Source organism: Penicillium coprophilum (assembly GCF_028826855.1).
Source record: "Penicillium coprophilum strain IBT 35676 chromosome Unknown utg000006l_segment0_segment0, whole genome shotgun sequence".
Taxonomy (NCBI): Eukaryota; Fungi; Ascomycota; class Eurotiomycetes; order Eurotiales; family Aspergillaceae; genus Penicillium; species Penicillium coprophilum.
In genome coordinates, this window is record NW_026622725.1 from 1,050,121 (window position 1) to 1,194,299 (window position 144,179).

The window sequence follows — 144,179 nt, forward strand, 5'->3', positions numbered from 1 at the left end:
GCAAGGCCGATCCAGATAATTTTTGGTGATGAAGATCAGCGCCTTTGCCGACCAGCCAATTAATCTTTTGCAGGAAGACGTCTAAGTCGCATGGTGGTGTTCTGGTCCAGACTTTTGTCAGACACGTCTGATTATCACGATCGATTTCATCCACGTCTCGGAAGCCAGCACTCCATAATCGCTCAGCCAGATCAAAATTAACACCAATGCAGTCAAAAACCGACCATCTATAGTGATCTTGAAGACCTTCTAGGCACACAGAAGTTGTTTGAATTAGTTTGTATGCTTCATAAGCATGGACATTGAGTAGGCTTGAGGATTCGATGTGTAATTCATCCTGGACACTTCTTGGTAAATGTTCCTCTGCAAGTGCCTGTAATTGCCTTCTGCGATGAATCAAACCTTGAACGATGATGTTGCAAATATTCTGATTAGGATGCAAACTGGCCATTTCAAGCACTTCATACCCAATGAAGCATTTGTAATCGTTCACCAATATCTTAACACTATCCTCGCAGTTCGCTTCACATGCCGCTTTGAGGGCGCCTTCTGGAGCTGCATGACCAGATTGAAGAATCATGGCTAGACCATCTCCCCACCGAGTGTAGGTATTGATCCATTGCTGGGAATGAATCGTCCTTTTCAGTTGTGCGGCCATGAGTTTCCTAGATTTGTAGATAAGAGGCTCTAGCTCCTCTGGGAGATAGATGTCTTTTTTTATAATTTAGCATCGCGGTTTCTGAGTTTTCCTCTGAGGTTAATCACCTTGGTGCCCTTTCTCATCGGCTATTCTCCAAATAAGGCGAAAGCTCAAGTCTTCGAAGAACTCATCATTCCTACGTCCATCTCCTCTGTGCATGTAGTAGCGCGGGTTGAAAATGTTTCCCCGATGCCTCCAATCAAGGGATTGTAGGGTCATACACCCTCCAGCTTGCAGTAAGTCTGAACAGATATCAATCGTTATTTGCTGCCTCTCCATATCGTTGCTTTCATGACCAAAATAATCAATCATGTTGTCTGCAGGGGTCTCCCCGTAGTAATTCACAAGGTCTGGGGAGAGGCCTGCTTGTAGGAGATTCTGGATAAACAAACGCCAGACAACCCGTGAACGCGAGTCCCAGTGAGAACTATAACGCTGCCACCTAGTGACTATCTGTTGTTGTGGTTAATGAAAGACATTCAAATAAATGTGGAACTTCCAACACAAGGATATCTCGAATATCTCTGCCCAAGATATGTATAGTTAACTGGCTTCGGAATACTCACATGCAAGATACTGTCTCCGCTTTGAAGAGTATCAGTCATTGATGCTTCACCAGCACAAAAAGCTTCTATAAGAGCCTTATGTGTATTTTGAATCACAGTTGAGACATCCCGCGATCTCAAACTCTCCTCAGCAGTATGAAGATTGATGAATATTTGGGATTCCTTTGGCACAATAGCGCGAAATTCAAGTTTAGGACTGATTGAGAAGCCTCCTGCTCCGAATGTGCTTGAGTAAGACATCTCAAGAGAGATGCTGAGAGCCCATCTGCAAAATATCCTGCGATAGAGTAGATCCACAACTTTTTTGCTTTCTGTATGAAGCGCACATCCGCTTGTAGAAGCTAGACCTGCGTTATGCTCTCCCCGGAAGTATGTCGTGCGACATGAGCATTTCTTTCGGCCCCAACTACGCTGGGATATGGGGGTGATTCCCTGGTTATGCGACTCTCTTTCCAGTATTTTTTGGTGCTCTAACGCTGATCGGAGTAAGCCTGGTGTGAGAACTGGCTGAGTTTTGTTGCAGCTATTTTCTATTCGCTAAGTTTAACAAGATTATAAGTATCAGAGTTGCATTTGTGTGGAATTTGGATAAGAGGACAGACATACCATCTGTTTCAGATGATCTTCAAGTATTTCCAGTCTATTCTCAATACTCATGCCGCGCTGATCAGACTTTTCAGCATTGAGTAGCATCCGACTAGTATTGAGGGCATTTGATGTTGAAAACGCAATGGCAATGTCTGTTTTCTCCTGAGATACCACCAACATAGCGCTTCGATTTTTTGGATTAGCGATAAAATACATTACCTCTTCTAGTTTTGACTCACATATTCAAGGTTTGTAGTGTGGTATTGAGATGCGCTTGTAGCCAGCTCACAGTTTCCAAGAGTGTCATCAGTGTATCACGTTTGAAAGGATACGTTATCCTATTGAGCTGAATTTTGCGCCCTAAAGGGCCCGTACTTGTGCTATTGCAATTATCTAGCATCTTGCGTAATCTGTCTAGTCCTTCTTGGCAATCAAAGACAGAGTCAAGTGCCACGTTTGCTGATTGGCTCGTCAACGGAGAGGAGAAAACTTGGGTGTTGTTTACAACATTCTTTAACACCTTCAACGTGCTGTCGAAATTCGCTATACGGTTTGCGACGTCTTGAATTTGCTCATCATACGCTTTAAATGGCCCATAGTAGGCCAGGAGGCCCTGACAGACTGTGAGACCGAGGGAGATAACGCCTACCGCGCTCCCAGCCACTGAAAATGGATCGGCCATATGAGGGAACGCTTGATGGTTTCGAGAATCTTTTATCGGAGAGATGAAGGTCAAAGATTTGGAGGTCACTAGGGGGTACTTGTTGGTATTTATGGAGTAAAGGTAGGCGGCTCCGACTAGAAGTCTTACCGCTTGTAGACAGCCACATTTCAATTCAGCCCAAGCTGTCAGTGCTATGATCGCGTGGTGCGAGTTCTAACACAGCCCCCCCCTAAAGCTGCGCCTTATCCTTCTTTCACCGCCTAGCAGATGCGAATATCAAATCTGGGGGTCGATATATTCCAGATTCATATCGACAAAGGTCATCGAGGTTTCCCTAAGTGAGCCAGTAAATGCATTGGGCTGCCCTACTTGTCCCTGGCCAAAAGAGGGTCATCGCGGCAATATCAGCGGCGAAAGGGCGACTTGGGCTTAAATTTAGCGCCCTGATAGATGTAACGACGTCATCCCACAGCAGCTCCAGGCTTCGGGGATTTTCTGCGAGCCAAGGGCACTTATGAATGTGAGGTAATGAAACTAGAATGCGTCGATGGTCCAAGTCGCAGTGGGTGCCGCGCTAGCCCATGAAATGTAGCCGATGTCACAGCAAAGACACCGTCAACTTGCGACGAACCCAATCATCTTTCACGCTTATGACTTTTCCCCAAATTCAAGCACATACATCTGACCAATGTGGAGAATAGACTTCCGGTCCGCTCAGCCGTACTCAAGCCGAACATCGAATGCTAATGGTTGCCAATCATTCCGTCTACGCTGACGGGTAAACAGCCGATCGCCGCTTGTTAGTCGCGCGACAAAACATCTTTTCTCATTTGTTACATGCATTATATATAGTCTTTGGCCCCTCAAACAAAGGAATCGTGTGGCACCAGAGGGGAGAAAGGTTGAATAGAAGGCTTAGCCGAGGGGCCCACGTCACCCGCCCTTGAACCTCACGCACTCAGGTGAAGGGCTGAAGTGAAGTGGTAGGGCGGCAAGGACCATTCGTACCCATGGAAAAAAAAGCGAGTGAAAAAAAAACATACAACAGTGAGGATTCGCTGGTGGTCACCCACCCAACTACTAACTCACCGGCGTGTGGCTTAAGTACGGCTGAGCGGACGGGAAGCCCTGTTTTCCACACCCTATGGTCGTATGTGCTGGATATACCATTGAAATGGTATATAGAGTCATTTTAAATTTGTGGATGTGATGCATAAAGGGCGCCGTCTTTCGCTCACCGGCCCTTATCACTTTCAACACCACTTTTATAGTACGCTGAACCATTAGCGTAAAAGGTTTTCACCAAAGTTCTCATATTTGATAGTTTGGATGGCGTATATTCTCCCATCGTAATACTCACCCGTGGGCAGCACAAGCCGAGAGCGAGCCTCCGTCTTGGCAGCATTTAGGAGGGCTTACCCGAGCTGCCCATTGGCGAATTGGGTGGTAAACGGTGTCATAGCCCCGCAACATGTCCAGGCCGAGACCGAACCTCCGTCTTGGACACCCGCATTCTTCATGAAACTACCGGTACTAGGCATAGCTAACAGTATACAATGCCTCAATATTTGTGGAAAATTCGGATATGCGGCAACAAGGCCAGGAGGTATATAAGGTCATGTCCGCAACTATCGCAATATTCTTGCGAGCATACCTACTTCTAAAGCCTATACTCTACTCCGTACAAAGATCGTCATCTTCGCCATGTTGATCCTTATCGCTGGTATTACTGGTAATCTGGGCAAGCATCTCGCCCGGGTTGCTCTTGAAAAGGGCCACCAGGTTCGAGGCTTGGGCCGATCCCCAGACAAGCTAGATACCAAGACAAAGGACCAACTTGAAAGCTTTGTCGTCTCTTCTTCCTACTATGATATTCCTGCGCTGGATCGTGCGATGATAGGCGCGGACGCCGTCATTTGCGCATACTCGGGTCGACCGGAGCTAGCACTCGACGGCAATCTTCTTCTCCTACGAGCTGCTGAGCGCGCTGGTATCAAAGTAGGTTGCTTCCTGACGTACCGCTCCTATTTACTGACATTGTCAGATTTACCTAGCGTCAAGCTGGAATGTGGACTGGCGACATGTGAAATTTGGAGATCACGAGAGTTTCAACCCGTTCCTTTCCTTCCGCCAGCAGGTTGCGATCACATCCTCGGTGAAGCCAATTTGGATTTTCACTGGTGTTCTAGCTGAAGTTTTTTTCTCCGTTCCTGGACATGGTGATCTCTCGCCCAAAAACCATGGTATCTGGGACCCTGCCGCGAAGACAATTGATCTTTGGGGAAAACGCCGGGAAAAGTTCGATTGGACGACTGAAGCAAATGCAGCAGAGTTTAGCATTGCTATCATTGAGTCCCCGGAAGCATCTCAAGGTGGATTCTATTCGGTCCGGTCAGGCTGTCATAGCCTTCGGGAAATCAAGGCCGTATATGAACGAATCCGAGAATCAGAGGTCAAGGTGATTGAAAAGGGCTCTGTGGAGGACCTTGAGAAGACTGCCTTGCAAGCCCGTGCTCGGGGTTCCCTTCTGGCTTTCTGGGAGTATATCGGCTATTTCTATCAGCTGGTTACCATTAACGGCTCGGCTGTTCTACGTAACCTGGACAATGACCGCTTTCCGGATGTGAAGCCTACGAGCCTTGAAGAATTTCTACGTCAGACACCTGAAGTTTGAACGCTAGAATTCCGAGGACGATACATTGTTGGTACGGGCGCCTGGAGGTTCAAGTCATGGCTCAAGATAGTCAACTAGTATTAATGACTCCCTAGATTTCAGAGCTTGTCTCTTCCAATCAGCAAGTCTCTTCCCCACTCTCTGTGACCCTTCGTCTACCGTACTGGTTATGAATCTCAAGATTAGAGCAGCTTCAGTAGAATATCTCGATATTGTCAGAGTGTATCCACATGTCGTTATAGATAATTTTCAACTCCGCCCCCAACCTCAAAGCCTGCTCTCGTCGGCGAGTCCACAATTTTATTTTACTGGGTAACGTTTCCCCTCGGCTTAAGACTAGGATAATAAAAAAGCAGTAGCACATTGACTAACGAGTAGCTGCTTGCATATGGCCTATACTTAGATCCTTAGTGAACATAATCATAACAGACATCCCCTGGAGTCCGGTCAAGAATGCCCCGTGCCAATTTTGGAAAAGGCACAAAGCGCGAGCCTATTTAATTCCGCAATGAAACCAACAGGAGTCCCCGCAGAATTATTGTTTGGCGGTTGAACCTTCAGGCGGGCTCTTCTTAAGCATAGAGAAACCTCACTCAGCAATTCTAAATCTTTGGCTCTTTGGGGGGTGTTCGGGTTTTGCAGCAGATTGCAAAAGACTGACAATAGAGCGGACAAGGGGTAGAAAAGGAGGAACCCGCAATGATAGTCAGCTAGGAATAAAATCACGTCATTATGGAGAGCGACATACCAGATGTAATCTTCCGAAAGAGCATGTTTAACGCCACGTAAAAATAGAAGTAAAGAACGACTAGCTTCAACGGACAGTTGTTGACTAGAATAGACGACATTCCTTGTCCCTCCAAAATCTCCATTCCCCGCTTTGCACCGATGGCTGGCTTGATGAATCGCAGCTACACAATGGTAATATTGTACCCTTAACATGATCGACCGGGTGTCAATCACAGGCTCCGACTGAGTGTCATTAGAAAAGTGAGCCAACATCCTGTCTGATGCCAAAAGGCAACCCTTCCACTTCTCTAAATCTTCGTCTAGTTCACGGATGGTCCTCAAAAGCTCAGCGTCCGATTTTCGGAGCGCCTTTACCGAAAAGAGTGAGCGGTATATTCTCGATGTGATTATGCTCACGTTCAGATCAGTAGGAAACAACAAAGGTCTAGCCTCTGGCCCGGCGGACGGCTGGGGTGGTATCTGGTCTATCAATGAGTTTGAATACCCCATGGGAAGGGTAAGATCACAGTCATCGTCACTGAGAGATGGAGGGCGGCCTGTTCGTAGGAATAGCTCTTTATCGAGGACGTAACAGATCCAGAACAGATTCCGGAGGTGATAACGTGCTCGAGAAGACAGATTTGATAGAGTCGGTGATGGTGATATAAGATCAGTGTCCTCATAGCAAAGGTTACCACCCAGCATAAATATCAAGCGTGTAGCATTGCCGATGAGGATATCTACTGATCGAGAATCTCCAGAGAGGGTATGATAGAGCGCCTAACGATCCCACCAGTCAGCGTTTTCTTGTAGGAATTGCACGGTGTTTGCGTGTTTGAGTATCATATTGCTGAGGAGCAGAACGCACCAGCATGAGCAAGCTCTGCAAGCCATCCAAAGTCGGTGGCTCCCGCAGAATCCCTGGAAGCAGCCTATGTGCCTCTGCCGCATATCTCTCGCCATCAACAGGAATTCGCGATGTAACTCCCATTTCAATTATAGAGCAAAATGCAAGGAAAGCAAAAATACTAGCTTTGCTCGCATTTCTGCTGGTAAAACCATCTGACAGTCGTGACTGTAATGGATGATACACATTGCTAATCGTTTTCGACTGCAAAGTTATATCGATAAAAGGGAATACAAGACACACTGGGGAGGTGAAGAAGATTTTCATACAATCCTGTGTGATGGTAAGATCTGGTAGCTCGAGTGGATGTCGCGCCGATGGGTCAGGCCACGAACTTCTTTCGTTTTGCCATGGAGGGATAGAATCATGTGGTTGGTTGACGAAGAGCTTCTCTCCAGTACGGGCCTGCACCCATTCCTGACCTCTGATGGAAAAAAATGGTATCCCGTTGTATGAAGTGATAAGTTCAAGCCCATGTGTTGGAAACGGTATCACGTATTCGTGGTGTAGTGCAGCTCCTTCACAAATGAAAATGAAGTCATTAGTGGAAAAAAGAAGAAAAGAAAATTTCCAGTGTATAAAATGTTCACAAACCATTGTCTATAGCAAGACTGAGAACATATTCTTCAATTCGATCGATACGCTGCGTGATACTAGGCACCACTAGTTGCCTAGAACGAGCCAAGTTGTTAGTGATTACTCTACCTAGTACAGCAATGCTTCAATTTTTAACTGACTTTTTCACCAGATGACCATTTCGAGACCTATGTGGACGACGGGAAAATGTACAAGCGACATTGTAATGGGCGCACCAGCTACAACGCGGTCTTAAAGTGTTGCATTTGATCTAGCTCCAATTTTCATATCAGCCTCGGCACTGGTGGAAAAGGGTAGCGGGCAGTTACCTTTCTCTTATAGCAGGAATCACATGCCCACGACTTCATTTCTTTTCATATGATTATTAGAGGCCAGAGTTAATATAGGAACAGAAAATACTCAGGCAACCAGGCATTACGCGTAGTTGAATTCTTTCACTTTGCATCATTGCCACCTTCGAAAATTGTCCTGATTAGTCATGTGGCTACGCCAAGCCACTAACCAAAATGGGATGATGCACTCACAGCGTTCCGCAAAGCCCATCAATAGGGGCCCAAGGCCCAACCAGCAGTGGTCTATGGGCTATCATCGGCCCCCATCGATCGCCCATCATAACGGGGCCACATCCAAGGAGTTTTGGCGCTTATGAACCGTTGACTAGTAATCGCTGTAGTCCAGCCTTCTACAGATTCTATATATTAATGACTGATCGATTAAAATAAGAAGATGTTACTACAATACAAGGGCTAGTTATAGGGCTTAGACATAGGGTAATGAAGTTTTTCAAAATGTTTCCTTGCATTGTTTAGTGCTAAGTATTGGGCTCCGTGGGTAGCGTTATGGGCTTTGCGGATGTCTAGATAGTAATTGGGTGGGTGGTCACCAGAGAATGTGTATGTTTCATTTTCGTTTATATTGTGTGGAGACATTGCTAGGAAGATTTTGTCGGATATGCAAAAAGATGCAGAGCTTGGAATAAGGTAGTCACCTCGAGGGTGATGAAACTCATCTCCACAGCGGGAGCGGAGCGGCTCACCTGTCAGGAGAACTGAGAACGCCATGAAGCAAAATATGCAGCACATATCACACCTACCTATTGCTAGCCACGATGTGGTATATTCCTCTCCATTAGTGTACATCAATGAAGACTCCTTAGAAAGCGGGTCCGGTTATATCAGAATTCTCGTTGGGTCCTAGGGAGACATATGAAAACCAATAGAAACCAACAAGAGATTTGAGACCAAAACAATATGCCTGTGAGAAAGAACTTGGGTCCAGGACGGAAGGGTACGTCAGTGCTTTGGAGGCGTGTAGGATATGCTGATTTATACCAGTGGTGTTTAGGCCATTCAGGTATATGTTAGATGGGCCGAAGAGCAGGGCGGCACGGGCAGTTGCCTTTAGAACGAAGAGGATAATTTACGGCAGGTTTTAACCGCCATCGCGCCAACCCATAGAAACTGTTGACCGCCCATTGCACCGCCTTACTCTCACCCCTGTATAATCACCCCTGGGACCCGGAAGCTGTACAGCTACCGGGCTTAGAACCTCATTTTAGGGGGAAATATTGATATCTAAAGCCCAAAGGAGCACCACTGCTCACACCGCTCTGTCTAAGGTAAATTAATTTAATACGTAGTTAGTCTAAGAAATAAACTAATGGAGTATATAGACCGGCATATCGGAGATTAATTTAATCCGGCTATTCAGTAATTTTAGATTAGTAATCTTTAGCCCATATAAATTACTAGGAAAGTGGATACTATAATACAGAGATGGTAACACCATTGATTAGACCTATACATTTCACAATACCACTTAAAATTAACAGAAATATATAGGATGACTTCTAATTCTTTAATCTTGATAAAATATGATTATCCGCCGTACCGTATAGTATCATGCAGGCCTAGAATTGACGTAATTCAAGTATTTATGTAGGTATAGGGCCGTATATCTACGGGATTATAGATTTGTTACATATGTTCTGCCAGGCAAAAACCCGGTTGGCGCGATGGCGGTTAAAATCTGCCGTAATAATTTCATCAAAATAACAAAAACATACAACAGCATGTGTATGACCGTGGTCACCTAGCGCCCACGGTTCGGGCGTGGGCGGCTCGCCGCTCTATTCAGGGCACTCAGGGCAGATATTCACCCACCTGAATATTCCTCACCCGAATATTCAGCCCGTACAGCAAAAGGTACATTTCTCATCATGACCAAAAAAAGGCTACAAGTACCCTTCCTTTCCCCGTCTATTTTCATCTCTCCAGCTTCGCTTTGCCACTCCAACCCCGCTTAGTCACGAGCAAGATGCGTACTAAGCATGACCCAACGTTAAAATATATGGCCAATGTGGTGGATTTCGGGGAGTATAGCAACAATGAAATCCAGCGGGCAGTGCTGCCACGAATAGAATCTGGTTATAGTGACACGTTACTTATTTTCGACGAGTATATTCCAATTGTGGGAGCAGAGAAGTAGTCGCTAAACCGTGCCTCTATTACTAGTTTTGTCACATTATATCCGTAGGCCGTTATTCCGCTAGATATTAGGACTTGTAGGGCTTTCCTCGAGTGGGTTTTAAGAGGAATAAACAGTCGGATCGAGGAACGGCCTATAGTCGAGACAATTCAAGGGTTTTTTAGGAAATTTGCGACTGGTATAAAGAGAAAACGAAATTTTGAATTTCCACTACCTATAAGGACTACTATTAATAAGGTTTGTACTAGTTTCCTTTTGACTAAGTCAGGGCTAATATCAGATAGTATATCGTGGGAGAATTAAGGATCAAGATTCCTCTCTTAACTAAGTAAATAAACAAAGATAGCGGTATATCCCTAAATGATTTGACTATCTTAATAACTTAATTATGGTGCCGAGATCACTATAAGTATCGTGGGAACCCTATAGATCGGGCTAGAGTCTAGCTAAGTGCCGCGATACTCCTATATTACTTTACCTCTGCGTGTATAGGGGAGGTTTATAAATTAACCGCTCGGAGACATAGAGCCCGGGAGATCGGGGAGGAGAGCGAGGATACTGAGTTAGAAGCCTATGTGATGGCTGCCTATTATAAGGTATATTTAAATAAGAAAAAGGAACTAATACTTAAAGCTAACTATATCAGTATTTTAAACTCACTATCGAGATTGTGGATGGTATAATAATACTTATACTTACCTACGAGCGCGAATTTGTTAAAGGGTATTAGCGAAAGACAAAATAGGAGATTCCTAAGCACGTATTCTACGAAGTTTACGCCGAGGATATACCTATATTTCTTAACTTTTTAATATTCTTTTTACCAATGGCCGCCGTAGATATAGCTTTTAGAGATTACGGTTCAGTAAGCGAGATCCTAGATACTATCGATACGTATAAGAAAGTCGGTCATTTAGAGGATAAGATCCTTAAGGTAATTCATGTCCGGGAAGAGATGAGAAATATGCCGGTTTTCCGCCAATATCTTGAGCACAATATAGACAATTTCAAAGGAAATGCCAGGGGAGCGGATTTATTTAGTAAGGCTTTGGTCAATCTAGGCCATAGAAGTGGCTATACGCTAAATATTACTATTTAGGCGTGTCGAAGATAGGCTTTATAGCAAGCAGGTATAGGTCTATTTTAAGTATAGGCTCGCCGGCTAGCTGATAATGAATTAGATAAGATATATTCCGAGTCTATAAGAATAAAGTTTGCTAGGCAAACGAATCGGGATATATACAGAAAGTCATACGCGTATCCTCTTAGTGAGGTTAATAGACTAGTAAACTACCTCGGAATTGCCATCCGATAAGAGTATATCTAGAATCGCCGAGGAATAGGTCTTTACCGCAATTCCTCTTTATTCTAACTCCTTCCTACAAAAACCGAGTATAAATTTCTTGCCCGCGAAGATATTTATGCTCTTGACCAAACCATGGCAAAATTGAGTTTGTTGCTCTTAGATACCACGCCGGAGGAAAAACACGAAATCTAACTAAAGCAAAAGCGGATCTATAATAAGAAAAAGAGTCTTTATAATAAAGAGCTCCGAAAGGTCTAGGCTCTCTTAGGGAGGTAATATAGAAGTATTTACACTAAAACTATATTCTATTATAGGAGAAAGGTAATACCCCACAGAGACTTCTTGGCTAGTATATTATATTATAAGCTTAGTCTCCGGAGCTTAGATAGGAGAAGAACTCTATAGGTATTAGAGTCTCTCTATAGTGAGACTAATACGATTTTATACCGCGATAGCCTTAGCCCTATAGGCTAGGCCTATCTCTATAGAAGGTCTATTGAAGAGTATATCTTCTAGCGATAGGGAGATATAGATTTCCTATTACTAACTTAAACAAGATTCAAAGATCACCGAAAATAGTTATATCTCTACTGTTACTACTTAAGGCATTACAAAGCCACCCACAGATTTACTTAAATCTACTTTGAATGTGACCTATGGTTTACTAATAAATCGGAATAGGAGAGCTATTACCAGGAATATCTTGATAATCTAAGCGATTTACTCCGTTATGATCCTATAAACTTTCGGAACGCACCTATAAAGCTAGGGCTATATCTGTTTTGCCTAGGTACGAAGAGAGAGAAACTATCAAAGAGAATATTTTAATTTATCCTCTCACCACCAAAATAGCACTCCCATATTAAGGATCATTTGAAGAGACTTAAACTTGATTTCAATTATAAATATCTAGCCTACTCTATAAGCTTTAGAAGCCTAGAGGAGCTTACTTATCATCTCGTTAACACGTATTACTAGCGCCCTAGGCGGAAATCCCCGAAGAAACGAAAGTGGGTAGATATTAAATTCTAAGGTATATAGATTGGGCTAGTTATTATTTGGACCAACCCTAGGTTTTGAATACACATATATAAAAATAAGACTTAGTTAAAAGGATCTTCTATATTTCTCACATCGAATCATACGAACACCTAGTAGCACCACAGTTCAACTATATTTCCTACAACCGAGTTAAATTTCTAACACAGTATAGTGGTAAAATCTATTAAGCCCCAAAATCTCTATCTTTCAGCTAACTTCTCTTACTCAAAAGAAGACTTAACAGTAGAGTCGATAGGAGCTAAAAGTTTATAGGCAGACTTCCCGTTTTTTTTTTTCTTTTTTCTACCACCCTTCGTTAGGCTAGGAGATTTCAACAGTCCCGGTTCTATAGGATACTCCAAAAAATATTCATCGTTAATAGCTTACTCTAATAGGTCCAGGGTTAATGATCTAGACTATCCTTCGGCTGATTTAGTCAATCATATTAGCCAAGCTACAAGAGCTAGAAGATCTTATAGCCCGATTACTTAATAAACTAGCCTACAATATAATTTCTCGAATCTATAGACTTAGTTAGTATAATATTAATTTAGGCTAACTTCTCTTATCTAGGCCTCTAATTCTAACAAAACGCTTATAAGTATCCAAACCTTTCTCGAGGATCTATCACTTCTTATTCAATTATTCTCGTCGACTTTAGCTTTCCTTAGATTTACCTGCGATTTATCTAATCAAATTTTTAGGCATCTCGAAGGCGGTTATTAGTATAAAAAGTGTAGTAATTTCACCTAGAAGCTTTACTTCAATTACCTTAGTGGTAATATTATCAATAAAACGCTTAAGTGTAACCTAGTATTGATATTATAAATATTAACAAGAAAACTAGAGAATTAGCGGTAGATATTAAGTACCTTATAGTACGTAAGCATAGAGTCAAGTACTTCCTTAGATACAAAACGTGTTATGTCCGGTATGGTAGTCTAGATAAGAGAGTTAAGAAGCCCTTAAAGATCGATAGTATGTAAATTAGACTTAAAGGTTGAAAGATTATTAACACAAAAGTGTGATTATAGAGCTTTATGGATAACTTCTTTTTAGCGATCGGCCCGAGTTTTTTGGAGCGTTTCAGTGAAGTAGTAGTTATAGGTAATAGGTATAAGGAGCTCTTTGCTTTCCTTCTCCAATATATATCGTAACTTTTCTAGAGCCGGCAAAATTATATTGTTAAATAAGGCTTTTGAGGTAACCTTATCTGCTATATAGAAAACTGTATATTAAAGAAATTCTCTTGTAGATATCTACGCGGTAGTAATAATAGATAGCGATCTTGTGGAGTCCGAAAATTACTATCGACTTAGTACTACTTTTTCCGGGGTGAAAGTTATAAATAATGTCCGCTATTGGTAAGCTAACTATCGATCTAGTGATTTAGAGTTTATAGAAGGTTATACTTTAGGCTTAAAGGTTTGATAAGCGGGGTTTTCGGTGGAAGTAATTTAATTCTCGGCCAAACTCTTATTAAAACGATGATATCACCTCTAACGGGACCTATAAAACTTCTTGTACTTTTAGATATCCTAAAGTACAATATCCCTACTAGGTTAGGGGTGTCTGTATAAGTAACTAATCATATAATAGTAATACTAGCCTCCGTGTGGCCGAGAAAAATAGCCCTTATACGTATACAAGAATATTATAACCCCGTAGTTTGCACTATATAAATTTAGAATCACTAACGTGCCTCACGCTAGGGGTACCAGTATGGTCGGACTATTATATGGCCGGTTCGAGGATAACGAACTATCTTTGGCCTATCGCAAGGCTTTTTGCCTTCTATTACCGACCGCCGCCTGGTAGACTTAAAGCGTCGGAGGTGATAGCATAGATCTCTAGAGTATTAGGAGGCTAGGGGGATATTTTGCTTCGGTGAACAGGGATAGGTGGAAACTGTTGGTTGCTGATACCGTATATCTTTGATTTCTAGTTATTGGCGCGAGTTATTCTTTTCCCAACTTATAGGGCTTCCAAGAAACAAACGTAGTTCTTTTTCACCGCCTATTAATTAAATTATATACTGCCCCTATTATTATTATATATTACAGGAAAACCTCTAGAACTAGCTAAAAGAATATATATCGGACTAATGCCCCTCTGACGCTCGAAACCATAATATTATATATAATATACAATAAGGATAGGACATATTACAAGTTAGTATTCTAGGAAGCCTAGTATGATTAATACCGCGGCGGGTGTAAGGAGTGATTGAGGAAGATAGACAGGATATATAGTATAAGGTCTTACAATTCAATACAGCGATAAATAACAAATTACCGGCAGAATAATAGTGGAGAACTATATTTGTTTCTTAGAAGCCCTATATCTATAAGCCAATTAGCGTGGTCTATAGGTATTCCAAATTTCGCGGCCTTCGCTTATAGGCCAATCACGGCAAGTTCGCGATCGACGGTCTAACTACCCACCAGGGTTAAAACCCAAGAGCCATCCTTATCCTAGTCCGGACTATAAGGTCTTGCTTACAGCTTCCTTATTCCTATAGGCGGTACTGGACATAGCGCGAGGTCTCGTATATACGTAGCTTTTAGGGTATAGTAACTCTCCCTTTCGGTTTTGGAGACCCACCCTTGTCCCGATATCTAGAAGAAAGTTTGGTTTAGGCCTAGCTAACGAGTGATACGTTTGTGATAGGGCGATATTAGCTCGTGGCGCAACCTTTGCGATAATCTAGGATAAATATAGAAGACTTAAATAGGAAATTTGTCGGGCTAATTAGCGCTATCATATACTAGACTCTAATCACGCCCTAGATAAGTTCTATAGAGATCTATTACTAACTCTAACTCGATTCCCGATCATTAAATATAGTCACTTGTTTCGGCTCTATATAGTGAGAATATCTTCTAGTATATTCTAGATTTATCTCGATCTCCTATTGGCCTACTAATATACTCTATACCTTACCACTAGAAATATTGTCCATGATTTTGGAATACGTTTGTACCTATATAGCTTGACTTTATGACACTAGGCTAACTTACTTAGTGCTACCGAAAGGAAGATCTAAAAAACCTTTGCTTAGTCTTAAAAGCCTTACACTCGGCGACTATACCACGACTTTACCGATCAATCATTCTTCTTTCGAGAAACGAGGATAATCTAAGTGACTTGAACGTTGGACCTCTTTTGGAGCGGGGTTCTCGATATCTTAAATTTATAAGGGAGATTATTCTGGTCGCGGAGTTTTGTTAATTGCTTCGCTATCGCTGTTATAATTATAACTCTGATGACTCTAATGACTCTAATGACTCCGATGATTCTGATAATAGCTCCGATATCGAATATAACTCCCCTAGCGACAAAAATTACTTAGAATATCGAGACTCCCCTTAAAGGCTTACTATTAGTAAAGATATAAACAGAAGTACACTTTATAATAAGGACTAGGAGAATCAGCTAGGCGACAAATCTCATCTAAGAGAGCGGCCCAACGATCGCTCTAATGTCTCTTTAGTCGATTATCCTTATATTAACTCTCCTAAGGGACTCTCGGATGGCCTTATATGGTAGGAATAGCCGCTATATAAGTGGTTTATACAGATTTTGGAGTTAAGAATCTAGTAACTTCTGGATTTAATTCTAGAAGGTAGGTTAGAAAGGTTTAGGTACGAGTTCCTTAATTATAACTAAGCTCATATAATCCTAATACGAAGCAATAGCTAGAATCTCGGTACCTATATTCCTAGAGCCGTAATCGAATACCTTAGCACAAAATAGCCATAAATCGCTTATCTAGAGGTCATCACTAACATAACTTATCTAGGCCTAGATCATTTAAATATATACAATTTATATAGACTTAAGAGACTTCGGCGCCTTCGCTTGGTTATATCTACCTTTTTTTAGGACCCGGAATACTCCCTTAGAGAATTATTCCAAAATAATGCTTCGGTATTAGAGGAAATTAAGATTAACGAAGTTAGCCATAGAGGACTACGAAGCAGAGTTCTGGGACAAAACAAACTGCTTTATCAAATACTAGCGCTTCCTCTAGGGAAAATATAACAATTATTTCCGTCACTAAAGAATTTAACTTTAAGCGCGGTTTCCTTAGAAAATAGCTATGATATCATACTATCTATTTTCTCTTTGAATTACCTATATTCGCTAGCTTTAAGAAACTGTGAAGAATTAGCTGGCTTACTCAAAGCGCTCGGATCAGATAACGTGTTACTACACTCAATAAGACTCAAGTCCTTTGAATATCTTGATAATAGTATATCGGTAGAGCCCAGGGGCATAGAATCTATTGCAAACTTTCTTATATCTTTCGAAGGGCTCTAGGATTTATTCCTATTATTCCTTAGCGTCTTTGAAAATAGTCTCCTAAGTTCAATATCTAATCACAAATCTTCGTTAAGACAGCTTCTGTGTTATACCCTATAGATAACCCCTCGGCGAAATCTAACCCAGCAACCATTAAGGTTCTAATCCCCCTTGTTTACCTAACTCTTAAGAGAAACACCGAATCTTATTTGTTTAGGGCTTTACTATTCTCTAGAAGACCTAGTAAGCATAGATTACTTATTTTGGTAAAAAGAACTTTCTACTAACATAAATAAGCGCGCTCTTCTTTCTCTTCCAAGAATCTACCCCCACCTCCGACTACTATATATTAGAGCCTTTAGGTAGCTAGTATTTAAAGGGTATCATAAAGGATTAGATAATCAATCGGAGTCTAAATTCTCTACTATACTTCCGGAGATATATAAACTTACGAGTTAGGCTTTTAGGCCAGAGAGGTTACCAAATCTATAAGTTCTTACTTATAGAGACTTTTCTTATCGAGGGCGTAGGCCATATCTTATGCTCTATAGATTTAAATCACTAGATAACGTGGATATACAAAAATCGGCTACTAGGCTATCTGACCTAGTATACAGAGAGGTCACAAAGGAAGATATCTCGGAACAAGAGATTTTGTACACAAATACTCATTTCTTAGAAGCCTACCCTAAGGATACTTTGTTATATAAATAGAATCGCCCGTTCTGATTAAAAATTCCATATTCTGGTTCCTCAATTTCACCAGGAGAAACTAGTTAGAAGTATCTATCGCTCCCTAGCAGTTCTTCATAATAACTAGCGTCGATACAGTAGACTATTCATAATAACCTACGTATTTCGTTCATGTCCTAGATTATTACTTACTTATTCCTAGAAGATTTTGATCCCATGATATTAGACAAATAGGATGTTTACAATTCGAATTTTCCTTAATTCATTATTAGTTAGCGTGGCTATAGGCGAATATATATAGTGAGGTACAGAGGATTGATTACCATTTAGTATAGAAAGTCCCTATCTATTAGCGCTAAAATTAATTCTACTTCAGTTTATATAGAAGGCAATATCAGTATAGAGCTTTATAGGCTCATAGCCACTAAAATAACAGGCTTAGTGAACATTATCGATCTTCAATTCCCATCCACCAGGATTAAAGGAGTTCAATCTTTAACTCCTAGGAAGTTTTACTCCACGAAGAATAGCGGTCTAGTGCAGGAAAGTATAGATTCTCCACCGAACCACAAGGGGACAGGAGACCCGCATACAGAGTATAGTAGCCGACTATAATCATCCCACCAACAACCAGTACCCGGCTTCTATCTCGCAACGTGCCATAAGTCTCTATATTTCAGTATCCCGAGTGTCCCTTATTACCTAGAGAAGAGAGAAATACCCTTGATATATTATATAAAATATAATATAGAGGTTATCACTTCTATAGCTTTCACTTTACCCGGTATAGTTCCTCTTATTTAGTATTAACTAGTGTAATAAGGAATCAAAATACTTACTACGCATTTGACTTTACCTCTTATTCTATTTCTATTGTGTTATATAGGCATTAAGATTATAAGGTTACAAGTAGCAGATATATACAGATTAAGAATACACACTCCTACCCCTCTCTAAATCCACTTTCTAGGGCAGTAAACCTAGGCTCCCTTATATGAAAAGTTGAGTATAAAGCTAAACTACGAGTGCTAAATCGACCCATATACCACAGAGCATACAGCCTTAAGCGTTCCCCTTTTCACTAGGTAGGGCTTTACCTCGATCACGTGATATTCGAAATATCATAGCCAATCATTTTACCATATTTCCCTACCTATAGGTCTAGTCAACGTACGTATCGAATATCCTATCCTAGGAGATAAACACCCCGATATAGTTAGCAACGCTAGATTAACGTACTACCATTCTAATATAATATATATCAATGCCTATCTAAAATACAAAACACAGCCCGATTACCATCTATGTAAGTACTTGGTTTTTTTCTAGGCTATATTCTTTTTTTTTTTTTAAGGATCCATAGGTTATTTATGGGAATCCTAGCTCAAGCGTAATTTCAAGACTGCTCTACCAAAACCCAATAGCTCTTCGAAAAAGGTGCGTCTTTGCCAGCACAGTCGACCCTACCGATAACAGCTCCTAGCAGACGTATTGATAAAAGAGAAGATAATGATATTCTCTATCTAAAAGCAAGACTAAGAGAGAGAAGAAGAAGAGAAAGTAAGTATAAATAGGATACTAAGATCCTATTTATACTACCAAACATAATGGTATATCAAATATATTTGATCTATATACCTAGATACCTATGGTATCCGACACGTATTTTCATTTACCATTAAAAGTTTATATACCTATTTGAGTATAGTATCTATGTACCTATGGCTATCTATACGCTATCGACAAAGTCCCCATTCTCTATCTTCCATCAGCGTTTTAACCGTAGGGCGAGCCCTGTGAGCAAGGACATCATATAGACCAGCTTTTGTCCTCTAAGAGTGGGCCTAGGCCTAACATACTCGCCTTAACTCCGTGGCTGAAAATAGCGACATAGAACAACAAGCTTCTAGTTAGGGATTATACCAATCTACTAATCGTCTCTATTTTTGAGGCCCCGTTCTTAGGACTACCCCACACTTGACCAGCCTACTTGTCTAATTGACCTATAACACTATATTAACTATAGGCACTATTTTGAGAGAACCGTATATCTATACCTACCTATATCCGGTGTAACGCTATAGCCTAGCCATATACCATCAGCCGAGTTATCTTTCATAGTGATATCGGCATTGTGGGTTCTCCCGTATATAAAGGGCCTCCCTAGCCGGTGTTATACTATGATTTTCTCTTCCTTTCTTATCCCGCCAAGTCATATTAGTGTTTCTTCCCCTGCGGGCACGATAGTAGGCTATTCTAACACGATTATTATCCCTAATAACAAGGGATCACCAAGCCTTAAGTCAACTACCTCGCGTCCTCGAAGGTACCCTCGGCGTGACTATAGATACTAAGAGTTTAAGAGTATACTTATTAAAGCAATCGATAATATACCTATTATACCTCTATCACGTAAGCGCAAAAGAACTGAAACAGAGCCGTCAATTCTAGTACCAGCCCCTTATAAGACTCTCCTTTTCCCTTACTAATAATAGACCAGGACAATGTTTTCAAGAACGTCCGAAATATAGTTGACCATAAAATCCAACTATTACGAAACAAAACCCGAGCGCTATAGGAGGAACTTTGTCAAGAGAGAGAGGAGCGCCAAAAAGCGGAGGAGGAAGTTCGCCGGGGGAGGGAGGTACACCAAAAGATAGAAGAGCAACTCTCCCTAGAAAAGGACTAGCTTGTTTTAGAATACAAGATCTACTATATACAGCCGGATCTCTAGATAACTCTTTTATATAGGCACTTATTTTATAACTTATATATAGGGCATCTTGATATATCGAAAGCGTGTCCTATCTATAGAACACCTATCATAGGATATATAGGATACCGCCAATTTTCAGGGTAAACCATATATATTATATTATAGGCCTAATTCAAAAACGCAAGATTTAATAATAAAGCTTCTCCTAATCAACTAGTTAGCTCGGTTTTGAGTCTATAGAATATTGGAAAAGGTGGACAGAGTATAGTCTTGTCTAGAAAGGTATCCATTAGTAGGGAGGGTATAATTATCCTTATACCTTATCGGGGCTTTCGGGTTATTACTCCAACCCATTAAAATCTCTATATAGGTAACCGTATCTAGGCACCATCGATCTTCTAGAACACCGAAAGGTTTAATAAAGAATAAAGTCAAAGAAGTGATATCGAGATTGCTATATACTTATTTATAGTCGGTAGCGAAATTAGCTTCCGCTCCTATATTATCTCCCTCAAAAATCTAGATTGTTTCCTAATTCAGGGCATCAAATCAACAGTGAAGTAATGCCTAGAACTCAGCTTACACAATTATATTAACCTTTCTATTACTATAGAGAAGGGCGATCACGAGACAGAGATTAAAGGTGTTTCTACACAATACCGGCCATATATACGCACCTATCGTGGGATAGAGGCTAACAGGTAATTATTTTGTGAGCGTAGCGGAAGAACTAAGCTTAGGACGGCCTAATTCTAGATTCTATTACCTATAGTGAAACCGAATAGTATATAGCCAGTATTGTCCGGGTCCCAATTTCTAAGTCGTTTGAACAGAGATACTAGGCGTAATAGTGGTGTTTCCTAACAATCTAAAACGAACTATATATACAGGACTTATATTCCCGAAAGAGCTTCGTTAATAAAGTAGGTGACGAATAATCGTGTTAAAAAGCTAGGCAAAGTATAAGCTAAATTATGGTGTATGTAGAAAGTAAATATATCGTATTATTTATCTTTCTAGTAGTATTACTTCTTCTTTCCTCGTTAGAAGACCCTCCTAATATCTATATATATAAGTAATAGTTTTGAACATTATAGAGCGCCGTTTATATACGATAGTGGGCTTATATCACACGTTCCATAAGCCACACGTTCCTTAGTATAAGGGGTCATTTAGCCTATATTCCTCCATTATAAATCCAGCAACAATTCTATAACCTCCTACTAGAAATACTTAGCATATTCTATCATATTACTTAAGTTAGTATAAGTCTGGCCATAAATAAGCAGCTTACGTTAACTTAAGAAATAAGATACACCTACCAAAGAATAGGTGATTATATATACTAGGAATGTGACAAAGATAGCCTATTGGTTAACGAGGATATTAGATTAAGTGTTTTATAATATAGTGGTGTATAGGTATAGTATATTAATAGGTCGCCCGAATGATTACTATTGTATAAGGATATTGGCCACGTAAGGGGTTTCTGAGTGATAGGGGGTTATCGTTGATATAAAGGTCCTTTGGATTATAAATATATAGGGTTAGTGCCATATAATAGAGTATCTACTTGTTCGTTCTAATTTATCTCCAATATAACTTTTATAAACTTCACAATAGATACACTTAAGGGCTTATATACTCAAGAGTAGCTAGACCTTCTAGATTCCATCGATACGCTCCGATCACAAGGCATCAGCCATTACGTCTCGCTCCCGCAAATAATTGTATGCGGAGACTAATCTTCCGGAAAAAGCTCTGTCCTCGAAGCGATATCCGGTGTGTCTTTTCTAGTGAAAAGTAGTCTATACACTAGATTCCCAACTAAGTTAGTTCTTCGGAAGAGCTCATAAGTAGGGGTTCGTGTTTCTATTGTGCCTCACTAATCCTGTAGTGACGCAGAGCAGTATTCTCTCGGGAGCTTTTGCGAACAACTCGATAGGTTCGATGGCCTTTTAAACTTGATGGAAATTGTAAAAGCAGTGATAGGAATATCTACCCACGGAAAAGTATTTTCTAATAACCTTCTTCGGGTTGAAATTTTAGGCCCTGACCGGCCATATCTCACAATTGTCGACCTTCCTAGTCTGATTTGCTTAGAAACACAACAGTAATCAGTAGCCGATACATAACTAGTTCAAGATATGGTTTAATTATATATAGGGGAGCCGCGAAGCGATATCCTTGCGGTTGTCTCCGCTAAGAACGATTTTGCGAACTAGATTGTCCTTCTTTTAGCGTAGGATACTAATCTATCCGGCAACAGGATATTAGACGTTATCTCTAAGCCTAATACACTAGTCCTGGGATCCGAAAGTAAGGCTTCCTTTATATCACTTACTAAGAACTAAGAAGTAGCGTTTTGTCTTAGATAGTATATATTGATAAATATAGATTCGGAGAAAGGCCAGTAGAGCTTATCCGATCGGGATATATAGAAGCGGGTATTCTTCTCCTAAGGAATATAGGAAGACTTACCTCGATCTCTTATAGGTATGGATTTATTGCGAACACGTCTAAACAGCCTACTTCTTGGTTAGATTACTAGTAAACTTCTAAGCCTAATCAACGAGATAAATTCCAAGATTAATTCCTATAGGTCATAGCTCTAGAAGCTTAGAGACCCTCGTATAACACTAGATAACCAAAGATCGTACCTTTTGTATATTAGTCAAGCGTTCTAGTCTCTGGTCAAGGCGGCTGTGGATAGCACTTACAACGATCCTTTTTTTAGAGACGCAAAGATAGATGATAGGTACCGGAAGCGTATCCGAGTAGTTATACAGAACCAGAATCAGAAATTTACGGACAATATCTCCTACCATGGCCATTTTCGCTATATTCTTAAAAATAAAGAACCCAGACCGGTCTCTAAATATCAGGTACTTCTTAAGAGAGAAGAATACATTCAGTATATCGGAATACTTCTCAAAAAGACAAGGGGCCGAGAGTTACCTAGGACTTTTAATCCTTTGATTGTTAAGGATCTATTCCGAGAACAATACGCCCTATAGAAAGACAAAACAAAGAGTCCGACACCCTCCAAGTTGTTGAAATCCTTATTGATCGGGGTGCTTCTCTTAATTCCCTTATATACTAAGACCATCAATATTTTTAGAATATATTTCCCTTTATAAGGGAAACTCCCCTATATATAGTAGTGGCTCTTAAAAGATATAACGTTATTCGTTATCTGATTCACAAAGGATCAAAGGTAAATATTAAAAACTATAGGGGCTAAATAGTTATACAATCTATAGGTAAAGACACTAAAAGAGTGATTATATAAGAGATTTAGAAGGGCAGTATATTACACGTATCTTTATGATACGTTTTTCCTTTAAGTAAATATTAATCATATATTGGAATTAGACGTTTCTAGCTCGGGATAAGCTAATTTGTATTTAGTATAGTCGTTGATCTCAATTTCCAAGAATAGACCTTGTATTTTATATAAAAATGCTATATATATTGTACTTCTATGCTATCCTATCTACCCTAAGTAGGAGGCCTTTTAGTCGGTTATTAAAGGTATATAGCTCGATATCGACGATCATACACGTCGGTAAATGGCCTAGTGCCTTTCTTTTAGTGCTTACACCCCTCCACGTTATCTCAAAACAATCTCGGCCACTAGGGCCTTAAGTTAACTGTATTTCCTATTTTCACCTATAGGTCGGCTTCTACTATATTCTGTGTACGAATCCTCTATCTAGGTATAAGTCGTTAGAGGATCTATACCGCTATATACCTAACTACTATTCTCTATAGAATAAAACTTTATAGGAGGTAAAGCTTAAGTATAGCCTCCTTTAATACTAGCTGATAGGAATTAAAGATCGACAATATTCACCAATCCTATCATTTTATAGGCTACGAGCCCAGAAAGTTCTATGACAATACTTCCTTCTGCGTAGACTAAAGTGGCAAAAATTAATTCCAAACCTCAAAAGGGAGGCTTTCTACTGACTAGCAATCAACCCCTTTCTTTTATCTTTGAAAAAGTCATTAGGGATAGCATCCTTCGTATTCATAGCGGAATAGAGCCTAAAAATTCTCCTATACTTACTATTCCATATTTCGTGAGTCTCCTAAGTAGGTCAGGCGGATGGTATATATATCGCGAAACGAAGCTTCTAGTGTGTTGTTAGTACTAATCAAGGTAAAACTATCATTGTTTCGATATATATAAGCCCTATTGTCCTTCCGAAGGAGCTTATCCATCTAGTCATATATCTAGTCGAGATTTACTTTTCTTTTGTCAGAATCTAAAAAGAAAGATCAAATATTGGGGGATAACCTATACTTATGATCAATCTCCCACACAATGAATATATCGCAATATATGCGATTGTTAATATTACTTTTAACTATAAGTCTAATATAGGATAGCAATAGGGAAATTCTAATACTAGTGCCAATAAGAAGAATGTGGCTATAACCTATAAGTCCCTCTAAACAACCATACAGTCTATCTAACTAAGTTAAGAACTCACTTTTCGGATGCCTTATTAGACTTTCCGCGAAGCCCCGTTCCTTACGCACTAGTAGCGTGATACTTATGGTATTACTATTTGTATCACTATCCCACTATAATATTGGAAAGGAATATATCTAGAGAGTAGAGCGTAGGCTAACACTAGGCATCTAAATATAAATACTTATTCTAGGTTAAACTTAAAATGGTCGGTTAATTGGGATCACGACTCGAATAGTATTCGTATATTTCATCCGAATAATGACTGCACAGGATGCGACTTTCCCATACTTGATATTCTGGATAAGAAGCAATACCTATCGAAGTATAAAGAGGAGAGAAATTACGACGCCGGAAATCATAACTCCTAATTGTGGGAAGTTCCTAGACTGTATTAGATAGCATAGAATAGTTATACCAACGAGGACAGCAGCAATTTTGTGAACTTTAGAAAGTATCTCTATTATAAATCTTCGAAGGAGATATATGATAACGGTAAGTGTAATACCAGAAAATACCTTTATAGTGAACGTTAGTATATTAGAAAGAATAATTGAATATTCTTACCAGTAACCCATAAATTTACAGATTCCGCTTTAGGTACTACCTAGCTTAGTGTATTGCAACGGAAATGTAAAGAACGCCTTATAGAGTGGATATTATACCTAAAGTACTATATATAGTTATGAATGCTTGAATTGAAAGTCCAAGGGTGTCGGCGAGAAAATTAAATCGGTCGCTCATAAGAAGGGGGAACAAGTTTATAATGGCCATATACCCTAACCGAATTCTGATATTAGTCAGGCTATATATTTATATAAACATACTAACTATATTACTAGGCCAATAAATCAGCTGCAAGAGTAGCCAGGCTCTCGACTTTCTCCTCACAATGGGTGGATAGATAAGATACTTCAAGATGATCACTACTACCCATTATATTGGAGCGGCTAGCGAGGTTCGCACAAACTTAAAGGCGCGACTTATATTAGTCTATAAGAAGAGTAAGAGCAATAACCCCCTAATTACGATAGTATATAGAGTGGAGGGATCAGTGATCTATATTCTATAAGTTATCTAAAGGTATAAGCAATGTCTTGTCTAGTCGCAGAAATTGGTATTAGGGTTCTTATAGATATATAAGCGTGTAGATTAGTGGACCATCAATCAAAAATAGCCAAGTATATACGTCACCCGTAGGCGATACGACGAAGATTAAGTTATTTTTAGAAGACACCCATAGTATATAATATATAAATCGCCACTAGAGACTTTTGATTTTATCAAGTCTACTCTACACAATACTATAACTTATAGATCGCTCCGGTGAAAGCCGCCGCCGAAAAACATGCTTTAGAAAGATTCGTTAGTTGTGCGCTCTGTGTCGAATAAGAGCAATAGTGGTGTTAGTTAATAAATCCGATAAACATTGGATATTCAAAACGCATAATGATATTCCTGGTTTAGAACAGGTAGGATTTACACTCTTTATCCCTAAGTCTATCAATTAACTTTCATCGCAGGCCATATAGCATCCCTAGACTCATACCTACGATGATTTTGAGCCTTTACCTCCTTCCAGTCAGCGGGTTCTAGCTACGTAGCTATCTTAACGCCAGATTACTATACTAGCGCCGCCAAGCTTCCGTCGTGATTAATTAAGGTAGGGCTACCGTGGGCGAGTCGCCCTAAAGACTACCTCGTAGGCCTTAGGGCTATTATATAAAGGACGCTTATTCCTTATTATTTTATTCTATATAATACTATTTAATCAAATTAAATCATATTCAAGTCTATACCCTTATACGTAATAGATATCAACTAGCCGGAAGATCGTAAATCATTCAACCAACTATATTATATCCTTCAGAGTGGCGTGTATACGCTAAACACCGAGTATCTTCCAATTTATTTGGAAGCGCTAACAAATATAAAGCCAACAAACATAAATACCCCTCACTTAGGTGATATTTAACAAGAACTCTTACACCTTCGTCAAGAATTAGCTTGGTATCAGGAGGCAAAGGAAGCCCTATTAGGTCTTTTTAGGGACACAAGGGAGGTATATCGCCTCCTTCAAAAGGCACTCCTTAAAGTCAGTGTCCAGCATAGTAGGGACAACTATTTTTCAGGGCTGGTGAATAACGCGTAGTATACTAGTTTTCTTCTTCGACAATATCTACAACGAGCATCCTATAGACTTTCGGAGTCAGAGAGTCATCTTCTCGAGGCCCTAGGTATCTCGTTAGATAATACTAATAGGAGAGATATCATAGTGCTATAGATATAGGAAGTTAGTAGTAATTTTATTTTTTTAACTTCATACTATTTAAAAACTCGTGAATCTACCGCTCCGTTTCTCTAAGGCACCGGCTAATACTATAGGCCTTTCTAAGATAAATAGTAAAAGCCTGGCGTAAGCGACGGTTTTGAGATAGTAAAGTTCCCTCCCTATACTTATAGTTCTCGATCTCGGTTTCCAATTTTTGAATAGTATATATAGAGTCTTGTAGTTGTTTTTTAAGGTTATAGGTATCTACTCCTAGGTCGTGGAGACTTGTCCGCACTTGGGAAAGATCATCGTTACAAACTACTCGGATATCCCTATATTCTAATCTATTCGATATCTCAATATATATATTGGTCGATATTTCGCTAAGCTACCTATCGAACAAATAGCTGGTCGCATTGCTAAAAAGCCAAGTATAGCCATCATTTTCCGATAGATAAAGGCGGACTTCTAACAGTCGCACACATAACCCGAGTCGATCATCTTTGTTCTTAGTTAGTAATAACCTCCCCTCCCGCCTTCGCCTATACTTACTAATATGGTTTACGAGCACTTCCCGACACCTCCTCCTTTCCAGAGCACATTTTCTATTAGCTAGGTTTGATATATCATATAGTCGAAAGGGCTAGGTTTAGTAGTCCGTAACTATATATTATATATCCTATAGAGAATTCCCCTATCGATCTTACCGAGGATAGCCCGCCACGGAAATAGAAACAGGCGATAAGGCGTATCACAAAGTGGGGCCTATTGTAGGCGGTTCGCCTAGGCAGCGGTGGTCACACCTATAACTATCCGGCCGCTTAATAATAAAGCTATTTACATTACTCATCGCAAGATATACTATCCTTAGTAGGTAAATTCACTCGAAGGATACAAAACCATCGAATTCGCAGCCAGTATAGTTGAAATATTACGAAAAAAAGTAGAAAAGAAACCTTCGAACATTTTCTACTTTTTGAAATTCATATTTCGCTTAAAACCCCTTAGAAGTCTCTACAAAATAATGAATCCATTTTCAAGACATGATACTGTTCTTCATTACTTTAGCCTACTTTTAGGTGTGTGTTCTAGTAGCTAGGATTACCGCCAGTCATAATATAAGCAACCCGGTGAGCATTACCATAACGACAATAGGCACCGCGACTCAATATACGACGGTCATAGACTTAGAAAACATGTCTTTAGCTAGATATTTGCATAGTCCTCTAGCAAATCCAAAGGGCACGAATAGACTTACTCAAACGCGAACAATAAGGCCCTAGGGCGCTTCTCTATCTTCGACTGACCTTTTGAGGCATAGCCTAATAGGAAGCGTCGAGGCGGCCTACCACCCTACAATCCGTTTCCCTACCTCTACGCCTATTTCTACCCCTGCCGCACCCTCTATACCCACTCTTATATCCCTAACCTCTTTATCACCTAGATCGACTTTATCACCTAGATTAACTTTATTACCTAGATCGACTTTATCGAGTCCTACCTTAAATAGCACTAAATCGGTCTAAGTCCCGCTGCGAAAAACGTTAATAATAGGGCTAGGGTATATTTTTGCTGTATTTAGGTTTTTCTGAGCGATAGCTAAGGGATATACGAGGATAGTAGCTAGGGTATCGTGTAGTAATCAGATAGATAATAAAGAATAAGACTAAGGATGAATTAATTGGTTTAATTAGTGGCGCTATAGTTATAGACAAATCGCCCACAATTCCGCTAGTAGTACTAAAATTACAACGTACTTGTAACCTCCCCCTTCTGGCTACTACTCGGGAATATTTAAGCTCTCACTCCCATATATAGATATAAAGAGAAAAAAAGATTAAGTATAAGCAATAATCGGGGGACTCTGTTCCTAAGAAGTACGGATATTATATCCGGAACTATTCCCTAAAACAATACTTATAACAATAATAGGGAGATAGAGAGCTATACTAACATTAATAACAATCGAATTACTATGTTTCCGAGAAGTGCGGAGATAGGCGATAGTGAATCTGATACTAGAAACATTAGTAAGTCCCAAAATAGGGAAGTGTAGCGCCTTCTAAAACGTTATTTACTAGCGCAATAGCTCTAACTCCTAGTTAAGGGAACTACCAAGGCTGATAAGCTAGGTCCTAAACGCTAAGTGCTATTGTTTTGTAAGGATTATACGCCCTAGATAAAATATCAAAGGTTCAAACAGGGAGCGAAGCCGGGAAAAACCTGCCTAGCCTATGCCACTGACTCCCTAGGAACGGTAGTTGTAATTAAGGAGTATAAGACGAGTGGTATCGACAAGACTTGCTATTTAAAAATAATCAGTCACCTAAATATTGTGAATCTCCTTGATATATTTAAATAGTCTAGAATTCTGTATCTAGCGTACGAGCTTATAGATATCTTATTAGAGTAACTTTAGTCTGGCATTAAACTAAAAGAATCTGATCTTACTTTTATTTATAAGGAGGTAAGCTACAGAATTATATCAAGAATTTCTCTTACCTACTGATATCTATATAGCTATTGTATAGGCTTTGGTATATTCACCGGGATCTCGGTGTTTACTATATAGCCCTTACCTACAATAATATATTTATATCATCGCAGGGTAGTGTGAAGATTGGTTAGTGATATTACCAAACATAATAACTAAGACTAAATCTAAATAGCGAATATAGTAGCTTGTCTGCTCGAACGACATTAAGGGTCTAAATAGTTCGATATTAAGTCTATTAGTATTATGATTTGCAAGGTACTCGAGCTAGGGCTCTCTACTCATGACCTTTAGGCTTATTATGCCAGTATCTCCCACAGTAGCGATAGTCTACGTACGTTTATTTATACAACTATAACAGCCACAATATAAGCGCTTTTGTAGGTATATATGGTCATATTAGGCTCCACTTATTACGGTTACTAACTCCCTACTAGTATATCTTCATATCATATATAGCTGCTAAAGGATGCTTAGTTATACCTATTATAAAGGTCCGAGGGTTAGTTCTATATAATTACGAATAGTGAACCAATAACTAGAGGTCAAGCAATTGGTTTATGTAAGTTAACACTATCAAGAAATCCAAAAATCCTATTCTAGGCTTAAGACATAAGATCTATACTTAAACCCATTCGATCATACTTTGGTCCGACTAAAATAAGCTTTTCACGTATCGCCGTATTGTAGAGATATTTAAGAGGGACTAGGTAAGGTTTAGAACGACTTATAGATATAAACATCTAATACTGGTTTGCCAGGAGCTATATCTTGCTGTCAAATAAATATTCATCTTAGGGCCTACTTAATAGCTACGTGTACTTCCTGGTTTACCAGAAATAGAGCAGAATATTATCCGTTTGTGAAAGTAAGCCATTAAGAACGATTAAAGGCGTTATTAAGGGGTCAAGTGACTTCAACTACTTATCAACAGCCCAAAAGTTTGATTCAGTTAATATAGAGTCGGTTAATATAGAGTGTGTTTCCTAGGAATTAGCTCTTGATTAATAGACTTGCGGCTAGTTAAGTGGATCATCGCTCTTAAGGCTTTCGCTTAATATAGAGCCAAAATTTCTAGACAACTTATGCTCTTAATATTTAGTTTTATCTTGAGGCGTATCTTAGAGATCATCCGTATTTATATGGTTTCCTTTATTTTCCCAAGACTAGGTATCGTAGCTCTCGGGCATATCGCTATGGTAGCTATTTCTAGGGGAATCGGGGGTAGAAAAGAGGCCATCCTCCGTTGCCTCGGAATATAGATTGATTTCGCCGAAGAACAAGTGAAATATATCACGCTGTATTACAAAGGACGTTATATATGATCTCGGAACCACGTCTTATTGGTAGATATTTCCCAGAAATAAGAGCTATCGATCACTTAGGTACCTTCTATAAGACGGTCGGCTATAACAGAATTTCTTAGGTAGCTTTTCTAAGTCTATGGTGAGTTCTGCTTCTTCTATAGGTATCCGAATAGCCGAGGCGTTACCGATTCGATCGGATATATTCTAAGCGACACTCCTATTAGTCTCGATATCAATATAATACCGATCTAAAGGCTATAACTAGTTAAGAAACTCTTTAGTAACGATTTGATATCGGCTTACCGTAGTATATATATATAAGGTCATGATCTTATTATTCTTAAAACCTAGTTTGATAGCTAACTAGGCTAGATTAATAAGTCTTTCTAATAGAACTCTAGATAACTTAGGCTTTCCCTTCTTGTTATCTTGGTAGGGTCTAAGGCTAGTAAGGGAAGGAAAGTCACGTATCACGGTAAGGAAAAGCTGTCGATAGCATATATCCATACCATCCCTATCTTCGTCACGACGTTCAAATATATCTTCGGTAACTTAAACCTTATATAAACTAGTTTGATCTGGCATATAACTTTCCAAAAACGCTTCGGACATAGTTCCCCTATACCCCTTAGGCTACAAGCTTTTGAGAGCGATCATACAAGCCTCGAAGTAAATAAAGTCCCTAGTGAAGGTATAGAAGGATAATACCCTCCTACTAACCTTCGTAATTCTTTCTAACACTAGGATACGATTATTATCAGACTCTAATCGCCTAAAGATCTTCTATCTCCGTATTCTATCTTGGATTATAGCCCTATTATATAGAGATAGGTAAGGTATAAGTGTCTTAAGCTCATTCACTGTATTAGGGTCTAGGAGCTCTGGTAGATAGCCCTCTATAATAAATGACCACTAATCGTAGACGCGTCCTAAATATCGAACAATCTCCTAGATACTAAAATTAGTAGTGTTAAAGTTATATAAATAGATAGACTTACCTTAGGACATTTAACTAATAGCCATCGGCCAAGATAAGATAGTTTGACGACTTGCCATAAACCCAAGAAGGGTAATAACTTATTAAAAGCCCTTTTGATTCTCTTAAAATCTTTCTCTATTCGTGTAAGCTCATGATATACTCCTTTGCTGAATCTACCCCTCTATCTAAGCTCTAACTCAATATCTCCAATTGTTTCGTAGTGCTATATATTCCGGTAAATATCACTATCGCAATATAGCTAGCCATTTAGATACTTATCTCTGATCCCTTGTTGTATTGCTAACCTTATACCTTTGTGATATAAGTGATTATAGATAAATAAAGTGAGATAGAAAGTCTTACCATCACTATAAAATTCAGCCACCCACTATTGTGTAGACCTCCTAATTGTAGCCAGAACTCGGTGGTTCCTATACAAAATTTTCAGCCGCACTTTATCTAGGAGGTTTAAAAAGTGTAATAGGCCGGTTAGGAAGGCCTTATTTTCATCCTAGGCAGCTAGAGCTTACTAAAGAACATCATTACTTATTAAGACCTTCATATAATTATCAGGGTTTAGGCGGGAAAGCCCCTCCGACTAAAAGACTCTATCCAGCCGGTCCACATACAAATCTTAAATAGTTTGAGGACCTAAATCATTAATTTAGAAATAATATATATATATCTTTACTCTCCCTTTATAGTAGCTCTAATATTCGTCGAATATATCTTCTTAGGATATAATAAATTTCCGAGATAAGAAGATAAAAGCGATAAGAAAATAGTAAGACTTGAATTTTAAAGAGCTTAAATTTTAAATAAGCTCGAATAAAAGATCTGTTTAAAATTTCGTGTTTAGAATATTTAACCGTTAGGAAAATTGCAGCGCGCAAATTTTTGAGAGGCAGTATTATTCAAGTGATTATAAGATCCATAGACCGAAAGTTTCGAGCCCTAGGAATATTCTATAATTATAAATATTGTACACCGATAATTTTTAACTCTAGCGGTGTTAACCGGACATAGGAAATTGGCGTAATGGTTATAAGGTGTAAAAGGGTAATATAGACAAGGTATATAAGCGTTAGGGTCTACTACGATATAAATATATAATATAGCCACTTCCCTGTCATAATATTTAAATCTAAATCTTCAAGTTCAATTATCCCAAATTATCTCAATTGCCTTAAAATAGGTCTTCTTTCTAAAATTGCCCGGAAATTAGGATTCGTGCGCGGGTATCTAGTAGTGGTACACTATACTTATAGATAAACGCGGATTATCCATTCTATCTAGCCACCTCACGAAATTGTAAGAAAACCAAAATAATCTGGGGATTTCGAACTAATAAGTTTTAGAGTGATAAGCTTAAACCGTTAGACAATATTGATATAGAAGAGAATATTGAAAATAAGCTAAGGGTCCACAACTAACACAGTCCCGACCTTTATCCTCTGGTTATATATTATAGACTTTATAGTGTTCACGAATTACAATTATTCCTAAGCTAATAAGAGGATTTCGAATTAAATCACTAAATACGTTAAGCTCAAATTTGGTCTTGAATAGAAACTATATACATATCTATCCTACAAATAGATAGCATTTAATAAACCCCGAAAAGCTTACTCTACAAAAAGGGTAGGAATTTTGATCATATAGATTTGCGTATAGCTCACAAATTATATACCTATATAGTAGAATATACCAATAATCCGGCTACTCGTAGTAAATTTTGTAATCTAGGATACGTTATCGGGAAAGCTCCTCTTTATACCGGTCTTCTTGTAGGAGAAGCTTATAATAAAGTTCCTAGAGTTACTTTTGCAGCTTTTTAACTTCTTGATCGCGACTTTCAACTATTTTGTCAACTACCTTATGCAGCTTCTTGAAACAGGTATCCTAGTCTATCATTAGCTTAGAAAAACGTAGTGTCTTGGGAAGGCTATACCAAAGTGTCAGGTTATTTTCCTTTCGCCCTTTTACGTTTACGAGATAAATCGATGCTACAAGTGGTAGTATCGTTTGGTTCAATTAGGATCCTAATAGATATACCTAGAGAGGTCCTTTGGACTTATGGATTAGTTGGCCGCCAGCCTAGGGGTAGTTCGTTATCATCAATAAGAATCGTGCTTAAAGGGCTAGTTATTGTGGCTTAAAAATAAGAGATATATATATAGGTACTTAGTCAACCAGGTAGGAGGAAAGTAGAAGTCTGACTAAGCCAGAGTTAGGGTATAATACTTATTATATACCTAAGAGCTAAAGTTCTAGTGGGCTACTACTAGGACACAATTAGACACTACTTTCTATGATTACTCGTATATATATATATAACCCGATTAGATTACCTAGAACTAAAATAGTATATATAAAATAATCATTACTATAAAGCACTATATCAATCTAACCGTAATAAGACTATTACTAATTCTATAACTCTCCCGATCCCTCTATCTAACTCTTCAGGTACTTGCGATAACTGGGAATATCGGTCTTTTCCTAGTCATAGCCTTAAGATAGTCTCCTTCCTAAGATATTACCATAAAGTATAGGAGGATATCGACTTCAAACTGGCTAAGGTCCCCCACCAAAGAGTAGAAATCCTCGCGAGACTCCTATGTCTATATATCACCCTCCTAACACACTGTAATAAATATAGTCGGATATATCCCGTTTAGAGTCGGGTACAGAGACTTCGTTGGTTCGAACAAAGACTTTGAGTCTACTTCCCAAGCTATTAAGCCAACCCCGAGAATTGATAAAGAGCGGTCCTTCAGCATAGACTCCTGCCTATTATTTAGATCCTTGTACTGCTTCACACGGGCAGTCCGCCTACCACGACACTCATACCCTATAACTACAACTAGACCTGCTAGCTTAGTCTTTCGCCAACCTAGGATGAACCCCGAGGTCAAAAGAAGGCCATAATGATTTTGTGCTCGGTATCTAATCAAACTAATATCGACACACTCTAGCTCACGCTCTGTGTGGTAGGCAAATTCTAGGCCTTTATTAATAGAATCATGATCTAGACTTTCTTGGTCGATCCTATCTTCGCTATATTTACCTTCTCTTTTATCGTACCCGTCCTTATTTTCTGTGTCGGTATATCCGATATACCTCTCCTCTTCCCTATAGTCATTATTGTATTCATCGCTATATTCAATCTCGTCTTTATAGTACCTATTGTGGTTAGCCCCCTCTTCCTCTTCCTCCTTGTCCCCCACCTCCTTATCCTCCTCCTCTTCCTCTTCCTCCTTATAATTAACACCGGAATATTCATAATAATCTACCTCTAAATCATTATTATTGTATTCGTCTTCCTCTTCCTCAAAAAGGTCCCTTTAAGCGTTCGAAATCCTTTTATATTAATTACTATTTGTGTTTAATCGACCTATATATTAGTTAGGAATTATAGGATTAGGCTAGCCATAAAGAAGGTTATACCAACTTATTCACGATAAAAATCCAAAAATACCTCCCACTCAATATTCTAAGATTTAGGTAATTTACCTATTCTGATATATTTATCGAGGTTGTGCTTAGTATACAAAAACAATTTAGTGTCTTTGCGTCCCGCAAAGGCTACTAAAGCTTAACCTAGCTACTCGGCAGCTACCTTAAAGGCGGCAATATCGATATATCCATTTTCCTTAGGGACCTTATATCTAATATTTTTTGCTTGAATCTAGCTATTTATAGAGTTAAGCTAAATAGAGGCCTATTGCTTTTCGTTGGAGCGACCCCAAAGGATAGACGTAATAAGTGGCTCTACGATATCATACTCCTTAGTATACTAGGGTACTCGTAATATAGGCTTAGTAGAAAGCCTAGAAGTAGGTCTAGGTTTAAGGGAAGGTCTCAAAGAAGGCTTCATGATTCACAGAATACTATAAAGAAATATTTTAAATGAAGTCCTTTCTAAGGGTTATAGTTTATCAAGCTCAGGTATTTAATAGTTTTAAATATGGCATAAATAGTCTAATGCTTTTAACACTCTACCTTACCTTAGATCAATTATACCTCTATATATTTTTATATTTTTACCTCTATATATTTTTACCTCTATATATTTTTACCTCTATACATTTTTACCTACGTCACGTAGGATATTTTTCAGATTCACTTAGGATCGCATGGTTTCCATTAGATAGTACTAGTTAGTTAACTAGATATAGTATTAATTACATAACCCGCCATAGATACCTAGCCTATTAGTCATATAAGAGTTATAGTTAATACTAGTGCTATAATAGATAGGTCGGACAACCATTAGTCAATATATCTTCTCCTTCGGGCCGGTGGATCAGTGTGTGTGAATATAGTCACAGAATATAGAGAAATAGATAGGCGTCTTGAATGGTCAAATCTCATATATCTCCTCACAAATTCGGCGATATAGCACTAGGACTGTTCGGTTACTATAGCTATTGAGGTTCGATATATCGCTAATACAATTTACCGAAATTTCCCTTATCAATATTAGTTCTCTAGTGGAGGATCTAGCTATCGTTTTTAGGTATAAGTATAGCTCTATTAAGATTAGTAGACTATTATCATTAATATAAATAGATATACCATCGTGTACGATATCGAAAGCCGTCAATATATTGCCATAGGAACATCAAATGACTTATAGTAACACCTACAATACCTATACCGCCGGGACAGGGATCATTTGCTAGTAAACTAGGGCCAGGGGACATTCATTTCTCCTTAGCAATAGACTTTTATGGTTATTTATATATATACTCCACCTACTAGTCTAAATTCGAAGGAATAGTTAGAGCTTATCTAAGAACCATTTTAAGATAGTCATATCTTATAAGATCCCGAGGTCTTCTAAAAGGTAGATTCGAGCGAGTCGCCCAGAAGTGCGTAGAACGGTTTAATTAAGCTATTAACAATTTACACTATTAAAAAATTTAAGAACGAATATTTGTATAGACTTAAGGCCGTTCTATAATACTAGCAATTCGAGTACTACGTCGTGTCCCTATAGTGGTATAGTCCTAGGGTCGGGCGCGATATCGACCGCGTCGCACTTAGGTCAGACCACCATTGACCTTAGGTATAGCTATACTTGATTCTATACTACGATGGTTACCCTGGTTAGAGCGGTTGGACTATAGTGTCTATCGCTGCTGACTACTCTGATCGCTCTGGTTTAATGGTGGTGTCTGTTGTTGATTGCCCAGATTGGCGCGATTGGAGCGGTTGGAGCGTGGTGTCTGTCGCTGCTGACTACCCTGGCTAGGCTGCGGTGTCCGCTATTGATCGCCCTAGTTGAAGCGGTTAGACTACGGTGTCTATCGCTACTGACTACCCTGGCTAGGCTGCGGTGTCCGCTGTTGGTTGCCCTGGTTGGACTATGGTGTCCGCTATTAATCGCCCTAGTTGAAGCGGTTGGACTGCGGTGTCTGTCGCTACTGACTACCCTGGCTGGGCTGCGGTATCCGCTGTTAGTTGCCCTGGTTGGACTATAGTGTCCGCTGTTAATCGCCCTAGTTAGAGCGGTTGGACTACGGTGTCTGTTGCTGCTAACTACCCTAGCTAGGCTGCGGTGTCCGCTATTGGTTGCCCTAGTTGGGTTGGTTACCCTGATTAGAGCGGTTAGAGCGGTTAGACTACAGTGTCTACCGCTGCTAACCCCTCTGATTATTCTGGTTAAACAGTGGTGTCCGCTATTAATTACCCTAATCAAGGTAAAGTACACGCCGGTTAGTTAGCGTTTCCGGTATACCCCGGGCCGGGTCTCTATTCCCTTAAGGTATATAACTAGAGCTAGGCGACCTAGTTACTCTTAGAGTAAATATACCATGTCTCTGTTATATTTCACTATACTATCGAACTTAGGTAGGGCTATCGTTAGGCGTAAAGAAGGATCGGGCCTTAGAAACTTCCTTATAAATAGGGCTTAAGTCACGCCGAAGCTACTAAATATCTCTATATCGTTGTTCTCTATCGTCCTAAACTTCCTCAATATTGTCTATCTCCTCTGCCTTATTAGACCCTTTATAATATCCCTCTTGATATTCTTCACTAACTTCTTAAAAGGTACCGTTATCGTTTATACCTATACCGCTATCGAAGTGTTAAGAGTTATCCTCTCTCGGGAAAGCTAGTTTATATCCAATTATCGTTATACGCCTATTTTCCTTAGCACGTGGCTATGACCAGTGTGCACCTCGGTATGTATTTATGTTTCTCTAGTGTTCATTTTTTATATAGGTACTCGCTATAGGATACTTTGGCCTTACTCTAGTAAGTACTTCGCGGTAATCGGCCTCTTGCTCCTTTGCCATATTATAGATTAATATATCTGTCTTTAGCTAGTCGCTAGTATAAACGAATCGAAGAGTTTCTCGCGATTCCTAGCTTATGTCTCTACCCTACTAATAAATATAGATATATATCTCTAGATACCACGCTCTACTTATCGGTTTTAATAAGGATATTGGGTCCTGGTTAACTAAGCTTTTATCCACTCGCCATACGACAATTCCCTAACCTTGAATATCTCGTTCGGTCCGGATATAGTCCCTTCGGCGGCTAAGGCTTTGTTCTGAAATATTAGGTGCTCGAGAGGGAATAAAACGCCAGGCCGCTAGGATTAATCGCGTAGTTACGGACCCGCTATATATATATCCGACTATCACTGATTTCCCGGGGCTATTTCCACGCCAAGCAAGCACAGTTCCTTCTATCGGTAGGCCGGATATTTCCGCGGTATAATCTAGTAGCTCCGATATTAGCCATATAGTTTGAAGGAACAATTCTGTCTCGCTATCCTTATCGGAGATATTCCCTTCGTAAACCGGGATATTTTCGCCTTCCTCTTTAGTATCGCCCCTAACGCGCTTAATACTAGGAGGGTTATCGTCACTAGTATAGGAGTTAGTGCGGTGGCGGCGGTTATTAGCATTATTTCGCTGATTATTTTCGGCTTCCGGTTCAGTATCGCTCTCTTACTCAATACCACTAGGGGAATCTTCCCTAGGGCGACGGTAATTAGAGTTATTACGGCGGCGGTAGCGGTTATTAACGTTGTTACGGTTATTATTCTCGCTTCTCGATACGGCCTAGATATTTTGGCCTTCTATACTCTCAAGGTCGACCAGGGACTTATCACTTCTGTTATTGCGATTTAATATTATTAACAATAGAAGTTAGTAAATAGGTGTTTTTAGTCTCTGTGAAGCGAGAATATTTATAACTCTCAACGTCAGAATATACTTTAGGGGTAATTATCATTTAAATATACCGAAGGTAGCTATATACAAATATTATAGTAGGTAAAAGGGGAAAAGTGTCATTTATACCAAACAGTATTTTTGCGTTATTCCATATATTCATAATTTGTTAATTAAGCCCTATTAAATAGCCTCCCTATAGATTTAGCCCCTATATATTTGGCGCCCCCTATAGGACTTCGCTTAAAAGTAACCACTAGCGAAGGCTTCTCCCAACACGATCCTCAAAATAGGCCGTATAGTGTTTTTATCACGCACCTCAACAAGGGAGTTTACCTAGCCATCGATACTAGCTATTACGAGCACCTATAGAACCAGTCGACTAGATTTGTTATATCCCTTCTTTAGGAACCCAACGATCAACGTGAAAGAGCAAAGGAGTAGTTAATATCGATAAATCTCGCAATTAACCGACAGAACAAAAGGGTATTGAATCGTCCTCCTAGCACTAGCTATATTGAAGTGTATAATCTTTATCGCGTAGGTATTTAGCTAGACCTAGTAGTTAGAGATATGAAGTTCTACCGCTTAACTACGCGCTATAAGGATATATATGACTTTGTTTGGGAGATAATCTAGAACAGAAACTATCCGGAAAGCTAGGCTATCACAAGGCGCCAGTTTCAATACTATATCGCCAAATTTCAAATCAAATCCTCGGTGTCTAATGCTTTAGATAGTAAGGATAGTGCTTATCAACAACCTAATATACAAGCCACATCGAAATCAAGTCTCAATGCCAAAATAAACTCAAAGGACTCATTAGCCGATGTTATTCACACACATCGAAAGATAGCTATATCGCAAACGTGTCGGAAGCTATAACACCCCAGTATACAACATTCTTAAATCGATAACGAGGAATAGGGATATCATCAGATAAACTTTGTTCAATTTATGTTATATTTCAACAGGCAAATATATCATAGAACCATATAACTAAGAATAAATAAAACATTCCAAATAAAACATTCTCAGAAGGAAATATCATACTCCCTCGGTGGTGATATCTACAGATATAAGGCGCTCTTTTAGAGGAAGATCTATAATCCCTAATCCAGTATAATTGATTTGCTTCTCAAGGTGCTCATAGGCTTCGAAAAGTTTTAAGTAGTCTATATATAGTTAGTCATAGTGTGCTAATAGGGCATTTTTCTCAATAATGATATATTATATTCTCCACCCCGAGGTATATAGCAAGCTCTCGAGAGATAAACTATACTTTCGAAGGTTTGTGATTAAGTGAGTATCTACTTACTCGCGCAGGAAGAACCAGTGTATGACGCTCAAAGGAACGAGAACATTTTCGGAGTTCACCTTGACTTATTAGTGGGGAATTATCAAATAGTCAAAAAATTGTATATATATATAGCTTGGTTTTCTATCGTAATAGATTTATTTAGAGGGATTAATTTGAGGGATAGGAATTCTATAGAATCCCTAGTAGGAAGGGGGTTAAATAGTTATGACTACTTAGAACCGTAGGGGAAAAAAGCAAGGCTTAAATTCTAAGCGCGTATATTAATATCTATATAATACGAAATCATATTCCGTGTAGATCATTTCCTAATCCCCTGCTATCCACCGAGTTACTACCCCTACTCTAGGAAGATATAAGAAAGGTTGACCAAGCTATACCAAAATTAGAAACTAGAAACAACAATCTAACCTAGAGTGACATCGTCTTACTAGTGGGTCTTTTATAACTATCGCCACTTATTCTCTAGGGCCGATATAGTTCTATATCGGTCTTCTGGGACACTTTCGTTGAATCTAAGCGCAATTTCTGACTATAAGAGTCTACCTAGCTACTTAAGGACAATCAGAAGTTATTCTTCCTCCTTATAGTATTGTTTGTTATAACCTAGGGCGTTCGGTTCGGCGGTCATCGGGGCGGCTTTGTGATAATATAGATATAGTTAGCTTAGAGGAAATAGACAATCTAAGGTAAGAGCGTCTCGCTAGCGCGATCTTCCTTTTAAAGCAATAATTTCTAAATTTACAATCATACGTGGGCGCTACGCCGCGGAATAAGCGCCAATTAAATCCCGGTTGTCAGGTAGGTTACGTAGGAACAACAAGATAAATTCAACCGACTACACTATTTCTTATCTTATATATCACCAGCATAGAATCCGCCGATTTTGATGAATTTCTTAGATAGGGCGAAGATTGGGATGAGTTCCCTGATCTCTAGTACGCCCTAGGTAGCGATAAAACATTTTCATAGGACCAAATTTTGGATAAGTACCTAGAGCCATACAAGTATCTAGACCTATTTCCACTTGGCCCACTAGCTCCAATCGAAGAGAAAGTGGAAGCGATTAGTACACTACCCGAGCTATTACCTAGTCCGATACCGTAATATAACGTTAAGGTATTAAGCGAATCGATCACTAAGCTTAAAGACTATATTAATAGATTGGAAGACCGGTATAGTGCCCCTTCTTACCTCATAATTGAAATTATTACTAACTATACTAGGATTACGGAGAAGCAAAAGTTAGTCTACTAAATAGATATATTCTCCAACCAATACTAATTTTAGGCAGAAGGATCGCCGACTTAGAGGCTTACCTCGAGAACCTTTAGCTATTTCTCTTATAACTTGGCACGTCTATCGAGGGACTCCTGACTAAGGCTCCAAAATAATCCGTTCGATCCGGTACTATCCGGATAGAGGGAGTAGAAAGACATTTAAGGCGATAATCCTTTTGATTAGTAGAGTAGTTTCCTTGTTGTAATAGTTTTATTTAGCTATACAGTTAAATCTAAGTGGTCTTCGGCGTATATTGGCCGCGTCAAGCACACTAATAGGAAATTAATTCTAGATCCTACAATTAGATCGGCCTTACGGGCAATATACCACACTAATATACCATAGGTACCTAAATATCAGTCACGCCGCGTTGTGGCGCGACGAGGGTTGCCATAAATAGTCTAGCTTGCGATTTAGTGTCTTGGCTGACGATCCGGCCCACGAGCTAAATTAGACAAGACAGGGTTTATATAGCGTAGGCGTAATACGTTCGGCAATAATTTGCGCAGTAGTCCGCCTTAAAAAGTGTCCTACGTAGGGAGCCTCCTACGCAATCAAAATACCTTATCTCTTCCACCTTATTTAACGTGACATCGCAGAAATCACTTTTTTCTTCCCCTCGTAGGGCGCTCCGTCCCCCCTGTTTCGCGTAGCAGTCCGCCCTATCAAGTCTCCTACGTAGGGAACCTCCTAGATATAACTATTTCTTTTCCCTTGTTTTCCTTCGCGTTGCTCCCTCGCCAGGGTTATTTTTATAAGGCTTATTCGGCCTTATCGGTGTTACTAATTACGTACTAGCCGTAAATATTGGACGGAACCTATTAGTTCGGGGATAACGCTTATCGGAACAATCAAAGTGGGGCCGAAAGTTTAAATAAGTCATGCGGTGATAGTTACCCCTCAGTTACATTTCCTAGGGTCTCTTTGTGCCGTGGTTAGGTATTCTCGTGCGTGTCACCCTATATAGGCCCTCGTGGGCGTTACTCCTTGTAGGCGTCACCCCTATGCCGGCCTTTTATAGGTCTCTCTACTTATAGGAGTTATATTAATAAGCCCTTTCTTAATGATTCTTTCTAGTGGCCACCTAGGATATTGTATTTACCGGCTAAGATCCGTAGAATATAATCACAGCGGCTAATATATAATGGTTGATTGAAATAAAATATTGTATACTACCAATATAAATTAGAGTTTACTAAAGATTTAACTATTCAATAGATATGAGTTCTAAGATATTACCTACTGAAATCCTATATCTAATAGTCAAAGAAACCAGCAAATCCAGATCCCACAATCCTCTTAAAAGAGGACTTCATAAAGGCTCTATATAATAAATGTCGAGAATATATCGAAATTACTAACGATTTTCTGCAATCGGTCGAAAAGATAATTACTATAATCAAACAGCTCGAGAACAACATTTCAAACATAGAAACCTTAAACCGGTAGCTATCCGCTATCCTAGATAATCTTTAAAAGGGCGAAAAGACTTGATCCACATATTCTTGTACGTTATTTTTAGTGTACTCAATTTACATATTGAAACAATCTTATATTTGGCCATTTACCATTTACTACAATCAAAGACTCCCAATATACTATAAATTCAAGTAACTCCACGCAAAGTATAAGATATCAAACAATGGCTTCCTATAAGCATACCGGATGGCTTCGCGTTATAGAGAACAGTGATTTAAGAGAGATCATTATAGAAAGAACCGATCGACTAAGCACTCTAGTTCGCGAAATGCCTAATCCAGACATTCAACGCCCTCAGCTTTGTCTCTTTTTGGGTATATTAACCAAAGATAAGGCGATGCGGAATATCTTCAATCGAAATAATATACATCGAGGAGATCGAGTATATATCAACCTACGGATTGATACGATGTCTTTAATAAGCGATAATCCTATGCTTTTTGCCGATAGTAACCTATTGCAAATTCCTATTTCCGAAAAGAGTTATATATAGTGCTATGAAACTATATCTTATACTACAATATAGCACACAACTATATTACGTACTATCGTCGACGTTCTATATTCTAGACTCGTCTTCACTTTTAGCGATATTATATATATATTTGCGGATGATTTTTAGACTTTAGAGGTAATTGGGCTACACTTAATAGCGTGGATAGAGGTTCAAAATACTTCTTCGTTACCTTCCGATACGCTTCCTAGATTACTTATCATTTTTTCGGAGGATAGTAAGTTTAGTGAGGCTTATATAGAGGACTACTTAACCTCATCCAACCTTAGGCACTAACTTTTATCAAGCTTTTCCACACTCAAAATATTCCAACTAGTAGGTAAATACCTTTCTCTATCCACTCGCTATCAACAGTTATATGCCGAGATTCGATATTATATAGAAGAATCAAGAGAGATAAAATCTAGTCTCCGATATCTTTTCTCCGCCTCTTACCTTCTATATTTCTTCAACTTAGTAGTAAAGTATACCGCACACAACCCAGGAGCGGTATTCGACTTCATTAGGGTCTCGAGAGATATAAGTCCTATCAGGGAAGATCACTATATATATCTATAGAAGTTTCTTAAGCTCTGCGTTTAGTTCAAGATTCTATACAACATAGTCGCAGTATTTATTACCTCTAGTATCATAATAAATACGTACCCGAAAAGGATATATTGTGAGTGTTAGATTCCACATATATCGTCTCCTAACTTTCTATAGTCTTCGACCTATATTTGATATACCGTAGCCTATATAGGTCCCATTACAATAAGGCATTTTAATTTTTATATAGACCACGGTGTTCTACCTATTTAGATCGAGAGGTACAAAATCAATATAACCATATATTCGAGGCTTTAGAGGATAGATATACGGATACTACATAGCTTCACCAAGCGAACGCCCAAAGGTATAGTAGTTTCCTACGACAGATTATAATAAACATAGTCTATATCTAGTGTCTTTTCCGCCCCCCCCGAGAGATATTTGAGCTATAGCCACTCTATATATAATATATGTGCTACTATATTTAGCATTCATCTTCCGAAATCGGATAGTCAAGTCCGGATAGATTGCCTTTTTGGTGATAACAGTGAATTGCTAGTTAATATCAAGCCACCAACAGCTAGAGTAAGGATTATAGGCATTAATAGCGGTGGTACGCGAGGTATAACGCCCCTCGAGTTCTTAGGTAAACTATAGAAATTACTTAGAGATTGCCCAATCTACGATATGATTGATCTTGTAGTTAGTACAAGCTCCGGTAAGTCTTCAATAAATAGTATCCTATACACAATATATGACTAACAGACCAGGGGGCCTGACTATACTGGCCAAATTCCACCAAAAGTGGCCTATCTCCTATTGTACCAGTGTATTCGAGACCCTTACCTATCGATATTTCTTAATCTCTAGGTCCGTATTAGGCAAACTAAAAGTAGTGGTTAAATATATAACTAGCGATACAATATACAATAAGCGATTCCTAGAAGGTACCCTTCAAGAGAATTTCCCAGGACTTTTATTTAGTTATATCCCTAGCACAGCATCAGGGACAAAGGTGGCACTTACTACAATATCTAGGGGGAACGAACGTTTAATATTCATAAACTACAACGGTTTAGCATAACCGACAGGTATATACAATTTTAGAAATCCTTCTCTATCTTCCTAATGGCTTTTAGGGTATATAGTGGTTCGACCTAAAGACAATAGGGACGAAGCTTCGTTATAGTAAGCGTAAGTTGATATCCAATCATACTTCTTACAGAATTGTGCTAAACTTAAATAGAGCTTGTGTAACAATAGTAGCCCCTATATATATCCATACGTCCATATCTATATATTACTTCTCCTAGTTAATCACTAGTCTAGTTTTTTTAAGCCTATTATAGTTAACAGTCAAGAGTATTAGGATGGTGGGCTTGGGTTCCCTAACCCCATTAAACTAGCAATATAGGAGTCTACCTATATTTAGGACAAAAATATATCTCGCGATATTGTCATCTCACTAGGGACCGGAGAAGCCTCTAAGGGCCTGCCTAAGAGAAAAACCCACTCTATACAGAGGCTATAGGCTTCCTTTATAGACTTCCTTGATAGACACACTAGATATAGTGATATCAGAAATAGGTTGGATAAGCAATATAGGCAAGATTTCTTTCGTTTGAATATCGAGCTACCATTCCCAATTCGGCTGGACGATATTCAAAGTATACCGCTATAGAAAGAGCAAATACACCTACGCCCATAAGGTCAGCTTATTAAAGTTACAACAGCACTTTTAGTCTCCAACTTCTACTTCCAACTCGATACTTCGCCTACCTATAATAGAGGCTTTTACTTATATAAAGGTTCAATTCGGTGTCGCGGTGTCTATAAAGACATAGTCAACGCTCTTACAACTCTATATCAGCCTAAGATAGAGTTTATTACTACGAACAAGACCCTTACCTCGCTGGATCTATAAGGTTGTCAAACGTGCGCCCTTTATAACAAATATATTTCCTTTTATATCCGACACCCTATAGAAATTGTCACAATATCGCTACGCTTAGCGTAGGGCATCGAAAGGAAGATAAGCGGCTTTCCCAAAACTATGTAATAGTTTGTAATACAGCAGGGCATCGACTCTCCTTTCATAGACTATAGGAGCGACTAGAAGATCCGGAACTGCCCAACATGTTCTAGATCACTCAAAAGAAAGTATCGGGATAGTATAGCCTCTATTTATATAAAGCGTGTACGGAGATAAGTATATCAGGAGGCGTTATTTAATTAAATTCGTATTTATATACTTTAGTGTCGTTATATCGTTGGACTATCTCCCATATTTTCCTATTTGCTAAATTGCTTGTTTATTAGATTGAGCCTTTGTTTAGATGGTTTTAGAAGAGTATATAGACCCTACATTTCTCACTTCTAATTTATCATGATTCTTCTTCTACCTTATCCCCTCGATAGTGGTAGTAGTTCCTCTAATATATATAGAAACCACAAGATTTGGTATAGTAACTTAGACTATAGAGTAAAGTAGTGATTAAGATAATATTCTACCACATACTGTCGTGGACGTTTTATAGTGCTTAGGGACTAGATATCGGTTGCTACAAATATAGGCTCTATATATATATTGAAGAGGGGAACGCTTAAGGCTGTATACCCTTTAGTATATAGGTCGATTCGGCACTCGTAATTAGGCTTTATACTCAATCTTACATACAAAAGGGGCCTAGAAGCACTGTCTAAGAAGTGGATTTAGAGGGGTATAGGAGTGTGTTTCTTCAATCTATATCTATCTACTACTTGTAACCTCAAAATCAAAATGCTCGCTTACATAACGAATAAACAATATAAAACAATATAAGGCAACATCTCTTCTAACAACCTCCGTCAATCTTTATCAACCATAGAGCCCCTATCAATCTCTCTATCACTATCACCATCACTAACTACCTCTTTCTAGTAGTCTAGGTATACCTTCAGAATCGGCTCCCCTTCCTTCAAAAGACAAAAGAACGATCGGTTCCCGTATATAGATCTCTCGGCGGCAACAATCCTTATAAAACCCTCTATAAACTACCTCGAAGCACGAAGCCGCCATTAAGCAACCCACTAGTGCGCGGTAGCTCTATCTTCTCTAAGCAGGACGTTAAGCTTAGTGACAATAGACCATTCAGACCATTTGATCCTCCCTAGTGTATTAGAGAGCTCCCCGAGACCAGTAAGGTAGGATACTCCTAGAAACGAGGGGAGATCCCTAACTACACGCTTCTGACTCGATTCCCCTAACGGCTTTCGGGGAGACAGCCGTATATCCCGGTAAGCATCGGAAATCTCGCTCTACGTCCCGGCTTTAGCAGTCTCTATTCGCTTATAGTCTTCGTAGATAGCACTAAACCATAGTATTATCGCTCTTCTTAGACGCGTGGTAGGCCCTATCGAGCTGTGTGGAAACACTAGTAGGGTTAACCGGATATCACTAGTCTTATAGATTACCCCTTCAAAGGAGGTTCTAAATCGCTCTTCTTCTTTCCCCTATATCCAAGGGTAGACCATAATCGTATAGCCTAAGGTTTGAGCTTCCAAGTAGCTAGAAATCTTAGACCACTATTCTTTAAGGTATAAATATATTTTCCGAAGGACAATTGTATAGTTCTCACTATCCTTATCGGTAAAGGATATAGAGCCCTATACTACGTTTCCACTATATCTAGTTACTAGGAAGTCACTAATATTTAAATCAATATACGTAAACCCTATGACTTCCCCTAGATACGCGCTCTTAGTGTAGTAAGGGAAGGCTATTAGTCTCTATACATAATCCGGGCGGATCGCGATATATGTCGTGTAGTAGTAAATGTCTTGTCGAACCAAATGCCTGGGTAAGAGACTGAAATATATTACGACTCTACCCTAGTCTAGGCTTCGATATCGTAGGCGTATAATAATATTTGTATATTCACTTAGGATCTTAGAGTTGACTTTTGAAAATAGCCGTTCTTGTGGCTTTTAAACCGAGTTATCCTATCTTAAGTCTAGGCTTATGATAAGTTCTTTTCGGCCGAAAAGAGCCTATCTACTAGGATAATAAAGCACCATACTTTCAGAGATATAGAGAGTAAATAAGCCTTTCTTTTAGCCTAAAACGTAGTTTCTTAGCATCACTTTTGCGCACTTCTTTTACCTAGCATCACTTCTTTTACCTAGTGTCCCCTCTTACCAACTTCACTTCTTTCACTCAACTTCACTTCTTTTATTTAGTGTCACCTCTTCACCTCTTACCAACCTAACTTCTTCCTTTCCAAGCATCTCTTTCACCCTACTTCCGATATCCTCTGTCACAAGGTTCGTAGAGTCTCCTACTCCTTCACCTATCCCTTTTATACCTCCACGCCTCTCCGTAGGTTTCTTTGTCTTTTGTCCACCTAACTATGCCTCTAACTGGCTGCGCCTCCGACTGACTTATTTCTTTCATCTTAGAGTCGGTAAATATACCTGATCAATAGGTCATTCCCTACACCGATGGTAGGTAGCTACCCTATCCCCGGCTCTCTTTTGCAGTCCCCTAGATCATGGCCTGCCTAACCTATATCCACGCCAATATCGTCGACCGGGCTCGCACCGGATCCTAGCATAGCTTTGGGTCCCGTTTTGCCTTTCGCTGTCTTTAGGACTTAGGCGAATCAAATGAGTGCTAGTATTGCTATTAGACTAGAAGTGCTTACGAGAAAGTAAGGTAATCTTCTATGCTTCCCTCTTTTTCACACTTGAGACGCTAACTCGCGTTTCCTTCATTAGGTCCCTATAGGTATCGAGGGATATTTTTATGAGCTCCTTGCCTTAATCGCCTAGTTGAACCTGATATAGGGATCTTATGATTCCACCAACCTACTCTCTAACGCCTTTATTCCGACTTAGCTACTCCCCTCCCCTTTTCTCGCCGAGCTCGTAGACGAGCTTCGAAGACTCTACTCTGCCTTCCGGTATCTTACACGGAACTATATCTACGAATATAGTATCCACTTCGGCTGCTCGGTATATAGACTTTGGATACTTAATTTTTCTTCTTGGTCGCCCGCTTACTAATCTCTTGTTCCTTGGGCTAGTGTTCTCGCCGTTCTCGCTATAGGAACTAGCTACTACACCGTTAACCTCTTCCTATAGATATTAAACTAGACAGTAGTCCAGAAGCTTTTACAACCTTCTCGTTCTCGAAACATAAGTCCATAGGTACTAAAGATAGGGTCTATAACTGGTTCAGAGCTATTGTGAGCTTTCGGCAGAGGGTATATAAAATCGTTAGAGAGGGCACCCGGGGTACTACTTATAACGCTGAGTATATAGGCTGCCTCCACCGGTTTCCTACCTAGATCCTGCCGGTCGAGACGCGAAACCTTAGCCTCCGTTCACTTCGGGCCGCCCTCCGCTAGTTAATTGTCTAGTCGTATGCTAGCTTATAGGATCATAGTATAGGGTAGATCAGAGGATTTCAATAGGGTACCTAATATATTTCCAGGCTAAACCATCCTTATTGTGATGCTCCTTTCCCTATATATTTCTTAGGTTTTTCTTAACGTAGTCTCCTATCCTACTCGAGAAATTTTGTCGTCCTTAGCAAATATCCTCCTCGGCAAATATCGTCCTCGGCAAAACTTAGTATATAGGGTAACTAGCGATAATCACTCTCTTCCTATTGTCCAGAGAGTCTAGAACCCGTCTTAATAGCATATTATTTCCCTTCCCGCGATAGAACAGATACTCTTCTTGCACGACAAAGTTCGTGGCGTCCCTCTTGAATTGGTTATAGCGGCGGATTAGTATCCCTGGCGGATAGCGGAACGCTATATACCACTTCGCGATCTCTTCTGATTCGATAGAGTATTTAGAGCCTAGGACACAAGAAGTCTCTATATCACCTTAATCCTAATCCTACTCGACGCTCGGTATCACCTCCTGGTTATTAGTAGTAGATATACCCACCGGGTTTAATATAACTATTAGTGTGCTAATCTCTACAGGAATAAAATCATCTATATCCTCCTCTCGCTCTCCTTCTTCCCGCTCCTCTATGGTTAGCGGTCGTTTCGATAGGCTGTTAGCGGCTCTGTGGAACTATCCAGGGACATACTTTATATCAAATTTAAATAGTCTAATCCACGCGATCCAGCTAGTAACTAAGGCCCTTAGCAAATCCGTCGCGGATCGATTTAACTACGATACCAAGGTTTTGGCATCAATCTCTAGGGTAAAGTAGACCCTATAAACCTAGTGTCGAAACTTTTTTAGTGCTTTTAGTACTCCTCGGCACTCACACTTACCAGCATCATACTACTACTCTGTCTCTAACTAGGTCCTAGATTTATATCTTGCCGGCTTACGAACCCTATCTCGTACCTCTATCAATATAGCTCCCCACCCTTTCAACGACGTATCCACTACGATCACGATCTCTAACGGCGTAAAGTCATAATCGATTGGTAATATATAGGGAAAGGTTAACAAAACACTTTTTAGCTAGGTAAAGGCTTCTTAGTGGTTATCATACCACTCAAAACACGCTCCTGATTTCAAAAGACGATATATAGGGGAAGCCATTTAGGCAAAGTCCTAGATCATAACCCAGAAGTATACTACGAGCCCTATAAATAAGCGCACTTCAAAGACTAATATTAGAGTAGGCCACTCGATGATCTTCGCTACCTTCACTTTGTCTAGTCGACGTCCATCGCCGTCACAAACCCAGCCTACTACGGCCACGCCCTATATCACAAACTAAGATTTCTCCGCGGAAATACTTATTCCGGCAAGCTCTAGAAGATATAGTGTCTTATCTAGGTTCTTCAGATGCTCTAGAACATATCGACAGACCCTAGGAAATACAACCTCGTTATTATACGTGGTCTTTAGCCCTTTGATTTAGAGCGGAGTGCGTTCTACGGTCCCTACTGGTTTCCTGATATATAATTAGCTAGTGGCTTTTCGGCCGAAAAACTCTCCTGCCAGCGCACTTCTTTAGCCCTACGAGGATACTCCTAGGGAGGAACTAGTGTATCACAGAGGTATTCCTAGGGATAAGCTTGTACCTACTAATAGTAGGTAACTTAGGTAACCGCTTTTATAGCTTTATCGTAAAGTCTCTAGGTGGTAAGGGCCTCGTTGATTACCTTTGTGACCCCGCGAAGCCGGATAGGCCCTATGGCCGAGGGCTCCTCGAAGCTAATTCTTTCCTTTCTAATCACCTTCTCTCTAAGCCAGCTAGTTAGTCTAGAAAGTAGCCATTCGCAGTACTACCACTCCAAAATCATTCCTTTCTTTAGTAGTATATACGCGGTCGTTGTGAGCTACGAGATATACTACCTTAGCTCTATATTAGTTTTGTGGGGCTAGTACACTAAATCTATTAGCGAGGACCGCGAGAATCTCTGATACTCACTATCTTACTCCTTAAAGTCCTTATAGATCTTATACTTAAACTACTCCTAGTTTAGAGCGAGATATACCTAGTTAGCTTTTGCCTACTAGCGGATATTCTTCTTATAGTAATCCGGGAATAGCTCGTAGAGCGATACCGAGTCCACGATTCCACGTCTCTTACAAAGCTTCTTAAAGTTCTCGAGGGCCTCGGTCACATCTTTCCTATCAAAGAATAGAGTACCTAGGGTACCTAGATCTAGTATTAGTACCTAGTAGGGAGCACTAGATACCCATAGAACTACCTAGGGACGCTGCGCAGTCGGAGGGAGTATAGGTCGCTCGGTGCCTGGCTCGGTGCCTAGCTCGTACTAGGTAGGCCGATAGTCTAGCCCGATTGTGGGAGAGTAGACCTAATAGACTGCCTACGGGGCCTCGATAACCGGTGGAGGAGGGACCTAAGGAGTTTGGAGACGGGGCTCCCTCGATATCGAGGACTTAGACTCGGAGTGCTGATACTCCGTTTCTCGGTATCCTTCGAAGGGAGACGGGGCTCTTCCTATAGAAAGACCGGGGGTTCCTGGATCTACTTAGAGGAGGGCTTAGAGGCGTGGGTCCTGGCTAGACAGAGGAGTCTTATCGGATATCTCCGTGATCCTTTTCTTCTTCTTGTTTTTAGGGATTTTCTTACTTATAGATATTTGTATTAAATCAAGAACAGTGACGTTATATAATATAGAATTTCCATTCAACAAAATTCAGCTTTTTTCACGGAATACCGTAAGCGCTTTCCTTGTACCAGCGATCTCTTTAAATTTCCTGTAGTCTATCTAGGGATAATATATTTTTCTGTCGTCTTCTAGCTTGATATGTAACTTTGCTATATCCAATAAACCTTTCGCGTGTTGAATATATAGCACTTATATCACCTTTATTTTGAGTGGGAATAAAGGGTTAAACTTTGTGAGGGTATTGTCTGCTTTATTGATGGCGTCGAAGTCTTTGAAGTCTAACCACCGCACTACTCTGTACCTATCTACCTCTAGCTCGACGTATAACTTTGTATTGTCCAATTTAGTCTCCCGAAAATATATTTCCCGGATTTCGATCACTTAGACACTGCCTAATATATTATAGTTAATAATATACTAATCAAGGGATATACCAAGAATATCAGGCCTTACTTTAGGTAGGTCTTCGTCCTTTGCCACGTAGAATGGATATAGCCCTTTGTTTGGTCCGCTCTGTGCCTATACCTTTTATTATGGTTAGCTTTGAATGACTAAGGATTCACACTTCGTACCTTTGACTATCCTAGGCAGGCATAAAATAGATCTAAGAGACCTAAGGATAGACCTAAGAGACTTAAGGAGGTCCTAGGATTATAGGCAGGATAATTATTCATACTAGGTTCAGAAAATACTTATTTAGATAAACTAAAAGAATATTGGACTTAAAGACTTATATAGCAAAATTCTATTTCTACAATACTACTAACTGACCAAAGTTTAGGGGTATAGTCTACTATTAAAAGGCCGAGTTAAGTCTAGGCCTTAGGGTCTAAGCGGGCCTGATTTCTGAGAAAGTATATCTAAGGGGAATATATTCTACCCTATACCCGCTCGGTCACTTCTAGGGTTCCGCGATCAGCGTTATAGTAGGAACCTAACTGGAAATTGTTCTCCATTGTTCACCTATTAACAATACTAGCTCGCTATAATCCACCAGTCACTACGGAGGGTCTACTTCACGACCTATCCATTCAGATAGAATATTTTTTAAGGTTTTTAGAGGTCAATCTCCCTCCGGCTATTGCGGAAGCTAGTATAACCGGTGAATATCCAAGTTTAGTGGATTTTATTTCACAAGACGCGAGCTTACGCTTATAGATCCTGCGCCTACAAACCATCTTTCAATAGTCCTCTCTAGCCTTAGAAGAGGAAGAGTGGCTACGTACGTAAGGATTAGTCCGTTTATATCCTGGAAGTAAGGTCCGCGGTATCTAGCCGATACCGTCTTTCCTTCGTCACTTAGGGCGGTTAGATAATCATAATACTTACAGTGCCCTTCACTAGAGGCGGAAGCTTAGGAGGTTTAAGATTAAGTTCGGTAAGGGAACTATAACTATATTAGCCCCGGTCCTACCTACTTTCCGCCGATTACCCCTTATCGAAGAAACCAAAGCTATAGAGCTTCTAAGAGCTAGCTATATCGGCATTCCTAATAACGCGCAACGAATTCTATATTTCAAGTCCAAGTATTAAGCATTAGTAGTAACTTATATCCTTTCCTATTTCTCTCGACTAACGCAATCCTTTGTCTAGGCCCCGCGTCTAATACCTCCGATATCCTAGAGTAGGCACAAAACCCCTAGAGCGCCATGAATTCGAAGACTTCTGGCCCGAGTATATTAAGCCCCATTGGTTCACCACTTTTTCCTTACCAGATAAACGAGCCCCCTACAGAAACTTCTAGTTCTATTCTGACTAATCCCTTCTCAAAAAGGATTTCGTTTCGTAGTAGCTTCTGTATAAAGGGTCGGATCTCCTATATTTCCTCTTTGGATAAATCGGAGGGAGGGGGGGCAGAGCATAAATTTCACCCTAGTTTCGTCGGTATCCGAAAGATCTCGAAAGAGAGACACCGTATTACGAGATAGGTAGGTAAGCTTAGTGCCCTATATTGTGTGGTCACCGAGGGAGAGAACGATAATAGGACCCTAACGAATAGGAAAGGCAACTTCCCCTATAGCCTCCTTAACTTTTCCCGCGAACTACGATTTGTCAGTATTGGTTCAATGAATTTAGCTTCAAATGTAGAAACCGCTTTACCTTAAGTTTTATATCGGCCTAGTCAGAGGAGGCCGATAATATGACAAAGCTAGTGGACTCTATCTCCGATAGATATTGCTCACGGTAATAAGGCTATTAGATCTGCGCTATTGTTATCTTTGCGTTCCTGTGCCAGTGTCAGACAGTCTAGCTTAATCGAGAGTAGTCGCAATTAAACTAGGAGGAAGAGGGATAAAAAGGCAAGACAGCGAGGCACGGAGCTTTAAATATTTAGTATATTCGAATCAGAAATATTGCCAGACTTTCCCATAAAAGATAGACTATACTAGACAAAGTTGTTTGAATCTATTATCACGGTTAATAGATTGCTGTAAACGTAAACGGGGCATCGTACCAAGTTCCCCGTTCTTATATTACTCCTCCCTTTTCCTGGTGGACAATATATCTTCAAGTAGGCTTAATTCATGCTATATCAAGCCTTCAACATTCTTCACACGGCCAAAATATACCAGGGGCTCTAGACGTAAGCTCTTAACAAGCTTAGACATATCGTCTTCTTCTATATTAAATTCAATCACGCTTAGTCCTTCTTATACTTATCGAGGGTCTTACCTAGCTTTCTAAGCTTTATAGATTACTTCCTAAGTTTTATAGACTGCTTCTCCTTACTCCCACTAAAATTTGGCCGCTCTAGCGCTTTCAATATTTCCCGTCGAGCCACTAGGCTAAGCTCCGAGAAGACCAAGCGGTAATATTAAGTTAATTTATAGGTGTTGCTATATCGAATGGTGGACATTTTAAAGAAAATATATGTTCTATGATTGATATTAGTAAAGGAATTGCGAGGGGAACCAGGACGCTCTTATATCTTGTGGCTAGCTGGTTTTTATTTACACACGAGAACAGACATACTTTCAAAGGAGGGCAGGCCCTCTAATATTAAAGCACATAAAAACAGCCGTTTATACGTCACGTACATCTCCGATTTACTCACTCTATATTCCTGGGCCTTCTTTCTCTAGCACTTTAGGAGATAAGGAGAATATCGCATTAATTATATAACAAATAGTATCGCGAGTTATAAATATATTATATATTACGTTAGACTTAAGGAGAAATTAATTGACCTGACTAAACTTCATTGAATTTATATAGCAGCTATCTACATAGACGATTACGCTGATACAGACATCCTTAGAAATCTATAGCACAGAAGTTTTCAAAAAGCAATTATTAAACTAGGCGTCCCTTCTATTGATCTATATATATTTTAAAATAGGCCTAGAATAACCACTTAGGCAAAATAAGGAATAGAATACCAGATTGATCTCAATATTCTTAGATACGTAAGGACTTCCGCAAAAAGCATATACGCAGGGGCCAACTTAGATATATACAAACTACTCCTAACCCAATTTCCTAGTAGGTTATGGTTCCCACACTACACTAGTGGACTCGTGGTTTAAGGTGAAGTAGATATAATAAGCAGAAAAATGACTATCTTCCCTAGGCGCTTAATAATTCACTAAGTTCCTATCGTGCGGCTAATATGAAATTCTATATAGCTAAGTTTCTAGCCAATTACTATCCTTATCGTCTAAATTATCCACAAGATAACGTTTAAGGTCCTCCCCATTATACAAATAAATTATGCGGTTAATAGACCTATATAAACCACTAGGAGGCAGGAAATCCATCATCAGAAGACTATACAACACCACTATATATTCTAAGTCCTTATTGTGACTATTTAACCCCACTAATTTCTGAATAAATATCCGAGGGGTATACCCCATATACTAAGAAAGAATATTGTACAGTATATAGGTAGTAATAGGCCTATCATATACCCACGGGGCTGTAGAGACGATATATATAGTGACATCGCTGTGCTCGATCATGAATTAAGGGTTACTCATTATCTCATTAACTAGATAGTTAGCCAGATATCTACTATATATTATATCAGAAACAACTTACAAAATCGAGTTATAAGCTATAGTAATCTTTCAGTAGTAGGGTTAATAGGTATTACTAATATAGCTAGAAAAATAAGGAGGCAAAAAACCATTTAACTCGGTGGTTAGCAGAAATAAAAATAGACACTAGCTTTTTGTAGGTTATATAGTGGCTATTGTCAAAGATCCTTTAGAAAGAAAATCCCCTAAAGAATAGTATAATAAATATATACCATACTATCCAAAGAATGATATAAGTTATAAATAATAGACTCAAGGACTTAGTGCTAATATATAGGAATATATATATTTCTAAGGCTTTTCTATATATAGTGTAGTATAAATGTCTCTTTAAGGAGTCATAGATTGCTCTCGAAACTAAAGAACAGGGTATATTAGGCGTCCTAGCATTATTTTAGTGTAGGTAGGTGGCACGTGGCTTTCTGACCCTAGTTATATTGTCTCCGCCTCTGTTGTAACCTATATTGGAAACTACAGAATCTACCTTTCGTTAAGTGAAAAGAGACTCTCGTAGAATTGATTATAGTTAGGCCAATTTTAATGAAATAAGATCAGTAGAAGAATAGATCCATGTATATATATATTATAGTCCTTTGAATTGGTATATTATTCCACTACTGTTAGCGTAAGGAGCAAGGAGAGGGGAGAAGAAAGTATTAATTCTCTACTCTCAAATAGGGAGCTATTTACACATATAATATAGCTAGCTGGAATAAAAAAGGCATTAACCAGTTATACCATCCCAATATATTCTATATTCAATAACCAAAGATATAAAATACACAAAAGATCTATAGGAAAGAAAGCATCGGACAAGAGACTAGGAAGTAAAAACTAAATTGAAGTATGGTATTAGAAAATCTATACTCTCGAGACTTTTCAAATCAAATCAAGAAATCCCTTATCTTATACTGATACCTCTGGCTTTTCAATCTATATCAACCAAAAAAAAAAAAAAAAGAATGAAAAAACAACAAGTCTAACACGGCCACTAAAACTTAGATGTGTGGCAGCCTATTAGGGTATCTAATTAATCCTGGGTGGTATGGCTGGGATTGACTAGTGGCTCGTGAGCCGTAGTCTTCTGGGCTGGCGATATTTTGATAGGAGTTTGTATCTATCCGCACACCGTAATAGCCTAGGGCTTTAGTCTGCTTATTGTCAGAGGGGAATCCTGCGAAGGTGTTCTCAATAGAGACCGGAGTGTCGGTTATCATAGGCTCCAAAAATGAGTTAGCGTATCCGGGCAGTAATTCGTAGTTAAAATCGTCGATATCCTCTAATTTGAGAGGTATAGATAAGATTTCTGGAAGAGTGTCGACTGATATAGAAGCAGGATCTTTTGTTATTCTAGCCAGGGTAGATCGTTGTTTTTTGTACTTAGGCGCTCCTATTACCGCTGAGACTACCTTGGCAGAGTGATCCTCTTTATTCCCCTTAGCGCTAGAGCTAGCTTTCTTGACGTAAATCACCGTACTTATATCTAAGAAGTGTAAGTTATCTACAAATCATGCTAGGAGTACTCGGGACATACCGACTTCACCCCGCTTAAACTGTTACTCTATCTTTCGAACCCACAAAAGCTTATAGATAGTCTGGACATTTTTTGGGTCCTTTAGTTTGGTATTTGTAACAATTTCCTTAAACTTATCGGCAGTAACACTATAGTCACTTAGCTCGCGGAGAATATAAAGAAATAGTTCGATACGGTCTAGTCCCACAAGATATTAGTATAGAGAAGAATCCCTATATAGATAGAAACATACTTTCTTTCCTTATATACTTAGGGTGCTTATACTTGATACCTAAGGGCCACCACGTAGGCTTGGTCTTTTCTAGGTCACTCGTAGCGGACCCTAGTAATAGCTTTCCACCGTTATAAGGGTATTTAGCCTACTTCTGCGGCTCGATAAACTTTATAACTACCTTAATAATCGAGGAGCAATTCTGCTATAGGAAGTAGTTAAGTGTAGATCGATAGTAAATCATAACGCTTTTTGTATCTCTAACTTTAAGAATGACCCTTTCCCCCTAGAGGCAAATAGGAAATTTTGGCGGGCCTCCCTATTAAACACAATTATATCTTGTTCCTAGATAGACTAAGATATAGAGGTTCTAAGATTGCCGTCGCGGTCGATATATATCATGGCGTAGTGGATAGGAGGATCGGACTAGACTATAATATCAGCGAGAATCAATTAAATATATTAGTTATAGAAGATAGTTATACAATAGTAAAATCCAATCCTAAGGTGTCTTGGAGGGTAGAAGCAGCCCTCTTTATAGCACGTGTTATAGTGTTTGCCATTACGATAGTGTGTCAATTAAGATACTCGGCCGTGGCCTATATAACTCGTCGTGGGGGTAGCTAACGTCGAAAATACTTTATATCCAGAGAAAGATCTATAATTTAGTGTGGAGGTGATAGAATATAGAATATATATATATACCTAGGGAGTTTCTATATATAGTGTAATATATATATATTTCCTGCTTTTGTCTCTTCAAGGCGTCCCAGGAAAAGTGTTCTCGAATCTAAAAAACAAGGTATAGTGGGCATCTTAGTATTAATTTGGTATAGGCGAAAAGTACCTAGCTTTCTAACCCCGGTTGTATTGATATTTGTTCCTATTAGAAACTTTAAAAAGAAGCACTTTTATTTACTCAAGTAAGGGAAGTCTCGCAGGATTGATTAGTTATGGCTACATTAACGTAGATAAATAAGATCTATACAAAAATCGATTTATATATTTCTGCCTTAGTCTTTCTAAATTCTATCTTACTTTATATATTCTCGAGTGGTTTATATTTTGTGTTCAATTAGTCCAAAACGACTATACTTTCTGGTCAATAGGGGGAAACGATATAGGTCATTCTAGAACTTACAGGTTCCACATATCAAACTAATGGTTATATAGAGACCGAGAGATATCTTAGTCCTATGATATAATCAGTTCCTTAAAATAGAATAACTTAAAATTCGTAATACAGGACTTATATATGGGACACAACCACTCCAGCAATACCTTACTATATGCCAAAGTCGAGTTCTAAAAATAGAGAAAACGATCAAAGCAAACCAGGTCAATAGGGTGTAGATCAGAAGCTCGGAAATTAAGTCGTTATCCATACTTAAAGGTAGATAAATAGTCTATTACTTTAGATTCTAGACCGTTAATATACTAGGCAGCCAAGGTACTCTTATAATAAAATCTATAGACTGTTTTTATAGCTAATATACTATATAACTATATCTCTTAAGTTCAGAAATTTCACCGAGAAGCTGAAAATCCAAAACTAGTCCCTATAGCTAGGCTTAAATTGGATCTACATTTTCAGCGTTTCCGGAAACCCCTTCTAGGTTACCTAACGCTTATTTACAAGGATTAATAGGTAGCGAATTCTTGGTTACCCCTTTAAGGATCTAAAGGTGACTTAGAGTAGAGAAGGGATCTAGAAGAATATTGGTATCACTCGTCAAAGTTCGAGCCGACGGGTTAGGGTCGGGCTAACTAGTGATATCTAGAGAAAATATACTGAGTATATACGAAGGAGCACATTAGTGATATATATATCGAGCGGGGAATACTACCGTGAAATAGTGGTGGGTAATATCTAGAGGGCCCACAGCTTCTATATTTCTGCCTTTAGCGCTGTCCTCTTCTTGGTTTCCCCTAACGGACGAGGAATCGTCTTAAATAAAGATCCAGCTAGGAAGCAGTCTTCGTAGCGAGGAAGTTAGAATATAACCCATAATGTTTTCTTAGCAAGCTAATAGTTAATTCGGATATAGAGAGGGTTTAGGCAACACAGCAGCGTCAATAGGTTCTTATACTGGCCGATCAACTTTTTAAAAGAAATACTGTTTTCTTAGGATATATAACGTCGTCATTCTTTATTATACGCTAGTCACTATATCCAAGGTCTTCCTATAGGATAATATAGATATCAATAGGGCATATCTATCACAAATAGCCTCTATATCTCTAGCATAGAACTATAAGGGTACCGAAGTCACCTAGTTAAAGCAAAAGCGGATACTTATGGGCATTTATATAAATGAGTGTATATTTTTAAAGTCAATTGAACATAAAAATCTTAACTAATAAAATAGAAAAGTCTTAGATAAATGTTGTGTTGTCGAGTTATAATCAAGAAGTCATATAGTAATCCAAGGGTAAACATAAGCAATAATATATAATTGAAGATAAAGAACCAACTAACCATAGGAATTGAGTGTCCTTAAAATATCCTCCGTGGCTACTTCCTAAGTCGACTCCCTAAGCTACCCATAGGGTAGGCTCAAGTGTTTCTCGTGAGTAGCTTCTCTATCACGTGGCTCTTGTTCATCCCTCCGCCAAAAGGCGGTATACTCGACAATAGGCGGATTTTCTGGACGGCCCGCCCGTGCAATATATAGGGTTACTATCTATTGATCACTCCGTAACCGCGGTAGGCTTAGGAGCTTCCCTTCTACCTCTCACCTAGTCAAGGGTATTCGAAATAGCTATCTCGGGGTTATCTCTAAACCCTATTAGATAGTTATTAATCTCCGCTATAGTTAACTAGCCGAGGGAAACAATATCTGTAAATTGGCCAGAAAGCTATAATATACTATCCTCCTATATCGACCGATCATTTAATTTTCTTTCTACACTAATCGAAGGGATAGATAAAGACGCCTTATCAAAAAAAGCATAAAAGAGCTGCTTAGCGCTTATGGTGTCCACGAAGTCAAAGTGATATCTTTTGTCCGCCCAGCCTTCTCGAATCAAGGCCGGATCAAGCTTTTCTAGATGATTCGTAGTCATGATAAGAATATAGCCCTCCTGTGCTATAACGCTATCAATGTAGTTCAGAAGGGCCGATAAAGAAATGCCAGCGCCGTCAAGCTTATTTTCTTGGCGCGAATTCTCCACTCTACTAGTATTACCAGGATCCTTTATCCGCCGATAGGAGTCTTGGCTAATTCTAGCATTATCCACATCCTTAAGGAGCACAATACAACGTCTTAGAAGGCTTTAGAAGAGGCTAACCAAGCTATCTTTATTAAGCTTTTAGGAGTTTAAGCTGACTGTATAGATATCAAGCTAAAGGCGCCCTGTAATTACAAAGCATATACTTGACTTTCTAGTTCCGGGAGGACCATAGAGAAGATAACCTCGGCGGTATAGCATACCACAACGCTCGTAAAAGGCTCTTTCTTTAGGACTCAGGAAAGCTTCGATATCGTTTAGCATACTATTCTTGATTTCTAGAGGCAAGGCTAAAGTTGATAATAAACAAGGAGGCTTCGACTTAGTCAGAACCCAACTAACTATATCCTGTTTGATAAAACCGCGAAAGATTGTGATTTTATTCCTGTGACGCTGAATTAAGAATTACTATACTTCTTTTAGAAGTGTGTTAAGCACTTCCTTACTCTATAAGAACGAGTAGATTGTGAAGCTTTCTATATTTATCAACCAACTATTTTACTTCTTGTGTGGATAACAGTAAAGCGTAATAAGACATCCCTAGTATAGGAATAAATAAAGCTTGTTTTGGGAAGGAGTATAGCGGATTAGCTTAATATCTTGCTGTTTTTTTAAAGAAAACCAGAAGTCCTCACTACTCTTTTCAAAGCGCTCTTGCTCTTCCAAGGGATCTTTATCGGTGTCCTCATCGTCTTCGTTTTGCCAGGGTAAAGAAATAGCGTGCTTTGATTTAGTAATAGAACGCCGGCTGTAGCTTAATAAATCATTCCTTTCTATCTATTATATAAACTAGCTATATAGCTTGTCGTGGTATAGAATTTCTTTAGAGTAGGTAAAGTAAAGGAGTATATTTTAGACGTTATTTAGAACTTAAGGAAGTATAAAGCCAAAGAATAGAGACAAAATAGCGAATAGAATAAGGGAGCCGGAGTATAAGAAAATATCGGCGTGTAAAGAAGAGGAAAAAAGTCGGGTCAAAGGAGAAAATCCTAGAAATAATAATTTAAAGGCAATAGGTAGTACCTTAGAAATATTGCTATATATGATACCGAAATTTAGTGCGAGTATAGGTAGACAATAGAAGAGGGTATAGGTCTTTTATAATGGACTTAAAAGCTGATTCTACTTATGGTTAATTCTTACTTATTCGCGAGAGGCTATTTCGAGAGTGTATATAGTAGGTTAATATATTTTCTCTTATCAAATCAAATCTATCGCGATGATCTTGCGCCGTGAACGTTTATATAACCTTATATTACCAACTTAGACATAATCCTTGTATATTATCGCATGAATTTGTAGCTTTAACTTTCATAGTATCTAAGTAAGAATTCCTCTAATATAGATTTATACCACGACTTAGAATCAAATATTTGTCTCTTTTAATCCCGTATTTCTGCCTTATATAGCACCACTCCTCTTCCCCTAGAAGACCCTTTGCAACCCCAATCTTGTAGTAAAGTTTTAGCAGGTAGAGCTCGGACGACGCTTTTCTATAAATCAAGGGACATCTATAAGCATAGCCTTTTAAGCCGTTGTTATATCTGATATAGAACTTTATAAAGACGAAGTCTGGGGTCCAGACTGTACAGTTATATCTCTCGAATTCAGTAACTTCGCCGAGGAGTTAGATATCCAAGACTAGTCCATATAGCTTAGCCATAATGTGGATCTATATTGTTAGCGTTTCTATCCCCTCTAGGTTACCCAGCCTTTACCTATAGGGTTATATAAGATTACAATAGCTAGGTTCTAGGGAGATACGCTTATTTGGCCTCGTTGTTAACTTTTTGGGATTCTGAAGGTGAATTAGAGTAGTAACGGTATCACCCATCGAAGATTCAGCCGATTAGGTAGTAGCAGGATAACTGGTATCTATAGAAAAACGCGCTTAGTATAATATCTATAAGATATATTTGGAGTAGCAGATACCACTGTAAAATAGTGGCTAGTTAGGGTTTATAGCTTCTTCTGTGTTTCTGCCTTCTGCGCTCTGCTCTTGAGTTTCCCTAATAGATAGGGAATTGTCTTGGATAAAGAGAAAAGAATCGATCCAGCTAGGAAGCAGTCTTCGTAGCGAGAAAGTTGGAATATAATCCATAAGGGTTACTTAGTAAGCTGATAGCTATTTCTGATAATATAGGTATAGAAAGGGTGGGGTAGTTAAGTAGCGTCAATAGGTTGTTATACTGGCCAGCCGACCTTTTTAATTAAAATTTCGCTTGCTTTGGATATATAACGTCGTTAATTCTTCGTTTTTACACAAAGGAAGTCATTAGAGGAGAGCGAATATATTTAGATATTTACTATATTTAAATCAGTTATATCCTTCAAGCCTAATAGTAGATAAGATTTAAAGCTTCCCGAATTTTGTTATTTGATTAAAGCCTTTAGGCACTAAATCTTATTAGAGTAAATCCCTTAGTCGCAGGCTCTTAAGTATATATAGGTAGTAAGGAGATAATCATACTACTGGTTCACAACCAAAAGTCTATCGATAGCCACAATAAACTTATCCCTTGTCATCTCGCCATAATCCAGACAGTCTTTAAGCCCCTCGATTTAATCGACAATTTTATTATAATTATCCAAGTCTTAGAGCTTATTAGCCGCAAAGCGTTTTACTTCCGGTCTGATTTCTAACTTATTAACACGTTCTGTCCACCACTAAGCACTCATATATTGCCGTAGCTATATACAAGGAAAACTAAATAAGTCGAAGAATCCACTAGATAGGAGTATATAAAACCATATAGCTCCTAAAGCCTCGGACCATTTAACAAGCTTAGAGAGTTCTATACCCTACTCTCTAGGTATTTTCGCCTCTTCCTTTACCAAAGCTTCTTAAAAAATATTAAGACAGTTAAAATACCGTTTAGTGGCTTCGGGAGGGTTACTATCCTTAAAATCCCACTCTTCATTAACCGGTCGGTTATAAAGAAGCCACTAAGGAGCTAAACCAAATAGCTACGCCGGTCCTACATACACCCACTCAAGGTCCACAACCCCGACAATTATAAGATCTTTCTCGCTTTTCACAATCATATTTGCTAGGCCGAAATCATCGTATATAAGTTTAAAAGGCCTATTTTCATACGCTGTATTCATATAGCGGGGTATTAATGATTCCACAATATTTAGTGAAGTATATTTAGAGATAGTATCTAGTTCGCCAGTAATTAAATTCGGTTGATATCGAAGTTATTGCCAGTCTTGGTCAATAATGTACTGAAAATACGCCAAGGTTGTCGAGAAACCCGTGGTTCGATCACCTTGAAAGACCTTTATTAGTAAATATAAAAGATTAATAGATTATAGACATACCAAAAGTGTTAACCCCCCCGGTCTGTGCAATCTCTTATATCTTCTATATCAAAGGGCGGGTAGGCGCAGAATAACCAGTCCTTGGCGTGGGCAAACTTCCGATTCGGTCGAAATTAATCTCGAAAATTTGCAATATAAAGTTCGCGATCTGTCTATACACAATCTCGAGATCACTATCTGGAATTTCTTTTTTAAGTAGCCTAGAATTGCCTCTAGTAAATACGTCATTTAGACAAACCCCGTCGATAAAGTCTATCAAGATAAAAGGGCCAAGACCCAAAGGATTACTATTAGTAAGGCCCCAGGCTTTGATATCTAGAACAGGAACACTTATCCTTTCGCGGATAAGAGAAAGAGCCTCCACTTCTATAACTACCTTTTTATCGGCGTATTTAGGGCAAATACTCTTCACACAAGGGAAACGGAGCAACCATATAGTACCATCCTCAAAGAGAATCTTTTGACCGATATTATACGAGCCATTTAAGAAGCCACTATTTAGCTAGTAGGTAATTTATTCGGGGTGAAAGCTAGTTACCTATTCGTAAAGACACCCGTTTATTCGAAATTTATTGATCTCGTCGACCCAAATATCTTCTTAGATCTGATTTAAGATATCAAGGCCTTGGTTATAGTCTATTTCTGAAGGAGCTTGACTTATAAGAGTATATAAAATAGGCTAGTGAAATAAATAAAAAGTGACGCTAGGTTTAAAGACTATTTATCGTCGAAATATAGTGCTTATATAATATCTACGTAGACCGCCTCACTTTATCACACCCAAAATCAATGGTCTTACAAAAGATAGGACCATTACATAAGGATACTAAAAAATAAGAACTTAATTTTATTTGTATACTATATACCCTTACTTAGCTATAGATTTGCTATGCTTTACCCTATTTCTTAAAATTTATAGACAAAATATTGTCAAAAGTTTGTACCCGTAGCCCATAGGAATTCTAGCTGAAATCCAAGCGATTTTAGTCTATATATAATAGAAATAGCCCTAATTTCCGCGTAAGTGAAATTAATCACTTGAACGAGTATAAGTAATCTTTAAGGGTCTTTACTACTAAAGCTAAAAGAACTAAGTTCTAAGTCACAAGGCTGATAGATATCTGTGCCTACACTTCCTTCCAATATCACAATTTATACCCTCTAAGTGAAAACGATAGATAGCTCTTAGTCTTACTTACCCTATTCAAAATTGTTAATAAGTGAAATTTTCTTTTTTAGAACAATATAAGCTAACTAATAGTACTTTCGTTTTGTGCCTTTCCAGTATCGTGTTCCTCTTTGTCCCTAGCCAATTGTGCTACCTTTATTTCACGGTTTTGCAGGCGCTTTTTTTGAGAGGAATAGCCAGTATCTACCACTTGTCCCACCGCGGTAGATCCTAACGAAGCTATGGCGGCAGTAACAGCCTTGCGGTTTTCTGTATCGTTGTCGGATATATCATTGGGTTTTGGTTAGGCCTCGCTTTAGGCTAGTCTAGTTTATGCGCGAAACCGATGTGTGTAGGTAAGAAGATTGAGATAATAACCAAGTAATAGAACTTGAAGATAAATAGTTGTGTTGTAGTATTCCAAGTGGGATAGTCGCCCTACTTATGTTCCTAATGCTCTGCTTTTTAGCTCGAGGGATATCACTAGGATTAGCTTCCTTACACTATTATACGAACTATTTTTTCTATATTTTCATAAATACGCTGAGGTATATTTCAGAATAAGTTGACCGATAATAATGAAAAAAAGTAATATGATATATAAAAATTAGATGATAGGTAGATATAGCTACAATAAGGATCTTCCTGTTATTTAAATATTTAAATAACAGGAAGATCCTTATTGTAGCTTTAGTGCCAATAGCCATACTTAAGTTTAGCCAGTCAACAAGTACCTACTTTGCAAGCATAGAACTTACCTATAATCTTACAAAAGTATCGAGATTACTATAATTTATGAAAGAACCGTTTTTCTGTCTTACCATTGTTCCTATTGTTCCTAGACATATATTCAGATAGACGGAGATATTAGTTTTATATTAGAACCGGCAGAGAATAAGTGGATCTCGAGCCGTGCGAAGTTCTAGGTATAAATACCAACTAATAAAATATAACTATACTCTTACGATTAGTTCTTACGTCAGGCGATCAGATTCTCGCGGAGAGCGCGGTAGATCAGAATGTCTATCCAATCAAATAATCTAGGGCTCGGACCAACTAATTCATGGCTAGGATAAACTCGCCTATACCCCACTACGCTAAATTAACTATGCTCTCGGATAATCTATTAGTGCTTATTAGTTTGGCCCTTTAGCTTGGCCTAGAGCTATATAGAATCCTGGTGCTATATTTTTCTTTAGTTTTCAATCTTTCTGTGCTTCTGTTCTTAAGTATAGCGGCCGTATAATAGCTAGATAAGGACCTCGAGAGATTGCTCTGTGAGCTCACCTATTCCCTTAGCGGGAACGAGGTTCAATTCTTCTCTGCCAAATACGAGACTTATTTCCAGCATCTTTCAATCGATAAAAAGGAACTTTTTAGGCGGCTTTTAGGAAAACTTTTGAAAACTACACAAGGGGGATTTAAAGTATCTCAGCTATCTACCTACTCCTGTATATTCTCCGAAGAGACAACCAGAAATAACAACGCCGACGAACAACCTACCAATACCAACGCCATCTTAGCGCCTATATCTTATTCGGCCTCCTTAGAGAACACCAACGACGTGTGCGTCGATTCTACTGTAGTTGTCGATACGGCTACTAATAATATACTTACGGCCATAAATTTTGTATATATATAGTTAATTATCCCTACCTTTATCCGTTATTTGCTAGTCTTATATATCGACACACCCGGTTATTTCTTTACTATAAGTGAGCCACACTTTTCTCCGATCTAAGGAGGCGTACTAGATATATTCTATAGATTATATCAGAAGGAAGGTTATCGTGATCTTCTCGAAATTTATCGACATTTTGAACTACACAACTTACTTTTACTAGTCGTTGATCTTAGATACCATATAGGTGAAAAATAGGTATAGGGTGCTTTAAATAACCTTCTAGCTATGATTAAAGCCTAATCTCCGCTACTCACTCTCACAACACCGGAAATCAAGAAATACCTAGATCACTATGTTCGACTTAGACGTATATATAATAAATAGGTCCAAATATTTAGCGACCCTGGCTACCTCATTACCTTACCTTTAATGGTTTCGGAGACCGAGTGAGTTAAAAACTTCTAAATATAAAGATTGTTCTAACACTTCTAAGATATATAGGAAGAGAATATTCTAAGTGTATACCCGCCGCTATTAATCGGCTTTGTAGACTTAGTATTAATAAGGATATAGAAGATTTAAGGCTTTCTAAACTAGCAGACTTTATCTCTAAGTAGTTATATACACAGTCAAAGCTCAGAACTGCTATAAAAAGGAAAGCATCGAAACGAAAGAGAAGTAAAGCACAACTTTCTAACTCTAATAACCTAAGCTAATCTTCTATAGAGGTATCTAAGGCAAACATAGGAAACCATATATTATCTAAACACACTATTAGTAGACAATCTAAAATAGCGCTTTCGGGTACTGTAGACACAATAGTACCCATAGCTCAAGACGGTATATTGAAATATTTGTTAACCTTTTATCTATTGCTGTTATTGATATACTTATATGATACTGAAGTATTTCGACCTAATTCTAACGCCCATAATTGCTTACCTTATTCCCCACTAATAGAGGTATATATCGGTAACTTAACTACATAAAATTCATACTGTGTAATAGCTAACGATCAGGTGACCATAGATGGTTTAGGTATATCTTCCCTTAAGCGGCAGGAGATAGCCTATATTTTTGCTGACCTCGGCTATAGCAATAGATCTTATTAACTCTCTAGAGATAGGAATCCCTCCCACTAATAGGAACTATTCATATTTAACGAGCAAGGTATTTCGAAAAAGACCTTGCCTAGAGAGGTCAAGGCTCCTTTCTTTGCCTTCCTCACAAAGCGTGAATCGAATACCAAGTTAATTGGAAGATACTAATTGAGTATCAAATACTTTCTAAGACAATCCATCCTTGGACGACAATCTTCCACAGCCTTGCGAGGGTCTTACTTCATTGTCTTCGGACACCGGATCACAAAATATTCACGAAGAAGCATTGAATGAATTTCAATTAGAGGCACGTAGAGACAAAATTTCTACACAACCTTTCGAGGATCTTGATACTAAAGTGTTGAATAGGTTTTTTAAATCTCTTAATAACAAAAATCTTGGCTGTCCATCTAAGGATAATTTTTCTTAGCCCCTAGCTAAGGACACTAGATCATAAAATATTGATGAAGAGGTATTAAGTGTATATCCGTTCGAGTTCACTTTCTCTCAACCTCCTTCTTAGGACACCGGATCACAAAATATTCACGAAGAAGCATTAAACGAATTTCAATTAGAGGCACGTAGAGACAAAATTTCTACACGACCTTTCGAGGATCTTGATACTAAAGTGTTAAATGGGTTTTTTGAATCTCTTAATAACAAAAATCTTGGCTATCTATCTAAGGATAATTTTTCTCAGCCCCTAGCTAAGGACACTAGATCACAAAATGTTAATAAAGAGGTATTGAGTGTATGTCTGTTTGAGTTCACTTTCTCTTAACCTCCTCCTTAGGATATAGGACCACACAATATTGATCATGAAGTGTTGAATACGTTTTAATTCGAGGCACGTAGAGACGAAAATTCTGTATAACCTTTCGAGGATCTTGATACTAAAGTGTTGAATGGGTTTTTTAAGTCTCTTAACAATAGAAATCTTGGCTATCCATCTAAGGATCATTTTTCTTAGCCCCTAGCTAAGGACACCGGACCACAAAATATCGATAAAGAAGCATTAAATATATATCTATCCGAGCTCACTATTTCTTAGCCTCCTTGGGACATAGGATCGCAAGATTTTGATCAGGCATCAAGTTCCTTCTAGTATACCTTGCCTATTAACAATAAACTTACGCACTATTCTACTTAGTAAATTTCGGATAACAAGTCACGCTATATAAGTGATAGATCGAATAACTCCTATTTTGTGATACCTACCAACACGAGTCATATATAACTAACTAACCATTATTTCTCACGGTACATAGGATTTGATGCTAATAAAACACGTAGTAACCTACAAAATGTGATATATACTAATTAGAGGAAGACTGGTTAATGGTCTAATATTTCTTTTCTCCTAAATATAAGCCTACTACTAAAAGCGCTTTAAATAATATTATTAATCAGGAGTATTACTATAAAGGAGATTTTAGTCAAACAAATAGTGACTTCGAAAGCAAAAATATCATCCTTATCTAGAGGTTAGATAGTTCAATTCACTTAGAATCTACAAGTAGTACAACAAGCTTAGCACCCTTAGGTACCTAAATCCAGGATTTCCGTAAAATATGATAATAGAGATTTATATCTAAGCTCTACCCTTTAATCTGTATATCACCACTTATTTCTAGAGGAATCATTATTGTGAAAGCTTCTCTAACACTTGATTCGCCTAGGAAAAAGACAAACCCGCTAGTTTTGTAATATGATCTATTCCTTATTACGTCGGCGTTTACCTAGAGATAGAAAAGGGATAACGTTAGAGATTTATAAAACAATATTTTGGCGTGATCTAGAGCTCACACCTTAAATAGTTCTAAAATAGCAGTATTTATTAGAGCTTCATAGGCATCTATTGGAAAAAATTGTGTAAATTTTGACCGTCTTGGCTTTAGCAAAGGTTCGGTAATCGGGTGTGCTTCCTCCTAGGCTTGTTTCGCGCCAGACCTAACGTCGGCAGATATTAATAAAATAAGTGATTGATTGGTTATAGATATTGGTGTTGTCTGTGAGAAACGCTATCGAACGGTAGCCGAATATCGATATACTGTTGTTAGACTTGGCTTTCCTTCCGAAAGAGAAGGTGGTAATAGTTAAAAGTCCGATGTATTAATGTTTTTCTTTTCTTCTTTCTTCTTAAAAGAATCAAGTTGTTAAAATACGGTCGGCGAGGTAAGGCTACTCTAAAAACTTTAGAGGGGTCAAGAGGGGCTACGTGACCATATTAGATAGATTTAAAACCGGTCGGGCCGCCTTTCGGAAAAACATACCTAATATAAATTTTGTCATTAGACCCGGTGATAATTACGTTTATTAGTGAGGTAGCTAGTTAACGTATTCATAAGCGAGTGGTCCACGCTAAAACATATAGTAAAAGCGATAAATTATAATATAATATTGTAGCAACGGTTATATATATAAACTTTTCCTTATATCTTAATGCTTTCTAAATAACAAGTAGGCACTTTATAGAGTTTTAGGAAATTTGATAATATAGTGATTAAGATATATATATTTAATAGTGCATTTTTCAGTATTTTTTGAAACCATAGGAACACAAAGACTTGATTCTTCCGAAATTGATATATTATATTAAAATTCTTATCAATTACTATCGGCAATTAAAAAACCAAATAAATATATTAGTTATTTAGATGGGCAAGTTTATCGTTTTTACTATATGGTTTAGTAGGGACCACTCGCATATAAAATACTATTAACATATATGTGTTATACCTCATTTTCTAGGCTGCAAATTATCAGGGAATCTTCCCACTATATAAAAGGGATCTAAACTCTATCATAGATAAGGCTCTAGCAGCCCTTCTTATATCTGCTCCTCTAGTTTATATATATCATATCGTGTTCTATATATCATAATTGATAGAGTACCTCAAAATCAATTCTATTAATTCAATACTTAAAGAAGCATTCGAGAGGATCATAGTAATCGTATATAGAATAGTAGAGGCTCAAGATTGGTCAGGTATAGCTCTATAGCTTAGACTTATATCCTTAAGCTAGACCGGTAATATAGCGGATATATATTATCCTGTAAATGGTTTAGATTCGATGTATCTAGTGCTAGGTACCCTATAAATAGGATATCTCCTAAGAGCTTAGAGACTAAGAATATAGGTTTCACAAGAAGCACTATATACTATAGAAAACTATATTGATATACAAGGAGAAAGGAGAAAGCTATTTCGTAAAGAGGTGAACGCTTAAGGCTGTATGCTCTAAGGTATACAGGTCGATTCAGCACTCGCAGTTTAGTCTTATACTCGATTTTATATATAAAGGAACCTAGGTATATAGCCTAAGAAGTCAATTCAGAGAGGTGTAGAGGTGTGTTTTATTCAATCTGTCTCTTCTAACTACTAGTAACCTCTACCTAGGCACCTAGCTTCCCGAGATTACCTAATATAAACCACTTAACTAGTTAGTAAATGATAGGATAGGCGAGGTCAATACGTAGTGGAAGACGAGGTCCCCCACTATAAGGTATAGAGACTATAATATGCTAGGAGTAACTTATAGGTCACGTGATCTCTATCAGAGTTAAAAGGTTTTCTGCGCATAACTTGCAAAATATATACCTATATAGTAAAGTCACCTAACGGTCTAGCTGCATATAGTAGATCTTGCAGTCCAATTCTTTTAGCCGTGAAAGTTCCTCTTGTGTCTTTTGGTACCTATTCCTCTTTAAGAGAATATCCTCTCGAAGTTTTATATTGGTTTATCGTAAGTGTTGAATATCATGGTCAAGCGCTTTTTGGGCTATAGAGGAATAAGGCATTGATAGTAGCTTATACAAGAGTAGAGGACTCCTCTGTTTCGGTTCTTTTGCGTTTGCGTGATAGTGTTATATTAGCCGAATTATCACTAAAGACTATACACTCGAAACCAGAGTAACTATAATCGCGCCGAGGGCCCCTTTAAGGTCGTGAGGTACCTAGCTCGGGGCTCGGTAATCTCTTATCATCGGCTATTATAATTGTATTGGAATGACTAGCCATTATACCGCTAGTCGCCACTAGGGGAGGAAAGCCGATATAACCTAATCGGATAGGAAGAAAAGGGAAAATCAGGGAACGCCGCTAGCTAGGGGGAAGGAGGCCCCTTATATTCCTAAGAACCAACAGTGATAGAGTTAACTCCGGAAGATGATTGGACTCTGGTGTATTCGCAGTGTATAAGTAGCTATAATCAAGTAGATTCACTTAAACCAATAGAAATCCTTGAGTATACTTCTAGGCTCTTTGGCCCTTAAGATAACTTATACCTCGAGGCTATCCTGTTTCGATAGCCCAATAGAGCTAGTCTAAGTGTAGCTAGACTGCCGCCCACTCCTATATCTATTTTGCACCACCAGCTTCCTAATTCATGGCGCTATAAGCCACCGAGGAGATTTTTCGAGACTTATATTGGCCTTACTATACTATACTAGGCTCCTAATGACTCCTATCCTCCGCCGACTTTCACTAGGGTCTCTAGTCTTCGTGTGAATTAACCCGGCAAAAGCGTGCTATATACGATCACAGAGAGTCTCCTAAGTCTAAGGTTATCAAGAGTAGCCTTACCCCGCAGACTATTCTTAGAGTAGTCCTACCATCAGTTATACTATGGCTCCTAATATTGGGATTACTGGCTTAGATGCTCCTACTAATATAGCGTTCCCTCTTATATATCGATAGAATGATAGTGTCTATCCTACGAACACTAACTACCATTATCCTAAAACGCAGGGCGACTCGGACTTAATAGAGTAAAAGCAATATAGGCAAATAAACATTATAGGGGTATATAGCTTCACTAAAATCAGTATAGCCGTTACCGTAGCGGTAATATAAGCTCGAAGAGTATAAATATAAGTATATACAGATCTTTAGTAAGATTGACATCCAATTTAGGCAAATTGGTGTGTAGGATAGAGCTAGCGGACTGGACTTTGTTTAAGTGAAACTTAAATATCTATCTCGCGTTAAGTTACTACTCACCGTTGGGGACCTTCTTCTGTCCTTATTTTCTCCCGAGACTACTTGGAAATTCATAAGAGGGTGACAAAGAGAAGTCTTTATCGTAATAATTCGACTTCGAGCATTCTTGCTAGATCAATATAGTAGCTTCTTAAGGTATTTCTATTAGAAGGGCCACTATAGCAAAGTAATTCTAAGCTAGGTAGCCTATTAGAGCGAGCTTTAGAGCGAGCCTCTATACAAAGATCCTAGGTAGCCCTTTAGAATAAACGACTAAATAAAAGCGACTGTATGAATAAACGGACTAAGCCACTTTTCTATCAATACCTACTTAAAACTGACGATTAAATCAGAGACTATCATAATCAAGCAAGCCTTAACTATAAGCACCTCGTCAGACGTCGGATTCTCTAGTTAACGTAGCTCAATTTATTCTCTTATAGAGCCTACTCCTAACAGGAGATTCAAGTGCCTAGATAGGGAAGGTACGCCTATTTGTTTGCCATAAGGTCCGTTGGTAGGTGACTGCGTGATATCTAATCCCTAAAACTTAGAGTATATAGAAGCGTGTTCCGTAGAACGGATAGAGAATAAGAGAGGTAAGCCTATTCTTTCTATATCAGAAGAACTTACGGGTCTTATAAGTGATATAATCGAGATAATGACCTCGCTATGGTGACTGTACTTGCTAAGAAATTTAAATTAGGACTAAATTTCTCTATCTACTAACTAGGCCGGCCTAGGTAATCCGAACCTATTGATTCGACGTATATTCTAGAAAACAAACGACTCTAAACGTTAGTAGTATATTGGTGCCTTTAGGGTGTTCTTTATCTAGATAGTCTCGGTTAACCATACCGCAGAGAAAATTCGACCGTACCGGTACCTTTACCTTACGCCCACTATTCCCTTCTAATACCTAAATCGATAATATCGTTACGAATATCTAGAATATACCGATCTATTCGGAAGCGTCTCTTCGGAATTTTAACAAGACACGGTAGATAACTTTGTCATTAAGGCTTTGTAAGACAATAAACCGCTTCGAGAATCTAGGGCCGAGTCACCTTTTATGACCGTGCGAACCTATCGGAAACTTCACTAGAGATTAGCTTAGAGCAAATAAATATTTAGGACACGCGGACACCCTAATAGGATGATTCGTTACCGCTATCTATGACTATTAACTCGTTTCTTTTCGATCAATCATTATTCCGGTCTCTTAAGGTTAAATATATACTTTTTAAACTTCCTAAAAGATTGTCGACAATAGCCTTAAATTTCCGACCTAGAACAGTCGTAAAGCCATAGTAAGGCCGAATAAGAGAAAATACCCTAAGCGGCGACCCCGAAGAAGGGCTATATAGTAGATAACGACGAAGACGAATTTATTCTAATCAAATAACAAGACTTTTGTGATAGTTTCCCTAGTCAATACTTAATTCCTTCCCTTCCTATTCTACGCTCCTAAACGCCAAGCAGCACCGAAAAGCTAGCAATTATTCTAGGTCTAAGGCTTTAGCTATTCTTTTAGTGTCTATTTGTTATATCTATGGCCCGGCTAGCCTTTCCGCTCATCCTATATATCCTCGCAGCGCCTAACTAGTAGTTCGAATAGACGTTCTATTTCATCTAACTGTTTTACTTCCCGCGCCCTCTACTTAGTTGACTCTAAATGACTCGGGTCAGGACAAAAATCGGTATCTATCTAGCCACCTAGATATAGCACCCAGCGGCCTAACATTATCCGCGCGGGAAACACAAAGTTATGTTTAACGCGGTATACCATACCATAGCTATACAATAACTCGATGTAGGAGCGAAGCTTCTATTTTAGTTCGAGCAACTTATCGAGACCAAACTTTTCAGCTTCTAGAGAGTACAAAAATAGGTTCTAGTAGAGCTTTAGGGTACTAAGTATAATAATACCAGAGCTAGGATCCGCTTTAACAATCCGCGGAGCATGGTCGACGAGGGCGGGGATCCTAGAGATAGCGGTTATAACAGAAAGTTCGCGCTTATAGGAAGCAAGATCATCCAGGGGATACTAGAGGTAGAGTTGAAGGTAAGGATATATAACTAGTAGATTGGGGCAAGGGCGAACAGACTATGTAAATCAGTAGATACTCAGGATTTCCCTTTCTAGCCCGTACTACTGTTTGGCCAACCTTAGACTCATGAATAGGGGCCTTTACGATAGCTCCCGTTAATACAGCACAACGCCCTATAGCTGATTTATAGCGGTAGCGATCCCGCTTCTATCGCTATAATAAGTTTTCCTTTTGTTTAGATAGGTATAACTACTGTGGGATCTGTGATAGAGGGCTTAGCATTATCAATTTATTGATAAAATAAGAGACGGACGATATAGAGTCAGTGGACATCGGATATTAATAGCAGATTTGTTGTAAAAGGAGAATATATATAGTGTTTTTGTTTATATACTAGTTACCAGGTTTAGATCAGGTGACATCAGGTGACCTATCACTCTTTAATATAAGATTCTATAAGGATCGCATGGTTTCTATTAGATAGTACTAGCCTTAGGAGTTAGTTAGGTATACTAAGTAATTACATAAACCGCACCTCGCTTACTTTTCTAGTATAAATCTATTACATAGGGCTACCAAGCCCTATCTTCGGTGGCCGAAGTGCTAGGCTCCGGCTTGGTAGACTGCTTTGTCTCTGCCTCAGGCACTAAGCGGTATACAAACCCTACAAACCGCTTAGGATCATAGATACACTTCGTTACTAGTAACAACATTATATAGGCTAGATAATATAGCGCTAAAAGAATAAGGGTGGTATTAGGCAGTGTTAGGCGCGTGGGTGCCTAATCATACTAAAGTATGAATAAAATAAGGAGTTTTAATCTATCTAGTCCGCTTTCCTACTATTATTTTATAAGAAATCCACTATATTCTTGACAATCGACAATTTCCTCGAGCCGTGGTATAGGCTAGATACCGACGAACTTTACCACACACTCGTAACCACAATGTCCTCCTCTAGTATTGACAGCCGGTACAATAAGGTTGGCCAAAGCGAATTGTGGCAAGTATTTTAATCGTCCAATATTTCGAGTCCTAGGATACGCGCCTTTTTAGACAAATAGTTCATAACTCGGTGGTAGGCCTAGCTACCAGACCTCGCTCGTGTTATCTACAATGAGAGATAGCTAGAAAGTTTCTACTATAATACGTTAATTACCTGCGTGAATATTACTTTACAAAACACAATCCTGTCGGAAGATCCCCGCGTAACTATTGTAGTGTGCCTAGGTTCTTTCGATAGTTTTCGTGATAATAGCATAGAGACCACTATCTTACCGGACTAGGTCGTCGTAGAAGGTACCTATACACTATATGATATCAACGTTCTAACACTTGATAAGCTTGTTAGTAAAGGTAAGATTATTGCGGTCGGCGACACAAAACTAGTCCGCCAGCAGGAAGAGAAAATCAAGTATACTAAAGCCGTTATTAACGGCACGTATTTATACCACTATACGTACCTCGCCTAGGTGTAGCACTATACCTATATACTTAGTACTCGTTTCGGATTTATCCTTACCAACAAAGAGCTTGTGCTTACACAATTCCTACGCGAAGAAGAGGCAACACCGCGCCTCCCCTGTCAACGCGGGCTTAGGTCATCGATACTACCCTAGCAACTGTTACTAGAGCTCCTGCCAGACTTCAAGAGTTCTGATCGCCCAGATAGAGTCGAATATAATAAAAGGCCGTTGTATATACTATAGCTAAGGTATAAACGGAGACACGAAAGCGATAATAGCCTGACTCTGCTGTGCTCTTGTCTACCGATAACCGATCATTCGGTATATCAATAAGGTGATAAGTTACCTCCTTTATCTCCTCTATCTCTTTTATTATCTTAGGTATATAATATACTATCGGGTTCTCCTACGCTAGCTCTAGAAGTAAGGGTAGGTCTGGAAGGTATAGCTCGAAGCTCATTCGAGGAGTATCTTAGCCCAACTCCGTATCGGACCGCTTAGCTTCCGCTACGCTCGCCCCGCTAGATAACCTCAACGGAGCAGGACCTACTCTTAAGTAACGTGATATACGAACTATCATTACGTGATTTTGATATTAGGAGGGCTCTAGTTCGGAGCTTCAGGATTCCTAACCCAGGTAATAAGGAAAGTATAGATAGGAAGGAAGGGGACAAGCATAGGGGGAGGATATATCCTGCTAAGGCCTTATTTGCGTTGTTAATACACACGTACTTAGTAGGGTTATAAGGGAGGAGGATAGATAAGGGAGAACTAGGGTTTTGAACATAATTAGATATTAGAGTCCCCTCTCTTAATTCTACGCTGCTTAGTGATTCCAGCCACTTAATCCCTTACCCTCCGACGTTAACAATCTATCTCTTAACTATACTATTACCAACGTGCCTTACTGCAAATTAAGTCCTTTTGAAGGTATCAAGGAACAATATCAGGTTCGGCGCTTAGAGGGTCTATACCGGAGTACTAGCCTAATAGGTTTGTCGAGTTATAATTTAGTTAATAAGTCATAGGTCACTTGTATCCGAAGGTAAACACAAGTAACAATATGAAAAAATCTAATACTCATTGTTTCTCCTGGTTTTAGGTAATATTAAGTATATAGATTGGTAGTGATAGCGCTTAAATATATAAGTACCTAGTTAGCGTTTTATCATATAGGGCATTTTATCTTACCGGAGCTAGTCAAGAGTCAAGAAGAGGAGAAATTGTACGTATATGACGTATACGTTTCGAGAAGCAGCTTGTTATGATCAAAACAACATACGTGTAAGAAAAAATCAGTATAGGAGGGGAAGGACACGTCAGCGGTTTAGGGGCGTACAGGATATTCAGGTGTAGAATAGTGGTGTTCAGGGCATTCAGGTGAACGGGCTGAATGGGCTGAAGAGTAGAGCGGCAAGAGGGGGTTTCCTAACGAATCAAAAAGAAATGGGTGAACACCGACATACAACAGTAAGGATTCGCTGGTGGTCACCCACCCAACTACTAACTCACCGGCGTGTGGCTTAAGTGCGGTCAGTAGTTCGGTGGGTGTCGCCCAGGTGAGAAATGGGTGAGCGCCGCTTTACGGTCGCGCGACCGGGGGTGACAAGGGTGAGTGCACTATAGACAGGGTGAGAATCGGGGTGAGAATCATCCGCGTCGCGCGACTGCCGCACTGACCCTCTTCTTGGCTGAGCTATAATGTAGATCATTAGACTATCTAGTTCCTCTTGAAACTCTAGGTGTCTTAGCATCTACACATCGCCACTTCCTTCTTAATGCCCCGCCAATTATATTATATATCTGGAATTCCTCCTGATGATAAATATGCGGGGTCTTATTCCCTAATCATAAATAGGTTAGAGATTGAACGTCCTTTATAATGCCTATAGGTTTGCTTAAAGATTACAGATTAATATAAGTAGCCTTAGTCTACCTTAACTTATCCAAATTGATTTTACAGCTCGCTACTTAAATTCATTTTTTAATTTTTTAATTTACTTTGTCTTTAAACAAAAATTGACAACATTTTATACACTAATCAAAGAGCTGAATAGGAGGGCATTGTTAAGTCGGTGATTCAAATTAGGTTGAAAGTCATGTGATCGACACCCATAGGTTCTTCGAATATATTAAATACAATGGTATCCTGAAATATATAAGTCTAATCAATAGTGTTAAAATCTCTGTATTATAGTATCCGTTTTCCTAGCAATTTATATAGATAGCGGATTACTAATTCAAAATTACTGCATAACCTATCCCTAGTATGCCGGTCTATATACTCCGACAGAACATCGTCGCCTTTTCTATTAGGCAGCAAATTTAGCTAAGTTCGTTTCTTTGTAGCTAATATAGAGATTGGTCATATAATATAGCTCTATATTTACTACTTTCCTAGTGGATTCCTAAACTCTCCTGATTTCATAGTGCCGTCAAAATGCTATTCTATCTCTGGAACTGTTTCTCCGCTGTGCGGGAGGTCTAGCTATCCTTTATTGAAGGCACGTTCGGATTCTTATCTAGTATAATTCCGTTATTCATTAAAACTTATCCATCCAACTCTCAAAGATCGAGTGATCCCGAGTCCATTAATACAGTCGGTGTCGCCTTATCGGACCATATCACCTATACTATACGGCCACTATTTCAGTCTGATTTGAAAATATTGGGTGTAGGAGCTACCGGTCAAGTCTACGAAATTGACGAGGAGATAGTCCTTAAGAATTGTCGCATTTTCGAAGAACCTGGGCGCGACGCTTCTGGCAGCGACCGGTACCACTATACCTTAGATACCATTTTTCACTCTAGTTTGTTGTAAGACAAACGGTTCGTTTTACGATTACTTCAATAGTGGCCATATCCTTATATTATTGAACCTATCGACACCGATCAAGCTAAGGGGATATATCTCCGCAGATATCAGCCGCTACCGGCGGGTGAAATATCCTTATAGTCTACTCGAATTCGATGGTATTACGATATCACCGACGCTCTTTGCTACCTTCATAAGCTTGGAATAGCCTATAGAGATATACAAATTGATAATATACTCTTCGATAATTGAGGCTCTGCTATTCTTTGTGATTTCAGTGCCGCTAGCCCCTTTGGCCAATCAAACCTGGTCATCTAGGATCTCCCGCTTCTAGTCAATGGCCCTTCGCTAATTCTGTCGGAGGCAACTGATATATTTGCAATAGGCTCGCTTATTTATCAATTTAAGCATAGAATCAAACCTAAGCTTTCTATTGATAGGGACAGTGTACTGATTTTGCCTAGTATATATACCAATCATCTAGGTATTAATGCGATCATTCGAAATACTTGGCTTAGACGATATAGTAGTACCTTAGAGATACTAGAGAACCTTTATACACTTAACGCTTATATCGACCAAGCGGTTTATAATACCTCAATACACCTAGAGCCTATTACTTTACTAAGAGAGCGAATCAGAGTATAGAGAAAAAGACGAGAGAACGATATTAGTAAGAATCAACAATTATATAATACACATCTCTTTTAACAACTAACACGATCTTTAGGCTGTGTACTTAATGGTATACTTTCAGGAGATCAGTTACAAGTATTAGTAGATTGCTATGGTTTGGATAGAGATACCGAATTACGTTTTACTAGCTATAATATACCTATATATGGAAAATAATTGTAGGCTTGCTCTCTATATAGAGAATGATTATTGGCGTGAATTCTTGAAGTACTTTTATAGCTAAGTAATTAATACTATACACAATCTTTTGGACTTAGGATAACTGGTTAATTGAAAGGTTTTATATACTTAAGCCTCTATTATATCCTTCCTTCTATTTGTGTTCGTTTTCTTCTATATTCACAAAACTAAATAGATCTAAGATATTTGATATAGGAATGACCTATATTCTGCCTCTTAAGGTTACTAGGAAATTATAGATAGGAGGGAAGTACAAAGACTATATTATATATAGAGCTAGATAAGTCTCCTACCCTAAATAACTTATTAACAAAGAGGCCTAGGGGTCTATAGTGCAATAGTACGATCTCGACGAGTTAGCGACTGATATTATTAGTATAATATCGAAAATAGAACCCAAATGCTGGTTAAAAGAGAAACTTTCACTAGAGTGGTTTCTCGAAGAATATTCAAGTCAACAACGAAGCTTATAGCCCAAGCGTGTAGACACTTACCGCTATATACCTAGTGTCTATTAGAAGCTCCTCGGCAGCTAGGACATTTATCTCGACGGTTATGAGAGCTACCTATTTGCACCTTAGGCCATAGCTCCGCGTGATTCTCAGGACAGGGATACGGTTCTTTTCTCGTTTCTCTATATCCGCAAGCGAAGATAGTTGTTATAACCTAAATACTACACATACTATTAACTGTTTTTGAAGTTAGCAAACGTCTGGCAATAAATCGAGAGATACTGACAATCTAATAGAAAACTTCTTGCAATATAGTGAAATTAATCGTTGTAAACGAAAGGGAATACCTCTAATTTATAACCAATAACCAAACGTGAAATTGTGGAAGCGCTTACGATCAGACTCGCTCGCGGGGTTTAGCCGGCTATTTCTTACTATATTGATCGGGGCACTAATAATTTAGCGAACGCAGTCTTTCTTATCTATCTAAATTTGAAATATCATACTAGATTTTGTAAAAAGCTAGGTCAGGGGGCTATAATAAGTACACCACGTCGAATAGGTTTAAGCCTTAGTCGTAGGCCGTAATATTAAGTATAGTTCCAGGCTTATCGCGAAAAACAGAGTAAGGCTGACTCTATATCAATTTGTACTTTATAAAGCTCAGAATTGAAAGACACCAACTAATTGGCCATTTAGTCGGAAGCTATACACAAAGTAATATTGGTTCTAAAATTGATATCCAATCACTTAGCGCCTCATACTATCTATCACACTAAAGACACTTAGACCCCGCAAGGAAATATAGAAACTATTATTAATTAATCTCGAATCAAAATTTACTACCTTCTTGGGTTAGTATACTAGATATATTGAACTTAAGGGGTTCGGGAGTTCTATTATACAGTCTTTCACAAACTTTGTGATATAGGCTATAGGGTCTCGGATTCATCCCACCATCTAGGAGTTCATTAGGTTAAGATTTTTAGGGGCTATAGCAAAAATAGTTATAGCGTCTCTCGCACCGACGTTTTATTCTTTAGCTACTTATCTATCGCGCGTCGCGAGTATATAGTGGATATAGGCCAGCCAATTATTCTATAACGGACCCACACTTAGTTATTAAACACTAAAGTGTGGGTCCAAAAGTAGGAAACTCGATTATAGGCTAAGCCTCACCCACAATTCGTAATATCGACCGTAGGTCCAGGCTTCTAGCAAAAACTCAAGAGTAAGCCTAACTCCAGACCAAACCGTTGCTCTTTACTATATATTTCTATATTTTCGTTATAATAGATCTACTAGTAGCCCTAGAGACAATTCGCAATATATCTAATACCAGTCTTTAGTTATATACAGAATAGACCATTCTAACTTTCAGAAGAATCAGCGATTATCTTTATAATCTAAGCTCTAGTTTCCGAACAACTCCTAAAGACCTAGGAAGTGTACCATCTCCTCCACATTCACCTAGGAGATCCCAATATACGAAGCGGACAATACGTCGGGGGTAAGCCGTCGAGTTAGGTCTAATCTCTCCACAACGTTTTCAGGCGACTAGGTTTAAAGATTATCACTTATTTCCCGAGGAAAACCAGAGCGTGCTATCTCCTCCGTATTCACCCCGATTTTTATAATCTACTAGATCTACGACACTTAGTGATAAGACCGATCTATTATCTCCACAAACACCTCACGTTCGTGGCCTAGAAGTACCTTCCCAGGGCGCCTAGTCCGTACCAGCAATAGAATCGTCTAGTGCCACGTCCAAGGAAGAAGTTCCTACTCGCCCAGATTATATCACTCCACTACTAAAGGGCGTCAAAAAATCAGTACCGCGGATTTAGGGTCTCGTTTAAGAGAGTGACCTACTATCACGCAAGCGAAACTCTAACAAGGACCCTCGATTAGAGTATATAAGGCGTATCGAAGGAGATAAGGCACTTAGATCTAGGGCTAAGCTCTAGAGGGTTCTTACACTTAGGTCGATAGCTCTAGAGTTCACGAAACAGCAATAGGATAATAGCGTCTCTCTAACAAAACTCGACACGCTTTACCAAGAGACCATTACTTCAGAGCCTTCCAAATCTTCTCGCGCCAATATCTTCAATATTAGCACTAAGGATCTCGCAGCGACTAAGGATCTTATAGCCACTAAGGATTCTGTAGCCACTAGAGAACTTCATACAAGATCCTTAGTAGCTAGTCTTAAGTATATAGTCTTTAAGAAAATCATTGCCGCCCACTACCACAGCGAAGAGAATCTACCAAATATACCCGCTACAATTTCCGCTATTGTTAGCCTCTAGATTGATTAGTTTCGGAGATTTCGCTTCGATAAAATACGAGGCTTCGCGTAAAAACTCGGTTTAGACGACAAAATTATCAAGCTTCTAAGTCAGAAGATACGTCTAATCGACGTTATACGAGATCTAAGCCCTTGGTTTAATAAACTATAAAGTGATTATAATTATAAGTCGACGTCGCACAACGACTTCTTCTGGCCTATATTAATATTATTTTAAGTGATCTTCCAGAGTCTAGTTTCGGGGATAGAATTAAGCAGAGAAAAGTTCCCACAAACTAATCGTAACAGTGAGGCGAACGTGCCGACCATTATAAAGTTGTTTAAGCTTATATATAAATAGTAAACGAACAACCGCCATCTAAGCGAGTGTCGTTACCTCCTTTATCGAGGGATATAGCTAGGATTAACCTTACTAACACCGCAGCAGTAAGTACCAATGCCGAACTAGGTTTTAACGATACCTCAACAACACCGATCTACACCGAGTTAGGTTTATCCAACTATCCCACCACTAAACCAATCAATCATATCTCGTCTTCTAACTTTCAAAATCTACCGTGTAATTACTCTTCATTTCAAGATTTTAACCCCTTATAAGATTATGATATTTTCTAGGATTTCGACCCTCTTTAGGATTAGGATATTCTCTAAGATCCAAACTTTCATATAGACATAGAAGAGATTCTCAAAAATTCCGAAAACCTATATATCTATTTCAAAGATACTATATAGACCGAGTATGGCCATACTAGGCAAGAAAGCCATGGCCATACTAGGCAAGAAAGCGGAAGCTACGCGACTCTGCAAAGAGATAATACAATAATCCGTTTGTTATTAAGGTATATATCTTTGCCTTAACCTATTTCTTAATATACAAATATTAATCTATACCTTTTATTTCCATTTCTCACTATATAGCATACTGATTATTCACTTTATATACAATAAAAACAATATCAATATCTTCACTAGAAAGTGTCGGTATGTTATCGATATAGCAATAAGTATCAATTAGTAGCTAGCCGCTAGGCAAAAGGGTGGAAGTTCTGCTAATTAGGATAACCAATAGTCGTTTAGTTAGATCGGAAGGGGTTATATTCGCCCCTTTAAAGAAATATCGTACAGTACAGAAGATCACCTATAAGGTAACCGATTAGCGACTCGTTATTTAACAACGAAATTGATATTCTCACGTTAATATCTTGATATTAAAGTTCCTCCCTTGTCTCTTTCCGTAATAAGACTACTAATTTAGTAAAGCTCTTACCACCATATAGCTATCCTCTTATATCCTCCTTCAAGTGGTCTATCTTATCTTTCGCGATAAGCGCCCTTATAATATCGATAATTTTCTTCGAACTTTTAGGGATTGGTTTAAGTCGTATTTCGGAAAAGGTGGCCCTATCTAGCCGACTAGGGTTGATATTCATATTTTATGAGAGTTAGGTGGATAAGTAGAGGGGTCGTGATCTATAGGCCTACCCGAAAGGTAAGACTATATCTCTATATGACTCAATCAGAGGATAGCCCCACTAAGTCTATATATGACCTCACGTGTATCGTGGCCGAAGTTACGTAGGGCTTAGCTTGGCGAAACGCACCGGCCCACTAGATAGAGTCCTACTTCACATAATTTAGAGATTAACTAAATAGATCTGCCGATTTAAGATAATTCTAACCTTACACTATCTCTAATTACCTATTTACCAATTCCTCGGAGAGCGCTTATTCTATCAAAGGATCATAAAATATATAAACCCTTCGCCCTATAGTTTTAGAGTCGAATACTTTTAACACAAGCTCGTTTCCTCACCAATTGCTATATATAGGTATAGTATATAACAAAGTATAGCTATTGAATTTCTATATACTAATATTATTTAGCCTATAACAGAATAAGCGATATAATTGTGGAAAACCAATAGATTATCTATAAATACATATTAAAATACCCTATAGGGAATCCTATACCTATTCTGACCTATAAAACAATAATAGATATATTATCGAAGCTTACTCTTAAGTGTCTAACTAGACGACGAATTCGTGATCGCCTCAAAACGAAATATTAGGTCCTATCAAGGGTGCTTAACAAGAGAGCCTACTACGATTCTTTTATTCTAATCGAAGACAACGGCTACTATCGTCTTATTAATCGTATATAAAGCAATCTATATTAATCGCTTAATAGAGCTCACCTCGAGGGAGTGCTTAGCGAGGTAGAAAATTGATTAAACCATAGCAGCTATTGATAGATAACTTATGAATATATTATATATTTAGCTAGAGTTAGTGCACAGAAATACTTTGGTGTTTCGCCTTTACAGAAATCTTATTCTTATCAATAGGAAGGAACCCCAGAAATCTATAAAGTATATAGTCACCGAAACTAATTACCTATATACATTTCTTTTTCCCAAAGTCGCACAGATAATACCTTATCATAGAACCTATCGCTGAAAAATTATTATATCTTATAAGCTAATTCTATATATTGTTTCTAGCTTAATATAAATTCAATAAACTAAATATTTAGACAGTGGAATAAGAAACCCTTAGTTCTTGATTGAATATAGCGATATCACTACTTATATCGTCTCTATAGCGCCATATATACATGATAGACCTATCACTACTCGTCTACTATCTAATATTCTATTAAAGAGTATAGGATATACGCCTCCAAAATTCATCAAAGGTCTTATAGGGTCAAGTGTCACTAATATGGGGTTAGAAGGTATGGTCGTGCTATATAGTCTTTTGATAATAGATATATTACCCCCTAGCGAGATACGTATATTAGTTAACCATATACTTTATTAGAATAACGGGGAGGACCTTTAACGTTATCTTATAAGTAATTTGGATATTGAGAAAAGTGCATAGCTAGAGACTCAACTAGAAAGACTTTAGTTTATATATCATATTATGGAAGATATATTAAAGAGTCAATTTCCTATAAATCCTGACCATAAAAGATATCAATCGAATTTCTCTTTAATATAGGATCTATATAACTAGCTAGTGCGTCCTTTCTTTTTAGTTGGTTTGTGCTTACTCTATGTGTATTCTGCTATCGCCTATGGCTCCGCAACGCTTAGGTATACAAATCCGCACGCCTTATTATGATATTTATTGACATACTTATATAGAAAGATCATCTTACCTAAAATCTCTGAGCGTAGGGAATATATCCAAAACTCTATAGGTCTTATATATCTTGTCTTGTTTTTTTTTTAGAGGTTTCCAACCAAGATAAGCTAAGCTTAATAGACATAGGGCATTAAGCACAATATTTATCGATGGGAGTCCCGACTATATGGCAATATCTAACTTATACGGTCAGCCAGAGAGTCATGAATTTGAGCAAGAGGGTTATTATATCAGCACACATAGATAATATTATTCCTTTAACATACATAGGTCTTCTTTTGAGCAGCTATCTACTATATAGTCAAGTCAATCACAAGGGTTACAGTATATATCGAAATATTCGCTTAATGATTCTAGGCTATATCTTTCGCCATAGATAATCGCCTAGCCACGATACCTTTATAGGCCAAGGGATCTACCCCTCGACCCACTAGGTAAAACAGCGATTAAAAGCCAGGAGACTCTCAACGAGGCTATATTATTATCAGAGGAAATAGTGCCCGCACTTAGCGGCTCCCCTAATATAAAGGACGTTAATCAACTAGTATAGAAGTAAGTGATATATAATAAACCCTACTAGAATTATTACTGATATCTTATTATTTTAGCTATATCGAAGAACAATCTAGTCAAAAACGAGATAAAATTTTGATCTATGCTAAGAGAGCCTAGGACATTAAATCTGTATTGAATGGCCCTAAAGAGACAACGGAGGAGTCAGCTAAGTTTCGGTATAGGTCTCTTAGCATAAGCTTTTACACGAATCGCTAAAGAAAATCAGGTTTTAGGCAAAAAATATATTTAAGCTCGAAACTATAGGACCGGATATAGTCTTGCTCCTTTAAATAGGTAAGATCAATCAATACTAATAGAGTTATTTGTCTTAATAGAAAGCCGGTTACAATTCGACAGAAATTGTTCAAAATCCTCACTAACGCTTATTAGAAATACAAGTATAGTGGCCGAGATAAGTCATTCACTTAAGTCCGGAAGGTCTATTTATAGTGGGTAAATCTAAGATATAGTAAGTATAATATACTTACTTTATGATTACTAATTATACTTTTAGGGTTTCCAAGGAATTAGTCGCCCGCTTTGTTAAGCTTTGCTAGATATACTGTGAAGGATCGCGCCTAATATCACCGACTTCGCGAGGAAGCTCCTCTAGATTAGGAAGGGTCTCCCGATCTTTTATATAACCATCGCCGCCAATTCCCCGACAAGACTATTTTAGTCATAGTGGCTAGCTAGATAGTCATCAAAATATATATAGTCACTAGGTTACGTAGTTCGTTCGTTCTAAGATCATATAGTAATCTTTTATACTCAATTAGGGATCTATATTTAGTGCTAACCCTTTCTCTACCCGGCAGTCTTAGCGACTACCCCCTAGATATAATCATAATATATATCGCTGTTATACATATTGCAATATACTTTTATAAAACCTATCATTTATCTATCTAATCTTCCACTACCATCAAGGGTAAGGGATCTATAATATCCCATTATAAATAAGCCCGGAAGGTTTCGATTTTCCTTATATAGGCACTAGCCATAGCTATTTCGTGGGTTCCTTAAGCCTAACGGCTAGTATAAGGTGGAATACTATGCAATCGAGTACCTAGATACAGAATATAAGATATATAGTACAATATAACTATGGTAAGATAATTTAGACTTTATGACCCCGAGCTTCTATATCTGTTTTCATTGCGATATATTCCTCCAAAAGTTGGTATTCATGATAGAGACCCAAGTTAGGATAATAACGCAGTAATAATCAACAGTCTTGAGGTATGTTTGATCCTCTGTTCCGGAATACATAGACTATACCAGGATCAGCCAAGGCGGCGATCGGCGAAAGAAGGTCTACAGTAATACTAGCCAGTTGTGTGATTTACCTTCAGACGATGACTCTAATGTATGGTATTCCTAAACAATATGCGTTAGACATAGAGATAATTGGTAGATAGGCCTTATCTAGAAGCGATCTTACTAGGTCTTGCCGTCTAAAGTTAAGACCTAGATAAGGGTGCCCGCTTCACCTAAAGGTTAAACAAGGCGTAATCGGCCAGATAAGAGGTATAAAGCTATATTCCTCGCACACTATTTCTCTAATAATCATAGCCCTTAGTCTTACCCTATATCAATTATCAAGTATTTATTTCCGCCTCCACTTCCCGCCTAAGTTAGTATAAGCTCTTTCATAAAGAATATATACGAGGCCTTTAGTAAGGGATATTCTAGAAGTATTATAGATTTTGCTAACTTAGCGTTGCGAAGTTTCAATCCCCGATAAGCATTCAGACTATCCTATATACAAACTCATCGATTCTTCCGAGCTAGGCACTAAGGCCAATCCTATAGTGATTAGAGATAATCCTACTCCTTTAGGCTCGGCCTCTAATCCTATTGTGATTTATACTAACGAGGATTAGGGCTATAATAACGCCGAGTAGCTTTATTCTATTGCCGACACTAAAGTTATAACTATATTAGAATACTAGGAGATATTAATCTATAAAAGCTTTCTAGCCCTAGTAGATAAGCGTAGTGGCGTTAACTCTATATCTATTTTATCCCCTACTAGGTAGCTAGCCTATAAGTATCTAGAAGAGCCTCGAATCGTTAAGTAGGATTGTCTTCGCCTAGATAATAAGATAGTCAATAATAGAGCGACTAAGGTGATAGATCACCCCGTTACTCTCTATAGTCAGACTAGCTAAGTAGGTATATCATAGCCCTTAGCTCCTAAGATACTTTTTGTTAAACTTTACTATAAGTAGATCGAAACAAATACGAAGACACTAACCAACCTATTTCCGGTGCGCCGGACAACTTCTTGATAACAGATCAATTTTAGGCGCAGAAAACACCACACAGCACCACAAAACGTATTACGAGTACACTAACTTCTAGCTCTTATAGTAAACGTAGACCTTTAGATACTAATAGCGTCCCCCTTAAACTAAGACGATCTGGACGATTGATCAAAAGGGCCAAACAGTCAGTAACTCGAAAATAAACTCGTCTTGTATAGCTTGTTACAATATATAGCGATGCTCGTCTCTGAATCGTTTTTATCCTTTTTACCAATTAAGCACTTCTACCTTTTATCTCTCTACAATTAGTTTAGTATAAGAGCCCGCGAGCCATACGTTAAGATCTATACTAAACTACAGATAATCCGAGCCTCTATTAAAAACAATCAACGCACGGTTATATAGGCCATTATAATTAAGGTGTGTGACACTATAAGTCTAAGGCGTAAAGATAGAGGCCGATCTAGATTATAGTGAAGTATCATATACTTTCAATACACCCATACTTATAGATATAACTACGTGGAAAGGGCTCTACTATTTCTATATAGCGATAAGTTATCTCTGCACAATAGGAGAAGTGCTACTAAAAAAGTAATTAGATTTTAAGGTGCTATCCGCTTAGGTAAGTGTTATATGGCTAAGCCTTGAGTAGTAAAGCCAGGCTCTTTTCTCGCTTCTATTGATAAGTATAGTAAAGCTAGAAGGAAATTAATAGTGTGAATTTAAATAATAATTTATTAACTAGATAGGCAGCATCGATACACAAGCTCTCTATAAACCTCGTGGTAGTAGTTACTCAGATAGTAAAGCTACCTAAGTGTCCTTCTCCTTAAACCTAAAGCACCACCAAAAGAAGAAGGGAGTGTCGAGGTCGTGGAAAGGGGTGGTGTTCAAAAGCGCCACTTAAGTTTTTCGAATCCTACGCTAGGAATATCATAGTAGTTTTATTCTAGCGAGACTTTACCCGAAGTAGCTAGTCGGCTTTAAAAAGAACTACATATTATCGGCATTCGGGACTCGTATCATCCTCCGAAGCTTAGATAGATTATAAGACCCGCTTTTCAGAATTCAATTCATAAACATAGATTATATACCACACACTGGCATTTATTCTAAAAATTATTTCAGGTAAATCGGGAAGGCTTTTACGGAAATATCTTCGTATATAGAGAGATTTGAATACTTATATCTTATCACCCTACACTATCTATTTGATATTAAGCTATAATATAGATAATATGCCCTAAAGAAACCAATACTAGGTAGGCAGATCCTATACTATCACTAAGCACAAGCTAAGCTAAGCTTTATAGACATGGCGCATACGATACAACAGGTGTCAAGAAGCTAGGCGTCCCGCCTCCACCGCCAAAGTAATCTTAAGAATTCAAGCTTGATTAAGGTTCGATTAGTATTATATCTATCCTAGGCCCAATATCCGGACTAAAGGACAATCCGTTTTCTTTAAATACTTGACCATCGCACTATTGTCTATTTATCCTTCTATTCTACGCACTCCTCTTTCTCATTTCTCTACAACTAGAGTTTAGATTTATACTGACTTACTTCATCGATATAGTTCGAGTCTCGAAGAAATCAACGCACCCTTATATAGGTGTTTATTATTCGAGGTTCGCGAAACCATTAATTCAAAGTGTATAGAGCAATCCTAATAAAGATTAAAGTGAAACTATCACCTACAGATAAATATATAGATACGTAGACACGCGCCCGCTATAGAAATACGTCGATAAGATCACTTAAAGCCAGTGTAAAGTCCTTCCAAAACAATAAACTTCTACATATAGATATAATAGGTGTTCCGTGACCTAGGAGTTAAGGTTTAAAGATATATTTAATCTATTAAGGCCTACCTATATATCGGTTGGTTTAGCTAGTGACCTATTACTATACTCATCCTAAGCACACTCCGCAATCCAATTAGTAGATCATCCTATCCTACAATAACCTTATCTAATAGTAGCTTACCCACTAAAGAATATAAAGCTATATGCTTTCCTAAAAGTATTCTTCTTCTCATCTTATAAACACTTCACAATAAATAACTCTTCAAATACTAAATTTAAATCTATACCGATAAGCTCGACTAATAAGTTCAGAGAGTACTATTAAACAGCACTCAGAAAGCTTAGCCTCGATAAACTCCGCTATTTTTCTAAAAGGCTACTTAGATTACCCAGCGCACGAAATAAAAAAAGTATAGAGCCTCTACAATAAAGTTAATATCTACTAAGCTCTAAAGTAGTGGCAATCATGTCTATTCTTTCCGTTCTTCCTACGTAGCTTATAATCCTAGTTAATTTAGAAAAATCCTCGAAAACCTCGGAGGGTATAAGAAAACTACTAAGTGTAATCACACCGCTTATAAAACTCGAAAAAAAATATACGAATCAGGAAATAGGTAAGTCTTCGTTTTTATATCTCTATTAATAGAGCTAACCTACGTAGATAATAATATAGCAGTTAAAATTACGAAAGCTGGTAATAGCTATAAAATCGAACTCTGTGAGATATATAAGTGTCGACCTTCGCTGTGGCTAGATATAAGTATTCAATATCGGGCTCCTAGTATGACTTCGGTGATCTTAGCCTTATAAGCCGCAGAAGTGTTAAACCTTACGATAGGAATCGAAAACCTTCGGACTAGATAAATTTATTCTTTTTATATACTTTATAATAGCCAAGAAAAGAGTAAAATACCGATAAGCACGGTTTAATCCTCGTATCCATAGCTATTCTTCCTCTTCTAAAGCTAGAGAAGACCATCAAAGAATACTTTTCAGGTGTAGGATCCATAATAATAAATTTATTGACCCGATATAGCTCGCTAATTATATATATACTACTATACGGGGATAGCGTCCCGGAGCCTACTCCCGACGGTAAATAGTGGTGTATCTAGGTGTAGGATCTATAAGCGTAAGCTCACACCACGCGAAATAAACTCTACTACGGTTGTGCTGGTTTCCGTAATACCTAGAGAGAGGTCGGCTTCTAAAAACCTTAAAAAATATATAGATAGGTTGTGAAGTAGATCCTCTATAGTGACTAGTGGATTGTAGCGAGCTAGTAGGAAAACAATAGAGATCAATTTTTGGTCAGAGTCCTACTATGATACGCTGACTCAGAAACCTCGGAGGTGACCGAAGGGGTAAAGGATAGAATATATCCCCTATAGGCATGATTTCTTAGAATGTAGGCCCGCTTAGACCCTAAGGTCCAGACTTATCTCGGTCTTTTAATAGGAGACCATACCCCTAAACTTTGATTAGTAAGCGCGGTATTAAAAAGAAGGAATTATAATATATAGGTCTTGTGGTCCATTGTTCTTTGGGGTATTAAAATAAGTATTTTCTCTTTCTCGACCGAACATAAACTACCCATAACTCAGGCCCTCCTTAGGTTTCTTAGGTCTATTCTATACTTGCCTAGGTCGGCAGAAGGTACGGAATATAAGTCCTTGGTCATTCAAAGCTAACCACCATAAAAGGCACAGAGTGGACCAAATAAAGCGCCGGATCTATACTACAAGGCAAAGACCCAAGACCTACCAAAAGTAAGGCCTAATATTCCTAGCATATATCTCGACCAGTGTATCACTAACTATAACGTCGATAAGCGATATATTAGATTAGGAAATACGGAGAGGATCGCTATATCGCCTGATATCGCTATACGCGATATATTAGGCAGTGCCTAAACAGAAGGTATACGAGTGATCGAAATCTAGGAAATCCAATTTCGGGAGCCCTACCTAGATAATACAAAGTTACGCGTCGAGCTAGAGGAAGATAGGCGTAGAATAATGCGCTAGTTGGACTTCAAAGAATTCGACAATATCAGCAATACAGACAATACTCTCACAAAGTTTAAACCTTCGTTCTTAGTTAAAAGGAGGGTGATTTAAGTACTAAAGGTTCAATTCGCGGAAGGTTTATCGGATATAACAAAATTGTATATCGAACTAAACGACAGTAGAAAGATAGAAGCTTGCTAGCTGGACTATAGGTACTTCAAAGAGATCGTTAGAGCGAGGAAAGCCCTTATAGTATTCTATGGGAAAATCCCAATTTTGTTAAATTGAAATTGTATATCATATAATATTATCCATAACCTAGCTATTTTATTAGATAGAATTAAAGGCAATAGTATACCAATCATTATAGTTCGAGGATTAGGAGGTAGGCCTCTAAGACTACGTTCTTTGTTTATTATGGCCTATTGCTAGTAAGGACGTGAGATAAGTCTCCGGACAACCCTTAGGGTCAATATTTATGTCTACTAGATTTATATCGAGAGATACAATAAATATATAAAGGTCTATACGTCGCTGTCTTGCCTTTCTATTCCTCTTCCTCCTAGTTTCAATTTGGCTATTCTCTATCAAGCTAGACTATTTGGGCCTAGTACAGGAACGTAAATATAACAATAGCGTAGAACAGATCGCCTCGTTTCAATAAGCTATTCGATATAGAGATCACGGGCTTTATAGTATTTTTAGCTTCCACTAATGGAGCCGACATCAATTCCGAAGTGCGGCGGTCTCTACACTTATAGCCAAAGATAGAAAAAGCCCCTTTGGTCTATAGTAGGGGAGATACTAATATATATACGCGGTTTTTGCGGCGTAGGACTAAGGAAAGCGATATAGTAGGTTTGCCAAAGAGTATATTAAACCAAGACTGATAAATAGTAGTTCACTCGGAAAATCAAGGAGGCTATAGGCGAAGTTCGCTTCCCCTATCGTCAAGGCCCTATTATCGTTGTCTCCTCCGAGAACCACTTATAGGGCACTAGGCTTGCGTATCTATCTCGTCCTACGGTATCTATCTTTCGGGATCTTTCGAATATCGACGAAGCTAGAGTGACTTTCATGCTATACCCGCAAGATTTAACGAAAGAAGAAACGCGGGAAAACCAACCAGTCAAGCGGAAGCTACGGCCGAACGAAATCCTTTTCGTGAAAGGATCGGTTAGAATAGAGATAGAGGTTCCTGCTAGAGGCTCCTTTATCTGGTAAGGTAACACTAGCGCACTAATAGGGCCTAATATATACGGGCTAGAGATTTTTGAATTTATAACGGTTTAGGTAGCTCGCGTCCTAGGGAATCGGTAGTATTGGACGCGGAACCTAGACAAAGAATTGTGTTAGTTATAAGATATAATAAAGGATATAAGTTACTACTAATGCCTAATACTAAGACTTAAAATATAGAAGTCGTTGTGTATTAATAATAATATTGGTATAGGTAGCTCTCAGAAGCTATATAGCTTTAGCTTCTTCGATAAGAGATAATCGGCGGAAAGTAGGCAAGACCGGGGCGAACAGAAGTGCAATTCCCTCACTAAACTCAATCTTAAACCTTCTAAGCTTTCGCCCCTATTAAAGAGCACTATAAGTATTGTGATCGCTTAACCGCCCTAGGTGACGAAGGAAAGAAGGCATCGACCAGACACCGCGGACCTATCTCTTAGGATATATATGGTCTAATCCTTGTGTCCGTAGCTATTCTTCCTCTTCTAAGGCTAGAGAAGACTATCGAAGGATAGTTTATAGGCGCACGATCTATAAGCGTAAACTCGCACTATGTGAAATAAAATCCACGGCTATACTGGTTTCCGCAATAGCTAGAGAGAGGTCGGCTTCTAAAAACCTTGAAAAATGTTCTATCTAAATGGATAGGTCGTGAAGTAGACCCTCCGCAGTGACTAGTGGATTACGGCGAGCTAGTATTGTCAATATATAAAAGTGGGAGTCGCTTAGGTGGGTTAAGTCCCCCCTACCGCTAACTCAGAAAACTAGAAGGTAACCAAATAGGTATAGCATAGAATATATCCCTGTAGGGTTAGTGGGTTACTCAGAACATAGACCCACCCGGACTCTATGATAGTAGATATATACCCCTAAAATAGTGATAATAGCTGCAATATATAAGTAATACGTCTTGCCAGAGAACCGCGGATCCATATACTACCTATTAACTATAGCAAATATCTTTACGAACCGATCTGTGTTAAGGCTTAATATCTTCACACTACTAATAGTGTGTTTCGGGGTCTCGAAGGTATAGGCAAGTGTTACGCACTAACTAACTGGTCACGGTTAGGTTGGACGGTTCAGGGTATAGTTACCTTATTACGCCTCGGGTTTTCCAACGTCAACGATACATCTGCCGTCACTGAGCTGTTGCCTTATCCGCAGGCCTTACTACAGCCTAAGTCCCTAGGAGTCGTGTCGAGGAATCGATGCTAGGTAGAGCGCCGAGTAGATCTATACCGGGGTATTGGTCTAACTCGTAGTGTTGTCAAGTTATATCTTTAGTCAAGAGTCTCGTGTTTCTCAAAAGTATACACAAGTAACAATATAGGATTAAAGACGAAGAACTAAACTAAGTACATGAATAAACGTCCTTATATATCCTCCTGTCTTCCTAGGAGTAGTTGGGTAGATAGTAGCTTGGTAGATTTGTCTTGGCGGAATCTATCGTTCTACCGTCGACCTATCTACTACCTACATGATCACGTGACACGATTTCTGGTTTGCCGGGGTATCCTTTACACGTGATCTAGGTTGATTGGCTCTCGATGGCCTATAATGCTGGTAGGGTAGTTTAGGTCGCTGGGTGCCTGATAGGTCCGTAACATCACCTCCTCCTTCCTAGGAGTTTCGTCCTCGAAGCTTATAAATCCGTGGTCCCCCTCTTTCTTCGGTGAGTCAGGTTTCCTATCCTTCCTGTCCCGTTATACCTAAACGTAAGGCTAATTCTATCTTAGAAAGTACTCCTAAGCTTCCTCGTGATTCTTTAGTTACTCATCATACGTAAGCGGACTATATTAAGGCGAATAGTTTTGTGACTGCTATTCCTTATAGTCACTGCCTTGGTTTAGGTATGTCTTACGTGATAGATCGTTCTTATCGTTATTCTAAGTATACTGCCTATACGCGGGCGGGTAGGTTGTGTAAACGAGACTTCTACACTTCTCGTAAGTGGGATCTATTACGTGACGCCGAAAATAAACTTTCCGTTGATATTGAAAAGAATAAAAGTAAGCTCGATTTGCTAGAGCCCGAGTTATCTACGCTACAATCTCATCTTACAGAGTTACACTAAAAATTGCTAAATAAACAAAAACAATATTAAGAGGCTATATCGCGTTAGCGACGGTTAAGAAAACAAATAGCTTTCTTGAAACAAAAGGGTTTCAAAATATTAGAGTATAATACTAAGCTTCTTTAAATTCTCGATAAAAAACATTTGTCCCCTAAGTAGCCTTCCTCCTCTGCTCTTGATCTAGAGTAGTTAGCCGCTACTGCCGATTATCCTGACTTCGATCGGATATTGTCGGAGATCGTTGGTCTCCCTTCTTCCTTCTGGGATTCCGAGTCTTCCTTGCCTCTCGTAGTTCCGGAGTTCGCTTTACCTTCTGGTAGTATTGTTGAACAAGCTAATAGTAGCCCCTTAAATTCGCGATAGGTTCCTATATATTTTCTAAGGTAGGGTAACCTTTCTATTGTACCAGTAATTATTGCTAACTATTATACTATCGGTCTACTAGGATACGTTTAACTTTGTACTCTTCTTCGGTTTCTATATCGAGTTCTATATCGGTAGCGATTTTGGTATCGTTTAATGCGGGTTCGAGTAATAAGATATAAAATACTAGGTAAAGTCTTTTTATACTATATAGGAGTTTTAATCGATAGTTAACTTGTCCTATTTTTTTATCGATTTTAAAGGGTCCTAATCGTAGATGGTCGAGTTTGTCGCTTGGTCGTTTTGTCTTAATATTTCGTCGTAGTAGGTAGACCTTTTCCCCCTTTTTTAGGTCTAGCCCTCCTTTGTACTGATTGTCGTAGTACTTCTTTATTCGGAGGTTGACAAAATCGATATCCTGGGATAGCTATAGATAGAGCTGTTTGAGCTTAGTGGCTTTGAGTCTTACTAATTCGGCCATAGCTACCTATCCTCGCGGGGTTCTAATCACCCTTAGGTAGTACCCAAAATTTGCGTAAAATAGTGATTTGTTGGTTGTTGTGTGTATAGCGTTATTGTATACCAATTACACCGTTAGTAATAGTCCTGCCTAATCGTCTTGTTAGTAGTTCACGTAGTGTCTTAGGTACTGCTTTAGTGTTTGGTTCACTCTCTCTATTTATCTATTGGTTTGTGGGTGATAGGCTGTTGATATTCTTAATTCAATGCCTAGTTAATCCGCAAAGGATTACCATATATTGGAGGTGAATAATTTGTCTCGGTCCGATGTGATTTTGGTTAGTAGTCCGTGGTTAGCGACTATATATTGTAAGACAATATTGGCCATTCCGTCGGTGGTGATAGTTTCCGTTGTTGGAATCATATAGGCGTACTTCATTAGCCTATCGACTATAACCATAATCATATCGTGTCCGTCGGAGATTAGTAACTTCGTGATAAAGTCCATTGTAATCTAATCCTATGGTTCTATAGGAGTCTCGGATAGTTATATTTCTCTGTATAGTGTGTGTTGTGCTGGCTTATTCCTTTAGCACGTGTCGTAATTCTTGATATAGAATCTAACTTTTCGATATATATTTAGAAAATAATAGTTTCGTGAAATATGTTCGATGGTCTTTTCTACCCCTATATATCCGTGAGTAGGGTTATCGTGGTGTTTCTGGATCACTTCTTTCCTTATGCTCGAGGGCATATAGATCAGTCCGTGTATTAGGATAGTTCCTTCCTGATTTCTGACTAGTTTGCCGTTATCTCCGGCCAATTCTTGGATTTGGTCTTTTTCTACTTCTTGCTTGATCCTCTGGATCAGTTCATTGTCTTGTAGTTCTAGTGTGGCGGCTAGTATTTATCGATTGTATAAGATTATTCTGTCTGAATTTTGTTTTAGGACGGCGGGTTCCGCTACTTTGGTTCCTAACTCGTAATCTGGTTGTCTGCTAAGAGTGTCTGCTTAGCTGTTCTCTGTTCCTTTATAATGTTCGATTTTGAAATTGTATTGTGCTAGGGTTTCAGCCTATCGTGCTTGTTGTTAGGTAAGCACTTTCGTCGTAGTGAAAAACGTGAGGTTCTTATGGTCTGACCTAACTACCACTATATATTTTACTCCTTTAAGGTATACTCTCTAGACTTAGAAAGCTAACACTATAGCTAAGAGTTCTTTATTATATATATCGTAGTTAAGCTCTGCTAGGATTATTTTTCTAGACTAGAATGCCACTGGTCGGTATTTCCTATTCGTCCCTAGCTAGGTGAGTCTTGCTCCCAGGGCGTAGTCTAATACGTCTGTTTCTATGACGATAGGTTGTTTATAGTTAAATATAGCGACAATAATCCCTTAAGCGAATAGCTTTTTGAGCTCGTTGAAAGATTGCTCTACTTGTTCGTCCCATAAGAAGGACTATTCCTTCTTGGTTAGCCGATATAGCCCTGTGGCCGTTTTAGCGTATCTATCGATGATTTTCCTATAATAGTTGGCTAGTCTAAGGAATTATTGTACTTCCTTAACGTTTTTGGGTGTTGGCTAATCTATAATACTTTTGACCTTATCTTCCTCTATTCCTAGTCTATCGGGACTGATACGATATCCGAGGAACGTGGTTTCTTATATATAAAACTCGTATTTCTTAAGTTTAAGGGTAACTTCCGCTTCCCTTAGCTTCTATAGTACCTTCTTATTGTGCTATATATATTCCTCTATAGTCTTAGAGAACACCAAAATATCGTCAAGATATACGATAACGAAGATATCCAAGTATTCTTCGAGTACCTTAAAAATAAATCGCTAAAACGTAGCGGGTGCGTTAGTGAGGCCAAATGGTATCACTCGGTACTTGTAGTGTCCGAACTTAGTTCTGAATACTGTCTTCTATTCGTGTCCTGGCTTAATCCTAATACGATGGTAAGTATTAGTGATATCGTACTTCGTGAAGTATTTTGCTCCTCCGATCCTACCTTGTATTTCGTGAATAAGTGGTAGTGGGTATCGGTCCTTGATAGTGATCGAATTTAAATATCGATAGTCTACACAAAGTCGTAACTACCTATCTTTCTTAGGTACGAAAATAATCGGGTATCCAGCCGGTGATTTCGAGGCTCGGATATAACCTTTCTTTAGGTTATCGTCGATATATTCCTTAAGTATATCGGATTCTTTCTGCGATAATTGATAGATAGGCTTAAAGGTTGGTTCGGAGCCTTCTATAATATTGATCTCGTGGTCGAATGGACTATACTTAGGTAGTTCACCCTCCTCTGGTAGGGTGAATACGTCTTGGTAATCCTTATACTCTTCTGGAATCCGGGGTTCGCTGTCGGTCGCGTATAGCTTCTCGCTCTTAATAAGTATATATTCCGATAATTCTTGGTCAGACATATCTAGTGCTTATTCAATGGCTATAGGGGTTTTATCCTATCTTATTATAGGTCGTTTCCTGATTTATGATCGATCGTAGGGTCCCCGTTCGATATACCTATATCTATTGAATTTAATGGTTTCCTTCTACCAGTTAATACTAGGGTTATACCTTCGAAGCTATAGTATACCGAGAACGATATCGTAGTTCCTAATAGCTAGGATATTGAATTTAATATTCTCTAGGTACTGGTTAATATTTATACGGAGTGTCACGGTTTCTTCGGTTACTCCTCCCGAGAGTATTTCTCTATCTAGTCCGCTGACTAGGATTATGTAAGGTAATCCTTGGGTTTAAATTCTTTGTTCTTCCTAGAATATTGGGCTTATAAAGTTGTTCGTTGCTCCTGAATCAATAAGCGTCCAGGCTTTTCCGGTAGGCAACTCTATATAAAGTTTAATATAAGTTCCCGATATTGTCGCGGTGAGGTATTCGGTTGGCTGGTTCCGATGATCATATATTTATCGCCCGTTGTGCTAAATTCCTTGGTATTCCTTTCGCTATTATGGTTTCTTTATCCACGCTAGTGGCCTTAGTTCGATACCTAGATCTAACTTGCCGGACCTATAAATCGTGTACAGTTCGTCGTAGCATATCACGCTGGCCATCCTGCTATACTCTAGGTATCGTGTATATCCTTTATATATATAAGCGGAATCGTTGCAAGGGCATCCTATTAGATTGTTTCTGTTTATAATATCGAGTATCCTTCCTTCTAACGCGTCGACCTAACTCTATTCTTGGAGGCGGTCCTAAAGCTCTATCTTAGCTCCCTTATGGTTCTGTCTATGGTTATACTTAGGTATTCCTTCTTCTGAGTCTTCGAGTCCCTTAATTAGGATCGCTCGGTTTGTTCTTAGCGGTGTGTTGGGCTCTACGCTCTAATTAGCCCCTTAGGAGGTCTCTAGGTTCTCCTGGTTTCCTAGGGACGTGACTAGCGTCCCTGGGTGACCCACTTCTTACTCCCGGAAGTCGTTACCCATTTCCTAGGAGTCGCTAGCTCCTAGGTTCACGTACTAGGTCTATCCTTGACTTTCTATCGTATCCCACTCGATTTCTAGGAATTCCGCTCGTGGCCCTTCGGTTAACCCTTCAATATATAGGTTGCCGGCCAATATCTCTTCTAGGCTTAGGTTATTCTATCTTACCAAGAGATCTTCCAATAACTCGCTGATTAGGTATTCGTTTTCTTGTGTCGCACGTAGTTCTTCGCGTAGTATCTATTCTTACGTCGCACGTAGTTCTTTATATAGAGCCTAGTACCTAGGCCGCGGTCTGTTAGGCCTCTTATTCTTGTATTCTCGAATACAGTGTCCTGGTTTCCCATATACAAAACAAAGGTTTTTCTGTCGACGCTCTTTCTGCTTATCTTGAGTGGTGTCTAACTCCATCGGCTTCGGGCTATATAGATTGTTGTCACGCGGTGCTTTCTCGTAGCGCCTATGCTATCGGAATCGATTAAATCTATGTGATTTACCCTTCTTCCACTACTCTATTTCTCGTCGCTTGTATTGTCTCTTATTAATACGGTTATCGATCTTAACAGCGATAGCGATAAGTTGATCCAAAGTGTTAGGTCTATCGATTTGTGCTAGTTCGTCCTTAACTTCTGGCTTTAACCCTACTTCGAAGTACGGAATATACGCTCGATTGGGCAAGTCTAAGTAGGATATGATCTGCTAGAATTCGGATACGTAGACCGACGCGCTGCCCTACTACTTAATCTTCTATAGTCTTCTTTCGGCGGTTCGTTGGGCGTCGATATCTCCGAACGTTTATTCTAGGTATTGTCTAAAGCTAGTATAGCTCTTAAAGATAGAAGCGGTGGTGAATAACCATTCTTCCGGTATCTTCTCGTAATAATCTCGTACGTATAGCTCGAGCCAGTTCCAGGCTTATCCGCGTAGGTAAGTGGATACAAAAATCACCTTACTAGCTTCGCTAGGTAACTTATCTCGGTTCACGTCCAAGTATATATCCATCTATATAAGGAATCCTCGAAGCTTAGATCGGGTTCCTTTAAAGCATTCTGCCTTAGGGAGTCGTGGTATACCGGCCGCGCTAGTAGGTGTAGAGCCGATCACCTATTGCTTGAGTTGTTCGAGGAAGTTGTCGACTTGTCCGAACTTACTACTGTTATTTGCGTCGTGATCGTTGATGGCCTATATAGCTTTTTCCAGGTTACGTCGTAGGTCAGCTAGTTACTTTTCCTGCCTTATAATAGTCTTGTCTCTCTCGTCGTCGGAGTCCGGTTCCTCTTTCTTAGGTTGCTAGACCGGAGCCTATATTGCTCTCTTTTCGATTTGAGACATATTGTCGTTCGTTTAGACTCGAGACTAAGATCGAGATAGTCTTCAATGTGTTACGCACTAACTAACTAGTCACAGTTAGGTTAGATAGTTTAGGGTATAGTTACCTTATTACGCCTCGGGTTTTCTAATATCAACGATACGTCTACCGTCACTGAGCTATTGCCTTATCCGCAGGCCTTACTACAGCCTAAGTCCCTAGGAGTCGTGTCGAGGAATCGATGCCAGGTAGAGCGCCGAGTAGATCTATACCGGGGTATTGGTCTAACTCGTAGTGTTATCAAGTTATATCTTTAGTCAAGAGTCTTATATTTCTCAAAAGTATACACAAGTAACAATATAGGATTAAAGACGAAGAACTAAACTAAGTATATAAATAAACGTCCTTATATATCCTCCTATCTTCCTAGGAGTAGTTAGGTAGATAGTAGCTTAGTAGATTTGTCTTGGCGGAATCTATCGTTCTACCGTCGACCTATCTACTACCTATATAATCACGTGACACGATTTCTGGTTTGCCGGGGTGTCCTTTGCACGTGATCTAGGTTGATTGGCTCTCGATGGCCCATGATGCTGGTGGGGTAGTTTGGGTCGCTGGGTGCCTGATAGGTCCGTAACAGCAAGCTCTGTTTAGCAGATTAAAATAAATTGACTAACTACTTAGGCCGACACTGAAAATTACCCAATAGAACTACCGGATTCCCTTCCCTTAGGGAACCCTCCGAATATACAAGGACAGCCAAGCAGCCCACCAGATATAAGACTTCATCGTGGTAGAGTATCTATTCAAGGAGAAGATCTAATACGCCTTAGCGGAGAGGTCTTAGCGCTTCGCCGCATAGAAAAGTAAGTGATCCTATACCACCAAAGGGAAATATTACCAAATTTTTGTCTATCGAGTATTAGGGAGCTTTAGCTTTAAGCGAAGCAAAGCTACGTATTATAATTGAGAACGGGTGGTATAGATATAAAAAACTCGGAAAGAGTGATGGTATAAGGAAGGCGCTGGAAGAATTTAGACCTACGTAGCGATAAGGAACACGGCGTTATAATACACAGAATACTCGGTGAACAACACAGATTAAATAGGGATATAATAGAGAGAGGGTATATATTCTAAGCTATACTACTTCTAGATATAGGGCACGTTTTTAGTACCCAAATTTGCAGCTAAACTACCATATTCTATTTCGCACGCTAGTTAAGGTCTAGGGACGGAATAATATCTTTGTAGGGTATATATTCTGAGCTATACTATTTTAGGACAATATAACCTTTGGATATTTTTATGCGTTATTGGCGGTGTCCGTTTATTGCTTATAGACAAGTTTCTCCCCTTTAAGAAGCTACTTAACACCTCAGAAAAGCTAGGGTTCTGCCGAACACCAAGGATTGCAACCACGCTAGCAGAGACTAGCTCAGAAGTTCTTTTAAATAGAACCACTCCAAGTCAGTGTATATCCTCCTTGCCTACCAGAATATTACTAAAGCCAACTATATAGACTATACGTATCTACTCTAATTTTGAATACAATCTTTCTAACTAATAATCCGACGTATATAGTGCCCTCACTTATTTCACCACGGATATTCCGCTAGGGGAGAATAGCAAGGTTTTTATTGCTATTCCACTTAGCAAAGGCTAGTTTAACCTAGCAGTAGACCAAGCTATTGTTAAAAGAGTCAAATCTAACCACACCGATCTAAGTTATTTACGGTTATTAAGCTCCGATCCACTTTTTGCCGCCGAGTTCCGTCGTTTATATAAAGAGACCGCGTTTCATGCTTTAAGTGATATAATATCCAAATACAATAGAGCAGCGGTATTAGTCTATACTTTAGATAACCGACGCGGTATCGACTGGTTTAAGGCCCAAATAGAGCGCTTTAATAGACTCCGAGCCTATTTTTATAAATAAACTTTATTATCAAACTTCTCTAGATAATTTTGTGTTAATAAGAGAAAAAGTGTAGTAAGGGCTGGAATTTCAAGAGTAGAGGAATATCTAGCAACACTATATATAACTAGCACCTAAATTCATACACCATATAATCTACCCAAAGATATACCTATAAGTCCGAAAGTGCTAGTTATTCCCCTTCGCTATCATATACCCACCCTAATTAATAATTAGTAAGAATATATTTTGTTTACTATTAACGTACTGACTAGGAGGGAGTATACTAATATATTACTTTTCTGCACTAGATTAGCCCCTATAGTATCAAACTCCTAGTGAATCCTACAATAAAAGTTCCCTATAGCTATTCCTCCCCTAGAATCTCGACGCCTAATAAAATATCCTCGTCTTAGAAGATAGTAAGGTGATTCCACGAGTCTATAATTTCTTCGGTATAATCATAGAGAGATCATATTCGAGTGGAATCGCCCTCCGATTATCTAGCTTAGAGATAGAGCGTATTGCTTCAATAGCTAATAGGAAGGAGATAACAAGCCCGATATAATAGATCAGTAGTAAACCCCATAAAGTTCTAGTCTAAAGACAGGGTTTCTTAGGTACCTTAGACTCAACCCTAGTATAAATAGCGTTTCCACTTATCCCTCTTCCAGACTTTTAATTTTTGCCTACTTATAAGGCTAAATCATAATTTGGCCCCTTATTTAAGTTAACTATAATTATTAGGTATTTTACACTCAATACTTATATAACTATTTACTAACTCTTTCTTTCCTTAAAGTAATCGCTATCTAAATAGAGGGCATAACGGTATTATTCTAATATAGCCTATCTAATTCCAACGGTACCTCTGATAATTAGCCGTTCTCTAGTCACGTTAACGAGCTCTAACACGATTAATAGATAGGAAACAGTAGTATAGAAGACTAAAACTACTCCTACTCAGGCGCTAGGGGAGAACCTCAGGGAATAATCAAGTAACTACAGACCCACCCTATCACCGAGGAGTAACTGATCAATAAAGTGAAGGAAATTTATACTAGTCTCGTTCTGGTAGAAAAGAAGTGTATTAAGATCGATAGGCAATAAGCACAATTAAAGGCCGAATTATCACAGCCTCAGTGGTAAACGCTTGTCTCGCTACACCGAACACTACTTTACTAGCACTATGATTTTTTCCTCGCCTCCTAACACCTATTAGCTAGTCCTATTCTCAAAGTCTTAGCCAATAAGTACGCTATACCGGCGCGTATATAGCGGTATAGTGTGCACTTATTCTTAGAGCTATTACACTAGAAGCTTCCCGGCTCGATAGAGTATATACTTGTTTTTATCTATCTCTCGTACTCGATAATAGTACTACTACTAGAATACGTGCCGGATTTCAAAGATACTTAGATTAAGTATCTAGGCGACCTAGCACGGTACCGGATAGCCGTAGAGGAATTTAACAAGAAGGACCACAAACTCTGGGCAGGGATATTAAGGTATTGGTACAACCAGGACAGAAACCAAGAAAATAGCCGTATCTAGTATTATCTTGCTATTTTAGCTCGCCTAGATATTCTTTAGCAGCTTTTTCACTACACAAAAGCATTGATCAGTGTGCGCGTATTCCTAATTGCTTTCGATAGTATAACCGAGCTGATAATTCCTCTAATAAATATACAGAGCCAGAAGGGGGATTTAACTACTTCTTTTGTGACTACTCACGCTGCGCTTCTTATATAAGCTCCGGTCGATAAGTTTGTTTCTCGGGCGAATATATTTCTTGCTACTCTACACAACGAGATTAGCCAAGTAAGCAGGAAGAGGCAACAAGGTGTTCTCTTTATATCTTACAATATCTCCGCTATATTTCAATATAGAAGTAAATATAGAGTTATAGAAACGGATTTCATATTAAAGTTACGCAATCCTACAGCGGAAGATAGCCTAGCGGCAATAAAATAGGTATCCGGTACATCTACTATAGCTAGCCATTCCATATACAGCGACCTCTTATCTTAGCTTCTATTCTAGGCAAGCTCTCTCGCTTTTCATACATTAATTATCATACTAGGCTAAGTTAGGGACACAAATATATATCCGAGCGTATATATTTCTATAGCATTTGTGTAGTGTCTCACGCTTAACCCGGCGGCTATACAAAGACTAGAACCGCTAGTTCCGTGGTCGTTACTTATAACTTACCTAAATAGCTTATTCGATCCCGATACAATCATTTCGAAGATCGAAGATAAATCATTTCCACTTCTTGATAATTTAACTACACAATAGTTACTAGAGGACTTTTTGATTAGAGGATAGGTATAGAGCCGGGTTTACTACCCCGAAAAATTCTTCGAGGGGGCTCTAACAGAAGACAACAGACCATCAATAGAAGGGTATTCGACAGATATTACTAGAAGACATCGATATCTTTAGCTTAGGGTGCGAATCGTAACTATCTATTCGTCCTATTACTACTAGCACATTCGAAACTAACCATATATCTCATATTAGTTCACCCGCTAGATAACGTACGATTAGACGCGATATTTCACACCTACCCGATTAGTAGACCAATTTAGGCAAATAGTACAATCCTCCGCGTATCACTATAACTTATTCGCTAAAAACCTATCCTAGAGTGGAGGTTCTTCGGACTCAGAGTCGGTACCTTCTTCGACACTATCCTTGTCTATTACTCCTTCTGCGAACTAGTGGGGGAAGGCCACGCCTAGAGAGAACTAAGATAGATGCTGGAATATAAGGCTTCTCAGGACCATTCCAATTATAGCGGTGACTCGGTATTAGTACGCCAGAAATCATAGCTAGCCCTTATAACGTAGAGTAAGAAGCTGGTAACACGTTGGACAAAGTTAAAGAAGTTTTCGACGTGGCCGAAGAGATTGTTCTAAGGTAGATATATAAGCCTTTTTGTCCTATACAGATCTATATATACCTACTTTCTAAGGTATTGTACTAGATATCTCTCGCGACGTATAGAGGTATACTTAATCCAGATATCGTTATAGTCCATACTTTTTTATAGACAATAAGGGTTGGGGCTATATAATATTGGGTTATAAAACTCGCCTATATTCTTAAATATCTTCACTCTATTACCGACGATAGGCTGGTAGTCTATATGGTGGACACAAGGTATTAAAGTGATACATGAAGATAGTAGTGTAGCGTCCGGGCATTCCTACTACTTTAAAATATTGCTCTAGATAAGAGTACTTAAAACCCCATGATAATCGTAACTCTGTAAATAGTATAGTACGACCTTCTTCTCTCGCTCATTGTCAAACGCCTCTTATATAGCAGTCTTGCCCGAAGTAGCTAGTCGGCTTTAAACAGAACTATGTATTCGGGACTCGTACTATCCTCCGAAGCTTAGATCGATTATGAGACCCACTTTTTAGAATTCAATTTATAAACACGGATCAGGCTTAACAAGAATTATTTCAGGCAAATCGGCAAGGCTTTTACTAGAATATCTTATGTATAGAGAGATTTAACAGTAATATATAACACTTGGTAGGACCGAGCAGCTTAAATATCTAGTGTTCCCCTAGGAATAAGTAGCGAGCGTACTTCCCAAGATTATTTAATATCACCCCAACACCATAGGCTTTTTTATTTTGTCTATAGAAGAGATAGATACCCCTTTCGTTCTTTAGGACAAATAAGCTAACGATATAGCCCGGTTTTCTATAAGTACTCTTATTTTTGTTATGTCCCTTAACGGCTTACCTTCTACATTCCTCTTCGTCTACGAGTACCGGTATACAAAGATAATAAATGTAAAGGCAAAAAGAACTCCTGGGCGTTTACCTAGGAGCCACCTAAGGGGGCTTTAAGGCATCCGGCCAAACTATTTTGGGCACTACGAAACGAGAGACAAAAGAAGAAGTTGATATAAGTGGCTGGTTTCTTATACCGTGTCTAGAAGAAATAGCTTAAAGAGTCCTATACGGGTTCGTTCGGTAAGCCTACTGTCTCGATATTAGGATCTCCGCCGGAAGAGCCCTATAAGAGTCCGTTTAGGTAGTAGTTAGACAAAGCACTCGTGAGGGTAAGTTAATACACTATGTGTTTAAATAAAACCGGTTCAATTACCTAGAATAGGTAGCTTAAATATTATAGTTAGGTATTCACTATTTTATACTACTATCCTAAATATGAATTTTATTGTATAGGATAGAACACCTTGCCGTATACTTTTTGTTGATTCTTTGTCTTATGGGAGGAAACAAACGGGCCGGACTTGACCACTAAGTCGCAATCTGGTAGCTTGGAGACCTGGTTACCAAACCTTAAGCTTCTAATAAGCTGATCCTCTGGACAAGAACGGCAAAAGTCAATAATCGACTAGTGATTGTCGAATTGACCAGATATAGTAGCGTTAGACATTAGAAGGCGAGGTAGGGATAGAAAACGATCGATGGCCTCGATCGCTCTAACGTATATAATCTATCGGCTCGGATAATAAATCATCCGATATCTTATAACCCTTCAAAATAATAGCTAGCTAATTAGTAGTTATACTGCCTTCCCTCCCCTATTCCTGATTTAACTTTGAATTAAAGAAAAATAGTAAATATAATTCAAAATCAAGTTCTAGTAGATGCCCGGCCTATTAGTTATATAAGAGTTGTGGTTTATACTAGTGCTATAATAGATAGGTCGGACAACCATTAGTCGATTTATCTTCTTCTTCGAGCCGGTGGATTAGTATATGTAAATATAGTAACAGAGTATAGAGAAATAGATAGGCGTCTTGAATAGTCAAATCTCGTATATCTCCTCACTAATTCGGCGATACGGTAAACTTATTATTAATTAGGTATATAATCCTACGGTCCCGGTAGGTTTACTTAGGCCGCTACACCTAAGTGATTATATAGGAGTATTTAACTATTAGGCCAAAGGGAAAATCGGAATCCCCAATTGTCACTACAGCGGTATACCCGAGACTCCGCTCCATAGGTGGGCGAGTTCCTAGTTATATACGTATTACTTTTATCAGCGCCACGAGGTAGCTTAATATATACACTCAGGGAGGGGTAGTTAGGCAATTTTCAGCTAAATCCTAAATTGCGCCTAATTCCCAGTATTCTTAGTCTATATTTAAATCTTATAACATTTAATACTACTTTTATACCATTTTTATATTTAACCACCGAAATCACAGAGCGCCTAGGGTCACTCAAAATCTCGGTTCACGAAGCTACGAAGCATCCTGTAAAGAGAAACTATATTATAAGAATTCTAGCGAGTATAGCGGACTCTGCCTCTACAAGATCCTTAGTATATCGGTAATTATAGCGCTCTATTAGGTAATAATCTAATATATCTTAGAGCGACTGTCTATTACAAAGCGAGTGGAATAAGCTTTTTATATAAGGAGGCAGCGGCCCTCGATAAATACCGATCATATCCTATCACCGATATTACACCGCAGGATTTTAAAAGAAACCTATATTGCTTGAAATACAACCTTATTAGGTTCTAAACACAAGCTAGTGAAAAAATTGTTAAGACAAAAGGTAGTGGCGTAATTATCCTTCCAAGTAATATTGGAGTCTAGATTGCCGGGGGAAAGTCAAGATATATTGAACAAGACTAAGGGTTCAATAATTGTTAAAGAGGGTCCTATATATATCTTGTTTACTAAATTAACCCCTATATAGTGTCTAAGTCGCAATTTAATAAGTCCACGATATAGTTGTGCTCTCTATATATATATTGTGACGCAATCTATGACTTCGGAAATATAGTGATATTTTTCCTATCTTCGTAACTCGCTGTTATCTATACCTTTATATATAGTAGCGCTAAATACTGATTGTATACTATAGACAGACATACCACACAAAGTAAAGTAAGCGAAATCTATAGGGCAAATTAGTGAACATTATCGATATATAGCACCGTATTTTTCATACCAATATCCGAGTCTAGTAAGGATATCTACGTATATAGTTACAAGGTAGCCTATAAGCTACTCACCTAATATTCTAAATAGGATTAAGAGAGAGCAGAAAGAATCTTTTAGCTTACGAAAGGGAAAAGCATATCGGTAAGCTTAAATACACAACCTATATCTAAAGAAATGGCTATATCTTAACGATTATAGAATATTTTTGATCTGATATATTCAGTGGTTTCTATATAACCGCTGTCTATACTCTTTGGAAGATAAGTGGGAGAATTTTCAATAGTGTTACATATAATATCACCAAAAGCGATACGGATTGCTAGAAGGCCGCTTAAGGAAAGAGAAAAATGTTCCTCCGTTTCATCTTCTGTCGATAGACGACGCCAGTAGGTCATTAGGCCTATTAACAGTCGAAAAGGATCGGAACTTTCGAAACCATGACGTTTGGTAATTTAGAAAAGACCCAACTTAGTCTCCTCACAAAGAGCGATAGGTCGCGCGCGGTGCTACTCGTAGAAAGTTGGAAGGTCGAACTCTATGGTATATCTTGGTGAGACAATAAGAAGGAAAGCGATAAAAATATTAGGGTATATCTCGAGAACCTCCTAATAAACTATTTAAGCCTTCCTCTCTCGAGACTGTGCTAAGAGCTCTTTGTTTTCTCTTCCCCTGGGTTTAGGTACTACTACCTTAAAGACTATATAGACTATTAATAAGCGTTTTTCGAGTAATTATATATCTCGAGAGATAATTGTTTTTATTTTGCAAATTATTTCGTACTTCTTATAAATTAAAGTGAAATTAGGTGATTTTAACGCCATAGTGTTGCTAGTACCCGATTTTACCGCAGGATAGATAGGGTGGACACAAGACAGGCAGGGTAGACACAAGACAGGCAGGGTAGACACAAGATAGCAGGCTGGATAATATAGCTTATATAATCAATGTGTAACCAAGGTTAACGTTAACTAGTTAGTTATTTTATAAGAAAGTAGGCCACCCAACCCAAACCGCGTCTTTAATACTTAATTCAGCCACCTACTATACTATAACTTCGCTCTCAAAACTCTTAAACTTAATCCTAAATAGCGCGAGTTAATACCTATTGTAAGCGGGCTTTTTTAGATTTACAACTATCTATATAGGCCGGGTAAGTATATGGAATATATTAGTAGCTAGGGCATACTATAAGAGAGACGTGTCTAGATAGACAAATTATTTTTATTAAATCAATTTAATGGCTTTATCGTTGCTATAAATCCAGTTAGAATTAATATATAGTGTTCTATCTATTAAATCTATATCTAGATTGTTGTTATTTGATTGTAATAAATGGCAAGGGCTAGTGACCGTAAGGTACTAAATATGGTTGGTTAGATCTTATTTGGTTCAAAATGCTTTCACACATTCACCATATTATCTACATACTTAGTATCCTACCTAAATTTGCTCTAATCCTCTAAAAATAAGCCTATCCTATTCATAGAGATCCTCCTAAAAAGACGTATCGTGTGGCCTTAGCTTACGATAGACTTCTCTAGCTGTCTTCCACCCAAAAAAGCCCGCTATTTCCCAATCAATAAGCCCTACAATCTTATTATCATTAACTATACAGTTAGATACAGTTAAATCGTTATATATAAAGCTTATATCTAGATCGGTATTAATGACCGAGAAGAGTATTTCGCGTTCAAGGGGTTAGATACAGCCATTTGTATAGATATTAGGATTAGGCACTACGTAAGAGCGAGCCTAGTATCCATCGGTAGGCTTGATAGAGTCTAGCTATCGAAGTATATTGCGTGCTTGCTCTTTGAAGGATCCCTTTTAGGCTCGCGAAAGATATGGCCAAGCGATAGCTAACGCAATACCCCGAAGTCTTTCCTAGACTAATACCTAGTGGCCATTTATCTAAAAGGGTGAGCAAAATTAGCGTAATCACGTGGTAAGAATAGTACCTTCCCTATAAAGTATATCTTAGGCACTCTAACGTCTTTTAAGACTATCTTTGCAATATTAATTACCTCGATTTCATTGGTATTAGCATAGGAGTAGTCGATCTCTGTATACTTCGTGCCCTATTAGGTATATATATAGCTCGACTTAACGATAATGCTACCAAGGGCGAACACGTCGCGACCACTATCCTCCGCCGGATAGATTATAATAGATTGGTTATAGAGTGTAAGAACTAACACCCAATAATACATCGATTCAGTAGAATAAGAATTAATATACTAGCGGTTAATACAGAAGTCATTTGGCTTAGGATAGTACCGACCATAAAGCGGCAGGTCTGTATATAGATTAGAAGGTGGAATTTTGTCTAGGTCCGTTATATATAGGTTCATCGTGGAAGCAAAATATATGGTTAACTATGAATCTAAAATATAAGTAAGATATTGTAAAATCCTTTTAGCGAATAAGATTTGAATCGAAATAGTAGATATTGGCGATGCCTTAGCTAGAATACCAAGAGTCAGCGGTGTGGAGTAAAAACGACTAGTTGATTCTCCCCCTATCCATCCTATCCATCCTATCTATCCTATCTACCCTGTCTATCCTATCCACCCTGTCCATCCTATCCACCTAGAGTCCAAGCCTACAATAGAGGATTTAACGCCCAGTTCAGCTAGTTTTCCCGATAGTAATCTACTCACATCCAACTTCACGATTCCCATATAACCAGCGGTTACCCTAGGCAAACCTACCAGTTATCTATATAAAGGAGTACACCGGCATATCTTTTAACGCACAACTCCCCTCTACCCTAAGAATCAATCGATACCTCAATCCTCGCCATTAAACTATTTATCCCACTTTAAATTAATATAGCCCAGCGATGTTCTGTCTACGAGGGGTAGATCAAAACCGGCGGTAGGACTCATGACTATCTAGGTATACCTCCTAAACCTACTACCGATCCTAAGGCACACAATAAGCTTTCAGCTATCTTTAATATCGACTACAATATACTTTATTTTACTAGTTTGTGCTAGATATTATAGAAGCCGTGAGTTATCTCTTACTTTCCCCATAAATCTAGTAAAATAATATTGTAATACTTATATAAGTTTAAGGTGCTAGGGACAAAGTGTCTCACAAAGAGGGCTAGGTTGTATATTCGGTGCTATTCCACCAAGTTACTTTAATAAAAAAAATTGGAAATAACCTTGATATCTATATCTACCACCCTCCTTCTCCTTTTAATGGTGCTCTAAGTTTTAGACAAAGAACGCTTTGGCAGCTTTATTCTAATAGGCGAAGAATATTAGACCAAGTACGTAGAGCTTAACTTTGATCTTGACCAGTCTAGATTACCCCGTAAATAGATAGCATTTGATATACCCCGAAAATATCTATCTAAAAATAGGGCACGTATTTAGATTAACCAATTTCGCGTATAACTCATAAATTATATACCCATAAAGTAGATCATACCAATAATCTAGCTACTCGTAGTAAATTTTACACTCGACCTAGGTGGGTTATTAGATAAGGGATATATCACCAATAAGCCAATTGTAAGCCCACAAGTAGCCACTATTCAGATTGCCTTCGTTAGAAATTGGTATTTAAATTCTTATAAGAATATAGTTACTAAAGTCTTAGGTATTGCGTATTGTAGTAAGAAATTGATAAATTCAGAAATATATCTTTAAATATCTTATAGATTTATCTATATCTAGTTAGAAGGAAAGACTAGGATATTATTCCATATACCAGGAACTACCCCTATTTAAACAATTAAAGAGTAGTGGAAGTACCGTGACTACTATATTTACAAATATATAAGAGTAAGGGAAGTCTCTTTCGTATTCACGCTAGTGATATAGAAAACCCTATAGGCGAAACCATATCCAAAGAGATCTATAAATCCGCTATATACTCTAGGATTAGATAACGCGCTTCAATCTAGGTAGGAGAAAAGGTGGGTAATTATTTAGGCCAAGAGTGGGAGGAGTTATATTATAAATGATATTTAGGGTACAAGGCAACTTATATAATTACCTAATAATCATCTTATTTAGATTGAGTATAGCTAGATATTTCGCTTAATAATACTATGGTAGATGATAATAAGGATACCGACGTTAAAAGCGCAGATTCTGATAAAGTTACTAATAAAGATAGGTCGGAAGTAATACACAAGCTGCCAACCTTAAATCCGTTGTCCAATATACACCCTATCTCGTTTTTATTTTGGTTATAGAATTTAACCTTCCCATTTTTGTCGATATTTATCTATACAATAGGCATAATACTATCTTTTGTGCTACCGTATACGCTCACGTCGAGCTTGGCGTAGCTTTTACGGATACCCTATATAAGAAGGCTTAGATCTATAGGGTTTCGTCAGTACTAGTACCATACATATCGGTAGAGCCATTACGCACCAGAATAGTCGTCTCTATTAAGAAGGGCAAAGGACGATAAATATCCTATATAGCCATAGTTATCATCAGACCATATCACACATTAGCGATCATGATTAATAACCGTAAGACTACCACCTAGGGTAGCGGGTATATAGATACTAGCGAGAAGTAGGAAGATAGAGAAGGTCATGTTTCCGAGATTCATAAGCATCGAAGGCTAATAGACAGATAAGTTTCTCTAGCCTTAAGCTATCACAAAAGGCAACCATTTTAAACTACGTATTAATACAATATAATATAAAGCGTGATAACACACACGAAACACTTACGACACGCTCTACGACACGCTCTACGACATACTCTACAACACGCTCTGCAATATACTTCGCGACACATTTTTCGAATTACGGTTCGACTAAATTCTATCTTAATCTAAGCTCCGAAGTCAGCTTATATCCCTACCCCCTATCATTTAGCTTTGTCTAGACAGATATATAGGGTCGTGCTACAGTCGTTCTCGAAATCGGCTTAATAGATACACTCTTTGTCACTCTTTTCTAGCCCTACCGCCAAGGCCTAAGCGCAGATTAATTATTAAGCGGGCCTTATTAAATTGATAGGCATCGAAAAAGGTACGTAGTATGGTACTATATTTTGGTATATAAATTACGAAAGGCTAACGAGATATAGAAAGAATTCTATAGAATTCTATTATAGGACTTTGTAATAATTAATCTTAATAGGTATTTCTTTGCCGTAGTGAATCTCAGCGATTATCGTAGGCAATATATTCTCTCGACCAGGACCCTGTCGCGGACAAATAACAACCTTTTTAGTAGCTATAGCGTAGGCCGCAACTAATAGTCACTTACCATAAGTCTTTCGCTATAGCTTGCTTAGAGATATAAGGCGAAGTTCTCTCTTTAGCGATAATAATTGTGACGTCCAACAAGGTATAACCTTAGATCCCTAGGACAATATATCGCAATTTACACTAATACCTAGCCCTAATACACACTTATAGCTCCCTCGACCGATCTTTTAATTCTCTTAAGTGTCCTTTATTCGTAATATTTTATTAAATGCTATTTTAAGCTAAGTTATTCCGGGTATAGTTAATCGTTAGATAGTTTTCCTCTTAGGCAGAAATAAACGGCCCCTTATAGTAGGCACGTGGCTTATCGGATCGGGTAAGCGCTAATCAGGGTCTAGTTTTGCTCTCAGCCTCACCTTAACGCCTTCCCCTCAAAGAGGGGTATAAGCTCTATTTTATCTATCATCCCTTACGGTATCTTTAAACTTTTGATATTATTTATACTATAGAAGGCTCTTTTACCATAGAACCTCTTTTGGGTATAGTAAGTGTTATCGTAGTTATCCAATTAACCGGAGCTATTGTGTAAATATATAGGAAATATCTTAATAACGTCAAGAACGCGACGTAGGATATTTAGCGCTTCCAAGAGAAGATCACCGCCCTTACCTAAGTGCTTCAATCTCTCGATAGGCTAATCTGTGGATCTAATAGTAATAAACTTACTACTACGTAAGACCTAGTCGACAATATTGTTAAATGCTCCTTAGTACTTATATATTTGAAAGAGAAAATTAATCCGGAAACGACGTAAAGATAGATAAGGAAATAGGGCCTTCGAGCCTTAAAATAGCCGCTCGTATAGTCGGAGGTAGATTCTACTATCATAGAGCTTAAGTGGTATAAAACAATATTTACTTTATCCTTGTATATTGATTAAACGTAGGCTACGGACTATAATCCGGTCTCTTAATTATTTATATTAAGGGCTAACTCTGACGCTAACTCAGGAGATCTACTAATTCGATCCACAAAAAGATAGACCTTAGCAGACTATAGACTACAAAACAAGTAGTATTTGACTCTTACGATAACCAATATAGTGAATGTCTCCCGGGGACCCGAATTGACCTACTTCGAGAAATCGACGAGTGGGCAAAATCGCTATACGGAAAATGTATATTTTGGTTAAGCGGTATAGTAGGGATAGGGAAATTAACAATATCCTAAATAGTTGTAAGCTGTCTTTAAGCGTAGTAGCTTCTTAGGGCGAGCTTCTTCTTTAAGAGAGGCGAAGAGGATAGAGAAATAGCAAAAAAGCTTTTTCCAATATTGACCGAGTAACTAGTTATCGGTATACCTCAAATACTACCTCGAGTTTAGAGGGTAATTAAGGATAACCCGAATATTTCGGAAAAAGTGTTAAGGGAACAATTTAAACGGCTTCTACTAGATCCACTATCTGGAATTAAGTAGCGAGAAGAGACTATAAGAAGAGTGATCGTGATTAATACTCTAGATAAATACGATTTAGAAGACGATATAGGGATTATTCTCCGGCTCTTACCTCGAGTTCAAAAGTCAACTTCTATACAAGTATAGTTTTTATTAATAAGTAGACCTAAGTTACCGATCAGGCTAGGCTTTAAAGGGATCACTAATACCTATCAGGATTTAGTCCTATATAGGATTGAAGAGCCAGTGATAGCGTATAATATATCCTTATATTTTGAGGATTAGTTCCTATGCCTAAAGCAGAGGCGCTTATTACCACCAGATTGGCCTAGAGTCCTAGCTACCAAGATATTGGTTGATAGGGCCGTCCCTTTATTCATTGTAGCTACTACTATATATCGTTTTATCGGTAATACAAAATAGAACCCTTAAAAGCGACTAGAAGCGATATTGATAGATCAATCAACCTATATGTCCAAGATGGACAGTATATATATTCCCGTGCTAAAGCAACTTCTCACTAGATAGAATGAAACAGAGTCACAGGAATTACTTAAAGAGTTTAAGGAGGTAGTTAGGGTGATCATTATTCTTGCCACTCCGCTCTCGATCAACTCCCTTAGCCACCTAATAGACAGAGAGTTAGATGATATTAAATGTCGATTAGACCAGCTCCACTCGGTGCTTAGTGTACCAAACAATTTCGATATACTAGTTAGGCTCCTCTATCTATTATTCCGAGATTTTCTTTTGGATCACCACAAAGACAAAAGCAAATTCTAGATTAATGGTAAATATATAAACCAGTATCTTATAGAACGATATAGTTAGATCATATAGGACAGCCTAGAGAAAAATATCTACAAACTACCAAGCGAAGGCACGCAAAGGAATAAAATTAGCGATGATTCGATTTAGCTTTATATACCTCCCCCACTGAAATACGCGTGTCGATACTAGGCGTATCATCTATTATAATACACAGACTTGTCTGGCATGATACACAATGCTTATTTATTTCTCTAGGTACACTTTTTGCACTAGGTGGAAGCAATAAGTCTACTAGGCCTTATGTCAGAAGTATTAGGTATTCTTGATCGCCTCCAAACGTCTATATCGGTAAGTTCCGAAGATAATCATATATAGTATATACTAATAGCTTTAGGGTAACGACTCTTCCCTAATTTCGGATTTTCTTCACGATATAAAGCGCTTTATCCTAAAAAATCACTAGATAGTTAATCAGGCCCCCCTTTAAGTTTATTATATAGGACTTATATTTACACCCCGAACGGGGATAATCCGTAGAGAGTTCAAGCGGTCGCTTCCTACTTAGATATATTAGTTACTATAAGTTGAGGAAGGATAGAGCGCGCTCACTTAGACCCTCGAAGGCCATTCCGATTAGGTTGCTTCGGTGGCCTTCTCGCCCGACGGCCGCCTACTAGCGTCCGGCTCTAATGATCAGACAGTGCGGCTCTAGGACCTAGCGATAGGCGCGCTTACCTAGACCCTCGAAGGCCATTCTAATTTAGTTACTTCGGTGGCCTTCTCGCCCGATAGCCGCCTACTAGCGTCCGGCTCTGACGATCAGATAGTGCGGCTCTGGGACCCAGCGATGGGCGCGCTTACCTAGACCCTCGAAGGCCATTCCGGTCTAGTTACTTCGGTGGCCTTCTTACCCAACGGCCGCCTACTGGCGTCCGGCTCTAGTGATCAGATAGTGCGGCTCTAGGACCCGGCGATAGGCGCACTTACCTAGACCCTCGAAGGCCATTCTAATTTGGTTGCTTCGGTGGCCTTCTCGCCTAACAGCCGCCTACTAGTATCCGGCTCTAACGATCAGATAGTGCAGCTCTAGGACCCGGCGACGGGCGCGCTTACTTAGACCCTCGAAGGCCATTCTAATTAGGTTGCTTCGGTGGCCTTCTCGCCCGACGGCTACCTACTGGCGTCCGGCTCTAGTGATTAGATAGTGCGGCTCTAGGACCCAGCGATAGGCGCGCTTACCTAGACCCTCGAAGGCCATTCCGGTCCGGTTCGATCGGTGGCCTTCTCGCCCGACAGCCACCTACTAGCGTCCGGCTCTGACAATCAGATAGTGCGGCTCTAGGACCCGGCGATGGGCGCGCTCACTTAGACCCTCGAAGGCTATTCCGGTCCGGTTAGATCGGTGGCCTTCTCGCCCGACGGCCACCTACTAGTATCCGGCTCTGGTGATCAGACAGTGCGGCTCTAGGACCTAGCGATAGGCGCGCTCACCTAGACCCTCGAAGGCTATTCTGGTCCGGTTTAATCGGTGGCCTTCTCGCCCGACGGCCGCCTGCTAGCGTCCGGCTCTAGTGATCAGATAGTGCGGCTCTAGGACCCGGCGACGGGCGCGCTCACTTAGACCCTCGAAGGTCATTCCGATTAGGTTACTTCGGTGGCCTTCTCGCCCGACAGCCGCCTACTAGCGTCCGGCTCTAACGATCAGACAGTGTAGCTCTAGGACCCGGCGACGGGCGCGCTCACCTAGACCCTCGAAGGCTATTCCGGTCCGGTTCGATCGGTGGCCTTCTCGCCCGACAGCCACCTACTGGCGTCCGGCTCTAGTGATCGGACAGTGCGGCTCTAGGACCCGGCGACGGGTACGCTTACCTAGACCTTCGAAGTTAAAGGGGTAGTCACTACACTTAAATTTTCCTATAGTGGTTTATATCTCTATACCAACTTCGGCGCCCTTTATATCCAATCTAGGTATAGTATTCCTATATCTAATCCACGTTATATAACTCTAGATATCTCTATTAAGCACCGCTAATAGATAGTATTGAATAGTAGAAGGGTCCTATGGCTTCCGATCGAGGCTCGGCCTAGCTATTTCAAGATAAACGGTAATATACTTGCCCTAGGACACTTATCAGGGCGGGTTTCCTTTGTTAGGTTTTGTATATAGTACTTAATGATTTTTGTTTCCCCTCTTCCTCTATCTTCTAATCCCTTTATAAAAGAAGGGCCTAGGAGAAGCGTATAACTTATACGGCCCTATCCTACTTACGGAATATTCTATAAAGTTCTAGTAGTAACTAACCTAGTCGCTAATCTAGGTGACTAACTAGCTTTTACCACAAAGGCTACTTAGTCAAGAAATTGCTACGTGTAGTAACCACAGAAGACTTCCCTACGCAGCATTCTAATATTATCTAGGTTAATATCAAGTCTGAATTTAAGCCTAAGGTTTTATATTTTCGGTGATATAGCTTGTATTAATCTATCTAATTATAGCCATAGAAATTTTACCTAATTTTCGACACAATAGCACCCTAGACTTAGTGTAGCTAGATATCGTTATAAGGCTAGGTGTTAATATTAGTTATCCGTGGGTAATATTTATAAGGACATAAGACGAAACGCGCTGGATAGACTAATATAGCAATAAATATACCCTCGTTATCTATAGTCTATATAATACTATTGCTACAAGAGTAAGCCCTATCTACTCACATCGGCTTCCATAGAATTCCACTAAATTCTCGTACGCATTGTGTAATCTTACGAGAAAATATAATACTATACTTAGGGTATCTTACGGTCATACAGCCCGCTTAATGATTGATCTACGCTAAGGCCTTAGCGGTAGGTCCAGAGAGAGTGACGAAGAGTGTATCTATCAAGCCGATTTCGAGAACGACTATATAGACCATCATATACTTAGACTCTATAGCGGTATAGTGCTTAGGTTAGAAACTCTAGGAGTCGCACTATAAGCTCAGGTACTAGCGCTATCTTATAGATTACTTGTTTAATTTTTAGCTTATAGCCTGATCTAGACATATAAGGGCTTCCAATACTTATATACATCCCGTTTCTAGAATAAGGAGGATCCCAGTAAGCGGCCAGTCTAATTCCTATGAAATCCAGGACACAATAGCATACCATCGTCTGCCGATCCTGCGAACGTTATATATCATATTTCTAGGAGATTCTGTATATCCTTTCGCTTGATACACTAAAGGTTTAATGGACTTTTGATAGACTTATTTTTTATGTGTAGTTCAGCTAACACGTACTAGGTAAGCCGCTTCTACTTTTCTATATAAGTACAGTATCTCTGTGTGATAGTGAAAAATACCATCCTCGCGCTAATCTCAATATCTAGCTAGGAATAGTTAGGGTTGCGTAGGCTTATAGAGCGGAGCTAGTAGATTAACATACAATCGATCTATATTTATTTTGAATTTTGAGTTTATACCCTAACCCCAAAAAAGGAAAAGATATATTATATATCTTATAGCAGATCATCGCTAGGTTAAATCTCACATTTGATATCTAGCCAATATATAGAGTAGCCAGGATTCACCCTAATAATAAAAATTTCAAGCTACTAACCTATAAACAAAACTCTCACTATCTACAAATAAGTCCATAATATAGATAATAGCTGATTATTTCCGGCGGTAGGGCCTTAGCCGCGGGGCGGAGTGATTGAGTGTGTATTAGCCAAGTCGATTTCGAGGAGGATTTTAGTTATAGAATATCCGATTATATTCTTCTTTTAGCTTCTATAATTTACCAAACTTATACGTATACAGCAAAATAAGTGAATAGGCAACAGAGAGGCCAGATATCACCATAGTCAAAAGTACCATAATAGACTAATCGCTATTATAAGTAGTGTATAGGCTAATAACCGTGGTAAGGAGACCAGCTAATATATTAAGTAGCGCGGGACTAATAAATTAGAGAAAATCTTGAATAATGAATTCGTTATACTCACACAAAGATTCGATTAATAAGCTAAATATAATTATCCCGATATTCCCAGAACAGCCAACTCATGATCGCCAAGCCCGAGACAAATAGTACGTATACTGTTGCGAGAAGCGGAGGATTTTGGATAGTATTCAAAATCCACTTCCCTACTTCATTTTCGGCGAGACCATCTTGGATAGCGTTAGACTTTTGTAGAGATATGAACGTTCTAGGTATTACTAGATATCCAGCAAGAAGTATCCAGTGGGCTATACTAGCAAGAATATTATATTGCCAGGGAGTTCTATCTACTTCTATCACTATCCGTACGTAACTAGATTCGAAGGACTCGTAAGTTGAAGCACTAGCTTAAGATTCTGGATAGGTAGGGGGTTGGATTGCCATGTTCCCTTTTGTGAAATAGATAAGATATCACTAAGAGGGTAAAATCTTCTCCTTAAGAAACCCTGCGACATTTAAATCGGCTCACATAAGATTATTTTAATAAGGGCTTAACTTATATTCACAAAAGCAATGTACTATTCTTTGCTTAGATAACTATAGGACCTTGATAGATATTGTGTCGCATCATTAAAGGACAGTCGCCAGACTTGATAGGTAGAGACTCTACCTCAGTGGCAAGATTCGGACCTTCAACGTTTAGGACCGCCTAGCGAATCTAACTCGAGAGTTCCTATAAGGATCGGGCCCACCTATAGTAAAAGAACCTAGAATAAGAGAAATAGCACCGAAATAACTCTCCGCGAATATAGGGTGCCTAGGGCGAGTATTAGTCATCGAAATATAATCCTTAAATATATAAACCAGGATAGCACTTCGGATATAAAGTGTTTATCGGCGAATAGATTACAGACTCTAGCATACTTAGCTAGACCGGAGCAGAATGCGGAATAACAAGTAGTACCTCGACTTGTTTGGCTGTTAGAAACCAAAGCCTCTTTGTAGCCATTTCCAAGAAAGTAGATATAGGGATGAATAGAGTCGTGTGTTTAAATAGATTCGTGATTGGAATAAGATAGTTCGAACAGAAAACACAGCCTAACTTCTAGATATATATATTTACTAACGTATCAGAATACCTTTCTGGTCTTTCTCATTAGTCGTAAATAAAATACAGAAATTGCTAGTCAAAGATCATAAGGAAGCCCATAGTGGTTAAAGTATAAGTATAATAGATAGAAGAGTGCTGTGGGAAGATACAATTGTTTAGAAAATAAGGCAAATCTAACAATTTCTAAGCTAAACTAAACTATAAATAAGACTAAAAGCAATATATAAGGCTAGCTTATCAGAAACAGTAGGCAAACAAAAATTTAGTTTGACACCGGCTTATAGTAAGACTAAAGGAATATATAAAATCACAAGTCCTTATCCTACTACGCGCCCACAGTCACCTCGGCGTTGTCTCCGCTACCAATCTTGCGCCTCTTAAGGGGGCATCGGGCTACGTATCTTCAGTAGCCGAATCTGACACTTAAGTTCTTTTATCTCTGTCGCCGAGTCCGTTCTTATCTTATGAGTTGATCTTCGCCTCTATATAGACGACGTTAGGCCACGAGCTAGATCACTACGGTATCTTCTGCTACGGTTATAGCTTGACTGAATAGAGGCGTCGCTCCTATCGTCGTTACTTTCACTGGCCTCAAAGTGATTCCTCGTCTTTGATCTACGTTGGTTCGTGTTACGTACAGGCTCGCTAACTTCACTATTATAATCTTCATCAATATCGTCTAACCCATACTTTCTGCGATAAGGACTCTCAAGCTCCTCGGCTTTCTGATAGATCACTCTATCACTATCTAAGGAAGAGCCGGCTATAATATAACGGATAAAAGCCCGCCCTTCTAAAGTAAATAGACCGTCTTTCTATTTAATAAGTATCCGAGTTTGTGGATATACTATACCTTTAGCGGGCAGCAGTAGATTAAGAGGATTAAGCCCCTACTTATCATCGTCTTCGACCTTCCAACCGATACCAATAAAGTCCTCTATATCCTTTCGCTAGTATTTCCAAAACTCCTTAGGAAGCCCGTTCCTAGTTCTAATTACTTTAGCGGTACCGCGAGTCTTCGTGGTCAAAACATATTTAACCCGACTTAGGTTATAGCTCTTATATAATCCAGCCCAAATACAATAGATCGGCGTAGACCGGCTTCCGTAGCGTATAAAGATCTAAGAGCCGGTGCCTTTAGGCCACTAATACAATACTTTAGCCGAGTGTAATTAGCGTTACTATTTTATAGTTCTCGCTTCTAGGGTATTAAGTCCTATAGGCTAATTACCGTCGATATCAATATCCGATTCGGCACTAGACTCTTCACTAGCTAAGGGCTAGCGAGTCTAGTCGGGCTAACTCTCGCTACTATCGGAAGTGGAGTCGGAGTTAGTATCTTCTTTAATACTAGGATTTCGTGTCCCGATCAATTGTTCGGCCCACTTTTGACTAATATTCCAGGACCTAGGAAGATAATACCGCTTATTAAAGATCTTTAGAAGACCACGTGTTATATTATAAGCCGCCTAGAATTCATCTAGGGAGCGTATCTCTATTACCTTATTTACTACTTACTACTAGGTCTTATATAAAGAATTATAGCTAGTCTTGGGTATAGTACCTATATCAATATCGTAGGCGTTGTGTTCTTTGTTGGCCCCTCGAATATATTAGTTAAGTTTTTGAAAGAATTATAGATATCCTTCGTAATCAGGGGTCTAGGATATAAAGAAATCCTCAACCATTTTTTCCGAATATCTAAGTGTCTCGTTAAGAATAACATTTTTGACCTAGCGCCTTAGTGGGTCTAGCTTATACTCAATTAGAGCATCTTGATCAGAAGTATTCCCGAGTTCGCTATCCGTTTCGTTATTTAATTTGTGGTCACCTATATTTAGGGCAAAGTTATCTAGGAGTATTAGGCTTCTAATAAATCTCGCCTTCTGTTCGGGAGCTTTACCCTTCTTATTTTGACTATACTCTTACCTTAATTCTTGTGCTCTCGAGGATTTAGGTTAATAGGATTCGGAGTCTAAGCTTACTTCTATAGGTGCGGGTGTTTAGATATCACGGGCATTTCGCGCCTTTTAGGCCTTCTTTCTCGACTTTTTAGCTATATTGATTCTTGAAGCCTAGTTAACTTCCCTGAATTTAGAGAAAGAAGGTACAATTTATATTTTAAGCTCGCGGCGGTAGTTATATAGATTGCAAAAACTATACTACAGGTCAGAAACGATGCTATAGGCCAGAAACGATACTATAGGCCAGAAACCATACCGCAGGTTAAGGACGATAATATAGGAGCAAGCCCATAATTAATTCTATCTCTAGTTAAGCCTAGTTAAGTTACTAGTAAAAAATCAATTGTGGTAATATTAGCGGTATATAGATAGGTGACTAATAAGGTAAGATAGACAAGCTCTATACATAGACAAATACAAGTCTAGCGGAAATATATCCCTATTCTGACTAGTGTGATTTAGGTAGGACCTAGGGAGTAAAGAGAGAGAGAAAGACTGGAAATAAAAATGATTTCGAATATTACTATACTAATTCTCACTTAAGTTTAGATATAGTGTCCTATAAGAAAGCTATTATTTGCCCTAATATACTCGAGCACTACAAATATTTGGTCTAATACCACTCGGCAACGGCCATCTAGTTCAAAATGTCCTACTAGTGAAGATAAATAGTTATTTACGCTTCCTGAATAATTGAATTCTGATTTTGTATCTCGGCTTCCGCTTATTTTACTACCTCCTCAAAGCGAGATACTTTGTCTTCGGCCGTACTAAGTTTCTCCACGAGACTAAGGTTTTCGAATTGTATACGAGCAACATTTTTAAGGTCCGTTTGCTTTTCGCGCTATAAGAACCCTTTTAAGTTAAATAAATTATCCTAAAGGGTTATTAGGTTTACCTTTGCAAGGACTACACAAAATATTTAACCTACCTCGCGGTGAAGCTATATATAGGCCCCCACTAAGTGTTTACTTATATACTTCTAAAAAAGAGGCTTAAGCGATAGATCATCTATCTACTATATATAGAGATATTCGTCCTCTGTCTTCAATCAGACCTCGGAAGGGTCTACTTTAAGTTTAAGCCTCTTAACTAGTTAGAGATATCAGTAGGTTTAATTTTAAAAAATCTATAGAGCTTATATATATACTAAGCGAGTTGTGTCCTATAAGTTAATCGCTAAATAGCCCGCTTTTTATTACCTAGAAGTTGAATTTGTTTATCTATCTCGGTCAAAATCAGGTATCAATAATAGAACGGCTTAGCTGCTTTATATATTGCTACTTCCTCTACGACCCGTTTTAGGTGCTATAGTCTTAGGAGGTATATATTTAGTTTTAACCCAAGTATATAGATAAAGTGATACGTTACCGAATCCTTAAGGCCCTAGCTTATATTTAACTTATTTACTTCTATAAAACCTTCGATAACGTTTACACTATATAGTAATAATATATAAAGTGATATTCCGGAACTATAGTGACGATATATAATTTAAGCACCCCTTTGGTTACTGCCTTCCAAGAGAAACACACCGCCTAACCAAACAGCCCTTAAACAATCATACCGATCAACCTTTTAAATATTTAATTGGGTAAGGTTAAGGTAGGTAGTATTAGGGTGTTTAAACTTATACACTATCACTATATACCAATAGTATATCTTGGCGTTAGAGTCCGAGAACCAACGAAGAGTGTAGGTAGTGACACTAGTTTCGGGACGCAATATAGCTATTCTAACTTCTTAGGGATTATTCGTGAACATTCTTCTAGAGAGTGTGTAAAAGACTTATTGAAATTGTGCGATCATATACGATCTCCTATAAGTACAAGATATTCTTATAGACCAATATTCCTAGAGTATATAAAGGACTCAGACAAAGTTTTGAGCTTAGACTCGCCATCTGTATTCTATATTTCATGATACAATTGATTTCTATCTTTGAAATATATATATAGCACTCTCCTATCTTAGGCTTTTAGGAACTTTCTTAAGTCAAAACCTATAAGCTAACACTTTGCTAATTCAAGCCGTCGTAAGGAAGGTAAAGGGATAGAGGATATAAACCCTAGAAACCCCGGGCTTTCTATCAGCGTCAAGCTCTTAACTTTTACTAAAGCAGCCTTTACAATTTCCAGGATATTATTATCTTTAGTAGCTAGTTTAGAATATATCCTATTAATCTCTATATATTTTAAGGTTAATCCTATAGACTAAGCAATAGCTATACCCCTAAGTACCGCCTTAAGGTGAACGAAAAGTGAGTCCCTAAGAAACACTCGATTAGAGAACCAAAGAAGCTGATCTTCCTTTACTCTATAGAAGGAGAGCTTAATAGTATTTAGGTTAGAGAGATACTGAAGTGATTCAGTAAATATATAGATATCCGTCCGCTCTTTTAAAAGTAAACTCTAAGCTCTTGTAAGTCCTTTAAAATATCGAAATATTACCTTATAGGAAAATTGCTTTCCTCGGAGCTCCTACCGGAAATCTTCCTAATCTCTTGTATACTCCTATAGTGTATAAATATAAGCAGAAAAATAGTCCTAATATAGGATCACTAAAAGGATCAGTAAGGAGCTAGATAAAGAGCTAAAAAATCATATATATAGGTCGACCAATTCTGATGTATCATAATAAAGTACTCTCACGTATTATACTAATAAAGAAATTACGAGCCCTTTTAGCTTCTTTATCCCTTTTTCTGTGAACTCGACTTTAAATATATAGAAGATATCTAAGGTGCTGACCGATCTGTATCTTCTATTCACGAGCGAAAACGATCTTAAGGAGTAGTAATCGAGGTCAATAACAATCAGTCTTAGTAGCTCGAAAGGTAGATCCGCGAAGACTGTTATATTACTTCGAAGCTTAGAGAGCCTTGATATAACTTATCGAAGAGCGCAAAAAAAGATTGTACCTACCCTAGGGTAAAATAAGTATTAACTCCCATATAGCTGGGACTCTGTGGTATAATAATATAGGAAAGAGTTGCGACACTATTTCTAGTACCCTGTTCTAGCTACCAGAGTGTTGCCGCTAACCTTTATAAATACTCTCCTACCCCAGCCGTAATACTATCTCAGAGCCGCGGCAAAATTTCTATAGACCTTATAGGCGGAGGCCTTAGATATAGCGCGTTATAGGTCCATCCATACGTTTTCGGACAAGAAACAAAATCGGATTTAACCTAAATAGTTGTAATATCCAATATAAGCGGTATTTTACACACTATTAGTGACTAAGACCGTTAGCGCAATAAGGTTCTAATTAAGTGGCCGGGATTACCCCTTTAGGATCGCTAGGGGTATAAAACTTTAATAAAGCTCGGTTCGAGCGGTTCGATCCGTCTTAGTGATATATATATATACGGCTTATATCACTATGATTAAGTTTCTTTAAGGAATAGGGAAAAGCCTAGGAAGAAAAGGAGGCGAAAGAAAGATTTATTTCTTAATATTTAATCTACTATCTAACGTACCGGGGAATGGTTAGAGGTAGGACGTCATTGTAATTAAAGGTTCGGAATAGGCTGGCAGCTTCTAGTCCTCTATTTAGGTAGTGATCTTCGTTTAGGTAGTGATCGCTATAAGGCTGCCTAATCTATCCTAATTTCACTTTCGGGGAACACAGAATATTGAACGCCACAACTTTATCTACCACGAACTGACTCGAGATATAGTCCCTTCGTATCCAGAGGTATATAGCGCTACAGATATAGCACCTATTTTTGGTTAAGACCTTTACTTAGGCTAGTTACTAGTGACAGAAAAGAATATTCTTATATAAAATCGGAGGAAATAAAATTAAGGAACCTAGCGTAGCACGCGAAATCCTTTGTCTAATACCTCAGCCCTTGGTAGAAGGTATATCCGTGATGATTTCGATATTCGATTCTTCCGACGAACAAACAGAGGACCTAAATAGCCCACCTTGACCTACGTTCCCTTTGAGGGGTTATTGAGACAACTAGTCTAGAGTAGCCTAAAGGTCTTGTATAGCCTATTCACGTGCGTGGAGGAGAGACTGAAGACAATTGATCAACTCTCGCTGACATTGGTTCTCTAGCAGAAAACGCTCTATTGTTCCCTTATTATCGATATATCCGGACTCCTACTTATATTAACTTAATCGCTATAGCCATAAATTAATAGCTAGGTACAACTTATTAAGATAGGACTCGAGCCCTCGCACTTTGTCCCTTTCTAAATAAAGGCTTTGGGACAACACTTAATAGGTTTCTGTGGTATAACGTAGTGAAGCCTCAAGCTACGATTTTTGATACTATATCCTAGAAAGCGACCTTTCGCAATAGATATATAATTTTTGATATACCACGGAATCGCTATTGATCCTGAGCTCTAAGAGCCCCTAGTAATACTTTGACTACTGGTCTTGGCGCAATAGCTTCTCTATCAAGACAAAGACGTTATCGTTATATTTTGCGGTGTTTATATTGTCCTAGATTTTTGAAACAGAATCAGCAAATATTATATATACTATGTATAAAAAGTCGGCTTTACTCGAAGAATAGTAGTAGCAGATAGCGGAGCTACCACTAGATTTTGATATTAGGCTTCAGAAGACATATCTTGAAGAATTGGTTTGGCCTTCATTATATAATAATAACCTAGGGGCTCGTTTCCTTTATCGTTACCTAGATATATTGGATATAACGATACATAACTAACTATAGTATTTACAGAATTTAGTGTCGCAAGCCCTATATTGTTTTTAGTGTCGTATCTAATTTTTAGTGTCGCACAGAGAGACTTAGAGGTCTTAGTAAGGACAGTGCGCCATGAGTTAGTACGAGGTGGATACACGTATCTACAAGGTAACGAACGATATTGCGCGCCTTTATAGCGCCTATAAATAAGGCCCAAAATTCCGGGTAGTTACTATATTGACCTGATTGATAAGTTAACTATAAATCCTTTCTTCTCTTCTAATATCGAGAAAGATGATAGTTTGATTGCTAACCTTATATCTATCGATAAAAGCGTTGCTATTATACATTTATAGAGGTATTTTATATATCGATCCTAACTATAACACTCGTATATTATTAGATAAAATAAATCTAGCAAACTACAGTAACAGAGTGGGGAACCTAGGCGGGTATTGAAATCCATGCAATGGCATAGACGTTAACATATCTTTTGTGTCGTAGGTAGTGTTATTTTGTCCTATCAACTATCACCCCCACTTACGTTAAGGGGTGATAGAGCATGCCAATAATCGTCCTTTTAGGAACGGTATTATAACCCGCTATAAGCCTCCTTTAATCTCTTCAATATTTCTTTCCCAATCTCAAGGGCGAAACTCCTTTATCTACAGTCCGGATTACAGTTTTAATCAATCACAATAAGTCGATATACTAGCTAACGTCTCGATCCTATATCCAAGGAGATAACTCCCGCGGACCATTAAATTCTATACCTTAGAGGTATATCGTCCAATCTCGAGAGACTACAGTCCCAGTTACAATAAGTAAAGCGATAATCGCCAGATTTCAAAACCCAGCTAGAAGAAACCGCTTATAAGATAGGCTATCTCAGAGCGGAGCTTTAGTGGTATAAAGAGACTAAGCAGATACTCTTGTAGTTCTAAGAAAGGGTTTTTGATATCTTTAGCTCCCTAGAAGACGTCCTTACATAGGTAACCGCGCGCCTACACAAGTCGGAGTAGTAATACCTAATACTTTAGGGATCTAATTCTAGGAGTGGAGCTAGGGGCTATTTTTGACTGGTCAAATATTTCAGGTTATAGGCTAGAGGTAAAGGAACTTAAGCTGTGGAACCTACCAAGTGCTTTCTTATTATAGTGTTAGGCTTTTTTTTAGGAAATATCGACGCGTATTAATTAAACGTGCTAGGTAACCCGCTATATTTCTTGCTGATAGTAGCGACTTATCAGGTCACTAAATTCCTTTATTACTATCTATTCTCGCCTTATAACCTCGAGTAGATACTTATTGACAGCTTTGACCTTATCCTCTAGGCTTTCTGTTCCCTAAGACAAGTTATCTATCCTATCTTTTATACTGTCTATACTCTGCTTAATACTATCTAAGCGGTTCTCTATACTGTCTAGGCGGCGTTCTATACTATCGAAGCGGCTATTTAGGCCTTCGATCTTATTACCTAGCGTTTACGAGAGTGTACTAAATTAGCTTATTATACTCGTAAATTACTTTAGGGTGATAGATAGGGCTTTATCTGTATATAAGATAGTTTCAATCTCTCCTAAGCCTTACGGAAAATTTAAGGATAATAATATATCGGATTAGCTGCTATTTTGTCAACTCTAGTTAGGACCTATCTTTAGGGAAGGTTACCTTATCCCATAATCGCTCCTATCCCAGTATAAGTCTACCATAGGAGCGACCCTAGACACTTCCCGGCACGCTTTAGACTTAAAACTATCATTTCCCATAATCATATCCTGCTACTAAACGAAAGCGCTTAATACGTTGTATAGGTCAATGTCTACTTATATATAATATATCGTTTCGTTGGTACCAAGATAATGAAAGGGATCATACGAACTATCTAGGACGTCAAGTACCAGAGATATTTCGTAGTCATAATTGTGCTTATTACTAGATATATTTAGGGCGAGGTATAGAATAAAAATTGGTCTCGGATACGGCAGACAGATCTTATATCTCTCTGCTCTAAGCGCTGGACTCCCAATAGGGCCACTAACTATTAGGTAATAGGAGCTCTTTATTGGCTATAGTACCCTATTGTTCGACTTTTGCCTCTTGGACTTAGGGAGGTAAGAGTAGGCTTAGACAAAAGTACGTAGTCCGGGATCTATATAGTTAAATTAGAGCCGGGGTGAGAACAAGGTGAGAATAGGGTGAGAATAGGGTAAGAAGGAGATTATTTAATGAATTATCACCCTAGTTATAAAACAAGTCTATTATTTGAAGGAGTAATATTTATATATAAATATCTCGCACTATAAGACACGATAGAAGTAGATTCTTTATCTTTACTTCACTATATAAAACTCGATAGATATTGGCTGGCTTAATATTAGTACCTAGGAAGATTCCACGTTTGTAATCCAAGACAATGGCCGGCTACGACGTATAGTCTCCGAGTTATATGACTAAGATAGGTAATATCCATTATTATATATATTCCTCGGCGGGAAAACGAAGAATCACGCTCTTTAGCGGCTCTACCCTCTTAACAATATAAAAAGACATAATTCTAAGGCTCCAATAAAATTGCGATACAATATCGCTTCTTTACAAAGCCGGCGGCTAGTATTACTAGCCGATAGTAATATCCTAAGTACCGATAAATTGTACCCTACAAAAAGACTTAATACCGGCGTTGGCCATCCTATCTATTGGAACAACTATTTAGCGGCCAAAATCCTACTGGTGTTATAGTCTTAGTTGATATTTATCTTTATAGATATAGTTTGTATCTTTATCGACGACGCTGCCTATCTTGAAAAGGTCGTGAGCTTTCTCGTCAGCTATTTATAGCTTCGTTCGACGTCCTTATTCTTATCCCAATATTTACCAAGGGCGATATTTATTTATGGCCTATCGGTAATAAAAGAAAAGGGCATATCTAGTTTAGGATTGCTCTACCGGAGAATCCGAGAAAGCGGATATAATAATTTATCTAGGTTATTCTCTAGCTCTATATATTTATACCTATAGGATAATAATTTCTCTGATATCACAAGATTCCAACGAATCAAAGTGTCTATCACAGAATAGGTCGACGCTATTTCCTCTATTCGACAAGAAAACCGAGCTCGGCCGAATAGGACATATTTAGTAGTATTATTTCAAGCAGCGGTTAAACACATTCTAGAGGATATCTCTTATCCGTTCGATTTCGTGAAAGCTACGAGGAAGGATCGCCCTATTAGTTCATACGCTAAGCCATATTTGGCGCATTATCTTAAAATTGGCCACTATGCCAATCTCCCCCTCTCCGGATTAGCCGCCACCATTTTGTCCGCGCTTTTTCTGGACCACTATATACCTAAGATACTTGGTTGGTCCTATCTCAATATTTTATAGGCTAAAGCTAACACTAGATAGCTATAAACCCCCGCATAGTATTTGGAACTTTATATCGGTCTATTGTTATTATAGCGTATCGTAGTTCTAAGGCACTATGGCCTAATATATATCCCGCCAAAGAAAGTGATCTGGTTGAGTTTCATTTTTCGCGCTTATATAAGCGATTCTCGGAGAATATAGTCTCTTCGGCGAATTTACGCAAAGAAGAACTTAAGTCCTTTAGTGGTTAGTTATATTATATACGAAGTAATCGTATTTATCTAGTCTATATTCTGCGTTCTGCACAATATATTCTAGTATATAGATATATAGTGTGCGACCGCTATACTTAGATTTTTGGAAGCCCTACCTCCGGGCTAGAGTATTAGTTCACAATCAAGGGCTATCTCTATTACCTCTACTAGAGGCCGTTAGTAGTAGATATCCTTCTAGCGACTATAAGCCCTATAATCCTTACCATCGATAGTGGTAGAGTAAGGGGGGTGATTCTATTAGAGTTCCTACTTCTAGTGTAGGAGTATCTACGCCTATACGCGATACAAGATATGGTAGACCTCGCACTCGGCATAAGTTTAGGTAAGTTAGTAACCTTATGGCGTAAATATAGTTTTTCCGAATCAGGAAACCTAATAAAGGATATTATAGGTAGGCTTATCGCCCTTAGGCTATTCGCAATAATATAGGATATTACGTATTACTCGGAGCGATTTAATACCTTGGCCTATTGTATTTTCTATAAAAGACGCCTCTCTATCTTTCCTATACTACTTCGCTAGGTGTTTGGCTTTATATCCGTCTTTAGGGATATAGCTAAATAGGTCAAATGGCTCCTATATAATAGCTACTATGATTCGTAGGTCTTCGATACCGCCCTAAAAAGTGCCTTTAGAGAGCGTCGTTGTATTTTTGGTACCACTTAAGAAGATCTACTAGGACCATAACGCTCCGGCCCGAAGGTTAGGGTGGTAACCACAAGTATTTCTAGGAATATAAGTGCTTTTATTCTAGGTAACTTCAATATAGCCCATAACTTAGGGGATGAAAATAGTAAGTTCGACGGTCATATTCACATATACTTTTACTAATACAACTAGACTTTTAAATCATACGTCTAGATAATACTCAAAATAAACTAACTATATAGCGAATATAGGCCGGAGCTAAGAATACACCCTATTTTCTTTAGTTAGCGCTAATTAAGTTCTAGAGTATAAGCTACCGCCGCGGCTCCGTTATAAGTCGATATAATCTAATACATCATTTCCTACGAGTAGGGCTCACTATTAGATCATAAGTTTTTTTACCCCTACGGATCTATAGGGAATCAGTTCCTTCTAGGATAGTGGATTAAGATATAACTTCGCGGGAGAGATTATATATCGGGTCTCGTACTAAATTTAGCCTACAGCTATAGGTTCTATAAGAATACTATCACTAGGTACTAGAAAAGCGTAGGCTAATAAGCAAACCCCGTATTTTCGCTATATCTTTCATAATAGTTTCTTACACCGGGGATTTAATACGTGGATATCAACCATAGAGATAGACAGCGATTAGCGAAAATAGCGAAGCCGTCTAGATACTTCTGTCAAAGGTAACAGTCACCGCCTAGACGTACCTTTAGGAAATATACCTCATACTATTAACGCTATCGAAGCTATAGAGGACTATCGCGATCTTATCATCCTCTAGGTAGGTAGTGGACGAATAGCCCGGGATACAGTAACTACCTTACTTATCTCTAGGTTCTTCTTCGTCGTCGACTTATTGCCAGAAAATACTGCGACCCTATTCTAGTGTCACGGGTTAGTGCGTTGTAAAGGACCGGCTTAGATAGTGATATTAGCTTTGGAAACTCTCTACCCCGATAGACTTAGCTTTGTCTTAGATTGTGGATTAATCGACAGTTTTGGCGGTCTAGACAGTCTCTACCCCTCGTACGGATACTACAACCGCTCCGTTACTTTCTTGACCCACTATCTAGAGTACACGGTGAACCTATATTTACAGATTAGCTCCAAAAAGCGTTAGAGGATTAGCGGCTTCCCGGAGAGTGTGGTATCGTTTATTTCACGACAAGGCCTACGGTCTTCGTTTAGTCAAGATAACCATAGGTATCCCTACCGATAACCTTGCTAGAGCTATGACATGATCCGAAATCCCATTAGGGGTAGGAGACGTAAGCGCGAATCAAGAGGCTCCGGAGATATTTATCCTAGGAAACGCGCACTTATTTAAACCGGGATCAAACCTAGAATGTATTTATAGCGTGTCCGATAAAGAAACTCTCGGGTATTAATACGAGTCCTTTTTCGTCTATAGCAAAAACTTGTAACTTCTATGACTTATAAAGTTTCGTTGCCCCTTTCCTTATTCTAGATTTTTTTACTAAATAATCTTGAAGTCATAGGTAGCCCTAATCCTTATAGGAACTCCTAAGTCAAATTCACAAGGCGGTCCTAGATATTGAAAACCAAAGCTTATAAGCTCGCTAAGTTCTGCGATGCGGATATCTATCTAGTCTTTAATCATCAGCGAGGGTCGTTCGTCTATAACTTAGTCGAGGATAGATTATAGCCCCCTAATAATAAATAGCTAGTGAGTAACACAATGCCTAAAGAGGCTTAGGGTTTCGGCGCTATCAAGCTAAGAGACTAGTAGGAACGGTAGTATCCCAATCTAGAACGAATAAATTTTAGTAAAATAGAAGGCCTGCTAGAAAGCCCCGAGAGTAATTTATCTCGGCTCACTCGATATTTCGCCACTAGATTAGAGTATTTTCGATTATTAGAGGATCTCTATAGGGATATAGACCTAGTAAATGTTACTGCTAATAAAGAGACTCTATATATAAAGTCTTGTGAATATGATTAATAGAATATACTTCCTTTTATAATACGATAAAATATCTACTAAGATTTTGTAGTTACTCGGAAGATCCTACCTTCACCCTAATTCAATCAAGCGGAACGAAAGTTAGTACAATATAGAGGGGAGAATAGATAGTGCGTATCCTTTACGTTAGATTATACTTTACTTTTGTGAAAATAAGTCAAGCTCCGATTGAAACAAGAACACAATCTGATGTTGCGTAACGAACAACCCCTCCGTGCCTAAGAGTTAATCTTCCTCTATTTCATGTTATCCTAGGGGTAACAGCTAGGAATACGTAAAGGATAAGGTATGGCATTAAATTCTCTAGTACAAACTATATTTAACTAATAGCAAAAAATTTAATAATAAGAGTCCTATAATTTTCTGCCTTAGCTGTAAGTGATGAATCAGAAAGAGAACCATAGTCTCGCTTAGGTCTCCGTTTCTTGTGTTATAAACCCCTAGTATATGATTATATCCAGATAATAAGGTATAAGATACCAAGTCTGACTGTCCGATTCCACTTGCTAAAAGAATATATACTATGTGTTATTAGCGTGAGACTAAATAATATTAAATAGTAGCCGAACCTCAAATATATATGAATATAATAATAAGCTAATATACTCTATGAAGTGATTTGTATACTTCGACAGCCTACAGGCAGCTTTTCTAGGGATTTTTTCGGGATTTTTCATATATTCATATGAATCACCTAGTTAAAGTAATAGTGAACCAATATTTTCACGATCAAGATCTATAGATATAGGACCATCATTAATCATACTATCCCCGATATTTGCTAGCGGGATTAGTGTCCTATCTATAAAGGATAATATTGTGTATAACTTACCTATCTTGATAGCTCTATCGGAGTATAGGATAATATTATCATAGTTAACGCCCCTATAGACTATATAGAGCTACTTGTGGATATATTCAAGGCCCCTAAGAACACTTCTATAGATACTCGCTAGATCTTTCTCACTTAATTCTAAGGTAGGAGTTAAGCCGACTTGCGTAAGATTGATAGCGAAACCATAGTAATTATAAATAAAGTGAGTAGATATACTATTAAAGAAAGCCTCCACTAGGCCCACTATATTTTCATATAACACAACTTGTAGTTTAGAGAAGCTAGCGCCCTATCTACCGGTGTCTCTTCTTTTAATCAAGATAGTTAAGTACCCAAAGTAGTTACTAAGGCTTAGCCATCCGTAACCAGCCTAATTGATCTTCCAATTCAAAGAATACTTTTAGGAAGGATACCTAAGGTAGGGTAAACCATACCTAGATAGGATTTCAATATCAAGATCTTAGTAGAAAGTGTGATAGAAAAACTTATATCTTAGGAATATACCTATTGTAGCTAAGACTTTCTAGTTCGTAGCTAGGATTATTCTCGGCGGTAGCTATTAGGAGGGAACTATTTAACTCGTTAGGTTAAGATATCTTCACTATAGTAAGATTAGCTAAGGCTTTTTTCTCTCCTACCGATAGTAAAGAGGGTATACTAGCCTACTTTATCTTTATTATAATAGCTCTCTAGTAGATATAGGCTATTTACCTAGGGTGTAAACGAATTATATTTTGTCCGGAGTTATCGATGATTTCCGAAGCCATAGTGGGGATAGGCTAGTGAGTACTATAGTAAGGTTAATTTCATAAAGCTCTAGGCGCTCGAAAACGGCAGAATTATATAGACGCAATTAGGGTCGCGGAAACAAAAGTAGAGCCGTAGACATAAGAGTAGAGTCGTAGACACAAAGGTAGAGTCGCGGGCACGAAAGTAGAATCGCGGACACAAAAGTAGCGTCGCGGACTTTCTCCACAAAAAGCTAAGATAGGAACTAGTCTAAGCTAGCACTTAGGGGTATAGGGATTTAATTATACACTTGATTTTCTACTAATCCGAACTAGCTAAGGCCCGCTATATTATGGTTCTTAAGTACCGCCAGGAAAGAAGCAAATAGGAAGATAAAGATCTATAAATCCGACCCTAGTATATACCAAAGTAGATAAATAAGTTTCTGGACTTTTCACTAAAATAACTTATTTTACCATCACTCGTTTTCTAATAACACCGGAGGCAATCTACAGCGTAGTCCTCGGTCTTATGGCTCTCTCATTTGTATTGTACCGCCTTATATTATATATATTCTTATTCTTATCAACCTCTCCTTTCTTGTCTTCTCGTGTTCGACCGTTTCTATTACGCTATATGATTTATGCCCGATCCTACTAGCGCTTCACCGGTCTTGGAAGTATATCAAGAACCTATTCAATATTGATAGTTCTTTATTTTGCTAGCACTAGTGCCTACAATATTGTGCGGGTCTATTCCATTGAAGATACTAGTAAGAGGGTAGCGAAGCTCTCACTCATTAACCTATTTCCAATGTTTTTAGGCGGTGGTTACGAGTTTAGCGCTTATCTTCTTGGAGTTTCCCTCTATACCTATGGATTCATTCATCGATTATTTACGCTAGTAGCTCTATTTGAAGCTCTAGCTCATGTTATAATCGTTACTCGATCAAGGGCGATATCTTAGGTAAACGAGATATAATTTTATGGTCTCCTAGTAAGTTTTCCTAGTGCTCCTAAAATATAAATAGATACTAAAATTAGTAAGGCTACTAGTATATTTTTGGCTTTGGTAATATTACCATTAGTGAAGAAAAGGGTTTACGAAGTATTCCTTGTCACCTATATTAGATATACGGTGACGATAATCTACGGAGTGTAGTAGTATATCCGGTCGGCTAAAGGGAATTTTTGGGTATTCCCACTAGTTTTCGCTTATACCTTCGTTATTATAGGGGTTTTATAGCTAATTTGTATTATCTATCGTAATATAGTGATAGGAAGAAGCTATATACGAATAAATCTATAACCCTATATAGGTGATATTACTCGAATAACACTATCATTACCTAGACTGTGGGTTATGCGCGCCGGTCAACGTATCAACCTAGGAGTTCCTTCTGTGGGAATCTTTTATGTTTTTTAATCACACCCTTTTACTATTAGCTAGTGGGAGAATAATATTAATGGCCGGGCGGTTTTAATCTTAATCTTACTTCGTCCTCGTTCCGGTTTTATAAAGAGACTCTTCGATCGTATTGAGCCAAATAGAGAATTTGGGGCCTGGATTAATAGCCCTTTTGGTCCGTTGTCTATTAGTTAGAGATTAAACTACAATATCGGCGACTATAGATATACTTTCATAATTGCTACCGGTATCGGTATCGCGGCTTAATTACCATATATTAAGGAGCTTCTCGATAGCTATAAAAAGGCTTAAGTACGTATATAGGTAATCTCGCTCGTCTGGTAGTTAGATAGGGTTGGTAATTATAAGAGCGTACAAGACCTACTCTAGACCCTTGTCAGGCAAGATAACGGTTACGTTCGTGCCTATTTCTATCTTGGTGATGCTATCTACTTACGCTAAACAGATACTTCACGTCTCAATTTACGATCCACTACGCGCTTAATCAGAAGATAAAATTCAGTATATTAGTGAGAATAGGCTTATCGATATACGTAGCGGACGCGTTAGCTAGGAAAAGCAGCTTGATATAGAGATAGGAAATCAATTAGGGAAAATGATTGTCCTAGGTAAGCCCTGTTCTCTCCCTTCATTATAAAACGCCCTCTTATCTCAAACCAGTATATATATAAGCACAAACTCGGGATGATATTAGGAACTTAGTCAGGTCACGTGTAGATAAGAACGTCGAGCTATTCGAACCTAAGTTCCAGCCTTAGGGTCAAACTGGAAGCTTACGCGCCTTCCTTAGGCTGTGAGAAACGAAACGAATATAAAGACGCTAGAGAATAGGGCAATACATAATATCAGGCATTGTGAAAGCGTAGAATTTCCATGAATATATAGTGTCGCCTGTCCTATTGTTTACTAAGTGTTTGATTAGGTAATCTAGGAGCGCTAGAGGGTACAAGTAGTTAGGAGAGATAGATTGACGAACACATACCTCTACACCTCTCTAGATTGTCTTCTTAGGCCGTAGGCCTAGGTTCCTTTGTATACAAAATCGAGTATAAGACTAAACTGCGGATGCTAAATCGACCTATATACCTTAGAGTATACAGCCTTAAGCGTTCCCCTCTTTATATAGTGACCGACGCAGGGAGTTCGTTATAGGGTGGCTAAGCATATAGCGCAGTAAGTTGACTCTTGACAGAGTATCAAGGAATTGAGTGATTTAGGGAGCTCGAGGGTGTCGAAAAAAAAGGTGCGGATATAATTTGACCCTGTGAGCTGTTAGTAGGTAGGATAGGCTAGTGGAGAAGGACTCTAGGTATCCCCTAGATATATCACTTCGACCGATAGAAGTGAATTGAGCTATTATTAGAGCCAGTCTGGTGATTAGTGTAAAGAAGGACAATGGCCTTCTTTTATAACGAGTATACTTAGCTAGTGAGAGGCTTACTAGCTAATAGGTTAGTCAAGCCATCGGAGCTACGCGTATTGGCGCATATAAAGCCCAAAGAACTAGCGATTTCAGCCGAAAGAATTTGGCCGGGAATCGGATACCTCTGGACTAGTGTGCTAAAAGAGTATATACTACAGACGATTGTGAGATTCCAGTACGAAAAACAGGAGAAAGCACCCCAGAAACAACCACCAGTCAAGACTACAAAGAACTACTCGTCTTCTTTATCACTTTCGGAAACCACTATAGAGTGTGGTAGGGAGGACTACGTTAGTCCTTTTTCTATTAATTTTATTGATTCTGTCGATTCCGCCTAGTCTACTAAAGCCCCTATTTACAAAAACCTAAGAAACACAAAAAAAAGAGACCCGATAGGATAACTAAGGAGAGTACCTACCCCGATAGAGACTCGCGCCTCTTAGCCCTCCTCGAACCAGGAGACACGCCTAGCCCCTCCTCTGGCCGAACCCCTTCGCCGTTCGAGGGGTATTGTGAACATAAGCGCTCTAAGTCCGAGGACTTAGCGCACCCTTAAGTGCCGCCTAGGTCAGCCGAAGCCCCGCTAGTAGTTCACCCCTAGGGTGAACTGCCGAGCCAGCCCCTAATAAACCCCTTAAGCTACCCAACCCCCCAGGAAACTCCGTGGGTACAGTAAGGGTTCTTTTCGATTCCTATGCCCGATCCTGGTACCCTAGGTGCCCCGTTCTTCAACGGATAGGATACTACTAAGGCCCTCGAAAACTTCGAGAGACAGAGAGTCAGACTTAGGTTTAGACCAGACCGACCTACCTCTTACCCTACCGACTACTAGCGCAGCAAAAAAGAAGCAGAGAAACCGAAGGTTTGCGGGATAGGCAGTCCATGCTCGCTACCGATAGTCCCCTATACCAAAACGCCCTTAAGTCGGGCCTCAGCCACAATATCACTACGTATTGTCGAAGTCCCTTCTACAGCGGCTTAAGTCGATGGCTATTTACCCCATAGACCGAGAAAGGTTAATTAAACTACGAAAAGCTATAAGAGTTCTGGGTATCTTTTCGGCCGAAAAGATATGTTTTACGCACGCGAAGGCACTGAGTGGCTACCTAGGATTGTACACGCGATAATTTAGGTACGCTAACTTACTTAGCCGACTATTATATACCGCTAGATAGCTAGATAACTAGGATGGGTTTAGAAAGGATAAACTGGACTAGTTCACCCCGCAGTATTTCTCTAAGGGCGTGACACACAGTTCCTTCCGATTCAAGATAGGGGCGCTATTCCCGCGCGTGGCAAGGTATACTAAGCTAGGATTTAATCTAGAGGATATCTACGCTCGAATCTATAGGACTAGAGATAAGACTAGTAGGTAAAGAATAGAGGAGTTCGAAGTAATAGGGAACGTAGTCCTTCCTAAGCTTTTTAGCTAGCTTAATAATGATATCTTAAGTAAAGAGGGGGTAGTGTCGCTCTCGCGGATACTAGGTCAACCGGTGGTATCCCTAATATAGCTGATTTACCTCGAGTTCGATATATACGACTATTATTATACGCCTACAGTCGCGAGACCTAGACTAGGGTGGAATCGCAATATATTCTAGTCTCTTACTTAATAGTTAACCCGGTAAGATATCTATTACTACGCGGTGTACGTCGCGATTCGCCCGGATCATGCGTGGCGGCTGATATTATTTCCGTACTATACAAAGAGTGTGTACCTAGGCGAGGAAACAGGGTTCGCCCACTTTAATCTAAATATTGGGGACTACTTAGTAACTAGCCGAGGAGGTAATACAGTCTAGGGATCGGTCTCCTTTACCGATAAGGATAAGGATAACTACACTATCGTCCTCCCAAAGATACACTTATATCTTAAGGAGTGGTGGTCAAGGATAGAGAGCTACCCCGATATACAGGCGTTAGGACACACAATCGTGATCTATCCCTAGATATAGACCAAGGAAGACAAGGATAAATTTGGAACTTCGTTTATAGGGGTAGTCTACCAAGCTGGAGACGTTCGACTAACCCTTCCTATGATCCTATATAGCTCCACAGGACTGACTATACGTCTCCGACACACGATAATACCCTAGTTTAGGGTTATTCACGAAGACCATAAATATCTAGAGACTATAGAGGCTGGGACTTAGGGGGAAATTGTAGATACCCACCGAGATCTATCCATTGGCACACGGAAACTATTAGGCGAGTCTAGTCAGAAACGCTCGGTGAGCCTGTACACCTTCCTAGGGGTGTCTCACCTTATAGGCCTCGGAGACCTTTTAGATACACTACTCGGCAGAATCAAGTGGTCGGAGTGGTCTATTATGGCTAAGCTTAATATTCTCTTTGGGGAGGACAAAGAAGTAGCTTATTCCTAGATTTTATATTAGCGCCACCGCGCTACACGCTAGTTTATAGAGGCCTTTATACGAATTATTTTAGTCGAAAAGCTCGTATATAGTAAGTAATCCTACTTCTACCTTTTAAAAGAGGGGCTCCCTATTCCCGAGGTCTACCTACAGTACCAGAAAGACCGATAATAGTGATATAACTACGGCGGAGTGAGTCCTTATAGGTGCTAGGCCGTAAGAGTGGAGGCTTTCTTTTCCTCGAGCATTTTGATTCCCTTCATATTTGTTCTACGTGTTATTTTAAGGCCGAAGTACTACGAATTGCCTAAGGACAGGCGATATTTTTGGGAGGGGTGGTATATAGTGGGGGACCCTATCTCCTAGTACGTATTAACCTCGCCTGTCCTATCGTTTACTAAGTGTTTAATTAGGTAATCTAGGAGCGCTAGAGGGTATAAGGTAGTTAGGAGAGACAGATTGAAGAATATACACCTCTATACCTCTCTAGATTAACTTCTTAGGCCGTAGGCCTAGGTTCCTTTGTATACAAAATCGAGTATAAGACTGAACTACGGATACTAAATCGACCTATATACCTCAGAGCATACAGCCTTAAGCGTTCCCCTCTTTAATAGTTACTTTGTTGACCAAAAATTAAGTACTTAAGTACAGTGGAATAGAAAAGTGTTCTTTAATTTAGTCTCTTAGCTAAAATACTAGATTTGTATAAAATCACTTACATCGAGAAAATTTACCGATAGGCTACTTTCAACCATATTTAGCTACACATCCTATACCTAATACGTTAGTAAATACTAGAGATATATAGGAAATTTAGGCGGTCGTAACTTTAAAGTATTTACTAAATCTCCACCCTACGACACTAAAAATATAACCGCGAATACAGAGTGCCTAGGGCGAGAATTAGTCATCGAAATATAATCCTTAAATATATAAACAAGGACAGCACTTCGGATATAAAGTATTAATATTATATTTCCACTTTCACAACCAGTTCAGAATAGCATCCAATTTAAATCGAGAGAAGCGCGAAACTTAATTTCCTAAGAAACTATGGCTCGACAAGGAAAGTATCGTCAAGGAAAGCACCGAAATTGAGAAACCCAATAAGAAATTAGTCCAAAATAATTATATATATCGACTTAGGGTCCCTATCATTCCAACTAAAAATATTAATAGCTCATTAACTATCAAAGTGGAATCACCGGCACAGTACCATCTATCTTACAACATTGACTAGGCAGGCCTAGGCGTGATAGGGCTCAAAGACACTAAGAACCTACCTACCTACTTTCTTAAGTAGTGTAGCATTCAAAACACCCACGCTTTTAGATAAGTTCAATCTATCATACACCAAAACTTAGTGTGTTTAATAGAAGGCTTTTAATCTAGAGGGAAATTCTATATCGTATACGAATATCATTATTTAGCTATTAGCCTTGGTTATACAGTAACGAATATTCGCTTTAGTAAAGTAGATATAGTAACTATCTACAAGGAAATCCTTAGAGGGATTATTTTTATCCACTACGAGTTAAAGACCTCTTATCCCTTATTAGATTGTAGCAATATACTTCTTATATCGAAAGGCGAAATCAAGATAGGTATAGCACTTAATGAATATAATAACCAACTCTGACCATTAGACAGCAAATATAGGGGAGTGTCTAATAAAGAGAAGGTCTCGCGATAGTATCAAAGAAGATATCGAGGCTATTAGGTCTATCGTGACTTCACTAAGTGACCGACTAACTCATTTAGGCGACCCTAAGCAAGGCCTAGGTATACCGTGTCTTTCTAAGTTAGCGTAGTCGTTTGTCGAGAAGGCGAATACTTCTAGTTCAGCAGAGGATCTACTAAAGGTTAGTATTATTTAAACTCAAGACGTAAATACATAATAATAGATCGATAGGAAGAGTTTCTTCATCTAGCAAACCTAGGGGGATATTGGAGTTTAAAGCGTCATTACCACTAGGCGTTTCCTTTAGGAATCTGTATTGGTAAACGTGTCAATAATATTCACCTTGATAGGATATATTGGATATAAAATATAAGGAGCTAAGAAGAATATTAATTACTAGGTTCGCAAATCTCTACCTATCGAGGCTACCAAATATATAAACGAAATAGAACTTCGTCCGTCGGGACTACAATTGAAGTGATAGAAAGCCAAAAAAATATTTGTAGTACTATTTTTGTGTCTATAATAAATGGCAAAGCTTCTTTGTTTTAACCTATATTGTTCACCTAGAGGATTTTCCACGCTATAAATAGGTCTATATTCTATACTTCGTATTCCGATATAGATATATAACTATAGTGGTGAGCCGCCG

The 144,179-nt window shown here is 38.7% G+C and overlaps 25 protein-coding genes across 25 annotated transcripts, besides 3 other annotated features; 12 read left to right on the top strand and 13 right to left on the bottom strand.

The window, feature by feature from the left end:
* Window positions 1–1,736: 1,736 nt before the first annotated feature.
* N7500_009401 (uncharacterized protein) lies at window positions 1,737–2,536 on the bottom strand (the record flags this gene model as incomplete). The annotated part of the gene is made up of 3 exons (XM_056680542.1): window positions 1,737–1,796; window positions 1,873–2,038; window positions 2,094–2,536. 3 exons carry the CDS (start codon window positions 2,534–2,536, stop codon window positions 1,737–1,739), a joined length of 669 nt encoding a protein of 222 aa, XP_056527924.1.
* A 1,686-nt stretch (window positions 2,537–4,222) lies between these two features.
* N7500_009402 (NAD(P)-binding protein) lies at window positions 4,223–5,192 on the top strand (the record flags this gene model as incomplete). Its single annotated transcript, XM_056680543.1, has 2 exons — window positions 4,223–4,516; window positions 4,563–5,192. 2 exons carry the CDS (start codon window positions 4,223–4,225, stop codon window positions 5,190–5,192), a joined length of 924 nt encoding a protein of 307 aa, XP_056527925.1.
* Window positions 5,193–6,147: 955 nt separating this feature from the next.
* N7500_009403 (fungal specific transcription factor domain-containing protein) lies at window positions 6,148–6,912 on the bottom strand (the record flags this gene model as incomplete). The annotated part of the gene is made up of 3 exons (XM_056680544.1): window positions 6,148–6,164; window positions 6,218–6,701; window positions 6,790–6,912. 3 exons carry the CDS (start codon window positions 6,910–6,912, stop codon window positions 6,148–6,150), a joined length of 624 nt encoding a protein of 207 aa, XP_056527926.1.
* Window positions 6,913–9,741: 2,829 nt separating this feature from the next.
* Window positions 9,742–10,642, top strand: N7500_009404 (Zinc finger C2H2; the record flags this gene model as incomplete). The annotated part of the gene is made up of 4 exons (XM_056680545.1): window positions 9,742–9,894; window positions 9,961–10,149; window positions 10,359–10,508; window positions 10,559–10,642. The coding sequence occupies 4 exons, from the start codon at window positions 9,742–9,744 to the stop codon at window positions 10,640–10,642; spliced, it is 576 nt and encodes a 191-aa protein (XP_056527927.1).
* A 96-nt stretch (window positions 10,643–10,738) lies between these two features.
* On the top strand, window positions 10,739–11,227 carry N7500_009405 (uncharacterized protein; the record flags this gene model as incomplete). The annotated part of the gene is made up of 2 exons (XM_056680546.1): window positions 10,739–10,963; window positions 11,066–11,227. 2 exons carry the CDS (start codon window positions 10,739–10,741, stop codon window positions 11,225–11,227), a joined length of 387 nt encoding a protein of 128 aa, XP_056527928.1.
* Window positions 11,228–19,543: 8,316 nt separating this feature from the next.
* N7500_009406 (uncharacterized protein) lies at window positions 19,544–19,835 on the top strand (the record flags this gene model as incomplete). Its single annotated transcript, XM_056680547.1, has 2 exons — window positions 19,544–19,669; window positions 19,758–19,835. Coding segments are annotated over 2 exons (204 nt in total), but the record flags the coding sequence as incomplete, so codon positions are not given.
* Window positions 19,836–33,970: 14,135 nt separating this feature from the next.
* Window positions 33,971–35,156, bottom strand: N7500_009407 (uncharacterized protein; the record flags this gene model as incomplete). Its single annotated transcript, XM_056680548.1, is given in 4 exon segments — window positions 33,971–34,036; window positions 34,049–34,123; window positions 34,154–34,850; window positions 35,128–35,156. The coding sequence occupies 4 exon segments, from the start codon at window positions 35,154–35,156 to the stop codon at window positions 33,971–33,973; spliced, it is 867 nt and encodes a 288-aa protein (XP_056527930.1).
* A 1,487-nt stretch (window positions 35,157–36,643) lies between these two features.
* N7500_009408 (uncharacterized protein) lies at window positions 36,644–37,813 on the bottom strand (the record flags this gene model as incomplete). Its single annotated transcript, XM_056680549.1, has 2 exons — window positions 36,644–36,778; window positions 37,769–37,813. 2 exons carry the CDS (start codon window positions 37,811–37,813, stop codon window positions 36,644–36,646), a joined length of 180 nt encoding a protein of 59 aa, XP_056527931.1.
* Window positions 37,814–40,908: 3,095 nt separating this feature from the next.
* Window positions 40,909–41,400, top strand: N7500_009409 (uncharacterized protein; the record flags this gene model as incomplete). The annotated part of the gene is made up of 4 exons (XM_056680550.1): window positions 40,909–40,957; window positions 41,017–41,122; window positions 41,147–41,263; window positions 41,310–41,400. 4 exons carry the CDS (start codon window positions 40,909–40,911, stop codon window positions 41,398–41,400), a joined length of 363 nt encoding a protein of 120 aa, XP_056527932.1.
* Window positions 41,401–53,689: 12,289 nt separating this feature from the next.
* Window positions 53,690–54,708, bottom strand: N7500_009410 (uncharacterized protein; the record flags this gene model as incomplete). The annotated part of the gene is made up of 3 exons (XM_056680551.1): window positions 53,690–53,869; window positions 54,107–54,116; window positions 54,623–54,708. Coding segments are annotated over 3 exons (276 nt in total), but the record flags the coding sequence as incomplete, so codon positions are not given.
* A 5,877-nt stretch (window positions 54,709–60,585) lies between these two features.
* N7500_009411 (ATPase AAA-type core) lies at window positions 60,586–61,477 on the bottom strand (the record flags this gene model as incomplete). Its single annotated transcript, XM_056680552.1, is given in 4 exon segments — window positions 60,586–60,982; window positions 61,039–61,064; window positions 61,075–61,332; window positions 61,442–61,477. 4 exon segments carry the CDS (start codon window positions 61,475–61,477, stop codon window positions 60,586–60,588), a joined length of 717 nt encoding a protein of 238 aa, XP_056527934.1.
* Window positions 61,478–61,479: 2 nt separating this feature from the next.
* On the bottom strand, window positions 61,480–62,521 carry N7500_009412 (ATPase AAA-type core; the record flags this gene model as incomplete). The annotated part of the gene is made up of 2 exons (XM_056680553.1): window positions 61,480–61,662; window positions 62,384–62,521. Coding segments are annotated over 2 exons (321 nt in total), but the record flags the coding sequence as incomplete, so codon positions are not given.
* A 1,262-nt stretch (window positions 62,522–63,783) lies between these two features.
* Window positions 63,784–64,047, bottom strand: N7500_009413 (uncharacterized protein; the record flags this gene model as incomplete). Its single annotated transcript, XM_056680554.1, has 2 exons — window positions 63,784–63,885; window positions 63,928–64,047. 2 exons carry the CDS (start codon window positions 64,045–64,047, stop codon window positions 63,784–63,786), a joined length of 222 nt encoding a protein of 73 aa, XP_056527936.1.
* A 93-nt stretch (window positions 64,048–64,140) lies between these two features.
* Window positions 64,141–64,765, bottom strand: N7500_009414 (Aminoglycoside phosphotransferase; the record flags this gene model as incomplete). Its single annotated transcript, XM_056680555.1, has 2 exons — window positions 64,141–64,211; window positions 64,339–64,765. Coding segments are annotated over 2 exons (498 nt in total), but the record flags the coding sequence as incomplete, so codon positions are not given.
* A 10,266-nt stretch (window positions 64,766–75,031) lies between these two features.
* N7500_009415 (uncharacterized protein) lies at window positions 75,032–75,395 on the bottom strand (the record flags this gene model as incomplete). Its single annotated transcript, XM_056680556.1, has 2 exons — window positions 75,032–75,184; window positions 75,246–75,395. Coding segments are annotated over 2 exons (303 nt in total), but the record flags the coding sequence as incomplete, so codon positions are not given.
* Window positions 75,396–76,135: 740 nt separating this feature from the next.
* On the top strand, window positions 76,136–76,660 carry N7500_009416 (uncharacterized protein; the record flags this gene model as incomplete). The annotated part of the gene is made up of 2 exons (XM_056680557.1): window positions 76,136–76,171; window positions 76,532–76,660. The coding sequence occupies 2 exons, from the start codon at window positions 76,136–76,138 to the stop codon at window positions 76,658–76,660; spliced, it is 165 nt and encodes a 54-aa protein (XP_056527939.1).
* Window positions 76,661–85,829: 9,169 nt separating this feature from the next.
* Window positions 85,830–85,834: a sequence feature (Short protein (N7500_009417, KAJ5153978.1) was converted to a misc_feature.).
* A 1,493-nt stretch (window positions 85,835–87,327) lies between these two features.
* Window positions 87,328–87,370: a sequence feature (Short protein (N7500_009417, KAJ5153978.1) was converted to a misc_feature.).
* A 1,164-nt stretch (window positions 87,371–88,534) lies between these two features.
* Window positions 88,535–89,286, top strand: N7500_009418 (uncharacterized protein; the record flags this gene model as incomplete). Its single annotated transcript, XM_056680558.1, has 4 exons — window positions 88,535–88,675; window positions 88,898–88,945; window positions 89,048–89,086; window positions 89,125–89,286. Coding segments are annotated over 4 exons (390 nt in total), but the record flags the coding sequence as incomplete, so codon positions are not given.
* A 4,264-nt stretch (window positions 89,287–93,550) lies between these two features.
* N7500_009419 (uncharacterized protein) lies at window positions 93,551–94,127 on the top strand (the record flags this gene model as incomplete). Its single annotated transcript, XM_056680559.1, has 4 exons — window positions 93,551–93,648; window positions 93,697–93,757; window positions 93,804–93,872; window positions 93,897–94,127. Coding segments are annotated over 4 exons (459 nt in total), but the record flags the coding sequence as incomplete, so codon positions are not given.
* Window positions 94,128–107,468: 13,341 nt separating this feature from the next.
* N7500_009420 (uncharacterized protein) lies at window positions 107,469–107,583 on the top strand (the record flags this gene model as incomplete). The annotated part of the gene is made up of 2 exons (XM_056680560.1): window positions 107,469–107,518; window positions 107,544–107,583. The coding sequence occupies 2 exons, from the start codon at window positions 107,469–107,471 to the stop codon at window positions 107,581–107,583; spliced, it is 90 nt and encodes a 29-aa protein (XP_056527942.1).
* Window positions 107,584–109,494: 1,911 nt separating this feature from the next.
* On the bottom strand, window positions 109,495–110,070 carry hrmA (the record flags this gene model as incomplete). The annotated part of the gene is made up of 4 exons (XM_056680561.1): window positions 109,495–109,548; window positions 109,606–109,629; window positions 109,798–109,835; window positions 109,914–110,070. The coding sequence occupies 4 exons, from the start codon at window positions 110,068–110,070 to the stop codon at window positions 109,495–109,497; spliced, it is 273 nt and encodes a 90-aa protein (XP_056527943.1).
* Window positions 110,071–111,169: 1,099 nt separating this feature from the next.
* Window positions 111,170–111,885, bottom strand: N7500_009422 (uncharacterized protein; the record flags this gene model as incomplete). The annotated part of the gene is made up of 4 exons (XM_056680562.1): window positions 111,170–111,282; window positions 111,413–111,554; window positions 111,634–111,753; window positions 111,784–111,885. 4 exons carry the CDS (start codon window positions 111,883–111,885, stop codon window positions 111,170–111,172), a joined length of 477 nt encoding a protein of 158 aa, XP_056527944.1.
* Window positions 111,886–115,974: 4,089 nt separating this feature from the next.
* Window positions 115,975–115,998: a sequence feature (Short protein (N7500_009423, KAJ5153984.1) was converted to a misc_feature.).
* Window positions 115,999–116,794: 796 nt separating this feature from the next.
* N7500_009424 (uncharacterized protein) lies at window positions 116,795–117,241 on the top strand (the record flags this gene model as incomplete). Its single annotated transcript, XM_056680563.1, has 4 exons — window positions 116,795–116,810; window positions 116,862–117,013; window positions 117,039–117,113; window positions 117,164–117,241. 4 exons carry the CDS (start codon window positions 116,795–116,797, stop codon window positions 117,239–117,241), a joined length of 321 nt encoding a protein of 106 aa, XP_056527945.1.
* Window positions 117,242–117,394: 153 nt separating this feature from the next.
* N7500_009425 (WD40 repeat domain-containing protein) lies at window positions 117,395–119,126 on the top strand (the record flags this gene model as incomplete). The annotated part of the gene is given in 11 exon segments (XM_056680564.1): window positions 117,395–117,442; window positions 117,732–117,794; window positions 117,834–117,920; window positions 117,960–118,035; window positions 118,236–118,287; window positions 118,300–118,402; window positions 118,426–118,526; window positions 118,552–118,665; window positions 118,678–118,780; window positions 118,804–118,953; window positions 118,968–119,126. The coding sequence occupies 11 exon segments, from the start codon at window positions 117,395–117,397 to the stop codon at window positions 119,124–119,126; spliced, it is 1,056 nt and encodes a 351-aa protein (XP_056527946.1).
* A 1,976-nt stretch (window positions 119,127–121,102) lies between these two features.
* Window positions 121,103–121,533, bottom strand: N7500_009426 (uncharacterized protein; the record flags this gene model as incomplete). The annotated part of the gene is made up of 2 exons (XM_056680565.1): window positions 121,103–121,361; window positions 121,388–121,533. 2 exons carry the CDS (start codon window positions 121,531–121,533, stop codon window positions 121,103–121,105), a joined length of 405 nt encoding a protein of 134 aa, XP_056527947.1.
* A 21,385-nt stretch (window positions 121,534–142,918) lies between these two features.
* Window positions 142,919–143,657, top strand: N7500_009427 (uncharacterized protein; the record flags this gene model as incomplete). The annotated part of the gene is made up of 2 exons (XM_056680566.1): window positions 142,919–143,041; window positions 143,493–143,657. Coding segments are annotated over 2 exons (288 nt in total), but the record flags the coding sequence as incomplete, so codon positions are not given.
* Between the last annotated feature and the right edge of the window lie 522 nt (window positions 143,658–144,179).